The following is a 101,867-nucleotide window of genomic DNA, read 5'->3' as shown; positions in this document are numbered from 1 at the left end:
GCTACTCCCTAGATTGGGCTCCCGATTGTGGCGGCTTCTCTTACTGCGGAGCTTGGGCTCTATGGCATGATTAGGGTACATGGTTGCAGTGCATGGACTCAGTAGTTGTGGCACATGGGCCTAGTTGTCCTGAGGCATGTAGAATCTTCCTGAAACCCTTGTCCCCTACACTGGCAGGTGAATTCCTAACCACTGGACCACCAGGGAAGTCTTCCCTAAGAAGACTTGTTGTCTTGAGCTTCACTGAATGGATTGACTCTTTTCTTCACCAGATTTGGGAAGTGTTCAGCCATTATTTTTCCATAACATACTGATTAATGTTGACCCTCTACCCCCAATTTTTAAGCAGTTCTACCAATAGCATACACACACTTCCTACAACTAAAATATATATATATATTTTTAAAATTTTGAGTCAATTAATTAACAATGGCACAGGAATGCAACTCGTTCTTTATTCATTCACTCATTCATTTAATTGGAGAAGGCAACGGCACCCCACTCCAGTACTCTTGCCTGGAAAATCCCATGGGCGGAGGAGCCTGGTGGGCTGCAGTCCATGGGGTTGCTATGAGTCGGACAGGACTTAGCGACTTCACTTTCACTTTTCACTTTCATGGAAAGTGGGAGAAGGAAATGGCAACCCACTCCAGTGTTCTTGCCTGGAGAATCCCGGGGACAGAGGAGCCTGGTGGGCTTCTGTCTATGGGGTCGCACAGAGTCGGACACGACCGCAGCAACTTAGCAGCAGCATTCATTTAATACACAATTACTGGGCAGGAACTGTTTTAGGTGCTGAGGATAGGCTAATAAACACACAAAATTATATTAGTTAACACTTAGAAAATGTAACGAATATTAAAAATATATATTAAACGGGAATTCCCTGGAGGTGCAGTGGTTAGGACTCTATGCTTTCACTGCCAGAGGTCTGAGTCCAATCCTTGGTTGATCCCACAAGTTGTGCAGTGTGGCAAACAAACAAAATAAATTAACTTATTTAATTATCATAACAACTCAGTAACATTAGTATCCCTATTTTACAGATGAAGAAACAGAACTTAAAGAGGTTAAGTAATGTTGTCAAAGGTCATATATCAGAGCTGACCTTTGAACCTAACTAGTCTAGCTCTAGGATGTGCACTTTAAAATCCTCGCTGACTGAAAAATAAATAAAATCACCAACTCCCAAAGCTTGCTCAAACTCATGTCCTTTGGGTCGGTGAGGCCATCCAACCATCTCATCCTCTGTGGTCCCCTTCTCCTCCTGCCTTCACTCCTTCCCAGCATCAGGGCCTTTTCCAATGAGTCAGTTCTTCGCATCAGGTGGCCAAAGTATTGAAGCTTCAGCTTCAGCATCAATCCTTCCAATGAATATTCAAGACTGATTTCCTTTAGGGTGGACTGGTTGGATCTCCTTGCAGTCCAAGGGACTAGTGGTAAAGTCCAGGTGGCGCTGATGGTAAAGAATCTGCCTGCCAAAGCAGGAGATACAAGAGATGCTGGTTTGATCCCTGGCTTGGGAAGACCCCTAGGAGTAGGAAATGGCAGACCACTCCAGTATTCTTGCCTGGAAAATTCCATGGACAGAGGAGCCTGGTGGGCTATAGTCCATGGAGTCAGAGAGTCAGACATGACTGAGGGAACGCCCACGTGTGCACACACACACATTCACATGGTGGTTTTTAGATTCTTTTTTCATTTTGAGTGAGTGTCTTCTAAAAAAAAAAGATGATCTAATAGCTTACCATAGTGGTTCCCCAGATACTGAGACTTGGTTTTCCCTTTTCATTAATGACTGTGTCATGCTGTTTCCCAAGCAATCATTAAATGTAAGATGGTTGAGTGTTTTTTAAAAATAAGTTTCTAAGGGAACCTGAGTTCAATCCCTGGTCAGGGAACTAGATCCCACATGCCACAACTGAGAGCTCACATGCCACAACTAAAGATTCTATACGCTGCAACTGAAAAAGAAAAAGAAAAAAAAAAGATCCCAAGTGCCACAGCTAAGACCTGGTGCAGCCCAATAAATAAATAAATATATTTTTAAAAGGTCTCTAAAGTTCTTTTGCAGCAAGTACAGCTTGCTGGTAGATATACGGGAAGCAAACAGTACTGGAAAAAACAGAGGCGATGACATAGCAGCAATTTAAAAAAAAAACTATGTTAAAATAATTTTTTGAAAAAGATACAGGGCATTTAATCTTGGAAAATACAAGGATGTGAAAGGACTTCAGAATTAAGGGTGACTGTTTAAGCTGCTTTTGGTTTTTAAAGATCCTAGTTTTAAAAAACTTTAACATTTATAACTTTACAATATTTAATACATAGCATCGTCAAGATTCTGAAAATGAATCTGCTAGGGAAATTAATAAGCAAATCTAAACTGCCGGATGTTAAATACAGAGGGCAAGGCAAGGTCACTGTGGCATCTTCTTAGTAAAGAAACTTCACTCTATGACAAGATTCCAGCTAACAAGGACTCTCAAATAACAACAAAAAAGAATAACAAGCAACAGTTAAGATTTATTGGATGTTTACCAGGTTCCAGGCATTGGGTTAAGTTCTTTACATTGATTGTCTTTAATCTTGCCACAATCCTCCAGGGTAGATATTATTTATTATTATCTGCACTTTACAGATATGAAAACCGAGACTTAGGTTAAATCACTTGCTTAACATCCCATCACCAGATATGGTGGACCCAACAGGGATTTGAGTGAAGGCTTTCTGACTGCAGATCTGTCTCACTTTGAAAGCACTGGATAATACACACATCAGGTGAAAAAACAAAGAAAAGGAAAAAAGAAAAATTCCCTGTCAATTATTGTTCTAACTTGGTGCAAAAAACCACGCTCAGCACTTGAGATTCTTATTCTTACAGCAGCCTTACAGGGTAAGTACTACCATCTTCTTTTGATAGAGGAGGGATCTGAAGTTTAAAGAGGCCAATAAACTTGCCCGGAGCCACACATTCAGCAAGTGATGTATCCGAGGCTTGGACCCAGGTCCATTTGTCTCCGAAGCCCTGGTGTTCTTCACTGTTTCTTTGGGGGACTCAGTGAACACCCCAGGTAGCTCTTGCTCTCTGTTCCTATCTGTGAAGGCGCAAACTCTCCTTCTCACCTTTTCTAGGGCAATCATCCAAAACACCCACCCTCCATGGCCTCCTTCCACTGACCAACTCCCACAGTTCCCACCCAACCAGGTGAGACCCTCTCTACTCTGAGCAGATCTCCTGTCTGCTGTCCTCATCCACTGTCCTCATCCCAATCTGGGTCCCTCCTGACTGCTCAAAAGCACCCCAGGCTTACCTGGTTCTAGCACTCATGTCCCACTGGAGTCACCTGCATACTGTTCGTTTCCTCTCCCTACCTCTCTGGACTTCTGCCACGCATACCACGCAGCAATGATTGTTTTCGTGTCTTGCTAAGCATCTGGCACACAGAGGTGGTTGTTCGTGACTGTGCTTGGCTTGTGGGATCTTAGTTCCTCAACTGGGGATCAAACCTGGGACAGAGTCCTAACCCTTGGGTCACCTGGGAATTCCCTCAACTAATGTTTGATTGCTGGATAAATAAACAGTGACCTCTGAAGTCCTATTCAATTACTATATTGTACTGAAGGCCGTAAGTTGAAAGTCGCTGCTATTTGTGAAACTCACACACACACACGCACACACACACACACACACACACACAGTCACATTGTCACATATATTGGTGAACTGACAGTTCTGATATTTACAAGGGATGGATTAAAGTACTCATTATTGGAATGAATAATGACAATTGGCAGAGAAATTTCTCTGTGTCTTTTTTTATTTTTTTTTATTAGTTGGAGGCTAATTACTTCACATTTCAGTGGGTTTTGTCATACATTGATATGAATCAGCCATAGATTTACACGTATTCCCCATCCCGATCCCCCCTCCCACCTCCCTCTCCACCCGATTCCTCTGGGTCTTCCCAGTGCACCAGGCCCGAGCACTTGTCTCATGCATCCCACCTGGGCTGGTGATCTGTATCACCATAGATAATATACATGCTGTTCTTTCGAAACATCCCACCCTCACCTTCTCCCACAGAGTTCAAAAGTCTGTTCTGTATTTCTGTGTCTCTTTTTCTGTTTTGCATATAGGGTTATCATTACCATCTTTCTAAATTCCATACATATGTGTTAGTATGCTGTAATGTTCTTTATCTTTCTGGCTTACTTCACTCTGTATAATGGGCTTCTCTGTGTCTTGAACAGATTTTTCTTTCTTGTTTTTTGAAAGTGCTAACAAATTCTTTTCTAATTATAAGAGCACTAATGCTTGTAAAAATGGTCTGCATCTTCAGTTATATTATCTCAGTTCTGTAAAATACATGTCATAAGATACTGTACAGTAGGATAATGAGTTAAAGGGTGACTTTTGCCCCAAGATTACATAGCTAATAAATAAAATTGCTTGGGGACTTCCTTGGTGGTCCAGTGGCTAGACTGAGCTTCTCATGCAGGGTACCTGGGATTAATCCCTGGTCAGGGAACTAGACCCCCATGCTGCAACTGAAGATCCTGCATGCTGCAACTAAGACCCAGCACAACCAAATAAATAAATAAATAAATAAAGAAACAAAAAGAAATAATTGTAAAAATAAATTGCTGTGAACAGACTCCAGCTCTTCTTTTAATCCAGTGTTCGTTCCATGTTATCTATGTATGTTAAGTCAATTTAGTCATGTTCAACTCTGGGCAACCCTATGGACTGTAGTCCACCATGCTCTTCTGTCTATGGGATTCTCCAGGCAAGAGTACTGAAGTGCATTTTCACACCCTCCTGCAGGGGATCTTCCCAACCCAGGGATCGAACCTGCGTCTCTTGTGTCTCCTGCATTGGCAGGCAGGTTCTTTACCGCTAGCGGCATCTGGGAAGCCCAATGTTATCTATGAAGACATAGATACTGTAGATAGACACAGATATTGTGGAGTCACAATAAGTAGTTAGGGAAGATTATTTATCCTTTCCTTCATACCAAAGGAGAAAGCATATAACCTGGTAGGCACTGGATTTGAAATAATGAGAGCAGTAGCAGAAATATTTTTAGTTTCCTTAATTTTCCTGGCATATTCTTTATACTTCCTCTAAACTGCTAAAAAAAAAAAAAAAAAAAGATGAGTAACATTTCACTGTATAACTTCTGTACAGTTTTTTACTATGTACCTATTTCAACATGTTTACAAATAAAAGGATAGCAATGAGTTTATCTTCTCTACTGAATTACATTAGCATGACAAGGCATACCAACTGAGGGCAGGTGTTCTCCAAAATACCTATAGAAACACGGTCTTTACTAGATAATTGAATGCCCCTGGTGGTATCTTTTCATGTCGTTGAATATTAGAAGAATAGAATTGTGAAGTAGGGGCTCAGTAAGAGTAATGAGCAGACCCATGTAACACACGAACTGAGAAGTCAAGACTGCTGGGTATCACAGATCTGTAAGCAGCAGACAGAGGTCTCCTTGATCCAAAACCTCTGCAATTTTCATTAGACTGTGCTGCCTAGACCTACTGGTAAAAGTCTCTGGTCAGATTTGTTTTGGTTTCAATGCTGCTCTGCTGGACACAATGTCCTCACAGAAAAGATCTCCAATATTTATAAAGTGTAAAAAGCAAGGCGATCTGTTTTATTTTACTACTTTCGCGGAAATAAATCGAAACTTGAAAAAAGAATTTATGTCTGCATTTGCCTATTACCCACATACTCTCAGTTGCCCACAGGCTCTCCATCTGTAAAGTGTGGGTGCTGGGATTACATTAAATATTGCAAATATTAGAACAGTGCCTGACACTCTGATGTACCATTTTACTTGGGTTCTCAGTTCAAATTCCCTGGCATAATCATTTTCTAAACTACCCTTTCAAAAATAATTTTAAATTGGCAGAGGCAAGATAAAAATGTCGCAAGCCACAGCAAAAACGTAATTACTTAAAGCTGCTCTAAATTTGGCCCCAAACAGAGTGATTAGCCAATACCGAAAGACGCTTGGTGAATCACAATTACTGTAAAGATATCCCAAAGAAATTGTTCACTATTTTACTGAAGACATTTATTTGGTTATTACCAAGATCTTTTTTTTCCCCCACTAAAAGGGGTCGCAAAGATGTTGACGACAATGTATTTTAACAGCTTGCTACTTTGAAGGGTATAAGCAACTTGAAGGAAAATCTCAAGCAAAATAACGACCTTATATTGAGACCCCCAAAACAAATTTATAAGTCTCGACAACGTTACTGTTACTGCTTGAGTATCTAAGTTAGAGGCACACCGTGACTGCTGTAACGCGGTGGGAAAAGATGTGCTAGGATTACATGCAAAACAGGGGGTCCAGGGAAAAGGGCGGACGCGCGAGGCTAACGAAATCCATCCCCCGCCCAGGCCACGCGGGGTTTTCGGCCTCCTCCCGGGCGCTTCCTTCCGCTGTCCGCGTCCAGATAGTGACCTAAAGCAGGGGGCGGGGCCGGGGCGGGGCCGCCGCGGCGCCAAGGGAGCCGATTCCGCGGCCGCCGCCCGCCCGGCCTGCCCACAGGTGTCGGAGCGCACGCGAGGCGCGGGCTCGCCTTCCCGTGCACGCCGGCGCGCCCTGAGCCGCGCGGGGCTGCCCTGCGACGCGCTTCCCCTCCGCCCTCCGCGTCCGCCCGGAGCACGGACGTGGGCTCTGCCCGGAGCAGCGGCTTGGGGCCGCCGTCTAACCCTAACTCGCTCTATGGCTCGAGATCTCTCCAGTTCTCTAAAGTCTCGGCCATTAGCGCAGCAGGACTGAGAGCACCCCGTGGGTGGTGCTCTGTAGGTTACTTACGTGATCAATCAAGGACTGTTGTAAAATTTTGCAGTTCCCTAGGAACTATTTTGAAGAAGGATTCTCTGGAAGGTATTTATAAAGTGTATATACGGATCCGCAGGCTCAGGCCTTGGGGACAACTTTCAATTAATTGTGCCTATTTTACAGAGGTCACGTGCCTCACATTTCTTCTAAACTGAAATTATATTGGATGTTTTCCTCTTACCAATATCTGTTTTCATTTTGACTTTTCTTTCTTCGATTAGCTACTAACTACAATTCCGGATTTCATGTAAAACTTTGAAATATTCAACTTTTGGTGTCTTGAGTCTTTGCTTCCTTCCCTCCTGTCACCAAATAACCGGTTCTTTAAGTTTTCAAAATGTTGTCAGTCCTCTTAGTATGGCCTCCAATAATGTACACACCTAAACCATCTGAGGAGTATGGAAAGAAAGCCTGGCAAAGAAGCATGTAAAATAATAAATCTAATGTGGCAGCCTAATCTTAATATGAAATAACACTGTACTGTTAATATCACTGTGATACACAAATATAACTGTGGGAATCTAGTTCCAAGAGATTAGCCATTAATAATATTTCCAAGTTAATAAGAGCAGAGGTATTTGCATTGTTCTATTGCTAGTGATTTATTTTCACTTGTACTTCTTACATCTTTATCTTATTACAAACATGAACTATCAAGATAATTTCATTCCACACACATATGACTGGGTAAGGGCACTAGGAAAACGCACTATGAAGAAAGAATTTGTGGAAGAAGAAAAGCTAGAAATATAGACATTATAGAAAAGACTTGTGGCCAGAAACAGATGTTACACGTATTTCCAGAGAAACTTCATATGGCTTAGTTTCTTTCATCAAAACTATCTCAATGTTAAAACAAGCCTACAGACTCCTAATGAAGAAAGAAAAACTTGATTTTTAGAAATGTATGGCTACAGAGAATGGTAAAACAAGACGTAGGAAGGCTGTAACAAAAGACTTTCTTTTAAAAAGAAAAAAAGGCATTTGGATTCTGAGAAGTGACTGAAAGCTAGGACTGGAAGAACTATATTTTAGAATGAAATTGAAAGTAAACACCATGGAAATTTGCCTTTATCTGCTTCCCACTGTTTTATATATGTTTTCCTCTTCTAATTTGATTATGGGTTCCTCTCCTAAAGGAGGTGCTTCTTTTGCGCGTGCCACAGAGCTTCACTTTGCCCTGGACACATAGTAGGTTCTCAAATATGTGTTAACAGATTGGCTCAAAAAGTTGTCCTGATGTGTTACATGTGGAAGAAGAGACAAAATGTGTTAGTCACTCTGTCGTGTCTGACTCCGCGATCCCATGGACTGCAGCCCGCCAGGCTACTCTGTCCATGAAATTCTCCAGGCAAGAATACTGGAGTGGGTTGCCATTTCCTTCTCCAAGAAAATGATCTAGTAATTAAACTCATTAAAGATAAAGCTTTTTCTGCAGGAGTGTTTCTGAGAGTCTGCCCTTATTGCCAAACTAAAAAGGCCTCATCCAGTCTCACCTTAGATTTATGCCTAAAATGTAGTTACAAGCAACAGAGTGACGGAAAATGAGGCTATTTACTTACACGGGATAGGCCATTTTTGGGAAGCAGTGATTTCACAGCAGTGTCGGAGACTGTAAACTGCGTGGATAAGCTTGCTGATGCTGTAGATCTTAGTCTCTACATGAGATCATGTGGAAAGGCTGAATGTGAGAAATTCTTTTTAGGTTTTCCATGCTTGCAATCAAACGAGTGTACACTGGAAAATGTACCAGGAGACCAGACACAGACTCAGGATTTCGTTAACGTAATAACACTAGAGTTAGAAGTAACGTAAACTGCAGGATTTAAGTCTACTCTAAACTGAAAAACTGGACATCTGGAGTACCACATGGCGTGACTGTGTGGTATGAACTTTGAATAAAAGCTTGAATGGCGAAAGCCAAGAGGCTGCCCCTGGAGCATATTCGTCCAGCTGCTGGCCTCCGAACCGAACCACTCGTGGATTCTCCGGCCCTGTCGGCTCTCCGCCCGGATCCCCGGGCCTTAGACTTCTCTCCAGCCGGAAGGGGCACGGAGGGCAGGAGCCGGTGAGGCACCAGCCCCGGTACAGCAGGCGGCTCGAGGAGTTGGCCCGCAACCCGCGAGACGGCAAGGCTGGGGACGGGAGATGGACTGCGGGGTAAAGGGACACCCCAACCTCGGTCTCTGCAGTTAAACTGGGAATGGTATAGAGGGAAGCTTCTGGACGTCCCCACCCGGCCGCCTCCACGCCGCCCCACCCCCCAGCTGTGCAGCGAGTAATTCATACAAAAGGAGGACTCGCCTCTGCCCGGGGGAAGCCCAGGGACCGTCGATAAACTCCCACTACCCTGGAACCGAGGGAGCGCTCGTTCCCGCCCCCCACCCACCCGCTCTCGTCCTCCTCTGGATCGAGAGGAGCATGCGCGGGCCGCCCAGCGCTCGTCAGTGGGCTGAGCGTACATCGCCCACGGTCCCCGAGACGTGGGGGGAGGGGACGGAGATTGAACTGGTGCCTGGTGGAGGCGGCGCGGGGTAAACTGGGAAAGTGGTGTCGTGTGCTGGCTCCGCCCCTTTCCCCGAGGGTGGGGGCGAACCGTATATAAGTGCCGTAGTCTCCGTGAACGTTCTTTTTCGCAACGGGTTTGCCGCCAGGACACAGGTGAGTGCCGGGTGTGGCTTCGGTGGGCCCGGCCTCCGCCGCCGGCCGCGGCCTTCGCGTGCGTGTGTCTCCCGCCGCGCCCGTGGGCATCTTCACCATGTTCTTGTCCCGAATTTCGGGGTGTGAGCGGGGGAGGGGTGTGGGGAGTTAGAGGCCTTGAGCTTTTCTCACAGCCCCTTCGCCTCGTGCTTGGGTTGAGGCCTGGGATGTGGCACCGTGGTCGCTGCTGCGTGTGGATACCCCCTCGCTTTGCCGCCCGGTTCCCCCCCTGCCACACACTTAACTATTGAACAACTCCACATAGCCGCGGGTTTTTAGGCCCGGGCGCTTCACCCGAGGCCGGCCGGGGGCTGATAGGATGGGCTTCTCGGCGCTTCTCGGGTTCCGTGGTCGGGGGGAGCCGCGAGGCGCGGAGGGCGCGGGCCTGCTTCCCCGGCGCACATGCCAGCGCGGCCTCGCTGGGCCGAGGCGGGGCGGGAGCCGTGGCGGCCGGGCGAGCTGAGAGCGCCGCCCCGCCCGGCACCAGTTGCGTGCGCGGAAAGATGGCCGCTCCCCGGCCCCGTTGCACGGCTTCAAAATGGAGGACGCGGCGGCCCGGGCGGGGAGCGGTCGGTGAGTCACCCGCACAAAGGCCCCGGGCCCGTCCCTACCTGGCGCCGCTTCCATGGGACTCCCACCCCCCCAACCCCAAGCGGCGGACCAGGGTGCTGTCCTGGCTGCTCGACGCCTCGCGGTTCCAGAGCGACACATGGGGTGGGGGAGGGGGTTCTGGACGGTGGAGCTTATGGGTGGAGACTTGAGTTGGGCCAGCTTGGCGCTGGTTGTAATGCTCCTTGGAATTTGCCCTTGGAGTTTGGATCGTAGCTTTTTCTTCAGCTTCCGGACAGTGGTTTAAAGTGTTTCCCACCCCCTTTCCAATTTAGGTGTCGTGAAAACCACCGTTAAACCTAAGCCAAAATGGGAAAAGAGAAGACCCACATCAACATCGTTGTCATTGGGCACGTAGATTCAGGGAAGTCTACCACGACTGGCCATCTGATCTACAAATGTGGCGGGATCGACAAGAGAACAATTGAGAAGTTCGAGAAGGAGGCTGCCGAGGTAGGCAAACTTAACGATGAGAATATTGGCTGAGCAAGTGCATTGAGTGGTAATTTTCCGAAAACTAGCCACTATTCTAGACTTGACTAGTTAAAAGGTAAATTGCAAAGTTTACTGTTAAGTCAGTTAACTTTTGAGAATAAAGTAAATGCACTTAAGTGTAACAGTTGTGAGTGAAATTGAGTATTTTTTCCAAGTTTGGGAAAATTTCATGCTGGAGTTAGATAATGTTTTAGTTACCAAGTAATCGCCCTTAATCTTTGTAGATGGGAAAGGGCTCCTTCAAATATGCCTGGGTCTTGGACAAACTGAAAGCTGAACGTGAGCGTGGTATCACCATTGATATCTCCCTGTGGAAATTTGAGACCAGCAAGTACTATGTTACCATCATTGATGCCCCAGGACACAGAGACTTCATCAAAAACATGATTACAGGCACATCCCAGGTTTGTGAGACTTAAAAACTACTGAAAATAATTATTCGGGTCTGTTTTTACACTGGCAAAACCATGGATCCTTTTGAAGAACTTAGGTTTAACAGGATGTGAACTTGTTTTTTTTTCCAAAGGCTGACTGTGCTGTCCTGATTGTTGCTGCTGGTGTTGGTGAATTTGAAGCCGGTATCTCCAAGAACGGGCAGACCCGTGAGCATGCCCTTCTGGCTTACACTCTGGGTGTGAAACAACTAATTGTTGGAGTTAACAAAATGGATTCCACTGAGCCACCCTACAGCCAGAAGAGATACGAGGAAATTGTTAAGGAAGTCAGCACCTACATTAAGAAAATTGGCTACAACCCCGACACAGTAGCATTTGTGCCAATTTCTGGCTGGAATGGTGACAACATGCTGGAGCCAAGTGCTAACGTAAGTGATTTTCAAGTTTTTAATACTTAAGTTCTGTAAGGGGGTTTAGTTTCATGGTAACACAGCATTTCTTGTTTTAGATGCCATGGTTCAAGGGATGGAAAGTCACCCGTAAGGATGGCAACGCCAGTGGAACCACCCTGCTTGAAGCTCTGGATTGCATCCTGCCACCAACTCGCCCAACTGACAAACCCTTGCGTTTGCCTCTCCAGGATGTCTACAAAATTGGTGGTAAGTAGAATAAAACCATTAAATTTGTCTGGGTTGGTATAATATCTTCTGTCTGCTTTTGAGGCATTTATTAAGTGCTGTAAATGTTTACTTTAGGTATTGGTACTGTCCCTGTGGGTCGTGTGGAGACTGGTGTTCTCAAACCTGGCATGGTGGTCACCTTTGCTCCAGTCAATGTAACAACTGAAGTGAAGTCTGTAGAAATGCACCATGAAGCATTGAGTGAAGCCCTTCCTGGGGACAATGTGGGCTTCAATGTCAAGAACGTGTCTGTCAAAGATGTCCGTCGTGGCAATGTGGCTGGTGACAGCAAAAATGATCCACCCATGGAAGCTGCTGGCTTCACAGCTCAGGTAACATTTAGAGAGAGGTTTTTATTTACTGTTATAACTTTAAGGGTCTTTGAGACTCAACTAAATGCAAGTCTCTTTTGCAGGTGATTATTTTGAACCATCCAGGCCAAATCAGTGCTGGATATGCACCTGTGCTGGATTGTCACACAGCTCACATCGCTTGCAAGTTTGCTGAGCTGAAGGAGAAGATTGATCGTCGTTCTGGGAAAAAGCTGGAAGATGGCCCTAAATTCTTGAAATCTGGTGACGCTGCCATTGTTGATATGGTTCCTGGCAAGCCCATGTGTGTCGAGAGCTTCTCTGATTATCCTCCCCTGGGTAAGGATGTTTTTCTGCTGTAATTAAAAACTTAATTTTAGAAGTAAAGGTTTTAAAGGTTTGGAAAATGTCTTACGGTAATACAATGTTTGTTTTCCATAGGCCGTTTTGCTGTGCGTGACATGAGACAGACAGTTGCTGTGGGTGTCATCAAGGCAGTGGACAAGAAGGCAGCTGGAGCTGGCAAGGTCACCAAGTCTGCCCAGAAAGCTCAGAAGGCTAAATGAATATTATCCCCAACACCTGCCACCCCAGTCTTAATCAGTGGTGGAAGAACGGTCTCAGAACTGTTTGTCTCAATTGGCCATTTAAGTTTGATAGTAAAAGACTGGTTAATGATAACAATGCATCGTAAAACCTTCAGAAGGAAAGGAGAATGTTTTTGTGGACCATATGTTTTGTGTGTGGCAGTTTAAGTTATTAGTTTTTAAAATCAGTACTTTTTAATGAAAACACCTTGACCAAAAATCTGTCACAGAATTTGAGACCCATTAAAAAAAGTTTAATGAGAAACCTGTGTCTTCTTTTGGTCAACACTGTAACTCCCTATAGTACTACTTTGGTAAGAGTTGTTCATAAGCTATTTCTGGTAAAACAATTTTCAAATTATGCGTTTGTATTTCTAGGGTGGAGCTTCAGGTTTGTTAACCTTGTGTTGAGAGAACTCATCTGTTTTAATAACATCTTAAGCATTGGTGCAACACTTTCTAGATTAGGACAGATGAGCAAAGTAACTTCTATATGTAAGCTAGTTTGTAAGGTCAGATTCTATAGTATAAAAGCTCCTGTTGCATATAAAATTTTGTATGGTTACATAAATAAGTAAATACGTCAGTTTCCCAGTTATGAGGATGTGCATTCACATTTATAATAAGTAGTTAATCTAAAATGTGAGGCTTAAACAGTATTGAGTACTGCCCTACTAGAGTTAATTGTATACAGGTTCTAGGAAAAATAAAAGATGCTGGAGGCTAATTGTGTTTCCTGTTACTTAAATAGAAATGAACTTTATATAGGAATTCTCATCTAATGGGCACGGTTGGGTGAAGAGAACATTGCTACATGGGAGAGAGGAGATGTGGTAAATAGTGTGTGAGGAAGTAATGGCCCATTTGGGTCTGAGTGTAGGTTAGTTAATGTTTTCAAACTTAACTGCCATTTTAAAAACTAGAAAGGAAATTGGAAAGTTGTAATTTGTAGGTTGCTATAATTTGACAGTTGGATGAAAATAACCCTTAACTCTAGAGGAATTTGGTAACCTGTCAATTGCAGAGCTTCATCACAAATGGGAAAAACTAGGTGGTCAGTTGGTAATTGGTCTCTGGGTATAAGCAATGTAGTTCTAAGTTAACTTTGGTTTTGATAGTAAATCTTATGCATTTGCAGAAACAGTAATTCTGTATTTGATAACTTGGCTTTTATAATATGAAAGGAAAATTAATCCAGTTGAAACTAGTGAAATCACACCAGATAGCATTCTAGAAGCCTTTTTTTTTTGCAAATAGCATCCTGTGAGCTGTAGACCGGTAGATGGCTGATTGCAGTTTTTCCTGGGTAAAAATTATATGGCCATTGGTAGGGGCTCTAAAATGACAAAGATTTGGTCCCTAGCTTGTCCCTTAATGTTGTGACAGGTATGGTGTTAACTGATTAAAGGAGATATGAATAAAGATTGCTAGTTAGTATATAGCTGATGTAAAGCTGACAGTTACCAGGAGAGTTGTCTTCACAACGAAGATTTCATTGCAGAAAATGGCTTTCATTAAGGGGAAGTTTGAGAGCAAGACAATTGGCATATTTAGAACCATAGATTTGTCTGTACAGAATTGCTGTGAGCACCACCTACTGGTGGTCACTACAGACTTTGTTTAAAAGTCTAGGTTCAGGATGAATGTTGTGCTGTTTTTTATACAGTTGCTTTTGTGAACGTGAACTGACTGAAGAAAAGATTTCTAAAACAAACTGGTGCTTGACCTTAAACCCCATTTTTAAAGTTGCCGTGTTGTTGAAATGGAGTCTTGTTGAAACTTGGCCCCGGGAATTCTTGTGTGGTTTCAGAATATGAGAGGCAGTCTGATTTCTGAAAAAATGATTCTTCCTATTCCCAGAATAGGCAGTCTAGAATAGGATGAGTTTTGGCCAGATTAACAATGCTTTGGTGATGTCAAGAGCATGAGCAATTCATCTGATTGGGTTCTGGTCTGCCCAAAAGCAGATGGCATATACTGAAGAGCTTGATTATTAGTAACTTGCAGAATGGGGTATATAATACCAGGACAGGACTATGGATTTTATTTTTATTAAAAGTATTTCCCTTGGTTACCTTTTGCTAGGTTGAGCACTGAGCTCATGCCAAAACAGGCTGTTTCTGGCTCTATACAATTTCTGAAACGGGCAGCTCTAGAAAAGTGATGAAAAGTTCTGTGTCAAGATGTCCTTTTGTTTTCGTTTGATAGGTGTTTGATGTCATTGTGAAATGCTGCAGGACTATGTACAGTCAGTTGAGAATTATTAAAGGTGTGTTAGTTATTCCCTTGTATCTTAAAAGGAATGACCAGCAAGAGTTCTCAATCTTGTGATAAGGGGAGAAGAGCAAGCTCCTTGATATGAGAAAAGGTGGAATGAAATGTATTTTCCTTGATTTGCAACGTTCCTGGAATTTTTCTGATCTGGTTTTGCTTTTTCATGACTTCTGTCCTTTTTTCTTCCAAACCTAAAGTTTCTCTCACCCAGGTGGCATCAGAGTCCTCTGTTTGCAAGCCTCTGGCGAACTTCCTAGACTAGTTAAATCACAATTGAAGTTGCATTGCTTGCTCAGGTGATAGTGATTTAGAAAAAACTAAAACTTTGGAAAGTGCCACATGGCTTCTGAAAGGTCATTGACCTCTGATCCAATGGAGAACTTAGGTCATGTGGGTTTCTTTTGTAAATAGGTTATGCTATGTAGTCATGCTGTTAATAGAAATGAGTGAGATTAATGAAATTGTCAAATAGATCTTGGACAACCTTCAGCAGGCCCATGGATCTCCAAGCCTTGAGTGCTCAGTGACAGCAAAGATCACGTTAATATTTCAAGTAAGCAATAATATTAGAAAACTTAGTGGACTATTTTAAAGTTCTTACCACTTTTTAAATTGAGGTGCTTAACCTAAAATTTGCCCTGTAAAAGTGTTCTGCAAGTTTTGATAAAGTTTACCAAAAAAGTTTACCACAATCATGGTATAGAATATTTCCATCACCTTTCCCTCTCCCCCAAATTCCCCTGCCCCTGTGTGGCCAATCTCTTCTCTACCTCTTACTCTTGGTAACTACTGATCTATATTCTTTCCCTGTTTTGTTTGCAGCAGTGTCACATACCTGAATTGATACCATATGTAGCCTTTGAATCTGGTTTCTTTCACTTAGCATGATGCCTTTGAGATGATCTGTTTTGCATGTATCAGTAATCTGTTCCTTTTTAATAACTAAGCTTGTTTACAGCTGAGGGACATTGGTTGTTTTGGATAATTACAAATAAACCACTAAACATTCACATAGGTTTGTGTGTGATTATAGGTTTTCATTTTCCTTGTGTAAAAACCTAGGAGTGGGATTGCTTATTGTTCTTGGCAAGTGTATGCTTTTTAAGAAACGGCTAAAAGTTTTCAAAGTGAATACTGTTAGAAATTTAGGTGAAATCGTTTTATCTTGATAAGAATTTTTCAAATAATTCATTTGGCTCTTGTCACTGTTGTCTCAGTTGTGGCACATGGGATCTTAGTTGCATCACTGTCTCCCATTGCAGCACATGTAGGGGCTCTCTAATAGTGGCATATAGGGTTAGTTGCCTGACCAGGGATCAAACCCACATCCTCTGCATTGCAAAGTGGATTCTTAATCATTGGACCACCAAGAAGTCCCTGATGTGATTAATTTTTTAATGAAAATTAATTTGACTAAGGCTTCCGTTGTAGCTCAGTCGGTAAAGAATGCCTGCAGTGCAGGAGACCTAGGTTTGATCCCTGGGTTGGGACGATCCCCTGGAGAAGGAAATGGTAAACTGCTCCAGTATCCTTGCCTGGAAAGTCTCATGGACAGAGGAGCCCGGTGGGCTGCGGTCTGTGGGATTGCAGAGTTGGGCTCGACTGAGTGACTAACAATTTGACTAAGTGTTACACTGAGACTGTAGGACAGTGGTGCCAGACACTTGTATTTCACACACAGGATAGGATTGTGAACACAATGGATACAGTCCTTGCCCTTTGAGTTGATAGTCTACTGGGGGAACTAGGTACTGAGTTTAGATAAATTTTTTTTTAAATTAAACCCAGAAATCTATGAGTTTAGATAAAATTTTGAGTTTTGGTGCTCAAGGGAAAGAAGGATGCTGTGAGCAGGAAGAGGGAAAGGGATGTAATTTAGATTGGCTAGAGAAGGTTGTTTGTCAGAAATAGCTGAGATCTTGAAGGATAAGTAAAAGTTACTGAATTGAAAAATGAGAACATTGCACTTCTTTAAGTAAAAGTTACTGAATTGAAAAATGAAAACATTGCACTTCTTAACAACTACATAGAAACAGAAGTTTTGTGGGTGTGAGTCACTCAGTCGTGTCTGACTCTGGGAGCCCATGGACTATAACCTGCCAGGCTCCTCTGTCCATGGAATTCTCCAGGCAAGAATACTGGAGTGGGTAGTCTATTCCTAAGGGATTTTCCCAACCTAAGGATCGAACCTAGGTCTCCTGCATTGCAGGTGGATTCTTTACCAGCTGAGCTACCAGGAAAGCCCTAGAAAAGTCTTGAAAACCTAAAAACATTTTAACCACTCAAATTGATTTTGAATATACTCATTGCAATTTTTGGTTGATTACTTTGTCAGTGTGTGGTTCTCAGAGGCACAGTTGCTCACTTGTGTCTGACACTTTCTGACCTCATTGGCTGTAGTCCATGACTCTTTGACCCCATGGACTAGAGCCCACTAGGCTTTTCTGTTCATGGAATTTTCCAGGGAAGAATACTGGAGTGGGTAGTTACTCCTATTCCAGGGGATCTTCCTGACCCAGGGATTGAACCTGCATATCCAGCAACCCTTTCCTTGGCAGGCAGGTTCTTTTTATCAATAAGTCACCTGGGAAGCACCATAGGGCTATCACTCCTATTACAAATGAGAGACTGAGGTATGGAGGCTACTAAATCATCCTATTGCTGGATGAAATTTTTTCTTGAAATTTATTATTGCTGGTAACATAACTAGGGTATTCTCTTGGTCTAATTGAATGATTTCATTTTCTTTTGTAAGAGTTACTAATTTAACTGAAGATGCCAGTCAATACCTCTCAGTCACATCTGAGCTAAACACTTAGCAGTTCCTACAGCTGTTTCTTAAATAGAAGTATAGTTGATTTACCATGTCTTTTCAGGTGTACGGCAAAGTGACTCAGTTATGTGTGTATATTCTTTTTCAGGGGCTTCCCAGGTGGCTAAGTGGTAAAGAATCTGCCTGCCAAGCAGGAGACACGGGTTCCATCCCTGGATTGGGAACTGGTAACCCACTCCACTCTTCTTGCCTGGGAAATAACCTATATTCCATGAGGGCTATATGCCATGGGGTCGCAAAAGAGTTGGACATGACTTAGGGACTTAAACTTTTTTTTTCCAGACTCTTCCCATATAGGTTATTAAAAATATTAATATAGTTCCCTGTACTATAGAGTAGATTTTGTTATATATTTTTGTTCTGTGAGTTTTTTTGGCCTTACTGCACGGCAACATGTGCACATTAATTCCACATTCGACAAGGGATTGAACCCACACACCCCGCAGTGGAAGTGCAGAGTCTTAACCACTAGACTGCTGTTTATATGAAATGTTCAGACTAGACAGAGCAGGAGAGAAAGCAGTGATTAAAAATATTCTAAAATTTTGTGATGGTTACACAACAGTAGATATACTCCAAACCATTGACTTGTATACTTTAAAGAGGTGAATGTTGTATGTGAGTTACATCTCATAGCTTTTTAAAAAAATGTCAGGTATCAGGACAGCCCAGAGGTCAGTTGTTTAAGGCCAAATGTCCATCATGGGTTAATTCTGCAGTCTGTCTGTGATCCACACGCCACACAAGGCAGTTACTACACAAGTTACTAGTTCCTTGCCCCTAGTAGAAATCTGCACAATTGAGAGATCTTAATTTATCTAAATAGGCTGATATTAGGTGAGGTGTGTGAATGTGTGTATGGCTTGTGAATTAAAGTGACTTGAAGCACAACCACCTGTGTAGCAGGCCCAGGCTGGCTTTCAGGTATGTGAGTGGGGAGAGGAAGGAAGGTGTCCGGGTTTTCTGTTATTTAGTCACCAAGTCATATCTGATTCTTTGCAACCCCATGGACCATAGCACACCAGGCTTCCCTGTGCTTCTCTGTTTTCTGGAGTTTGCTCAAACGCTTATGTCCATTGAGTTGGCAATGCTATCCAACCATCTCGTCCTCTGTCACCCCCTTCTCCTGTCCTCAATCTTTCCCAGCATCAGAGTCTTTTCCGATGTGTTTGCTCTCCACATAAAATCACCTGTGACCATTTCATGTGGCCTGGGTTTCTTTGTGGCAGGCACTGGGTTCCATGAGTGAGTATCCTAAGGGAAACAGATGGAGGCCTTATTATCTTTAATAGGACTCAGCTTTGGAATTCATGTAACGTCATTTCTGTAGTCACTGGCTCACCCACAGACCCCAACGCCAGGTGAGAGGAGTGTCACTGTCATGTGGTAGGAAGAGCATGTGAGACGAAGTTGTGGTCATCTTTGGAAAACACCGTAGTTTTATATGATCGTGTGTATAGTTCAGTCCAGTCAGTCATGTCCAACTCTTTGCAGCCCCATGGACTACAGCACGCCAGGCCTCCCAGTCTATCACCAACTCCTGGAGTTTACTAAAACTCATGTCCATTGAGTTGGTGATGCCATCCAACCATCTCAACCTCTGACGTCCCCTTCTCCTCCTGCCCTCAATCTTTCCCAGCATCAGGGTCTTTTCCAGTGAATCAGTTTTTCATATCAGGTGGCCAAAGTATTGGAGTTTCAGCTTCAGCATCAGTCCTTCCAATGAATATTCAGGGCTGATTTCCTTTAGGATGGACTGGTTGGATCTCCTTGCAGTCCAAGGGACTCTCAAGAGTCTTCTCCAACACCAAGTTCAAAAGCATCAATTCTTCGGCACTCAGCTTTCTTTATAGTCCAACTCTCACATCCATACATGACTATTAGAAAAACCATAACTTCGACTAGGTAGACCTTTGTTGGCAAAGTAATGTCTCTTGTTTTTTAATATGCTGTCTAGGTTGGTCATAATCTTTTAATTTCATGACTGCAGTCACCATCTGCAGTGATTTTGGAGCCCCCCCAAATAGAGACTGTTACTGTTTCCCCATCTATTTGCCATGAAGTGATGGGACCAGATGCCATGATCTTAGTTGTCTGAATGTTGAGTTTTAAGCCAAATTTTTCCATCTCTTTCACTTTCATCAAGAGGCTCTTTAGTTCCTCTTTGCTTTCTGCCATAAGGGTGGTGTCATCTGCATATCTGAGGTTATTGATATTTCTCCCAGCAATTTTGATTCCAGTTTGTGCTTCATCCAGTCCAGCATTTCTCATGATGTACTAAGCTAAATAAGCAGGGTGACAACATACAGCCTTGACATGCTCCTTTCCCAATTTGGAACCAGTCTTGTTCCATGTCCAGTTCTAACTGTTGGTTCTTGACCTGCATACAGGTTTCTCAGGAGGCAGGTCAGGTGGTCTGGTATTCCCATCTCTTTCAGAATTTTCCACAGTTTGTTGTGATCCACACAGTCAAAGGCTTTGGCATAGTCAATAAAGCAGAAGTAGATATTTTTCTGCAACTCTCTTGCTTTTTCGATGATCCAGCGGATGCTGGCAATTTGATCTCTGGTTCCTCTGCCTTTTCTAAATCAGTTTGAACATCTGGAAGTTCATGGTTCATGTACTGTTGAAGCCTGGCCTGGAGAATTTTGAGCATTATTTTACTAGTGTGTGAGATGAGTGCAATTGTGCAGTAGTTTGAACATTCTTTGGCATTGCCTTTCTTTGGGATAGGAATGAAAACTGACCTTTTCCAGTCCTGTGGCCACTGCTGAGTTTTCCAAATTCAGTGTGTATATGTTACTCCCAAATTCCTAATTTATCCTCCCCCAGCCCTTCCCATATGGTAACCATAAGTTTGTTTTCTATCTATGGGCCTATTTCTGTTTTGAATGTAAATTCATTTGTATTACTTTTTAGATTCCACATATAAGCGATAATCATACATGTCTTTGGCTTAGTATTATAATCTTTAGGTTCATCTATGTTGCTGCAAATGGCGTTGTTCCTTTTGTATGACTAATATTCTGTTGTGTATATACACATGTTCATCCATTCATCTTTTGATAGTCATTTACATTGCTTCCATTTCTTGTCTATTGTAAATAGTGTTTCAACATAGGGGCGCATGTATTTTTTTAAGATAAAGTTTTCCCCAGATATACACCCAGAAGTGGGGTTGCTGGATCATATGGCACCTATAGTTTTTTTTTTTAAGGAGCTTCCATACTGTTCTACATAGTGGCTGCATCAGTCTACATTCCTACCAGGAATGTAGGAGTGTTCCCTGTTCTCCACACCCTCTCCAGCATTTATTATTATTTTAATAATTTTTGATGATGACCATTCTGACTGGTATGAGGTGATACCTTATGGTAGTTTTGATTTGCACTTCTCTAATAGTAATGTTGAATATCTTTTCATGTGCTTATTGACTGTATGTCTTTGGAGAAATGTCTCTTTAGGGCCCTCGTTCATTTGTTGACTGGGTTGTTGGATTTTCTTTTTTTAATATTGAGCTCTACAGCTGTTTCTTAACCTAGATTCTTTCCATGCCATTCTCCCTCCCAGTTTATAGCTTTAGTGTGTTTTCACCAAAATTAAACATTATGACCGTGGATGCATTAAAAGACTGGTTTCTTAACCTAGAGTGTACTTTTATTAATGTGACCCAAGAGATAATCACCCAAATTTCCTAGTTTCCTAAACTGATACATTTGACTAGATCATCAGAGTGCTGTAAATGGATAAAAGCTGTCCTTTTCATCATGTAGCCATGGGTATAATACTATCTCTTAAGACTGCTGTGAGGGTGAAAAATTGCCAATAAAAGGTAACTTTTATCATCATTACAGTCATTTGGAAGATCACAGTTGCTTTGAGCAATACTACTCTACTTCTCTGGACTTCCCTGGTAGCTCAGCTGGTAAAGAATCCACCTGCAATGCAGAAGACACGGTTTTGATTCCTGGGTTGGGAAGATCCCTTGGAGGAGGGCATGGCAACCAACTCCAGTATTCTTGCCTGGATAATTCCCATGGACACAGAAGCCTGGTGGGATAAAGTCCACGGAGTCACAAAGAGTCGGACAGAACTGAGTGACTAAGTGCAGCACATGTACTTCTGGATTATTCTAAACATTACCTGATTTTTTAATATGATTCCATTTACATGGAATATCCAGAATAGGCAAATCCATAGAGACAAAATTGATTTTTTTAAAAACTACCTTTGGCTGTGCTGGGTCTTGAGTTCCAGAAAAACATCTTCTGCTTTATTGACTATGCCAAAGCCTTTGACTGTATGGATCACAACATACTGTGGAAAATTCTTAAAGAGATGGAAATACGAGATCACCTGGCCTGTCTCCTGAGAAATCTGTATGCAGGTCAAGAAGCAACAGTTAGAACACAACATTGAACAATGGACTGGTTCCAAATTGGGAAAGGAGTATGTCAGGGCTGTGTATTGTCACCCTGCTTATTTAACTTTCACAGAATACATCATACGAGATGCCAGGCTGGATGAAGCACAAGCTGGAATCAAAATTGCTGGGAGAAATATCAATAACAGATATGCAGATGACACCACCCTTATGGCAGAAAGCAAAGAGGAACTAAAGAGCCTCTTGATGAAAGTGAAAGAGGAGAGTGAAAAAGCTGGCTTAAAACTCAACATTCAGAAAACTAAGATCATGGCATCTGGTCCCATCACTTCATGGCAAATAGGGTAAACAGTGGAAACAGTGATGACTATTTTTTTGGGCTCCAAAATCACTGCACATGGTGACTGCAGCCATGAAATTAAAAGGTGCTTGCTCCTTGCAAGAAAAGCTATGGCCAACTTAGCATATTAAGCAGAGACATTACTTGGTAACAAAGGTTCATTTAGTCAAAGTTACGGTTTTTCCAATAGTCAGTATGGATGTGAAAGTTGGACTATGAAGAAAGCTGAGCACCGAAGAATTGATGCTTTTGAACTGTGGTGTTGGAGAAGACTCTTGAGAGTCCCTTGGACTGCAAGGAGATCCAACCAGTCCATCTTAAAGGAAATCAGTCCTGTGTGTTCATTGGAAGGACTGTTGCTGAAGCTCCAATACTTTGGCCATCTGATGTGAAGAATGGACTCATTGGAAAATACCCTGATGCTGGGAAAGACTGAAGGCAGGAGAAGGGGATGACACAGGATGAGATGGTTGGATGGCATCACCAACTCGATGGATATGAGTTTGAGCAAGCTCTGGGAGTTGGTGATGGACGGGGAAGTTTGGTGTGCTGCAGTCCATGGGGTCGCAGAGTTGGACACGACTGAGTGACTGAACTGAACTGAGTCCTTGTTGCTTTTTTGTCATTTGGGTTTCCTCTGGTGTTGAGCAGGGGCCACTCTTAATTGAGGTGTGTGGACTTCTCAGTGCAGTGGCTTCTCTCATTGCAGAGCACAGGCTCTAGGCACGTGGGGTTCAGTGGTTACGGCTCACAGGCTCAAGAGCTGCCGCTCTTGGGCTCTAGAGCATGGGCTCCGTGGTTGTGGTGCAAGGGCTTAGTTGCTCCATGACACACGGAAGCTTCTCAGATCAGGGACTGAACGCATGTCTCCTGCGTTGCTAGGTGGATTCTTACCCACTGCACCACACAGGTAAGTCCCAAAGTTGACTGATGCTTGCCAGAGACTGGTAAAGGGGACCAGGGAGTGATCTTTAGTTCAGGCTTTCTTAGGTGGGGTGATGAAAATGTTCTGGAAGTGAACAGTGATGGTAGTTTTGTGACCTTGCAAATGAATATACTAGAAACCACTGAACTGTACATTTTAAAAGGGTAAACTGTGTTGTAAAAAAACATGTATATATATATATATATATATATGTACATATATGTGTATATATAAAATGGCAGAAAACAAGAGTGACAGCCAAGGGTCAGAGTCCTGCTGTTACTATGCACCATTCCTGGCCCTGCCTATGTTTGAGCACAGACAAGGGACCCCCTGCCCTCACTCTCACTGACCTGCCATGAGAACTGATGTTTTTAAACATAAATAATATTTTAGGAAGATCTCTTTTAAGTTGTACTGCATTGTTTTTTTTAACAGATAAACCTTTATTTTGGAATAACTTTAGATTTACAGAAAAGTTGCAAAGATAAGTAAAAGCTCTGATATACCCCTTTACCTATTTTGTTTCTTCTCATGTTATCATCCTGCATTACCATAAAACATTGATCAAAACTAAGAAGCCAACATTAGTCTCTAGACTTTATTCAGATTTTGCCAGTTTTTTTCAAATGGTCTTTTTATCTGTCTCAGGACACAACCCAAGACACAACCCAAGACACCACTGTGGTGTGATTAACTTTATTTATTTATTTTTGTGATTAACTTTAAGAACTCAAATGTTGGGAGTTGACATTTACATCTCTGCTATACTTTATCATTTTGTTGAGATAATTTTGGATTTGGAGTCATGCTAAATAACGTGGGCTCTGTCATTTATACATCTAGTATTTTATGTTTCTGTAGTTTTACTTTAATTATTGTTAAGTACTGAGCAAACCAGGTCCAGAAACAGGGAACTTGGTATTATATTAGAGAACTGTTGTTTGACTTTGGTCTCACCAGCTGCAAATTCACCTAATAATACAATAACCTGTGCCATACTTTACCATTTTAATCACAGGGTTACCATAGTGGAAATTTTATCAAATGTTTGGTTAAAGAAAGGTGAAGTAGGTGAAAGCTTTAAATTGATTTGGCCTTTTTGAGCAGACAAAAAAAAAGAAAAAAGAAAATCTGCAGAATTGACAGTTTCTATTTTAACCAGTCACACTTTGCCTAAAAAAGTTCAGGTAGTTTTGGGTTTTGGTCAAAGTTAACAACATATGCAGTCTGGATATTGCCTTTAACACTGTCTCTTTTGGTACATTGTGTAAAATGTAGGTTATTGCTTGCGTAAAGCCAAATCAATTTTAAAACAGAATCAAAAGTAGGTAGTTTATTTTAGTGAGAGTAACTGGTAGCAAAAACCAAGCCAAGAGAGCGTGGTATGATCATGCACGTGTGGTTAAACAACGGATGGCTAATATAAAAAATAACAACTAAAAACCCAAAAATATTCCACTTGGTTGAGTTTTCAGTAAAATCATGTGGTTGAGAGAATACACTAGTTGGTGTTGCACTAACCGTAGGGTTGCCACAAGAGGAGTTTGAGTTCCAGTGCTGTCTGGAGGAACTCAAGCTGGGGATGTGGTCTTCTCAGCCTGCTGGTGAAACCATCTGCAAAATTTTCTGAGACCTGGGTTGTAACCTTTCAGATGTAAGGATTGCAGCTGTGGCATTGCAACAAAGGAAGGACCTGATCTAGACTTGACCTGTAGCCCCTCTCTCTTAACTATTGTCATACTTGCCTGATTGACCCTTTGGACTTCTCTGTTTAGCCGCCTACAGGATTCTGTGTAGAAACTGGCAACTCGGTAAATGTCTGAGAATTGAGGTGGTTTTTATTCAGTCATGGTTGGATATAAAAAACATTTTCCCATACTAACTCTTTGAGTCTAGGGGATGTGTCTCTTGGAACTCAATTTCTCATATTTTATATAACTGCTTATAGGTTTTTTTTCTTCAAAGCTCTGATACCTGTCTCTGCAGTTTGTTAAATTGCCCCCCTTGAGGTTTTTCTGTGTAAAATTGGAAATAAAATCAGTTAAGTTTCATTGTTTGAAACACCACATGCTTGCACACACATACATAGCCTGATCTTGTATTAAATACAGTACAGTCTAGAAATGTTTTAAATTTATGCAGTGTTTTTATGTGTATATTTATGCATTTAAAAATTTCAATTTCCCATGTATTAAGAAGGTATAGACTGGACTTCCTTGGTGATCAAGTGGTTAGGAATCTGCCGTGCAGTGCAGGGGACATGGGTTCTATCCTTGGTCCAGGAAGATTACACGTGCTGCCTGTGAGCTACAATTACTCTGTACCCTAGGGTCCGTGCTCTGCAACAAGAGAAGCCAGTACAGTGAGAGGCCTGCCCACTGAAACTAGAAAAAGCCCGCATGCAGCAATGAAGACCCAGTGTAGCCAAAAATAAATGTTTGAAAATTTATAAAAGGATACAGACTAACTCTAAAAGAGAATTCAAAGAAAAACCAGTGTAAGACTAAAAATGAATTAATCAGGAGACACTGGATTTAAAAAAAAACATAACTCCATAAATGCATAGTATGAAACGGTTTGCAAAGAGTGAGAGTGAGAACTGAAGGGTAAGCCAAAACAGACTTTACCCTGTATTGTTTAAGAGGGAGGAAGAAACACTTGATCCGGTGGAGGACCTTTCCTGGGAGGAAAAAAACCTACTTAAAGTGACAGGCATTGTGAAGTCAGAATACCTGAGATCCACGCTCAATAGCAACTTGGAATTACATTTAAATCACATCACTTAATCAGGTACAGCATAGGGAGAGACCAGTGTCTTGTTTTTAAAAGCTTTTTAGAAAAATCTGAGGAATGTATGTGTGTGTGTGCTCAGTCATGTCCAACTTTTGTGACCCCGTGCACGGTAGCCCACCATGCTCCTCTGTTCATGGAATTTTCCAGGCAAGAATACTGGAAGCAGGTTGCCATTTCCTATTTGGAAAAGATATGCCTCTTAAAATTTATGAAATACAACTTGTATATAAATTACTGAAACAAAAGTATTACGGAGCACTTGCTGCATATGACAGAAAACTAATTTCATGACCTGATAATGAATTGCAGACAGCAGTTATAAAAATGTCAGTTTAGCTCAGTGACAGTCAAAAGTGAGGTTTCTAGATTAAAATAGTTGCATATTTTTCTTTATGGCATAAAAACATAGGACCTCAGGGCTTCCCAGGTGTCTCAGTGGTAAAGAATTCGCCTGCCAATGCAGGACACAGGTTCCATCCCTGGTCTGGGAAGATTCCGCGTGCAGCGGAGCATATGCGCCCATGCGCCACGACCACTGAGCCTGTGCTCTGGAGCCCAGGAACACGAACCACACCTGCCGAAGCCTGTGCTCCACAGCGAGAGAAACCACCGCAGTAAGAAGCCCGAGTACCGCAAGGAGACAGTAGCTCCCACTCCCCGCAACTAGAGAAAAGCCAGCGTAGTAACGAAGACCCAGCACAGGATCTCAACTTATATATGTGTCCGCAGGCATCAAGTATATCCAAAAAAGTGTACATTTGAAAAAAATTTGGCCTTGCCCACAAATTACCATAGCCCACCTCTCACTGAAAGCTGGAACAGCTTTTAGACTTGAATTTCTGTAACGATGTGAGTTCACTTTTCTGCACAAATGAACTGCTCTAGTACTTCAACAGTACAAATTATTTGTCATCTAGGTTCCTGATCCATCACACGTTATAAAGTTATAGCTTTGTTTCTGCCACAAGCTACTGAGTGGATATTTATTTATGAAGGAAAGTCACAGTTGGCTGAGCATCAGAAACACAGACGTGTCAGGAAGGAAGTTAGACATGAGCCACAAGGGGAGGCCTGGCTGAAAGGGAGGCAGGCTGATCTCTATAAACTCCAGAACAGATGCACACAGGAGAGCTGACATATGCTGTAAAATAACCACAGAGACTTCTCAACTGCACATGCGCCCCAGGCACACAGTGGATACAAAATAACCACAGGGGCTTATCCAAGGAACTTAAGGCAGTTCCGAGCCCAGTAAGAATTTAGGAATTTTCTACATCTAATTTTAACACACTGAATTATTGGAAGACATACGGGAAGACATAAACAACACAGCCTGCTGTTATATAATTTACAATTATCAATTGGCCTTGAGTGTATGCTCATTTGCATTCCCTTTCATTGACTGGTGGTGGGCATAAGCCCTACTTTTGCACACACAATAACCAAGAGGAGGAGACAGGATGTAGGAAAAGGGGAAGCCAAGTGGGATCAGGTTGAAGGATGAGGAAGACTCCTTTAGGATCAGCCTGCTCCCATGTCTTGGGAGTGTCTGTTTAATAAAAGATCTATCTGCTTGAGCTGAACTGAGCTGTAACTTGTCTATTGTTTTATACTCTTTAACCACTGCTCTAAATTTTTGTTGTGACAAGACAGGAACTCAGGAAGAGAGATAAACTGACCTGCCAGATGCCAAGACATTTCCAGAGCAACTAAATTAGAACTGCCTGTGATAAAGTTGGCTATTAACAAGCTCTATTGAAAATTCCGATGTCTAACTAGATCAACTGGTAAAGAACCTGCAATGCAGGAGACCCTGGTTCAATTCCCGTGTCAGGAAGATCTGCTGGAGAAGGAATAGGCTACCCACTCTAGTATTCTTGGGCTTCCCTGGTGGCTCAGCTGGTAAAGAATCTGCCTACGATGCAGGAGACTGGGATTCAATCCTTGGGTTGCGAAGATCCCCTGGAGAATGAAATGGCTACCCACTCCAGTATTTTGGCCTGGAGAATTCCATAAATTGTATAGTCCATGGGGTCACAAAGAGGCACATGTGACTTTCACACTTTTCAACTGGGTTTTGGGGCTTCCTAGGTGGCACTAGTGGTAAAGAAACTGCTTGCCAATGCAGAAGTAAGAAACAGGTTTGATCCCTGGGTCAGGAAGACCGCTGGAGGAGGGCATGGCAACCCACTCCAGTATTCTTGCCTGGAGAATCCCATGGACAGAGGAGCCTGGCAGGCTACAGTCCATAGGAGAGTTGGATACAACTGAAGCAACTTAGCACATATACACATCTAGGTCTAAGAATCACTGTTCAGCGACATCCATGGTGGTCCAGTGGCTAAGACTCCATGCTCGCAATGCAGGGGGCCTAGGTTAGATGCCTGGTTGGGGAACTAGCTTGTGTATGCTACAACTAAAGCCTGGCATAGCCAAATGAAAAATACATATATATTTAAATATTTTTTAAAAACATTTTTTAAAAGATTAAAAAAAATCACTGCTCAAGGGCTTGCCAATCATACATACATCATTTTTTATAACAGCTTTATTGATATATGTCACATACTATAAAATCCACCCTTTTAAAGCATACAATTCAGTGGTCTTTAGTATGTTCACAAAACTGTACAACAATCTAATTTCAGAACATATTCACCACCTTAAAAACAGGTACCCTTTTAAAAAGCAAGGATGCTACCCAAAAGACTGCCTTTCCAATTCATTGGGTCGCACAGAGTCGGACACGACTGAAGTGACTTAGCAGCAGCAGCTTGCACACCAGCCTTAGGCCTCGACCAAATGCTGGGAGGCTGCAATGTCCAAGATTAAACTAATGAAGAGTTAAAGCTTCTGGGGCTGTGGAAGGAAAGAGAGTGAACAAAAACATGGTTCTTTAGGCAAGGAGGAGAGCAGTGCACAGACATGGCTATCAGGAAGACAACCAGAAGTGTTTCTTAATGTTTCCAGGTGTTGTTTCTCATCTCTAGAACAGGAACTGGTTTATCATGGGTTAAAGCACAAGAATCCATGTAAAGTCCTTAACTTCCTATCTGACACACAGTAAACATGATTAGGTAGTAGCTATTCTTTTAAAAGAAGGCTGAGTGCCCAAGAATTGATGCTTTCGAATTGTGGCGCTGCAGAAGACTCTTCAGAGTCCTCTGGACAGCAAGATCAAACCAGTCAATATCAAACCAGTCAATCCCAAAGGAAATCAACCCTGAATATTCATTGCAAGAACTGATGCTGAAGCTCCAATACTTTGGCCACCAGATGCAAAGAGCCAACTCACTGGAAAAGACCCTGGTCCTAGGAAGGACTGAAGACAAAGGAGAGGGGAGCGGCAGAGGATGAGATGGTTGGATGGCATAAAGACTCAATGGACCTGAGTTTGAGCAAGCTCAGGGAGATGGTGAAGGACAGAGAGGCCTGGCATGCTGCAGCACATGGGGTTATAGAGAGTCGGACACAACTTAGCAACTGAACAATGGAAAGCATAATTCTCCCTATGGGGTTATGTGATTTCTCTTAGATTTTAGTTAATAGGAAAAAGTTTTCTCCTGGTCCCTTTGATGGGACAGAAAGAACTGGGGTTTAACATTTAAATGCAATGTGCCTTTTCCTCAGATTCTTTTTTTTTTTTTTACATTCTCAAGGAATTTTATTACTATGACATAACAGTCATTCTCTCTCCTTCATGAAAGGCTTTTTTTTTTTCCCCTTTATTTTTTTTCAGTGGGTTTTGTCGTACATTGATATGAATCAGCCATAGATTTACACGTATTCCCCATCCCGATCCCCCCTCCCACCTCCCTCTCCAGATAATCTTTAAGTTTGAACCCTTCTCTTTAAAATGTCTCTGATAACTTATCCCCTTATTTCTAAAAACAATCAGCAGATTTTGGGGTCTGAGATACAAGTTAATTCATGGCTTTTAAAATTGTTATACAAATTTTAACATCTTTCAGTTTTTTATTTGGCTGTGCCAGGTCTTAATGGCAGCACAAGGTATCATCGGTACGTGGGATCTTTTTTTTTTCAGTTGTGGCTTGCAAACTCCTAGCTGTGGCATGTAGGATCTAGTTCCCTGACCAGGGATCAAACTCAGGCCCCCAGCATTGGGAGTGTGGAGTCTTAGCCACTGGATCAGCAGGTGAAATCCCAACATCTTAAACTCTTTTTAACTGTAAAGTGGTGTTAAGTACATTCACATTGTTGTGCAACCATTAACACCGTCCTCCTGCAGAACTCTTTATCTTGTAAAACTGAAACTCTATCAAACAGTAAATTCCCATTCCTCCCTCACCCCAACTCCTGGCAATCACCATTCTGCTTTGTCTCGGTAAATTTAACTACTCTAAATACCCCATGTAAGTGGAATAATACAGAGTTTGTCTTTTTGTGACTGGCTTATTTCAGTTAGCATAATGTCCTCAGAGTTTGTCCAAGTTGTAGCTTGTGTCAGAATTTGCTTCCTTTCAAAGGCTGAAAAATATCTCATTGCATTTATATACATTGTTTATCCATACATCTGTTGACGTACTTAGGTTGCTTCCACCTTTGGCTATTGTGAATAACGCTATGAACATGACCCTTGAACAGATCTCAGACCCTGCTTTCAATCCTTTTGAATATATACATGTATGTGAGATTTTAGGGTCACATGGTAACTCTAGTTTTGAGGGGAACTGTCACCCTGTTTTCCAAAGTGGCTACACCATTTTACACTTCCACCAGCAGCTCTAAGTGTTCCAACTTCTCCACAGTGTTCTCAACATTTGCTATTTTCTTTTAAAAAATACATTATGTACTTATTTTGCTGCATGGGTCTTAGTTGTGGCATGCTGGATCTTGGATCTTTGTTGCGGCACCAGGGATCTTTAGTTGCAACATGTGGGATCCAGTTCCCCCACCAGGATCGAACCCACGCTCCCTCTATTAGGAGTGCAGTTTCAGCCACTGGACCACCACCGAAGTCCCAACATTTATTATTTCCTGATTGTTAACAGCCATCGTAACAGGTGTGAAATGGTCTCTCTCTTTTTTCGGCCACACTCTGCAGCATTTAGAATCTTAGTTTCCTGACCAGGGATAGAAACCATGCCCCTACAGTGTAAGCTTGAAGTCTGGACACTTGACAGTCTAGGGAATCCCTCACTGTGGTTTTGATTTGCACTTTCCTAATGACTACGGTGCTGGGAGGGATTGGGGCAGAAGGGAAAAACAGAGGATGAGATGGCTGGATGGCATCACTGACTCGATAGACATGAGTTTGAGTAAACTCCGGGAGTTGGTGATGGACAGGGAGGCCTGGTGTGCTGCGATTCACGGGGTCGCAAAGAGTCGGACACGACTGAGCGACTGAACTGAACTGAATGACTAGGGATGTTGAGCATCTTTTCATGGGGTTATTGGATATTTGCATATCTTCTTTGGAGCTATGTCTATTCAAGCATTTTGCCCATTTTAATTTTCTTTTAAATGCTTTTTACCTTTTTGCTATACCACCCGTATGGCTTATGGGATCTTAGTTCCCCGACTAGGGATCAAACCTAGGCCCTGACAATGAAAGCACTGTGTCCTAACCACTGGACTGCCAAGGAATTTCCTCAATTGTATCTTTAATCTGACTTTTAAATTAGGAAATATTTTCTGATTGAATAAAATGGCTTGAATATAAAAAATAGGCTTTAGTATCATATCAGGAGCAGTGACAAGCAGGGATAACAGTACAGAAACAGGAAATGAAGCTGAAGAGAATGTGAAGACCAGAGAGAGAGAGAAAGGCAAAGGCTTAAGTGTGCAGTTCTTAATATGTGTCATAAGTCTTTTTATCCTATTTAATTATTCAGTTAGGTTTTAGTTTTGCCATCTCTTGCCTTTAGTACTATTTTTTCATTTATTCAAAAATCATGTTCTGACTGTCTACAACCATGGCACTGCCTGCATTGAAGAGGTTTACATGTTAATAAGAGTAAGTTAAAGTAAGACAGGTATTAAAAATTAAGGTGGATGAGGTAAGTGCAACAAGAGAAGACTGTGAAGAGGGAGCCTGGGGAACGTTTATCGATACTGCATACCTTCTAGCGTAAGCAGCTTTGCCAACTCTGAGGGAACCCCTTGTCTGTTGGGGGTTTTCCTGGTATTTCTGACCACTTCTCCTGAGCAGGGCATTCTTCTAGGAGTTGAAATTTCTGAAAGGGAAAAGTCATGGCTATTCCAATGGAGGCTGAAACTCAAAAATGACAAAATAGTTTAAAACAATCAGTAATAAAACTCGAACACTTGTCTATAAGGTAACTTTGTAATTCAAGGCTGTGATGGTTTAATTTAGCATAGGTCCTTATCTTCATATTCCCTCCCTCCTCAAGCAATTTGACAAATGCTTGGTGTTTCTTAGTCTTTTCCTTTTTTGGCTGCTCAGTGTGGCTCGTAATGTCTTAGTTCCCTGACCAGGGATTGAACCCATGCCCCCTGCGTTGGAAGCGCAGATTCTTAACCATTGGACCACCAGGGAAGTCCCTCATTTCCTCATTTTAATTCTGGTGTTCCTGTTGAAATGAACTTCAGTATGTGCCCAGCTTTTCAAACTACCAGGCTATGTGGTCTGTGGTGGGTGGAGGAAATCATAAGGCCAACTTCTGTTGGATGCTGACTGTTGTCCCTGTTGGGGGATTTCCATAGAGTAACTGGACTAAGGTTACATTTTCAGCTGATTTTCCCAGCGCATCATGGTCTGTAGCACTTCTGGCTCCTAGCACCAGGAGGTAGGCTGTTCTGAAATATTCTGTTAAGTGAGATAATTTTGTATAATATATATAACAATATATTTTAAATTGTGGATTTAAAGAGCATTCATATCCTAAATGTGGAACCTAAAACATATGTTTTCTATTAAACATTTTTCAGTAAGATAGTTACTATTGTAATAGAATCACATTATAAAACCCAAGCTTCTTTATACGTGGTGTCACTAGGCCCAAATTACAGCTGTTGAGAAACTTCCAAAGCATTTAGGAATTTTTTATTTCCTCAAAATAAATTTTTGCTATATTCCATTCAATAAGCACCCCACTCACTGCTTTCACTCCTGCAATTAACCAGAAAAAGATAAGTTTACAATCAATGGTTCCCCCTAGTGATAAACAGGTAGTACAAAATACCCTCTTTTAACAAATACCATACAGAATTGTACTCAATATGCCTCCGTGTTAAGAATTCTGACTAGGAATGGCCATAATAACTAAAAGTTACCACTTACTGAAATTACTAAATCAAATATCAAAAAGAATTCATCACTGCTACAACATCCAGCATTACACATATTGGGTTGGCCACAAAGTTCACTCAGGGTGTTCCGTAACATCTTCTGAACAAACTTTTTGGCCAGTCCAATGCTTTTTCCTCGCTACTGATCATGGGCTGTGTCGTGGAAAGGCAAAATTAGATGAAAGCCATGGAATCCGAGCTACATCCAAGAGGCTGTATATGATTATAGCAAGAAGATATTTGTCCCACACCCATAATCAGGCTTAACACATAGATCTGTAACCAAAGTGATTTCAGGGTGCTTAGAATTGTCTGAGATACCTGCTTTGGCTTGAGGCTGACAAGGGAGCTTCTCCCTGGACTGACAGGAAAGGTCTAAGTTGGCATTTCCAAGGATAAGTAGGGTCCTCTTGTCCACTTGGCTACATTCATCCTCTAGTCAGTGAAGAAAGGTCAAGGTGACTGAGGAGCTAGCCAAAGACCCGGCTGGTCACCCCCCTAACCCCTGTAACCATGTATCACAGAAGTACTGGAGAGTACCAGCGCCATTCAGATTTTTCTGTCAATTCTGACTTTCAGTAGGGGAACTTTAGTCACCATGCTGCAGCCCAGCACTGGAAATTAGCTGAATGATTCTGGATAATTTTGTAGTTTCAAATTTTTAGCCTTAAGAATTTGAGGGCTTTGAAATAACGTTAACTAAGCAGAAGCCTGCTAACTTTCAAAACTAGTTGAAAGATAAGACTTTTAATTTGGTACCTTTAATGGACAAAGTTCTTATTATTTATTTTTGGCCATGCCATGCAGATCTTAGTTCCCTGACCAGGGTCCCAATCCAGGTCCCCTGCAGTAGAAGTGCAGAGTTTGAACCACTGGACTACCAGGGAATTCCCAGTAAATTTGTCCTTATGAGTAGGCAAATCCACAAGCTGAGATTTTTTTTTTTTTCAGGATCAGTTTTAGTTCCACTGTATCTCTCTTTGATGAACACTGCCCAAACTTATATTAATAGGTATACTGTATTAGAACACCTGAAACAAAGAGTATAAAGTGACTTTATAACTATTTTTTCAGATAAACAAAAAAGCAGAATTATAATCTATTTATAAATTAATGACAAAGCCACAAAACCTAATGAAGTTATTTTAACAGGTGCTAAATATAAATTCTTCTTATCTCCTGTCTACACTCCTGTTCCGATTAACTCTTCTATGAATAGAAAGCTATAAGTGACTCTCTTCAAGTCTGTCTGTATCACATAACCGTTGATCAGTTCTGGGCAACCTATTCATAGCTGCCTGTCTTTGCTGAGTGGTCTTCACAAATCTCAGCAGGTTAACGATGGCAGCAGGTGTCACTCCAGGTATACGACTGGCAGCCCCAATCTAGGAATTAAAACCACAAGAGAAACATAAATGAGCTATGTCAGTTATAACCAAATTTATTCTCCTCTTGATAATGATCTGTATGTTACAGTTTATATTTTCAAAACTTTATCTTAACGTATTGTCAAAGTAACTTTAGAAAGTAGGTAGAAATGTGGTTATAATTAATATCTTCACTTTAAAAACAGGGGAAAGTGAGACTCAGAGACATTAAAATGACTTGTCTAAGATCATGTAACAGATGTTAGAGTACCTAACCTTTTCTTTTTGTTAAACTAAACTAACATCACTGGCAGTGTGCTGGTCAGCACCCTAGGACTAATCTCAGTAATGTTTCTATGGTATATTTTTGCACTGAAATGTATGACTTATTCACTCCAAGTGGTATAAAGACCTCACATCAGTTCAGGTCTGTTTTGCCACCAAATGACTCTGTAGCAAACGTTTGTTAGAGCTTTTGATATTTTAGAATTTTGGTTAAGAGGTGAACTCTGATGACCAGTACAATGCAACTGAACTTTTCTGTGATAATGGAAAACTTCTGTAACACTGGCAGTGTAAAAATATGGTAACTGTCCAGTATGACAGCCAATAGCCTTTTGTAGTTACTGAGCATCTGAAATGTGGCCAGTATGACTGAGGAGTTGAATTTTTAACTTCATTTCATTTTAATTACTGTAAATGGTTGCACTTGGTTAGCGGCTATCATATTGGGCCGTGCAGCCTATGACTATCTACAAAAATGTAACCCCAAATGAGTAAGACACAGCTATAAAACTTAAGGCCTCTCTGCTGCTTTCCATGATGACTATGACTAAGAATACCATATTAGCTGATGAAATCACTCCTCTTTTAAACAAATCTTTTCAAAAATTTTTGCAGGCCATGGTTTTGTTAAATGTTCCTTTATTTTATGAACCACTGAAAAAAATAAAAAAAAACCCAACCCAATGCCCATTAAACTATGATACACCATCAATTTTCAAGCTACAACTCAGAGATGTTAAAAATGTATCTCAGAATCAATAAATACAGCCTACAAGTCTTTAAATATTTGTTATTACAAATTCAATACTGTATGCTGCCAAGTTTTTAACAGACGTGTACAGCGTGGTGTCCATGTACCCATGCAAATGCAAAGCACACAGACACACGCAGGATCACGGGTGGGGCCTCTTTGCTCCTCTACTTGCTCCTACCGGCTCCCAAGGCCACACTATGGAACTCCTTGGAGGGATCCAAGCAGTGATCTGAAAACCACTGACATGTATTCTAGTTTAACCTAAAGTAGTTTAAGTCATGCATATAAACAAGCATGCACATGGTTAGATAATTATAATCAACCCAATTCTTGACTTCAAGATACTTATTTAGACTAAGCTTTTTTATCTCATAAAAAATATGACACCCGTCATATAAAGTGAATATGCCATATAAAGAAAATAAGAGGTTAAGCTTTTTATGATGAAATAAAACATTAGTTACATGGCCACTACAAATCCAGCTTTTAAAAATTAAAGCATTGGCTCTTTATGATCTGTTCCTATCCACTGCCTGTTTTCTTACCGTCTGTGGGCGACTGAAATGGAGCTTCTCTCGAACTTCATAGGACAAAGATATATCCTTGAGAGTCAAATAATCTAGGTCCTTTGGCAGTTGGAGAGCTTCATCTTGCTGAACTTCCTTTATTTCTTGTTGCTGATGGAACAATACTGATTCATAAGTGGCTGGTGAACAAAATTAATTATGTTGTAATATTCAGATAACATTAACAACCTACATATTTCTAGCTTTTTACAATTTACAGAGAGTTTTTGGATACATGATCTCAGTACCATGACAGGTGGGGTAGGTGTTCCCTTTCGCAGAAGAGGAGACTGAGGTTAAAATAAAGAGAGGGACTATCTTGCGTATTAACTACAACATTCAGTCTGGCAGCTTATTCCATGTCCTTATCATTTAAAAAGTCTAGAAAATTTTAAGAAAAAAAAAAACTGGTTTCTTTCTCAATGCAAATTTTGGTTGGAACACTTTCTTCAACAGGCTGTAGGTTTGAAGTTGTAAAGATAAGGTGTTTCTCCAAGGAGATGGTCTTCAAATAAAGCTATAATTGTTAAAAGTATATATTCTTGGATGATAACATATAATTTAAATAAATTAACTGAAGTTTTATTCAGAGTGAACTTAGACAATTCAGCAATTATTTTGTAATTAAAGCATTCCATTCTTAGAAAAATAAATCCAAGAGCTGTTTTAAAACCTATATTGAGGTGGTCATTCTGTCCTGTTTAAGAAAAGCAAGTCTTCCCTAGAGGTTTTGGCAGCTTCTGCTTCCATCACTTGACTGGTAGCCAGAAAAATCTCAGCTCTGAGCCTGGCTCTACCAATAAATTACCCTCTGACAATGAACACATCATGATACTTCTGGGCCTTAGCTGCCTTATCTCGAAATGTTATGGGCTGACCCAGAGGAGTTATGATGGTCTTTTTGACAACAAAAGAGAGCTGTGAGGTGCACAGGCCTTGTAGACAGATATACTAGGTTCAAAGCCCAGTTCTGTCACTCCCCAACCATGTGGCCCTGGGCAAGTTATGACTATCTGTAAATTAAGACATAATGCTAGTAGCTATCCTTCATATGACACTTTTTAAGTATCAAATGAAATAATACACAAAAATATAACATATTTCTCCAGTGGTCATGTATGGATGTGACAGTTGGACTATAAAGAAAGCTGAGCACCAAAGAATTGATGCTTTTGAACTGTGGTGTTGGAGAAGACTCTTGAGAGTCCCTCGGACTGTAAAGAGACCCAACCAGTCCATCCTAAAGGAGATCAGTCCTGGGTGTTCATTGGAAGGACTGATGTTGAAGCTGAAACTCCAATACTTTGGCCACCTGATGCAAAGAGCTGACTCATTGGAAAAGATTGAGCATACAGACATCCTAACTAGAAAATTTTCTACCTTCTATTTTCAGTCTTTCGGCCAGCTCTCTACACTGGGTGTACTTCTTCAAGGGCTCTGGAACAGCCCTGGCCAACAACTCCATGTCAACTTCCTCATACTTCAGAACATCAAGAGCTCTACAAACACAGAAAAGTTTCATTAACACAAGGGTCCGTATCATATCAGGCAGATTAAGAACAAAATTCCTTGAAAATACCAAATCTCAGAATAAATAATATCAATATATTTCTAATTTTCCCCAAGTACACTGAGCAAACACAGCAGCATCTGTGACACAGCCGGACCTCCAGAAGATCAGCATGTGGTTCTCGGGCTGAATTCTGTCGAAAGCTCTTCTGCATCTATTGAGATTATCATATGGTATTTATCTTTCAATTTGTTGATATGGTGTATCACAGTGATTGATTTGTGTATATTGAAGAATCCTTGCATCCCTGGGATAAACCCAACTTGATCATGGTATATAATCTTTTTAATGTGTTGGTGAGTTCTGTTAGAATTTTTTGAGGATTTTTGCATCTATGTTTATCAGTAATATTGGCCTGTAATTTTCTTTTTTGGTGATGTCTTTGTCTGGTTTTGTTATCTGGGTGATGGTAGCTTCATAGAATGAGTTTGGAAGTGTTCCTTCTTCTGCAATTTTTTGAGAGCATGTGATTCTCAACTCATTTCCTTCGTCAAGAGGGGTAAGTGGCTGGTAAACTGGTACTGCAACAATCCATTTTTCCTCCAGAGCTTTCCTATTAGGACAGAATATCCTCTGAAAACAAGGGTGTGATTGAACTCCCTAAGAATTTACATCTAAGTCACGTTAAGCCCACGTCCTGTGAATGCATCATCCTTCTACACGCAGGCTCAGGACCAACTAAAGGAGATCTGCTTGTTCCAAGACTGGAAAATACCCTGCAGTTTCCTTCTCATTTTGCTTGGTTCTCACAAGGTTTCACTGATCTGTATACTTTCCCTACACTACACTTACTGCCTTAATTTTATTTTTATTTACTTTGCCCTTTCCCTCTTTTAATAGATCACTTTTTTGATCAACTTTGTCCACCCAAAATCAATTAAACCAATTAATTTATCAAGTCAAAAGAAAGTCAAATCTGCCCATCCCAGGGCCCCAAGTCCTTTCAGGCCTCCCAGATGTGTTTTTTTAAACAGCTCATTCTATCACCACAGACATGTGTCACACTCTCTGCAGAGGCCTGTCTCATCTCAGACAGTCTAGGAAAGGCCAGACACCTCTTCCCACAGGCAGCTGTCAACTTTGTTGTGCTCCACAAGATGAATTATGTCAATTAATTTCAGAAGTCTCATCAGATAAGCTATTGAAATGAAACAATGAAACCAAATAACCCTAAACTCCAAAAGAAAAGGGGTTGTCCTTTCAGAAATTATAGATCAAGACTTCCCTGGTGGCTCAATGGTTAGGAATCGCCTGCCAATGCAGGGAACACAGGTTCAATCCCTGGTCTGGGGAGACCCCACATGCTATGGGGCAACTAAGCCTGTGTGCCAGAACTACAGAGCTCACTCGCCTTGGAACTGGTGCTCTGCGACATGAAAAGCCATCACAACGAGAAGCCCATGCTCTGCAACTTGAGAGCAGCCCGCACCAGTCACAACTAGAGAAAGCTTGCATGTAGCAACGAAGACCCAGGGCGGCCAAAAATAAAATAAAAATTATAGAACATACAGGAACACACCTCCTAATGACTAACCAAAAAAAGAGCTACCTTAGGAATCTTACAGGATGGTGACCTCAAAGAAAAGCCTATGACCATTTAACTTTTAAAAAGGTTTTAGGGTTCCCTGGTGGTCCAGTGGTTAAGAATCTGCCTGCCAATGCAGGGGACATGGGTTTGATCCCTGGTCTGGGAAGATCCCAGATGCCGTGGGGCAACTGAGCCCGTGCGCCACGACGACTGACCCAGCACTCTGGAGCCTACCAGCTGCAACTACTGAAGCCTGCGCTCCTCAACAGGAGAAGCCGCTGCAGCGAGGAGTCCCGGCCCCGCAGTGAAGAGCAGCTCCCACTTGCTGCAACTAGAGAAAGCCCATGGGCAACAATGCAGACCCAGAGCAGCCAAAAATAAATACATCTTTTAAAAGGCTTTTAAACAATTTGTTTAGAAGGCTTGGGGCAGTTTGCAGATCGAAACTTCAAGACCAGCTTTGAATGAAGCCTAAGCCTCAGAGTACAGAGGGCTGCCACAGAAGGACAAGTTAGCACACTTCTGCAGAACACAAGAAACAGTTTCTGCGCTACCTGACACATCAGCAGGTTTCCCTATGGTCCTGACAGGAAATGTGTGCGCACACGCTCTGTGGATCTCTTTTGTCAAAATGGGAGCTCAAAGTCCAGTTCCGCTTCTCAGTGCCTGGCGCACAGCTTGCTATGTGTGCGGCAGATACGACACACGTCCTAGGACCAATTTTTCTATCTTTTGAGCTTCATATATCTAGGAATTGACCAAGTGAGTTCTTTCAGGGAGGCTCAACACTAGGCTATAAATATTCTGCCAAAATCAAACAGGAGGATGAGGCCCCTGTTTCCTTCTGAAAGGAAAGACACCTGAATTAACAAGAAAAGCATTTGGTCAAATTTCTGTTTAAGAAAAAAACTTACCTTAACAAAATGGCTACTCTTGGGATTAGGTAAAAATATAAACTGACAGCCCCCTCCTTTTTCATATTTTTATTCATCAATTAGCATCCTAAACTGTGTTGAAAACAATGACTTCCCTTGCTCTCACTATGACCTCAATCCACATTAGTCACATTGAATACAAATTCTAATTGTATAGAATCTAACATAGTGCAATATTGGCCTAAAAGAAGCATAATGCTACAAATTCTTCTGCAAAGTTTGAAATAATAATAAACCCTCTTAAATTTAAACAAATAGCTGGACAACAGAGTGAAATATAAAACTATGCTTATACTACTACCATCTCCCAGTACCACTTACTGGTAAAGAAACAAATCTGCTACCCTTACCTGTGAACCAAGCTGTCTTTCCTGTGAATGAGACCCCCTGGTTTGGGTGACAACCATGCAGATTCTTTATTATTTATTGTTGCTAAGTCACTTCAGTCATGTCTGACTCTTCACTACCCTATGGATTGTAGTCCACCAGGCTCCTCTGTCCATGGGATTCTTCAGGCAAAAATACTGGAGTGGGTTGCCATGTCCTTCTCCAGGGGATCTTTCTGACCTAGGGAACGAACCCACATCTCTTATGTCTCCTGCATTGGCAGCTGGGTTCTTTACCACTAGCGCCACCTGGGAAGCCCATTATTTACCGTTACCATAATTAAAAAACTGCTTACTATCCTCTAACAGGGGTGCCAGTGCTTTGGGAAATTCCCATGAAAATCTGGGAACACAAATTGTAAACAAGAAACACTGTGATGAGATGAAAGTCAAAGACATGTCAGTCTGGCTGTTAGTTAAGGAGAGAGCACTTAGAGAGATCGGGGATGACAAAAAGTGGCATTAAAATGAATATACCATTAAGTCTACAAATTTCCTCACAAGCAAAACAGGGACTGAGAAAAAGGAGAAAGTTATAAACAAAAAACATACTGGAGACACAGCAGCAAGACCAAGTCAGTATGTGCTTCTAAGATACAATGATTGTAGATTTATACCTTCTAAACCTCCCCGCCGCCCCCTTCCCCACCCGTTAGCTTACATTTTTTAAATGGGAAAAATCAGTGGTGACTGATGCAAATTTTGAATTACATGAGGTTTTCAGAAATGTATCTCTGAATCAAAAAAGCTCTCTATAATGTCCTTTAGACTTAGAGTCCATACAACCAGAATGGTAAAAACAAGGACAAAAAAACTCCTAAAATGTAGCAAGGGACTCTTCAAGAATTGGTAACACTGCTTAATCAGTTTCCCTGCTATGGCTCACAGGCAAGATGAGACCATTCCAAATGTTCAATGCTTAAAAGAAAGCAGATTATGCTATTTCTTGGTTTATGCCCTCTAAATCTTAGGAAAGGCAGAACTCAATGGGAGCCCCAGAGAAATACAATAAAAAACAATTTAGAATCATATATATTGTCATTCGTGAGTAAGGAAATAAGTTATGTCTAAAGAATTTTGAAAAGAAGCAAACATAACCACTGAATCCGTTTAAAATGTGTACGTAGGAATCTATAGGTAATATCTCTCTGAGATGACTCCATTCTTCTATAAAAAGAAAGTTGACACAAAAAACGCATACCTGAGAGGCAGACTTTTACCACTACTTATAGAAGACTCTGGAATTAAGGTTTTCCACTTAGTACTTAAAAACTCAATGGATTTTAGCATAGAAATGCCTTCTTCTAAAGAAGACTTCATCCAAGAAGCTCTCTCATATCGTTGTTGGGACACACAACCAGCTTCCTTATACCCTAGAAGGGGGAGGGGGAGATTATAATGAAAGAGGTCTTAAAAGCAGAGAATGTCTGGTTGCAGGACTCAGTGTAAGAGTTACCTCGGAACGTGAGCCTGCTGTCGGCGTTATCAGGACGCAGTGACAACCGGAACTCGGCTCGGCTGGTAAACATGCGGTATGGTTCGTTGGTGCCCAGCGTGGTGAGGTCATCAATCAAGACTCCTATGTAACCTTCTGTTCGGCTAACGACAAAAGGAGGCTTGTGTCTGACCCGAAGACTTGCATTGATTCCAGCTATCACGCCCTACAAGAGGACTGAAATGTTTAAAAGGCCATTATGAACTGAACAAAGAGCTATCCTATTCAGATACTACCTGGAAAAAATGGTTCAGGCAGTAAGGAAGCAGGCTGGCCCAAAAGGGACCCAACAGACAGAAAATGCAGTTCATATTCACAAACAGAATATGGGTAATGTACCACTTTAGAATGCTATAATTCACTGTTTTCAAAAATATCTAATATTCTTGATAAACCAGGTGGCTAATCTTTAAAAAAAAAAAAATCCACTTGTAAGACTTTTTTAGCCTTTTCCCACTTACAAGTAAAAATAACATAACTTTCTGTTTAAAAAGGAGTAATAACAGGGTAATTTTCAATAAAGTTAGGTTAGGTTAAAAGAACTAAATTTTCTTTTTTTAAATTTCAGAAGCAATACAAAAATCTAATCAAAATATGCAACCGGATCTAGGAGCTCAGAAAAGAATAACAAAGACACAGTGTTTTAAAAATCCTGTTGTATACAGAAGCCACCCCCATATGTCCTGAAATAGAAGTCAGTTTTCTATTACAGCTATGAGTTGTATCTAAGCTCTATATAGCAATCATGACAGATGTCAAGAGGAGGAACACCAGTTAAACACTCCTTTTCTGTTTATAGTAACATTTGAAACACTTCTTACTTGAGCTGCAGCTTCCTCGTAACCAGTAGTGCCATTTATCTGTCCAGCAAAGAAGAGCCGCTGTACCAAATGAGTCTCGAGAGAAGGAGAGATCTGCCGGGGGTCCATGTAATCATACTGAACACCGTAGCCTGGCCAAAGAACAGATGGCACAAAATAAGCAAAATCTTTGCCTCAAGGCAGAGATGCAAAGATTATCATTAAATGCTCTTCAAATGTGGAGACTATTTTATTAATAAACATGCAGATGCTGGGTTTTGTCTCCTTGGACTCTAAGCACCATGATGTAACTTCAATCTCTCCACTGTCTGCTAAGCAACGCTGAGCTCAGACCAAAGGGCAGCTGGCGTTCTCTTTACCTGGCTGAACCATTTTCGCGTTCTCCAAGCCTCTGATGCAGGTGATCATCTTCTCCTGTAATTCAGCTGGCAGTGTCACAGATAACCCTTGGGGGTAGATGAGGTCGGAATCCATTCCTTCAGGTTCCAACCACACCTGATGCACACGGTTTGGAAAACGCAAGACCTTTGATTCAATGGAGGGACAGTATCTAGAATAGGACATTGGAATTTAAAAATTTAATGAAACAAATAAAAAAGGATTACAGTAATCCTTACTGTAATTAAGCACAGGTATTTTGTCCTTACCGGGGTCCTCTTGTAGTTTCCTTAACGTGACAGTTAAGGTGAAGGTTCTCAAGGACAATCTCATCCACTCGAGGGTTAGTGTGAGTCAAGTAACACGGCAGCTGATCTTCTGGCTAAAACACGGAAACTCGTCACAACACTGTTTTGCTTCTCTATTAGTTTGCCTCTAATTCAAATAAATTCCACACATGATAGAAACTTACTTGTATAGATATCAAATCTATGCATAATGCCAAATACTAATGGTGACGTATGCTTGTTAAAACAACCCAAAAGATGAACCTAAATTTACATAAGCCTCCAGATCAACGGTTTACAGAAAATACTAATGATGCAGAACATGTTCAAGGCACCAGAGCAGTGAAATCAGACAAATCTACAAATCTAGAATGTAGGAAATACCAGAACAGAAATGACTCAGTTTTTTCCACATATAGATGTAAAAGAGGCTTCCCTGGAAGCTCAGCTGGTAAAGAATCCACCTGCAATGCAGAAGACCCTGGTTCGATTCCTGGGTAGGGAAAATCTCCTGGAGGGCATGGCAAACCCACTCCAGTATTCTTGCCAGAAGAAGTCCCATGGACAGAGGAGTCTGGCGGGCTACAGTCCACGGGGTTGCAAAGAGTCAGACACAACTGAGTGACTAAGCACAGCACAGCACAGCACAGCACACAGATGTAAAAAAGAGGGGAACTATTATAAGATATATAATGTATGAACCTCATTTGGTTCTTGGTTCAAATAAAACAACTCTAAAATACTAGGAATGCACTTGCAACATTGTAGTTCAACTATACTTCAATTATATATATATATATTTAATACTGCTGAAACTCCAATACTATGCCCACCTCATGCGAAGAGTTGACTCATTGGAAAAGACCCTGATGCTGGGAGGGATTGGGGGCAGGAGGAGAAGGGGACGACAGAGGATGAGATGGCTGGAAGGCATCACCGACTCGATGGACATGAGTTTGAGTGAATTCCGGGAATTGGTGATGGACAGGGAGGCCTGGCGTGCTGCAATTCATGGGGTCACAGAGAGTCGGACACGACTGAGCGACTGAACTGAACTGAACTGACTGATATTTAATACTAGGGAAAACTGAGCATTGAGTATCAGATGATATTAAGAAATTATGTTTTGCTATGTGCGATAATAGTAGTATGGTTGATTTTTACAAAATCCTTATTTGTTGAAGACATGTACCAAGGTATTTCTGGATGAAATGATGTCTGAGACTTACTTTAAAACTCATTAAGACAAAGTGTTGAGGAAAGATAAGAATGTCAAAAGAGGGAATTCCCTGATGATTTAGTGGTTAGGACTCCACACTTCCACTGTAGGAGGCATGGATTCAATCCCTGATCGGGGAACTAAGTTCCCACAGCTGTGCAGCATGGTCAAATAAATAAATAAATAGCCACTCATCAGGGTAACACTCACTAGAAATTAGGAGTATCAACTACTAGCCCGTAATTCTAAACACACAATATATAGCTTGCTTTTTTTTTAAACTCCAAGGATAGGTAAAAGTAGCCTATATCTTCAAAATTATCAGTACTATTAAGACTGAGGAACTATTCCAGATTAAAAAGAAATGACAATTAAATGCAATATATGATCCTAGGTTGGAAAAAGAACATTGGGACAAAAAAATGTATTGGGGTGGTCAGAAAAATCTGACTATGAATTTTATTTTCTATAACAGCACTGTGTCCATGTTAAATTCCCCAAATTTCATCACTGCGTTGAGTATATGAGGATGTCTTTGGGCTTAGCTGAGATGCAGACTGCCGTATTTAGAGGTAAAGGGTCATGATCTCTGCAACTTACTCTTAAATGTTTTGGAAAAAGAATAAAAATAAGTGTGTATGTTACTGTTCTATACGTTAAATATATGTATCTATGTCTCTATATGTGGAGAGGGCAAGTAACAGTCCTACAACTTTTCTGAAATTATTTCAAAAAGTTTAAATAAGTAAAGTTATCAAAGCAATGAAATTTAAGAATTTATGGGGAATGGGGAGGGAAGTGGAGGGAGAGTCAGGATGGGGAACACATGTATACCCCTAGCTGATTCATGTGAATGTATGGCAGAAACCACCACAATACTGTAAAGTAATTAGCCTCCAATTAAAAAAAAAAGAAAGAAAGAAAGAAAGAAAAAGAATTTATGAGGAAGTACCCAAGTAGCCAAATCAGCTAATCCTTTTAAAGAACATATTTTTGTGCCCCAATTAATAGTGGTGAAAAATGAATACAAAAAAAAAAAAAAAAGTCTATATTCCCTATTTAAAACCAGATTTTCGTAAATTATCTCACCTTAATCCACACTGTCTGATTGATAAAGCTGAACGGTATGGATGGATTATCTGGTGTCTGCTTGTTTAGAATGCTGAAATTAACCGATTCTTTGGCGATTCGGGGTGGAGTCCCAGTCTTCAATCTTCCCACCACAAACCCCAACTTCTCCAGAGTCTGAGCCAAACCTATGGAAGGCTGATCCCCTAAACGTCCAGCTGGATGCATCTCCAATCCGATTACAATCATGCCTCTCAGAAACGTCCCAGTAGTCAGAACCACACTCTCTGCATATACTGTACTTCCATCCGCTAAAGGACAGGAAAGAGAACAAAACTCATGTTCTAATTGTTACCATGGATCAAATCAGAATGTTACCCATTTGTAGGAGAATTATAGAAAAATTTGTCTTTAGAAACTTGAAAAAGATTTTTTAAATCAGTAAGAAGGTTGTATGTTATCAATCTGAAGAATCCAAGAAAGCTGAGATGGAGAGCATAATGTATTATCACAGATACACATGTTCCTAAAGTCTAGTCAGCACTGAATAGCTGGTCTCAGTTAATTTTTTAAATTAATCAAATTTAGACTTCTAGTTAAATTTAACAGATCTCACCTCACATGATTTCTTCTCCTTCTTAAAATTCCAAAAGAAAATAAAGGAGCAAAAAAGATATGAAACCACGAGAACCACAAGAATGGGAAAGAACTTGCCAAAAGATGAAAAATTTCAAATATTTTTGAAAGATAGAAAGTGGTTGGTGGGATGGATAAATTAGGAATTTGGGATTAACATAAACACATCACAATAAATAAAATAGATAGTCAACAAGGACCTACTGTATAACACAAGGAACTCTACATAATATTCTATAATAACCTACAGTGGAAAAGACCCTGAAAAAAGAATGGATACATACCTTACATATGTTTAACTGAATCGCTTTGCTATACACCTGAAACTAACACAATATTGTAAATCAACCATACTCTAACATAAAATAAATTTTTTTTAAAAGTGGTTGGAAGAGTGATAACTGATTGAGCAGAAGGGAGAAAGCTATAACTCAAGAACCTGAAGAGAACATACAGATGACAATGAAGTAATCTGCCCTGCAGAGGCTCAGAGACTGGAGGACTGAATGTGAGAAATGTAGACGTGTAGCTGGGGGCTGAAGATGAGAGAAAGAGTTGAAACCCACATATAAAGGTTTGTCTACAGATGGATCTACCATACAAAAAAATGCAGGTCTTTGGGTAATAGGGAGTTACTGTTAATGGGTACAGTATTTCAACTAAATTTCAAAAGTTCTAGAAATGGAGAGCGCCGACAGCTGCACAACACCGTGGGGGTGCTTAATGGTGTGGAACTGCATACTTAAAAATGGCTACAACGGCAGACTTTATGCTATATACATTTTACTACAATAAAAAACCAATTATTAATAAGCTATAATGGAAAAGACTGAAAAAGAATATATATATTACTTCACTGTACATCTGAAACATTGTAAATCAATTACACTTCAGTAAAAAAAGTTAATTAAAAATTGTATTGTTGGGCCCATAAAATATAGACACGGTCCAAGAAATAGCATTTGAAGATACTAATTGAAGTAACAAGTAAAAATAATTCAAAAAGGATAAAGGGCTACCCTAATAAAATCAATATAATCATCAAGTCTGGAGAGGAAAGGAGGCAGAGAGAAAGGGAAATGAAAATAAAAGTAGTTAACTGTTCAACATAGGGAAGTCAGGAAACATTGACAGAAGAAAGGGAAGATTAAGTGTATTATACAAAATCATAGTAACTAAGGTAATCACAGAATAAAAGCCATGAACTTATAAGAAAGAAACATAGCTCCCAAAAAGCAAAGCAAATACAGATTAAGTGGTTAAAAAAAAAGTATAGCAGAGCGTGTACAATATGTTACTACTATGTGTGGGGGTGGAACACATATACCTATGCGTGAAGTCAAGTGTAAAATCACAGACAGACAGACCACACCAGAGCCTAGGAATGCTCCTGAGGAAGGAAACTGGCTGCCTGGAGCACAAACTGAGAGAGAGAGACCACCTTTTCACTCTGCCTTCTTTCATCCCCTTTGAACTGTTGATGATGCAAAAGGAACATTTAAGTTTTTAAATACCTGGGTTGAGTTCTTGACTGTGGTATTTTCTAGCTGTGGGACTTGGGGAAACTACTTGAACTTTACGAAAGTTGGCTTTCTAATCTATAAAAAAGATATGCCTACATCATAAATTACTTATACAGAATTTAAAAAATTCAGGTGGAATGTAGAGCAATTGAAAATTTCTTCAGACCCCTGGCTTTAATTGCCTGTGGTAAATGGCAACTTATTTTTTCTTAAAAAAATTTTTTTTTAGGCATTAGCTGGCTGCAGCTATCATGTTTTTTTTTTATTATTAATGTTGCAATTATCTATTAATTCATTATAATTATTTATTAAATATTTTATTATAATCTATTAAATCCTTACTATATGCCAACCTCAACCTCAAGTCACATTTTCTCATTTCGTGAAATACACACTACTCTCCCAATTTTGTAGATGAACAAACTGAAACCCAAAGCTGAGTCTGAACACAAGTCTAATTCCAAAGCACCTTCTCCAGTCAATGTATTTTCTTTTTAACTCTGATTCCACCAAATTCCTCACAGTAAAGTTTGAACAATATCATTCTGCTTTCCTTCACTTTTTTTTCCTTTTAATTAGAGGATAACTGCTTTACAACGCTGTGTTGGTTTCTGCCATAGAACAACTACATGAATCAGCCAGACGTACACATATGTCCCCTCCCTCTTGAACCTTCCCTCCGACTCCCCACCGACCCCACCCCTCTAGGCTGTCACAGAGCACTGGGCTGAGCTTCCTGTATGATACAGCAACTCCCCACTTGCCGTCTATTTTACACATGGTTATGTATATGTTTTAATGCTACTCTCTCCATCTGTCCCACCCTCTTCTTCCCCCACTGTGTCCACAAGTCTGTTCTCTATGTCTGTGCCTCTACTGCTGCCCTGCAAATAGGTCCATCAGTATCATTTTTCTATATTCCATATGTATGCGTTAATATATTAATATTTTGTTTTTTCTCTTTCTGACTTACTTTACTCTGTATAACAGGCTCTAGGTTCATCCATCTCACTAGAACTCACTCAAATTCGTTCCTTTTATGGCCGAGTAATATTCCATTCTGTTTATGTACCACAACTTCTTTCTCCATTCATCTATCGATGGACATCTAGGGTGCTTCCGTGTCCTGGCTATTGTAAATAGTGCTGCAATGAACATTGGGGTACATGTGTCTTTTTGAATTATGAAGTTTTCTCAGGGTACATGCCTAGTAGCAGGATTGCTGCATAGTATGGCTACCACACCAGATATATTCAATGCCTATGTGGGTTGTAAATTATAGGTGATATATTTATGTCACGATAGAACTCTCAATATAAGTAATTCCTTACCCAACTGACACTCTTTCTTGACTAATAACTCTAATTTTCCTTGGGTGAAATATACTAATTAAGAATATTTATCTTCTCACACCAACTTGAGGCCATAGAAGGTCATTAGGATGCAGTTTTTGCCAATGGACTTCAAGAAGATGCTGGGCTAGACTTCTATTAATAGGAAAGTGGAAATCCTATTTAAAAGGAAATGCAGCATGTTTGCTCTGTCTTTATTTGGTCTTTACCCTTTCCCTCTTTTTCGTTTTCTTTCTGATATGATAATGATACCTGGATGTGTGACTTTGGTCTTATGAACACTGGAATGAAAGCTACAGCCAAAGGTGATAGAGCAGGACAATGGAAAGGGCAAGGGTGTCTGGTGACATGGCTAGGACTTTCATAACAATGTGGATTGTCTACCCATGTCCTTCTTATTGTGTAAGACAAATACACTCATTTTTTCCTAAGTAAAAAAAAAAAAAAAAAACACAAAAAACAACACTTTACCATGTATATCCCATTCTAAAAAATAAACCTATAATAAAATTTAAACAGAAAATTAGTTAATATCTGTATTTTAAATGATGAAGTTTTCAGGGCTGATTTGAGTTGTTGTGCGATAGAAACCAACACAACATTGTAAAGCAATTATCCTCCAATTAAAAAAAAAGGATAAATTTCTCCAGTGCAGCCCCTCTACCACTTTGTGCCTAGAAAGCTAACAGTCCAGTCCTCTGGCAGAAGACTGATTCTTCTCCTGAGGATTAACAGACATCGATGTTTGGGAATTCCCCAACAAAAAGGCCATTTCAATCCCTCATCATTAGACTGTACAGAGTCAGTCAAACCATTAAATAACTGTGCACACACAAATCTTCCAATTAGTGTTTGCAGTGAAGGCTAAAAAGGCTGAAGTGGTTAAGTCTTTAAGGGGAGAAAACAGAGATAAACTGCTTTTCCATTCAAACTTAAATTCTATTTAATTTCTGTAAAAAACATGTGCATGTGCAATTTTATTTTAAAAATTAATATATAACTCAAATAAATACATAATAACATTGTAAAAGAGAAATTTAAAATGTCTCAAGTCAGAAATAAGAAAAATAAAAATGGCCACAGAAATACCAAGAGGAAAATACACAATTATGCAGGCTATAGAGTCCCAAAATAAGATGGTACAGAATGTGAGCTTCATGGTGAAAATGAAATGAGGAATAGGATTTTTTTCTATATAGTTTCCCTCATACTTGAACAGAAAACACAACAATTTCCTAGAATAAGCAAAACATCTCCAGAAGCTACTCAGAATAAACTTTTCACATGGAGTCTGATACTGTCATTATCATCTGTAAGCAGTACATACCCAAAACAACGCCACTGACACGGTATTCCCCAGTGTGCTCGGGCTCCGGTTCTGTAAGGATGAGATCTTCCACAGCTCCCTCCTGAACAGTAAGCAGCGGTGTATTGAGGATCTCTTTCTATCAAAAGAGAATGCAAGTTGAAAAGAACAGTTAAATAATCACTACAGTCCTTCCTGTTTTTGTGCCCTGTTCTTACCTGCATGTTCTGCTTATAAAGCTTCCTATCAATTTGAGCTCTCAGACCCCAAACAGCTGGTCCCTTGCGCCGGTTTAATACTTTGTAATGTATACCAGACTGGTCACAGATTCGAGAACACAGGCCATCCAAGGCATCGACTTCCCTCATTAAATGCCCCTTTCCAATGCCACCAAAGGAAGGATTACAGGACATCTGACCTAAAGAGGACAGACATAAACAAAATAAACATACGAGCATCTTCCACATAGTGCATGTTGATAGGGAAATGTTTGTACTAACGACTAGAATCATGTGATTAAAAATAAAACACTTGAAGCAAACACTAAAACTGCTGAAGTCCCAATGGGACGCAAGAGTTATTCAGGGCATCTTGGAAGACAAACCGTTGCTGGAAGTTTCTTTTGAATCTTTCTCTTGTACATATTTGTAGCACGTCATTACGCTGCCTTCTCCTTCACAATGTGATTTTGAAAACCTTACCTCATGAAACCTTCCTAAATCACACATAATTTACGAAATTTCTTCGTACTGGTTCACAGTTACAATCAATTAATGTCTTCCATACAGGCCAACTGCTGATCCTCTGTGGCCAGCATCAAAGCCTCCAAAAGTTTTCATGGTCTCCAGAGGGAGGCTGAATAGTGCAGTCATTATGAGCACGGTTAGAAGCAAGGCAGAGTTCTGGTTCAGTTCCTATACTTACCACTTATAAGCACTACGTGATCTTGGCAAGTTGTCCACGTCTGTATCTCAGTGTCCCTACTGTAAAAACAGGGATGACAGCTGCGTAGATTATTTTCCTCCTTCCTTTGATATAGAATCGCTATTTATTTAGGTAAACACTCTTCCCCATGAGGCTTTGTGTTTGGGGAGTGTGATCTAAACTTAGTTTAGGGGTAAATCTTTACTGATCTAAAGTAATCCTGTTTCTACTTGCCAGTGAGTGGTTTAGCGTTAAAAGACTTTTCTCTTTTGTCATGAATGGCAAACAATAGTTTGTCAAAAAGCACTATTTCTGAGGTTATTAATAAAATAAAAAATTTTCTACCTCTGACTTTATTATGGCAGATGACACGACTAAATTGATACAGGACAATTCCTGCATTCTGTATTCCTATGGAATTTTAATCTTCTAAGTCAAAGCTATCTTTCTCAGAACAAGCAGAAATACTTCATACTCCACTACATCAAAGTACCTTAAAAAAATGAGACTTTGATTTTAAGATAGAACTGTCATTCATTAAGCTCATTTATAAGAGTTATTAAATATCTCTGAAATCCATTTATTTAAAAAGAAAACTTAGGACACACTGTATAGGTATAAAAATATAAACACAGGTTTTGCTGGGAATTCCTTTATCCCTGACAAAACTACACCACTTATACTATTATCTGATCATCTTAGTTCAATAATATACTTTTCTGTTCATTCAACTTCTAAAATTATTATTATTGAAATGCAGTACCTGGTTTTTACTTGGGTAATCACATAGTCTCTCTCCAAAAGAACCGCTGTTAACAGAAGTATATATTTCTCCACAGTTATAAACGGAATGGTTATTTCTAAACAGTATTTCAGTACAGAAAGTGAAGTTAACATTTCAATTACTGATGACTCGTAAGCAAAATGCACGAGGAAAGACACAGGCATGCATAGTTTACAAGATAGTGTCCTAGTTGGCATCTATGATGATGCCAGAGAGGAGTCTTGCTTTAAATTATGGCCGTCCAAACACTGCTTGTGAAGTGCCAAAAAGCACAGTCGGGTCGTAGTCATAAAATTGGGGAATAAACATTCAGTATGAATATAAAATACAATAGCCTCGTTCTTCAAAAGGGTTTCACAAAATCTTCAGAAAAACACAATGGGTGTTTAATAAACAAGTACTAATAACGTTGATTCACTTTTTAACCGAGGCAACAAGATGGTAAAGACCAAATGGCAACATTGAAATAAAGTATCAGCAGTATTCTTAAGAGTTTGCTCTTTTCTCAAGGCATCTCTCCCCCATCCCTCCTCCAACTAATTTCTGTCAACAGCAGCACAATTCGTGGTCCAGAGAAGAGCCAAGTCCAGAGTTCTGGCCCGGTACCGCCACACACATCAGGCTAAAACAACGTTCCGCAGGATTCTCACCAGACTTACGGAGGAAAAGGCACTGGGAGGGGAAGGACCCTGGCGGCGTGCGTCTCTCGGCAAGCCTCACACCGCGCCACTCACCGATGGTATCCACTCGGTGCGTCAGCAGCAGAGTCCGGGAGCCGCACCGAGCTGCTGCGGCGGCGGCTTCGGTCCCTGCGTGTCCTCCGCCGATGACCACCACGTCGAAGTGCGGGGTCCAGGGCGCCGCGCTGTCACCGCCGAACCGGACCGACGCAAGGTGCTGTTTGGTGAGGGAAGCCGCGACCCGGCGGCCACAGCCTCGGATACAGAACATTGCTGGAGAAAGGCAGCGTCTGTAACTCGGATCCTGACACTAGCGAGGGGAAAGCACTTAGGAGAGAAATCCTTCAAGGAGCAGCCATCTTGTTATGATGTCACAGCGTCACGTCTACGTCCAGCGTCGCCGCTGATTGGCAGTTTGGCGCGACTTTCCTGGCGAAGCGTGTTGGAGTGTGTGCATGTGGATTGGTGCGTGTGTACCTCGTTTCTTGCCTGGCGGAGGCTGTTGGATTACCTATGGTTGGAGAAGGGGACGACAGAGGATGAGATGGCTGGATGGCACCTCCGACTCAATGGACATGGGTTTGGGTGGACTCCGGGAGTTGGTGATGGACAGGGAGGCCTGGCGTGCTGCGGTTTTGGGGTCGCAGAGTCGGACACGACTGAGCGACTGAACTGAACTGAATCTCGTTTTTTGCCTGGCGGAGGCTGTTGGATTACTTTTGGTTCTGGATTTGGGGCAGGGACTTCTACGCAGTCATCTTTTGTCCTTTTCAGCGAATTGCTGCCCTGATCACCAAGTGACTGCCTATAAACAATAATTTAGGTCCCTTTGCTTTATATGAGTCTTTGAAATTTCTAGTGCAGCCATCACCTTGCCTTCTGTTGATGAAGATTAGAGTCTGAATAGGGAGATTCCAGAGACATTCAAATGTATTTGTGGATGAAATGTTCATGATGGTTAGTTAGAAGAACTGAAGAGTTGAAGGTTAAATGTCCAGCCTTTTGGAACTGATACTTTTAAAACCTCTGTGTTCAGGTACATCCCCTGCTCATGCCTTAGTCAGCCAGTGTCTACCTCACCTACACCCTACTCACATGACTGACCTTCCTACATACTGTTGCCCCAGGCCCTAGATTGTGACCGCTGAACAAAGGGCTGCTGAGGGGGTCATGTCCCAGTTACTTCACCGTGTAACTGCTAACCTCCCCCTTCCACTGGTAGGGAATTTTGCGGCTGTGGTCTGTCCTCCTTCCAAGGTCCGCAGTGGGGTGTCGCTCTAGGACCTTGCTGCAGAGAAGTAAGCATTCCTTGTCCCTTAAACCATTGATGTCTCTGTGCTGACTCCAGGCTGTTTCTTCAGTTTTGAAGCTGTGCAAACACACCCTGGTGGTGGTGGGGAAGGGTAGTGTGCAACCCAACACTTTCCTTAGGAAACTTTTCACTGGTTGGATTGTAAAATAATCCATGTGGCCGTTTTATTATTCTGATTATTAATATCTATCGAATATGTAATTTTTATTATTACATTATTGGTATTTTTTATACTCAGTTTAAAGCTTACAGAAATACAAAACTTTGAGAGTTAAGGAACTTGTAACTTCCATTGGGCCTTCCGACTTTCATCTCTGTAATAATTGTCAGCATTTTGTTGCTAATGCCTCCTAATTTTTATTTATTAATTTGACCGCACCAGGTCTTATTTGTGGCATGCGAACATAGCTGTAGCATGTGGAATCTAGTTCCTCTGACAGGGATCAAACCCAGGCCCCCTGCATTGGGAGTGTGGAGTTTTAGCCACTGGACCACCAGGGAAGTCTCAGTGTCTCATTTTTTATAGTTATACTAATGCTACTATTATTTTGCACATGTAATATATTACATGTGATTATATTTTTAGTTTGCTACTTTTTCAAACAATGTATTTTTTTTCCTATCTATGCCAATATATATGAATCTATCTCACTTTTTAGTGATATAGTCAGTTGTTTGTATGAACCACAGTTTATTTTTGAGCGGATGGCTACAGCAGTTGGCTGCTAGATGGTGGGCATTCCTGGTTTCCATCCTGTGTTCTCTCAGGGCTCACCATCCAGACATGTGGTGGCTTGGTGGCTCCAACATCCTTTGTTTACTGATGTGGCAGGCAGCACTCTTGGTTCACATTTCTAATTTTTTGATATTATGGTCATCTTTGTACATGTATCTTTTAAAAGTTCTGGGACTCTTGGGCTTCGTTGGTGGCTCTGTGGTAAAGAACCCACCTGCCAACGCAGGGGACACGAGTTGGATCCCTGCCTGATCCGGGAGGATCCCACCTGCTGCAGAGCGACTAAGCCACAACTCCTGGAAGCCCGTGCACTGCAACTTGAGAGTAGTCCCCGCTTGCCGCAACTAGAGAAAAAGCCCTCACAGCAATGAAAACTCAGCGGAGCCCAAAATAACTAAATACAAACGAATAAATAAAAATCCTTTTTAAAAAAAGTTACGGGACTCATCATAAGTGAAAATTCTGGGTAAAAGGACTCCTTAATGTTTAAATTTTTCACCACTACTAAATTAACTTTCTAAAATCTTTGTGTCAGGTTGCACGGACAGTGTAAGATTATTTCATCTCATGGTAGCCAGCACTGGACTTTAGTTAAGTTTTAATTATAAATGTATTTCCATTATCTTTTAATGAAAATGTGGTCCTACTGTGATCTGTGTACGGTGTTTTGTAACCCACTTTTTCACATAATAGTTTATCTTGGACATTTTTCTATGCCAGGGAATACAGGTTTATGCCATTTTCAAGGCTACACAATGTACTGTTTTATTAATAAGTATTTTTAAATTAGTAGCTTGAGACTTTGATTAGAGAATCTCAGGCCTACATTTTCAATTTGACTATTCCCTTCACATGGTGTATATTTATTTTTAACAATTTATTTATCTATTGGCTGTGCTGGTCTTATGCTGCTGCTTGGGCCTTCCTCTCGTTGTGGCCAGCAGGGGCTGCTCTCTAGTTGCTCTGCACAGGCTTCTCATTGTGGTGACTTAGCTTGTTGCAGAGCACAAGCTCTAAGGCGCACAGGCTTCAGTATTTGCAGCTCCTGGACTATGGAATAAAGGCAAAGTGAGCTGCAATTACAGAGGGCATGATCCTGCCCACGGCAGATGATAGGAAATGCTTGCTTCTTAAAAGAATTGATTTATGAAATGGACTTGAAGTCAGTCATCCTAAAAGGAAAGCACAGTGGTTGGATTCTTTATTATCTGGCCTCCAGATACCTTCCTTAGTTTTTTTTTCTTTTGCATTTGCTGTTCCTTCAGCCTGGAACACATTTTTCCTTTTACTCTTGCCCTGCACCCACGTCTCCCCACAAACGTTATGGTATTTCATGCTTAAAAAAAGAGTAGCATTCATCACACAAGGAAGTTAATTGTAGGCAAGAAGGTGGACATTTTATATGTTAATACTTTTTCCCTTCACAGCTGTTTCTTTCTTGTTTTTGTAACACTGGATTATAATATTATGTGTTTCCCCTGTACCATATTATGGGCTTGCCAGTTGGCACTAGTGATCGAGAATCCGCCTACCAATGCAGGAGACACAAGAGACCCAGGTTCGGTGTGTGGGTTGGACCCCTGGAGGAGGAAATGGCAACTCACTCCAGTATTCTTGCCTGGAGAATTCCATGGACAGAGAAACCTCACAGGCTACAATCCATGGGGCTGCAGAGAGTCGGACATAACTGAGGAACTGAGCACGTGTACCACACTTTATTTCTTCTCTGTATGCACTACACAAGGGTACTTACCACCAAAAATTTTGTTTCCATCAGTCACCGTACAGTTGACCCCTTTTACCCATTCACCCTCCCTCCACTCCCTTTTCCCTCTGGTAACCAATGCTCTGCTCTGTATATCTATGTTTTTGTTTTCATTTGGTTTGGTTAGTTCATTTTTTTTTTTTTTAAATTCCACCTATTTGGAAAATCACATGCTATTAGTCTTTCTCCATTTGACTTATCTCACTTAGCATAATAGCCTCAATATTGTTTCAAATGGAAAGATTTCATCTTTTAATGGCTGAGTAGTATTCCATTGTACATATAGACCCGTCTTCTTTATTCATTCATCTGTCAATGGACACTTAGGATGTTTCCATATCTTGCCTATTGTTAATTTTAATAATACTGTGGTGAACATAGGGCTACATATCTTTTCAAATTAGTGTTTTCTTATTTGTCAGATAAGTACCCAGAAGTGGAGTAATGGAATCATATGGTACTTCTTTGGGCTTCCCTTGTGGCTCAGCTGGTAAAGAATACACCCGTAATGTGGGAGACCTGGGTTTGATCCCTGGGCTGGAAAAGGGAAAGGCTACTCACTCCAGTATTCTGGGCCAGAGAATTCTAGGCCAGAAGAGTTGGACAAGACTGAGCAACTTTCACTAAGATAGTGAGAGAATGACATTTGAGCAAAATTTAAAGGAAGGGATACCCAGGGGAAGAGTGTGGGTTATCCCCTGAATGCCTCTCAGCTTCAAACATGCCCTTCAATAAAAGCTTACTGATAAACAGAATTCCTTTAAGCATTTCCCTTTATTTATTTTAAATTAATTATGTATTTAAGAAAAATTTTGCCTTTGCTGGGTCTTTGTTGCTGCGTGTACTTTTTCTCTAGCTGTGGCAAGCCATGGCTACTCTCCGGTTGCAATGCTCAAGCTTCTAATTGCTGTGGCTTCTCTTGTTGCAGAGCATGGACTCTAGGCAAGCGGATTCTTTACCAATTGAGCTATCAGGAAAACAGTAGAATGGGAAGGACTAGAGATCTCTTCAAGAAAATTAGAGATACCAAGGGAACAGTTCATGCAAAGATAGGCACAATAAAGGACAGAAATGGGATAGATCTAATAGAAGCAGAAGATATTAAGAAGAGGTGGCAAGAATACAAGCAAGAACTATACAAAAGAGATCTTAATGATCCAGATAATCACGATGGTGTGATCACATATAGAGCTGGACATCCTGGAGTCTGAAGTCAGGTGGGCCTTAGGAAGCATCAAACATAGCTAGTGGAGGTGATGGAATTCCAGTTGAGCTATTTCAAGGCCTAAAAGATGATGCTGTTAAAGTGCTGCACTCAATATGCCAGCAAATTTGGAAAACTCAGCAGTGGCCACATGACTGGAAAAGTCAGTTTTCATTCCAATCCCAAAGAAAGGCAATGCCAAAGAATGTTCAAACTACAGCACAATTGCACTGATCTCACACGCTAGTAAAGGAATGCTCAAAATTCTCCAAGCCAAGCTTCAACAGTATGTGAACTGAGAACTTCCAGATGTTCAATCTGGATTTAGAAAAGGCAGAGGAACCAGAGATCAAATTTCCAACATCTGTTGGATCATAGGAAAAGCAAGAGAGTTCCAGAAAAACACCTACTTCTGCTTTATTGACTATGCCAAAGCCTTTGACTATGCGGATCACAACAAACGGACTGGTTCCAAATTGGGAAAGGAGTATGTCAAGGCTGTATACTGTCACCCTGCTTATTTAACTTATATGCAGAGTACATCTCGTGAAATGCCAGGCTGGATGAAGGACAAGCTGGAATCGAGATTGCAGGGAGAAATATCAATAACCTCAGACAAGCAGATGACACCACCCTTATGACAGAAAGTGAAGAGAAACTGAAGAGCCTTTTGATGAAAGTGAAAAAGTAGAGTGAAAAAGCTGGCTTAAAACTCAACATTCAGAAAACTAAGATCATGGCATCTGGTCCCATCACTTCATGGCAAATAGACGGGGAAACAGTGGAAACAGTGACAGACTTTTCTTGGGCTCCAAAATCGCTGCATATGGTGACTGCAGCCATGAAATTAAAAGATGCTTGCTCCTTGGAAGAAAAGCTATGACAAACCTAGACAGCATATTAAAAAGCAGAGACATTACTTTGCCAACAGAGGTCCGTCTATTCAAAGCTATGGTTTTCCCAGTAGTCGTGTATGGATGTGAGTTGGACCATAAAGAAAGCTGAGCACTGAAGAATTGATGCCTTTGAACTGTGGTGCTGGAGAAGACTCTTGAAAGTCCCTTGGACTGCAAGGAGATCCAACCAGTCCTTCCTAAAGGAAAGAGTCACTGGAAGGACTGATGCTAAAACTGAAGCTCCTATACTTTGGCCACCTGATGGGAAGAGCTGACTCACTGGAAAAGACCCTGATGCTGGGAAAGATTGAAGGCAGAGGAGAAGGGGACACCAGAGGATAAGATGGTTGGACATGAGTTTGAGCAAGCTCCAGGAGTTGGTGATGGACAGGGAGGCCTGGCATGCTGCAGTCCATGGAGTTCAAAGAGTTGGACATGACTGAGCGACTGAACTGAACACTATTTTAGTATTGTACGATTCCTCATTCCTGATTTTTCTTGCATTATTTTTTTTCCCTGCACTATTTTCCCCAGTAGCTCAGGCAGTAAAGAATCTGCCTGCAAGGTGGGATCCCTGGGACAGGAAGATCCCCTGGAGAAGGGAATGGCCACCCACTCCAGTATCCTTGGACAGAGGAGCCTGGCAGACTATAGTTCATGGGGTCGAAAAGAGTCAGACATGACTGAGTGACTAACACTTCACTTCAACCCTAAATGGTCCCAGGTTCCATATGTTATTTGGGCTTCCTTGGTGGCTCAGATGGTAAAGAATCTGCCTGCAGTGCAAGAGACCGTGTTTGATCCCTGGGTCAGAAAGATCCCCTGCAGAAAGGAATGGCAACCCACTCTAGTATTCTTGCCTAGAGAATTCCATGGACAGAGGAGCCTGGTGGGCTACAGTCCATGGGATCCCAAAGAGTTGGACATGACTGAGAGACTTTCACTTCTTTTAATACAGCTTGTCATTTTCTATGATACAGGGTAATTTATGTATGTATTATTTTATTGTGTGTTTCTCCCTGCCAGAGTGCTAGCTCTAGGAGGGCAAGATTTTTGTTTATCAGTATATCCTGAATGCCTAGGGTTGAGCTTGGCACATAGTATTTGTGGCAAATATTTGTTGAATAAGTGAATTACTGAGACAAATATGGGACATAAAAGAAAAGATACAAAATCATCTAGGTAAAATATATACCCACAAGCAAATCTCTTGTTTTTTCCTACCTGATAAAGTCCAAACTCCATATAGTCATTCCTTCTGTGATTTGGACACTGATTGCTGCTGCAAGATTGAGCAAGGAATAAGTTTCCCTCTTTTGACAGGTCAGCAGAAGAGGTATTTGTGGTCTGTTGGCCTGTTGCTTGTATGCTTTTGGTTAAGCTAACACTAGTGCACTTTGGAAACAGCTAGAAGATAGCATTAAGCCAGCTGCCTTGGCATTTACAGGATTTCAGGACAGGCATAGAGCCCTTGGAGGACAAAAACAGAACCACAGAGCAGAGGTCTTCAATGTGGAAGAGGCAAACTCCTGCACATCCTGGAAGACAGTCCAAGGGACCTGCAGTTTTAAGGAAATGGCCTCCATCTTTCAACTTCCGTTTTACTCTTGCCTGAAATTGGTCTGCTTGAGAAGAAGTCTGACTACACACTAGTCCTCCTTCCATTTTACAAGAAAAAACATCTCTTACAATTCAAAGAGAAGGATATGTCAAAATACTAGTTTCAAAGAAAGCTTTTAGAAAATTAATCAAGCCATTTTGTCCCTTGACAGATGAATGGAAAACAATGTGTGGTACATACATGTCATCAGTTCAGTCACTCAGGCTCAGTTGTGTCTGACTGTTTGTGACCCCATTGACTGCACCACACCAGGCCTCCCTGTCTGTCACCCACTCTGGAGTTTACTCAAACTCATGTCCATGGAGCCCGTGATGTCATCCAACCCTCTAATCCTCTGTTGTCCACTTCTCTGCAGACATATAATACAATGAAATTATTCAGCCTTAAAAAGGAAGGCTGAGGTGTGCTACAACATAGAGAAAACTTGAGGACTTTATTATTGAATAAGTTCATCATGAAAGGAAAAATACTGTATGATTCCACTTACATAAGGAACCTAGATGGTCAGATTCAGAGACAGAAAGTAGAAGTGTGCTTTCCAGAAGTCAGAGCAAGCAGGAGGGAATGGGGTGTTTAATGGGTAGAGTTTCAGTTTTTCAAGATGAAGAGTTCTGAGACTGATGGTGGTGATGGTTTCACACTGAACTGTACACTTAAAATGGTTAGGATGGTTAAAAAAAAGTACCAAGGCATGCCAAACCTAGGACTTTCTATCAAACATGTATTTCTGTAAAGGACTTGGCTTTAGAAATCGATACTTGAAAGCCTGTATTGAGATACTCTGGCATCACAACGACCGAAGCAATATTAAATATTTAAAATATAAGTGCCGTTTTCTGATGGGCTTTTGAGAACCAGTGGATAAAACTCACCAATAAGAACTACTTTACACTTTAAGATTGTGCGTGCTTTTAAAACGATGTTTTTTTTTTTTTTAAAAAGGTTAATATTACATATTCAATCCACATTATTCAATCCAATTATTATTCAATATTCAATCCATATTATTCCACTTTGTTAAAAAAATCCTTTGCTATTTACTATTAATAAGAAAATCCTTTATTTAAACTTGCATTTAGAAAGTTGCTCCGTTAAGTTCAATGCGTGAGATAGTTTTTCCCAAATGTTCTTAGGCGATACGCCATTAAACGCCTCTCGCTTTCAAAGCTCGGGAAGCTCTTCTGCGCTTTCTTGGGTTCGGTTCTGCCAGGTTCCCAAGCCACAAAGCAGAGCTGGATGCAGGGAAATCCAGCGGACACCCTAGCGCGCGCGCGTGTGTGCGCGCGCGAGCCCGCGCGTCCTGCGGGGGCGGGGACGTGCCTCCGCGTGACCGCCCAGCCCGGGCTGGCTTGCCCGGCTGGCGTTCGCTCAGTTCCCGCCACATTTTTAAGTTTCATTTCCCACCGCGAGTGCCGGCTCCTCCTCCCGCGCGGCCTGTTCCCGGAGCCGGTCTCCCTCAGGGGAACAAGAGAACGCCAGCCATGGCCCCACCGCGGGGAAAGGCGACGCGGAGAGCTTCGGAAACCGCCTCCGGGGTTTCGGCGCCGGGTGTGAAGGGCGGCGCGTCCGCGGAGCCCAGCGAGCCCGCGGCTGTCCCAGGGGCCGCCCGGCCTGGCGCGCGCAGGTGCGGTCCCGCTGGGGCGTCGGGGTCCGGGAGGAAGAAGCCGCAGGTGCGCGCGCGGGCTGCCCGCGCCGAGGACCAGGCGGAGGGGCCGGCGGCTCCGACCGCAGACGCAGAGCCTCCCGCGGCCCCCGGGCACCCCCTGCCCAGGGCTACCGCTCGCAGCCGGGCGACCGCACGCTCCGTTCGGGCCGGGAGACCCCAGTCCGGGCCCCCGGAAGGCCCCGGCCCCGGCCCCGGCCCCGGCCCGCGGGCCCCCGCCCCGCATCTCGGGAGAAGGGAGGAGGCGCCCGGCGCCTGGAAGCCCCGGGCCGTGCTGGAGAAGTTGAGGCTGAAACGTCAGGAGATCTCCGTGGCGGCGGAGGTGGTGAACAGGCTGGTGGACCACCTGCTGCGGCGGCTGAACAGCCGCGAGTCGGAGTTCAAAGGCGTCGACCTGCTCCGCTCTGGGAGCTACTACGAGCGCGTGAAGGTGAGCCGCCGGGCGCCGCAACCGCAGTTCCCGGGCGAACACCCACCTCTTCAGCTCCCCTCACTTTTCGGAAGTAATGCTTGAGTGGCCTGTGACACTGATTTGATTTAGCTTTCCATGTAGATTGTAAGCTGCACCGTCAGAGAATGTTTTACACATTTTGAACCGTGTATGGCTGCTCATTTTATTGGTGTGGACTCAGTGCTATTTGAAGTTCAGTGTTGAAGCTGAAACTCCAATACTTTGGCCACCTGATGCGAAGAGCTTACTCATTTGAAAAGACCCAGATGCTGGGAAAGATTGAAGGCTGGAGGAGAAGGGGAAGACAGAGGATGAGATGGTTGGATGGCATCACCAATTCAATGGGCATGGGTTTGGGTAAACTCCGGGAGTTGGTGATGGACAGGGAGGCCTGGCGTGCTGCAGTCCATGGGGTCGCAAAGAGTCGGACACGACTGAGTGACTGAACTGAATTGAACAGTGCTATTTGGGTTAGCACAGTGGTTAAGAATCCGTCTGCCAATGTGGGAGACCTGAGTTCGATCTCTGGATGGCGAAGATCCCCTGGAGTAGTTGTTCGGTCGCGAAGTCGTGTTTGTCTGACTCTTGGCCACACCATGGACTGCAGCACGCCAGGCTTCCCTGTCCTTCACCATCTCTGGGAGTTTGTTCAAACTCCTGTCCATTGATTGTGTGATGCCATGGAACCATCTCATCCTCTGTCTCTCCCTTCTCCCCCTGCCCTCAATCTTTCCCATCGTCAGAGTCTTTTCTAATGAGTCAGCTCTTCCAGGTGGCCAAAGTATTGGAGCTTCAGCTTTAGCATCAGTTCTTCTAATGAATATTCAGGGTTGATTTACTTTAGGATTGACTGGTTTGATTTCTCTGCTGTCCAAAGGACTCTCAAGAGTTCTCCAGCACCACAGTTTGAGAGCATCAGTTCTTCACACTCAGCCTTCTTGAAGGTCCAACTCGCACATCCATACATGACTACTGGAAAAAGCATAGCTTTGACTAGATGGATGTTTTTTGGCAAAGTGATGGTTCTGCTTTTTAATACACTGTCTAGGTTGGTCATAGCTTTTCTTCTAAGGAGCAAGTGTCTTTTAATTTCATGGCTGCAGTCACTGTCCACAGTGATTTTGGAGCCAGGAAAATAAAATCTGTCACTGTTTCTATATTTTCCCCTTCTATTTGCCATGAAATGATGGGACTGGATGACATCATCTTAGTTTTCTTAATGGTTTGAGTTTTAAGCCAGCTTTTCACTCTTTGCTTTCAGCTTCATGAAGAGGTTCTTTAGTTCCTCTTCATTTTCTGCCATTAGGTGGTATTATCTGTATATCTGAGCTTATTGATATTTCTCCCTGCAATCTTGATTCCAGCTTGAGTTTCATCCAGCCTGTCATTATTTGCACTCTTCTGATGTACTCTTCATAGAAGTTCATTAAGCAGAGAGACAATATACAGCCTTGACATACCGGCTTCCCAATTTGGAACCAGTCTGTTGTTCCATGTTTGGTTCTTGACCTGCATACAGATTTCTCAGGAGGCAGGTAAGGTGGTCTGGTATTCCCATCTCTTTAAGAATTTTCCACAATTTGTTGTGATCCACACAGTCAAAAGTTTTAGCATAATCAGTGAAGCAGAAGTAGATGTTTTTCTGGAATTCTCTTGCTTTATCTGTGATCCAGCAGATGTTGGCAATTTGATCTCTGGTTCCTCTGCTTTTTCTAAATCCAGCTTGTACATCTGGAAGTTCTTGGTTCACTTACTGTTGAAGCCTAGCTTGAAGGATCTTGAGCATTATTTTGCTAGCATGTGAAATGGGTGCAGTTGTGTGGTAGTTTGAACATTCTTTGGCATTGCCCTTCTTTGGAATTGAAATGAAAACTGACCTTTTCCAGTCCTGTGTCCACTGCTGAGTTTTCCAAATTTGCTGCCAGTTTGAGTGCAACACTTAAAACAGCATCATCTTGAAGGATTTTAAATAGCTCAGCTGGAATTCCATCATCTCCACTAGCTTTGTTTGTAGTAATGCCTCGTAAGGCCCACTTGACTTCAGTCTCCAAGATGTCTGGCTCTAGGTTAGTGACCACACCATCGTGGTTATCCGAGTCATTAAGACTTATTTTTTTTGTACAGTTCTTCTGGAGTAGGAAATGGCAACCCACTCTAGTATTCTTGTCTGGAAAATACCAAGGACTGAGGAGCCTGGCAGACTACAGACCACGGGGTCCCAAAGTGTTGGACAGGACTGAGCAGACACGCATGCAGTGATATTTATCATAGGAAGATGTAGTGTATGTACCTGATTTTGGATCTTAAATGCTTTTAGCACTGAAGACCACTCGTAATTTCATTTAAAGCTACTTGAAAGCCAAGTGAGCAAAACTTACATCAGACTATGTGTCTTGAGCATGATTCTTATTACATAAATATCAAACTGTTTCAGTTCTATGGATGGTTCAAAGGAAAAGAGAAAGTTATTAGTTAGAACTCAAGGACAATTAAGACATTTAGAGAGCAGTGTCCAATCAGAATCACTCTCCTTTTTATTTTTTTAAAAACTTTATTTTATATTGGAGTATAGTTGATTAACAGTGTTGTGATAGTTTCAAGAGTACAGCAAAGTGATTCATTTATATACGTATATCTGTTCTTTTCCAAATTCTTTTCCCATTTAGTTTGAGCAGAGTTCCTTGTTATCCATTTACAAGTCTCCTTTTTAAAATCAAGCTGATGAAAAGAAATCCAGTGAAATTTGTTTAATCTAAAACATCTATTGATTTTTAAAAATTGATTAATAAAAGGTCTTCATGTTCATTTTAGAGTTGACCCACTGCCTGCCCTCCAGTAGACCATGGCACAGCAGTACTACCCCTCCGTACCTCTGTCCCCAGCCTCTCCTGTATTTGCTGCTGTTCTGTGTTGATGTCCCTGGAAAATTCAGAAAATTCAGAAAAGCACATAAAGGAACAGTGATATGGATGAATCTCACAAACAATGATGAATGAAAGTAGTAAAGAGTTCCTACTATATGATTTAGTTTATGTGATGTTCCCAAACAGGCAAACCTAACATTTGCTGTTAGAAGTCAGGGTCGTGGCTACTCTTGGTGGAGGTTTCTGATCAGAAGTGGGAATGCTGCTGGGCATGGCAGTAGAATGTAGAATTTAGAATGTCCACAAGGCTCACTGTCCTTACCGAGATTCAACTGTTTTTCTTGAATAAATCCTCCTTGGATTGTTGCAGGTCATTTGGTTAATTTACAGAGATCTGAAAAAGCTGAATTTGACCATTTCTGGAGGAGTGGATTTTCAGAGGCTTGTACTTCATTCCCACGGATGGCACTTCAAGTGTTTGTTTTACCCTTGTAGTATGTCCCAGTCAGCTTGGGCTGCCATAACAAAACGTCATAGACCGAGAGGCTTAGACAACAGACATTCATTTTCGCACAGTTCTGGAGGCTGGAAGCCCCTGATCGGGGGGCCAGAAGGGCTAGGTTCTGGTGAGGGCTCTCATCCGCTTTGCAGACCTTGTCCCTGTGTCCTCACCGTGTTCCTCAGCACGTGTACAGAGCGCCACGGCTCATCTCACTTCTAAATCCATGAGTCCTGTCAACTAAGACCCTACCCTTAAGATCTCATTTAACCTTCATTGATTCCTAAAAGCCCTGTCTCCCAAGTACAGTCACATTGAGGGCTAGGCCTTCAGTATATGAATTTGGAGAGGATATATTTCACATACCTCCTGGTACATCTCATTGAGGACTAGCAACATTGACGTGGGGGGGTGGGGTGGGCAAAAGACATAGGGCCACCAGATAATTGTGTTCAATAAGACAGTCCAGTAGCTGTATTTGAAGCTCACTGCTAACAAGTGAAAGACTTGTGAATTTATAAAATTATTTTTTATTGATTTTGGCTCCGCGGGGTCTCTGTTGCAGCACGTGGGATCTTCTGCAGCGGCCGTGGGCCACTCTCGAGTGTGGCGCACAGACTAGCGTGCACAGGCTCAGTAGGTGCAGGTGGTCGGCCCAGCTGCCCCACGGCATGTGCCGTCTTAATTCCCTGACAAGGATTGAACCCATGTGCCCAGCATTGCAAGGCAGAGTCTTAACCACTGGGGAAGTCCCTGCATTTTTAATATGATAAAGTAATCATTTATTATAATTGCTATCATTATTTTTTTGGTGATGAAGAAGATTCTTTGATGCTCTTTATATATATGATATTTATTTTTTGGCCATGCTGTGCAGCTTTCAGAATTTTGGTTCCCTCATCAGGGACTGAACATGTGCCCTTGGCAGCAAATGCTTGGAGTCCTAACCACAGGATTTCCACGAATACCGTGAAGCTTTCTAAATGCTGTGGTTCAAAGACACTAATTAGTTAGTGTGTGACTTGGAGCTAATACTCATTTGGATTATAGTTAGCTATGAGATGGTCCTTGCTCAACTAGCCAGGAAGTAACTACACACACATTTTTGAGACCAGTGACTGGAGGGTGGCTCAGTGTGTAGCTTGTGATATAAAAGGTAGCATCTTAAAGGTCTTTAATTTTATCAAGCTTTAAACTCAGGGGAAAAACTGGTACAGATTTTTAAACCTTGAATTTTATTTTAAATTGTTTTTAAAAATTAGTATAAATGAGTATAGAACCTTCAAACTAAAACCAATAATATTCTCCCAGCTCTACTAGTCTCAGTGGGTATAAATATTAGGACTCTTGCTTTTCACAGTATGATTTTAAGTGGAGATTTCAAGAAAAAACTTGTAGTTGGTTGGAAAATATTTAGAAGCAAACACAATCAGTGCTATTTTTCCTGTTTCTTAGATTTCTGCTCCTAATGAATTTGATGTTATGTTCAAACTGGAGGTTCCCCGAATTCAACTGGAAGAATATTGCAACAGTAGTGCTCATTGCTTTGTGAAATTCAAAAGAAATCCCAAAGGAAGTCCTCTGGATCAGTTCTTAGAAGGGGGAATCTTATCGGCTTCTAAGATGCTGTCCAGGTTTAGGAAAATCATTAATGAAGAAATTAAAAATATTGAAGGTAAGATCTTTGACTTTTGATTCTTTAAGGTCTAATCATACCTATTAATTTCCTCTCCTGATCTTTTTTGATTTCCCTGCAGCAGACTGTTGACTGCATGCATACTAAGTCATTTCAGTCGTGTCTGACTCTTTGAGACCCTACGGAAACTGTAGCCCACCAGGCTCCTCTGTCCATGGGATTCTTCAGGCAAGAATACTGGAGTACGTTGCCATGACCTCCTCCAGGGGATCTTCCTGACCCAGGGATTGACCCCGTGTCTCTTATGTCTCCTGTATTGGCAGGCAGGTCCTTTACCACTAGCACCACCTGGGAAGCCCAGACTACCTTCTAGAAACAAGCCTTTGCTCTTAATTTTAGTCTACTACATTTTCTTGGTATTCATACTAAATGTTGCTTGACTCTATTTTGTTTTTGTTTTTTTCAGCCGCACCATGTGGCTCTGTAGGATCTTAGTTCCCTGATCAGGGATTGAACCTGGGCTCCTGGTGGTGAAAGCACAGAATCCTAGCCACTGAACTACCAGAGACTTTCCAGTTGGCTCTATTTTGATCTTCACTGAATATCTGCAGAGATGCTGCCTGTACCCTTGGGTGTAGGTGGTTGAATAAAATCAATGGGACTCCCCTCCTGAATTTGTAAAAACAAATACAGTGTGTGCTTTGAAGGGAATGAACTGGGAGATGTGGTAGCAGCTGGGATAGAGTGGGTGGTGCAGTAAAGCCCTGTGGCAGAAAAGAGCTTGATAAGCTCAAGGAACAAAAAGAGGGCCGTGTGGACAAGGGAAAGTAACATGAAGTAAAAGTGGCTAGGGGCCAGATTCTAGGAGGACTTATAGATCCTGGAAAGGAGTTCAGATTTCATGCCATATTCTATTGAGAATCCAGGTCTTAATTAGAGGGTAATGATTGATTCCCTTGTGGCTCAGCTGGTAAAGAATCTGCTTGCAATGCGGGAGACCTGGGTTGGGAAGATCCCCTGGAGAAGGGAAATGCTACCCACTTCAGTATTCTGGCCTAGAGAATTCCATGGACTGCATAGTACATGGGGTCACAAAGAGTCGGACACGACTGAGCGACTTTCATTCATTAATGATTGATTGACTTCATACTTTAAAAAATTTGCTCTGACTTCTGCGGAGAAGATAGTTTAAGAAGGCAGTTGAGAGTTTGGCTTTGGATATAAGTTAGAGAATCCTATGGTGAAAAAGTATAGTAAAGTGAGAGGGTTCAGGAATGCTGGGGGATGGCCTGGGGGGAAATTGCAGTATTAAGCAGAGTGGTAAGAAGAGGATCTCATTAGGGGCTGGAGAAAAGAGAGGGAGCAAGAGGAGACTCTGAGTGTTCTGCAGGAGTGGTTGGTGTTTACAGCGCACTAACATCCAGATCACGTTTGGACTTGGTCTTCGGTTTGTTTTGTGGGGGTTGTTGGTAAGTTTGACTTAGAAGTTTCAGTGGAGTCTTCAGCACATGAGAGAGAAGGGCCGGGATGCTGTAGAGACAGCATTATGGTAAATCTTTAGAAAGTGTTGGCTGCAAAGGAAGTAGATAGATGGGTAAGTGGGGAGGCAGCATAGATGCAGGGTCAACGGAGAGTGTCCTTTAGGATGAGAGACACTGGATCCCTTTGTGTGAAGACAGGAATGATCGGGTAGGAGGGGAGGCCACCGATGCAGGAGAGGGAGCGATGGAAGGAATGAGGTAAGAAGGAAGGGATCCAGAGATCACGTGCGGGGGGCCTCTGAAAGATGGTTGGATGCTCCTAGGACTAAAGGAGAAGTAAAGGGTAAGAAGGGGGTGGGTTTCTGGATTTAGTGACAAAGAAAATGAGGGCATGCTTTGGGATTTACTCCTTGGAGATGTGTCCTCTCTCCCATTGTGGTCCTTTCCGAAAGTCTTATCTGGGAGAGGTCTTTCACTACTGCTTGTACACGCCGCCCCCAAAGCCAGTATCTCTCCTCTAGAAGCCTTTCCCAAATTTCTGGCCAGTGGCCATCTCCAGTTGCATGTCCCACATGCACCTAGAACTCCGTGTAGATGAAATGAAGTTTATCTCAGTCCAGACTGTCTTCCTTCTGCCAACCCTGTGTTGAACAGTAGACTCAGCATCAACCATTTCCCAGGCCAGGGTCATGGGATGGCCTCCCTCACTCCTGCCTTCTCCCTCACCTCACAGATTCAGTCTTATCTACCAGTTCTACTAATTTAAACCTCTTTCATTGCTTTCACTTCCGCTACTTGGGTCTTTTTTTAAAAATAAAAATTGTCCATAATCGAGGTGTACAGCGTGATGTTTTGATACACATAGTGAACTGGTTAGCAGTCAAGCTAATTAGCATCTTCTCACAGAGTTGCCTTTTTTGTGTGTGAAGTGAGAGTATCTGAAATCTAGTCTCTTGGCACATTGCCCATAACAGTACAGTTGTATTAATAGTCATCATGCTGTATGTTAGATCTCCAGTTGTACTCGCCCTACGTAACTGCAACTCTGTACTCTTTGATGAACATCTTCCCATTTCCCCCACCTGCCCGTCACCGGTAACCACTGTTCCACAGTCTGCTGCTATGTATTTGACGTCTTTAGATTCCTTGTATAAGTGAGGTCATGCGTTTTGCTTAGCACAGTGACTCCTGTTGCTGACGGGACCCCCGCAGGAGGGACTCAGCCACAGCTCTGCCTCAGTCTCGGGGGGCCTCTGGGTCCTGGTGCGCACAAGGTTGGTTTGAGCCCTCTGACCGTCTCTGGCAGGCATGGGGTTTCATTCTAAATGTGATTTTGTCCCTCCTGCTGTCTTGTTGGGGCTTCTCCCCTGTCGTCGGACGTGGGGTATCTCCTCAAAGACACTCCAGCGCCACTCAGCCACCGCATTGGGAGCCAGGCATCTTAGCCACTGGACCTCCAGGGCTGTCCCCGAGGGCCTTCTGAGTGGCACGCGTGTTCCCTGAGATGGAGGGGTCATGCCCAAACCTGGATACAGACAGGGCTGAGTGGCAGCTGAGTTACCTGCTCCCACAAGCAGGGTTCTGACGCAGGCATGCCACACACTGACACATGAGAAGTGCTCAGATGGCCTGCCCAGGACGCTGAGACTGGATAGGAAGGGGGGCTTCCTGTCTCTCACCCCACTCTGCCCCTTCCTTGGGAGGGGACCCCAGCAAGGCTGGTGGAGCTCTGTCCCTGAGCTCTAGCTCCCTCTCCCTCTGTGTCACTGGCTGGGCAAGGGTCCATCTTCCCCAAAGGTCTCCTTGTATCTGGTTTACTCTGCTCCCTCTTCCTTTCTTTCCTTTCACACTTTCTTCATCTTAATCCCTTTAAGCCCCTGAGGCCTCAAGCGTAGACCTTCTCAGCCTCTCTTAATTGTTCAGGATGGATTTAGTAAAGAAAGAGGAACCAGAGATCAAATTGCCAACATCTGCTGGAGCATCGAAAAAGCAAGAGTTCCGGAAAAACATCTATTTTATTGACTATGCCAAAGCCTTTGACTGTGTGGATCACAATAAACTGTGGAGAATTCTTCAAGAGATGGGAATACCCAACCACCTGACCTGCTTCCTGAGAAATCTGTATGCAGGTCAAGAAGCAACAGTTAGAACTGGACATAGAACAACAGACTGGTTCTGAATCGGGAAAGGAGTAAGTCAAGGCTGTATGTTATCACCCCGCTTATTTAACTTATATGCAGAGTATATCATGAGAAATGCTGGGCTGGAAGAAGCACAAGCTGGAATGAAGATTGCTGGAAGAATTATCAACAACCTCAGATATGCAGATGACACCACACTTATGGCAGAAAGTGAAGAAGAACTAAAGAGCCTCTTGATGAAAGTGAAAGGGGAGAGTGAAAAAGTTGGCTTAAAACTCAGCATTCAGAAAACTTAAGATCATGGCACCCGGTCCCATCACTTCATGGCAAATAGATGGGAAAACAGTGGAAACAGTGACAGACTTTATTTTGGGGGTCTCCAAAATCACTGCAGATGGTGACTGCAGCCATGAAATTAAAAGACGCTTGCTCCTTGGAAGAAAAGCTATGACAAACCTAGACAGCATATTAAAAAGCAGAGACATTACTTTGCCAATAACGGTCCATCTAGTCAAAGCTATGGTTTTTCCAGTAGTCATGTATGGATATGAGAGTTGGACTATAAAGAAAGCAGAGCATCGAGGAATTGATGCTTTTGAACTGTGGTGTTGGAGAAGACTTTTGAGATCCCCTTGGACAGCAAGGAGATCCAACCAGTCTGTCCTAAAGGAAATCAGTCTTGATTGGAAGGACTGATACTGAAGCTGAAACTCTAATACTTTGGCCACCTAATGCAAAGAACTGAGTCATTTGACAAGACCCTGATGCTGGGAAAGATTGAAGGTGGGAGAAGGGGACGACAGAGGATGAGATGGTTGGATGGCATCATCGACTCCATGGACATGAGTTTGAGTAAGCTCCAGGAGTTGGTGATGGACAGGGAGGCCTGGCGTGCTGCAGTCCATGAGGTCACAATGAGTTGGACAAGACTGAGCAACTGAACTGAATTGAATGACTTCCACATTCGTCCACATTGTTACAAATGGCAGGATTTTCTTCCTTGTTAAGGCTGAATAATATTCCATTGTCTGTATATGCCGCAGTCTCTTTACTTATTCATCTGTCAGTGGACTGTCTCCATATCTTGGCTGTTGTGAATAACGCTACAGTGAATGACAGTTGCTCCCTGTGTCTTAGTGCTCACTGCCTCTCTGCACGACAGGCATCTGCCCTCTGAGTTGGTTTGCTGCTGTGGTTTTTTTTTTTTTTTTTAATTTGGCTGCACTACATGGCTTGTAGGATCTTAGTTCCCAGAAGAAGGTTTGAGCTCCCAACCTTGGCAGCAGTAGTTCAGAGTCCTAACCACTGGACTGCTAGGGACTTCCTGCTGAGGTCTTCTTAATCACGTCTCTTCTCCGTGCTGCTCATCCGGCCTCATATGCAGGCCTCCCTCCAACTGCCAAACACAAATTGAAATGAAAATTTAATCACAGCACTCCCAGATCCCACATACCCCACCGCATGAGGGGTACCAATAAATACTGGTTAAACGAGTAAAACACTGCCTTGTGGGGTCATTTTCTTCTTTAGAACTAATTTTTGTCTTATAGTTAGTATTTACAGATCTCCAATTATAGTTATTTTTCCTGTGTTGTCAGAGAAAAATGGATTGATAAGCCCTGTCTTCCTTATTATATCTTTAAACAGATACTGATGTCATTATGCAGAGGAAGAAAAGAGGGAGCCCTGCAGTAACACTCCTGATTAGAAAACCTAGAGAAATATCTGTGGATTTAATCCTGGCTTTGGAGTCAAGAAGCAGCTGGCCCGCTAGCACCCAGAAAGGCCTGCCCATCAATAACTGGCTTGGAGGAAAAGTTAAGAACGATCTAAAACGCCAGCCATTTTACCTGGTACCCAAGCTTGCAAAGGAAGGAAGTCGTTTCCAAGGTATCTTGATTATGAAGCTTTATGTAAAGACATCCATAGATAAGAGAGTCATTAATGTTACATTCTAGGGCAGTGAAAGATCGACTGGTGCTGTCGGCATTTCAAGAACCATTGGGCTAAGATGGGAGTTTGGTGAGAGATGGAATTACAAAGGGCATAATATTAATAGTAATATCGAATACTCAGCTTTAAAATGTTTACTAGCCCGCATTTGAATGTTGTTTTTGTTTGTTTCTTGCTAGTAAAGAAAAGCAGTACTGGCCCTGCAATCCAACTGTCTTAGATTTGAATCCTGAGGCTTCTTCCCTCATTAGGTGTGTATCTGGAGCTAGTTATCAAGCCCCTCTAAACCTGTTTTAGTCATCTGCATATGTGGGGTAATCAAAATGACCTGAAAGATTCTGGGAAGATGAAAATGATGCAGTGCTACTTGCAGAATCCCGAGCTGAGTTAATGGCAGCTGTGTATTACAGATGTTGTCACCAGAGCCTCGGCTGTCACTCCGGCCTTGTTTCTGTCTTTCCTCACCTCCTTCCACTGCGCCCCATGCCGCTGGCAGAACTTTCTTGCAGCCTCAGCTGCTGTTTTGCCCACTGATTGGGTCTCCTCACGCGTGTACCCTGGCCTCCTGGGTCAGGACAGGTTTTCAGGTGTTGCTCTTGGGTAACATTCAAGTTGTGAAGACTGGGCTGAGATAGTCTATAGGTGGAACTGAATAATGGTGATATCTTCTGAGGTAGAAAAAAAATTCACCTATTATTTTCTTTTTCTCTCATAAATAATGTAAGGACTTTTGGCACCTACTACTGCTGGACTCCAAGGAAATTGGAGGAGATCAGATAACAAATGAACCCCAGTTATAAATGAGTATTGCCGAACATATCCGAGAAATCGTCCATCATGCTTAGTTTGATGGCTTGTTTTGTGGACACACATCCTAACTTTATATTGCATATATATAGGAGTCATTTTCTGTAAGAAAAGTTGTTTATAAGAAGGAATTATATGCATCATTATGATTTTATAAAAGGAATATAACTTTCTGGAGAAAGGTGTACAGTTTGTAGAAGGGCTGTCCCAAGAAACCCTCATTGCATGTGATACAGAAATCTCACCAGGACCCATACTGCTCTCTTTGTGGCCCTTGGCCAACTACCTTGGGGATGACTGGGAGAACCATCAGCCTAGAGATGAGGAAGCATCCTTCAGTGGCCATGGGGCTATACAAAGGCCAGTATGGTTGGATAGTTCCTCATATCCATGCCTAAGATAAAAGTGGAGGCTGTCAGGCACTCAGCTGACCTCTGCTCTGGTACCCTTGGCTGGTCTCCATCTCTCCTCATTTCAGATTATTCATATTTAGGCAAAACCCTTTGGCTATGTCTGTGTGTATGTGTATATCTGAGTAGCTGAGAAGGGCAATGAAAATGACTTGTATTATCAATAGATAGGCATGTATTACACCTATTTTAGCTTTTTTCTTTTCAAATGTCTTATTAAAAATTTCCTGAAAAAAAAAAATTTTCCTGGTCACAAGGTATATTTTAAAAAATATACTTTGTTTGATTTTTGATAAAAAATTTCAGTGTTTTTTTAATCAAAATCAAATATGATTTTGATATTATCAAAAAATGAAAAAAAATGTGATGTTATCAAAACAATAATACAGGTGTTGTTACCAAGAGTATAATTATTTTTTAAAAGTATAAACTTTATTTGCAGTTCTTTTTGTTCTTAAGATAAAAAGACAGTCAAAATATTAAGATTTTTTTTGGCCTTAAGACTTGAAACATATAGTTTTTATTATACTAAAATGTACAAACATTAAAATACAAATTCCTTCAAACTGGTAATCATCCGTAGTTGACTTTATCTAACAAAAGAGATTGAATGTCAACTAAGTACAAGTATAGTTACGTATGAAATAAAACTAGAAGATATTTCTTTGCATTAAAGACCATTTTCAGAATGATACTTAGTAAGCAGGGCAAGGACTATACATTCCATCACATGTATCAATACCTCATGTCAAGGCATGCATGAGATGAATGCTAAAATAGAAAAAAATCATTAAAACTGCAGTGTTCTCAAATATCTAAATTGTCTGCCCTGCAAAAATTTATTCATCAATTTCAGTTCTGATGTTCCAATCAGTGAACATGAAAAGCTTTATTTAAAAAGAATAATCCATATACTGTTGATAGAAGTGTTAAATGGTGCAATCACTTTGAGAAACAGTCTGGCAGTTTCTTATAAAGTAAAACATATGTCTTCCCTAATCCAACATGAAGTCTATAACACATTTATACAAGAATATACGTAATAGCCAAAATCTGCAAATAGCCCAGAAGTCCATCAAAAGATAATTATACAAACTGTGGTATATATATATATTTTTTTTTATTAGTTGGAGGCTAATTACTTCACAACATTTCAGTGGGTTTTGTCATACATTGATATGAATCAGCCACAGATTTACACGTATTCCCCATCCCGATCCCCCCTCCCACCTCCCTCTCCACCCGATTCCTCTGGGTCTTCCCAGTGCACCAGGCCGGAGCACTTGTCTCATGCATCCCTCCTGGGCTGGTGATCTGTTTCATCAGATAATATACATGCTGTTCTTGTGGTATATTTTTAAACTAGAATACTACTCAGCAACAAAAATCAATGAACTACTGATAAAAGAGGATCTTAAAAACATTAAGACAGGTGAAAGAAAACAGAAACAAAGGGTCCATACTGTATAATCTCAAGTTATAGTAAGTTTAAGAACAGGCGAAATTTATCTACGGTTTTTAATTAGAACATTGGTTGCCTGAGGTGACTGAGGATTGATTAGGCAGGGGCACAAGAGAACTTTCTGGAGTGATGATAACTTTTTAACTCCAGATACAGCTTAAATTACGCAGGTGTAGTCATTTGTCAAAACTCATCAAATGCAACATTTAAGATTTGTGTGTTTCACTGTTTGCAAATCTTACCTTAAGTATCAAACACACACAAATAAATACTGAACTCTGTAATACTCATGCTGAAATATTTATGGGTAAAGTATTCTAACTAATTCCACAACTTGTTTTGAAACAACATTTTTCTCAGGCGTCCCTGGTAGTGCAGTGGCTAAGAATCCACCTGCCTGTGCAGGGGTCATGGGTTTGATCCCTGGTCCGGGAAGATCCCACATGCCGCAGGGCTGCTAAGCCCGGGCACCACAACTCCTGAGTCTAAGCTCTAAGACCCGGAGCAGCAACTACTGAGCTCATGTTCTGCAGCCACTGATGCTTGGTGGGTTAAGCTAACCAACTCAGCATGCTTAAAATTCATTTTCATTATTGTTTCTAACTTTAGTTATTGGATTTTAAATGTTGATTTAGTTTTATTTTTTAAAGTTATGAAGCATTCATATGGTCCCAAAGTCAAAGCTACAGAGAAAAGTATTCTTAGGGAAACACAGCTTCCCTGTATGTTTTCTCTACCCTCTTCTCTCCTTTCCCGATTGAAAATCCATTAATTGTTTTAGGTTTACCTTTCGTTTTTAAAAAGTACAAGTATTTTGTGTGTATATATATGCATATATTTATTTTTTTTATATGCAACCCCCTTTTTAAGATAATGAGTACAATTTTTCTATTTTTACTTAATAAGGTATCTTGGCTATCACTCCATAGCTCTATATAGAGATAGCACTCATTCCTTCTTTTGTTTTTTTAAATACTTCTGTGTATTTATTTTCTTTTGGCTGTGCTGGGTCTTCATTGCTCCTTAGCCTTTTCTCTAGCTGTGGTGCGCAGACTTCTCTTTGCGGCAGCTTCTCTTGTGGGGCATGGGCTTCTGTAGTCGCGGCCACAGTTGTGGCTCCCAGGCTCTAGGGCACAGGCTTTATAGCTATGGTGCACAGGCTTAGTTTCTCCATGGCCTGTGAGATCTTCCCAGATCAGGGACTGAACCTGTGTCTCCTGCCGATCCTCCGTTGCCAGGCGGATTCTTTATCACTGGGCCCCCCGGGAAGCCCAGCACGAATTCCTTTTTTTAACAAAAATTTTAACAACATTTTTATACTCTTTTTAAAGGTTACTTTCTATTTAGAATTACTGCAAAATATTATCTATATATTTCGTCTGTTGTATGATGATACATCCTTGTAGTCTTATCTTATGCCCAGGAGTTTGTCCCTCCCACTTCCCCACCCCTGTAGTGTCCCCTTCACTGGTAACCACTCGTTTGTTCTCTTATGTCTGTGAATCTCTTTATTCTTCACTAGTTTATTTTTTTAGATTCCATGTATAAATCATGTCGTATAGTGTTTTTGTCTTTCTCTGTCTTATTTCATTTAGCATGATGCCCTTCAAGTCTATCCATGTTGCTGCAGATGGCAAAATTTCATTCTTGTTTTTAATGACTGAGTAGTATTCCACTGTATATATACCACAGCTGCTTTATCCATTCATCTGTTGATGGACACTTGGGTTACTTTCATATCTTGGCAATTGTGAATGATGTGGCTGTGAACATTGAAGTGTGTGTACCTTTTCAAATTAGTGGGTTTTTTTTGAGCACCCATTCCTTTTTACAGTCTATTTTTGCAGTTTGTCAAGGAATAGTAAATCCATATCTAATTTTGCTAGTATTGCCAAAGTCACCTTTATACAGAATTTCCCAATTTGCATTCCCAACAGCTGTGTGTATGAGAGTGCCCATTTCACCCTCAACTTCATCAACAGAACTCATTAAATTTTGGAATGTTTGCCAATAACTCAAAAAGGGGAAAATGATACCTCAATGTAGTTATTTAAAATAAACTTTTAATTTTAGAATAGTTTAAGATTTGCCAAAACAAGTACAAAGATAGTGTAGAGAGTTCCTATATACCACGTAACCAATTTCCATTTTAGCATCTTACATTAATATGACGCATCTGTCACAGTTAGCGAACCAATATGAATGTGGTCCAGTTACTCAGATTTCCTTAGTTTTTGCCTGACGTCCTCCTCCTGTTCCAGAAGCCCATGTGGGACACTACGTTCCACGCAGTCGTCACGTCTCCTCACTCTCCTCTCGACTGTGACCGCTCCTCAGTCCTTCCTTGTTCTTGGTGGCCCTCACGGTTTTGAAGAGTGCCAGTCAGATGCTTTGTGGGACTGCCCTCATTTGGCGTGTGGCTCATGTTTTCCTTGTGATGAGATTGCAGTTCTGGGTTTGGGGGAGGAGGACTGCAGAAATGAAGTGCCGTTCTCACAACACCGCGTCAGCGGTTCATCGTGGGCCTGACTTGGCTCTGTTGGTGTGGGCCTTAGTCTCCTGTCTCAGGGAGTGTTTGCCAGGTCTCCTCCCTGTTAAGGTCTTCTCTTTCCCCCTTTTTGTACTGTGCGTTTTGGTGACACATAGGAAGTCATGTGCACAGCTCACACTTAAGCTCACCTCTTTTTTTTTTTTTTTTGCCTTTATAAGAGGAAGTTTTATTGTTAATTATTTACCTTAATAGTTTCAGAAAGAGGAACAGATTAGCTCAGTCCAACATGACTGGCAGTTGGCAAAAATCTAGTAAAGCAAGTGTTCTGATTGCTATGGATTTAATTTGGATGCTTTTAACACTTCACCATCTAACACTTCAAACATAATCCAGAATAAATGCATCATCTCCCCCTTCATTTAATTCCCACCTCCCTCACTTCAATATGGAAATATCTTCATTAAATAAGATTCCCAGAGGAACAAGTTCTCTGGAGGGTATAGTCATGAGGACAGTGCACAAAAAGAAAAAACGCAAAATAAAACTCGGTGTGATAATTTACTAGTCTAAGGAAACAAAACCTTCCAATATATTAGGAAATAAATCCAGTTACAAATGCACTGATAGGTCTATGTCAAGAGGTTCTGGTAGAGTAACTGAAAATGGCCGGCTATTTACAAGATCCACAGCAGGAATGCCGCACCAGCCCAGCGCCGGCCTCAGAAGCCGAAAGTGTTCTCGCCACTGTAGGCCACGTACAAGAATCCATCTTCATCTTTTTCCTTCTCATAAAGCTGTCCCATAGTTAGGCTGGACTGTGGGACTGTCGTATCCACAAACAGGAAGATCGCCTTTTCAGAAGGAAGCTGGATCCTTTTCCTGATGATCCACATGAACTGAGCCACAGTGATGTCAGATGGAAACAGATACTTCCGTTTGTCAATGTCAACAATCTGAGAACCTGAGACCTTTTCCACAATCACCGGAACCCGGTCGGGGTATTTCGCTCGGATCTTCGCAGAATCCACGCATCTGTGTTCCAGCGAGTGGTCCTCCTTGAACATCCACTTCATGGCGGCGGCGAAGAAGGGACGCAGCCGGCTCTCGGAGCCGCGGAGCTCAGCGCACCAACCACAACAACCTTAAGCTCACCTCTTAAGAGCAGAGTATTTACACAAATTATTTGGAATCCTTCTGCATGAGAGGTTTATCTCTTCTCTCTAGTCTATTTACTTAAATCATATCGGTATGGACTCACAGATATTTGTCTCATATTTTGGGCTATAATTCAATACTGCTTTCATTTTGTTGCCTAAATTGTTCTAGCTTTGGTCTTCAGGAGCTCTTGCAGTTGGCTCCTGTATCCTTTTGACATAAGTCCCGTAATTGTGGGTTTTTTTATTTTCCGCACTAACTCACTTTCTGGCACTACAGGATGCTCCAGGCTCATCTTGTGTAGTTCCTGTTTCAGTCCTAGAATCAGCCATTTCTCCAAGGAACTCTCTGGATCCTTTTATTGGAGAGTGTGTCCTAGAACCATGATCTGTTTGCTGTGTGTGTTCTGCTGCTAGGGTATCATCCCTTTCAGCTGGAGGAACAAGGAAATACGTGTATGTACACCATCCCCAGGATATGCACAGCGCATATCTGTATCAGTATCAGGTGGTGCATGAGTTCATACTGATGTCTCCAACTGTAATCCACTGCCACATGGATCATCCTACCTTCACTCCTTGCTATCTGTAACCTTTCATTCCAACAGTGAGAAGCTTGGCTCCCGCCACCTGCCATCTGCCTGGTCCATCGTTCCTTGCTCAGTTCTAGCCCACACGTATGGACGCTTCAGAATTGCAAACCCACTCCCCTGCGTGCACAGTGCACATGTACAGTTCCTTTAGCCTTCAGGCTTACAGACCCCGTTTCCAGAGTAACTCTGGTCAGCACCTTTTGCCCCCACCCCCTTCAGGGAGGTTGTGTCATATGTTTGTGATACAGTTAGAGCCCCTTTTCACAGTCTGCAATCCTTCCCGAGATCCCTTGACCATCTAAATGACTTTTTAACAGTTTGTGTACGTTAAGGTTCCCTCTTCATGCCATGAAGTCCTATTGGTTTTGACAAATGCATTGCATCGTTATCTGTAATTAAATAATAGTTTCACTTCCCTAAAAACTCCCTCTACTTACTCAACCTTCCCCATCCCAAATCTCTTGAGCCACTGATCTATTTACCATCTCTGCAGAGTTTGCCTTTTCCAGAATGGCATGAATGGATTGTTGTAAATGGATTTATATAGCAGCAGTGAGCACAACTCTCTCTGTGCCACCTTTTCCATATATTTATTATCTGTGTATTGTGTACCTATTATATGCTTTATTCTGTCCCCCCAAAATCTCTGTCTGTCTATGGGCTATATACCATTATGTCATACATAATGTCACTTTATAAGTCTCGATATTTGCTTTCCCACTCTGTCCTTCTTCAAGAGTGTTTTAGATATTCTTGACCCTTTGTTATTTTTATAAAGATGTTGGTATTGTCAAGTTCCACAAACACTTCTTTTTGGAGTTTTGACTGTGAGAGCATTGAGTCTGCAGATGAATGTGGGGAGATGTGACCTGTTTATGATAGTGCGTCTTTAATTCATGTGCAGGCGCACATCTCTCTCTATCTGGATTGCCTCTAATACTTTTCAGTGAAGTTTTAGAATTTTCTCCACAGAAATTTTGTGTATCTTTTATCAGATTTACTCATATGCAGTTGTAACATGAAAAACTAAAACAACAGAAAGGTAGTCTGAAGAATATATGGAACTCACACATACCTGTCATTCTGTTTCTTTTGTATTTTCTATATACATGATTATATCACCTATCACTAATGATGGCTTTGTTTTTCTCTTTACAGTGCTATCACCCTATCTTTCCTTCTCTTACTGTGCTTGCTACAATAGCCACTGCATGTCAAACAATGAGGATAGCAGCCTGCCTTCCTGTTTTCAAAGAAAAAACTTCAACTTTTTAATGTTAGATTATCATATTGCTATCATCAGATCAAGGTTCCATCTGCATTTAAATTACTGAAAGGTGTTTTCTTTTAACGATGAATGAATGTTAAATTTTATTGACTGCATTTTCTGCTTCTGTTGAGTTGGTCATATGTTTCTCCCCTGTTCTGTTAATGTGACAGGTTGTGTTGATTTATTTTTAAAACGAAAAACCAATTCCTGGTATTAAAACTCAACAGTGATAGGATGGGTCAGAGCTATCCATGGTAAAACTTGGGGAGATGGGGGAAAATCATTCTATTCTTACATAAACTTCCAAAAACAGAAAAAAAGGAAATGTTCCCTGATTCATTTTGCATAAATACTAAAACTTTGCAAGGATAGTATAAAAGAATAAACAAAAAATTTCAATCAATGCAAATTATTATAGAGACAAAACATCAGCAAACAGAATTTAGCAACACATAAAAAGCAATAGGTCTTATAGCTCACTGTATTAAGCTCTGACTTCTTCCTCTAATTGTTCTCTATCTTGGCCCATTGTTTGCTTGGTCAAGTCACTTGTTTTAATATGTAATCACATTATTTATCTGTTCACTTCTATCTCCCCCTAGAAAATTTTTCAGAATTATATTTTAATGAAGAAAATCACTTAAATATTTGTTGTTTGTAAATGGATGTTTTTGGTAAAGTGCTTTTCTGTTTTTCTTTTGGATATTAAGAAGAAACATGGCGGCTGTCCTTCTCTCACATTGAAAAGGCCATTTTGAAAAATCACGGACAATCTAAAACATGCTGTGAAATTGATGGAGCAAAATGTTGCAGGTAACCTCCTTATTTTGTAAATGACAGACATACCAATAGAATGCTTAGTTCTTTGCTGACTCCACAGTTGAAACCTGTGAAGTTTTCATTCATTGCTGGGTTACCATTGCTGGGTTGAGTTCTGGGGGCAGTGCACGGCTGGATTGACCAGGGGTATTGGAGTGTAAGCATGAAACCAAGGATGTCAGGTCCAAGGGACTAAGGAAAGAGTGTTGTTAGAAGGCAATGCTGGGACCTCCCTGGTGGTCCAGTGGGTAAGGCTTCAGCTTCCAATGCTGAGGGTGTGGGTTCGATCCCTGGTCAGGAAGCTAAGATCCCACGTGCCTTGAGGCACAAAAACTAAAACATAAAACAGAAGCAGCATTGTAACAAATTTGATAAAGACTTTTAAAATGGTCCACATTAACCTAATGAAACTTAAAAGCTTTTGCACAACAAAGGAAACTATAAGTAAGGTGAAAAGACAGCCCTCAGATTGGGAGAAAATAATAGCAAATGAAGCAACAGACAAAGGATTAATCTCAAAAATATACAAGCAACTCCTGCAGCTCAATTCCAGAAAAATAAATGACCCAATCAAAAAATGGGCCAAAGAACTAAACAGACATTTCTCCAAAGAAGACATACAGATGGCTAACAAACACATGAAAAGATGCTCAACATCACTCATTATCAGAGAAATGCAAATCAAAACCACAATGAGGTACTTTACACGCCAGTCAGGATGGCTGCTATCCAAAAGTCTACAAGCAATAAATGCTGGAGAGGGTGTGGAGAAAAGGGAACCCTCTTACACTGTTGGTGGGAATGCAAACTAGTACAGCTTCTATGGAGAACAGTGTGGCAATTTCTTAAACTGGAAATAGAACTGCCATATGACCCAGCAATCCCACTTCTGGGCATACACACCGAGGAAACCAGATCTGAAAGAGACACATGCACCCCAGTGTTCATCACAGCACTGTTTATAATAGCCAGGACATGGAAGCAACCTAGATGCCCATCAGCAGACAAATGGATAAGGAAGCTGTGGTACATATACACCATGGAATATTACTCAGCTGTTAAAAAGAATTTATTTGAATCAGTTCTAATGAGATGGATGAAGCTGGAGCCCATTATACAGAGTGAAGTAAGCCAGAAAGAAAACATTACAGCATACTAACACATATATATGGAATTTAGAAAGATGGTAATGATAACCCTATATGCAAAACAGAAAAAGAAACACAGATATACAGAACAGACTTTTGGACTCTGTGGGAGAAGGCGAGGGTGGGATGTTTTGAGAGAACAGCATCAAAACATGTATATTATCTATGGTGAAACAGATCACCAGCCCAGGATGGTGCATGAGACAAGTGCTCGGGCCTGGTGCACTGGGAAGACCCAGAGGGATCGGGTAGAGAGGGAGGTGGGAGGGGGGATCGAGATGGGGAATACATGTAAATCCATGGCTGATTCATGTCAATGTATGACAAAAACCACTACAATATGGTAAAGTAATTAGCCTTCAACTAATAAAAATAAATGGAAAAAAAATAAAATTGTCCACATTAAAAAAAATTAAAAAAAAAAAAAAGGGACTGCTGGGGAGCATGGACCTGAGCCTGGATGCTGTGGACGTCTGAGAGGAGGAAAGAGTGGAGGGTGCGAATACTAGTCATGACTAGCCATGACAGTTGGGTTTGCCTTAGTGTTCTGGTTGGTTCAAGGCAATGAATAACAATGTTGCATAATGGGAAGAGACCAAAGGACCACTCTTATTGGATGCTGGTGCTTGCTTTGAGATGGTTTAGCTATGAGGAAGGCCAGGGAATGACAAACCAAGTTTGAAACAACACTAAGATGTGGGTAATATTTTTCTTGATTAGCATACATACCATAAAGAACTGAGTTTTGAAAAGAATCAGTTTCTAAAGTTGGGCTTTCCTTATAGCTCAATTGGTAAAGAATCTGCTTGCAATGCAGGAGACCCCAGTTTCATTCCTGGGTTGGGAAGATCCGCTGGAGAAGGGACAGGCTACCCACTCTGGTATTCTTGGGCTTCCCTTGTGGCTCATCTGGTAAAGAATCCGCATGCAATGCAGGAGACCTGGGTTCGATCCCTGGGTTGGGAAGATCAGCCAGGGCAGGGAAAGGCTACCCACTCCAGTATTCTGGCCTAGAGAATTCCATGGACTGAATATAGTCCATGGAGTTGCAAAGAGTTGGACACGACTGAGTGACTCTCATTTTCACTTTCAAAGCTGAATAGAATAAGGATCACAAGAGTTAAAAGGTTAAAGCAAGGATGCCCAAAGTGTGAGCACAGGGGCTTCTTTAAGGCTTCACATGCAGGCTTTGAAGCAACCATTAAGAAAAGTATATTGTTGATAAGGCTTAATAATTTTATAAACATTAAATTTTGTCAGCTACCAAAATAACTGAATGATTAATGTAAATCAAAATAAGACAATGATTTTATAAAAATTGAAACAAGATTTTTCTAAATACTAAACTGAATGAATAATGTAAATATCTGCTAGTTTTCATGTAGTTGAATTAATCCTGATAGAATAAAATACTTAAGCTAGGAATGGGGAAGAGGGAAGGAGAAAATATGTTTTTGAAACTTTTAAAGTATGTATTTGAAAAAATAATTAGGTTTTAGAATGACTCTAATTATATTAATTATACGTATCTTTGGACATTATCTTTGGACTTCCCTAGTAGCTCAGCAGTAAAGAATCCACTTGCAATGCAGGAGATGTGGGTTCAATCCCTGGGCTGGGAAGATCCCCTGGAGGAGGGCATGGCAACCCACTCCAGTATTCTTGCCTGGAGAATCCCATGGACAGAGGAGCCTGGTGGGGTACAGTAAATAGGGTCAGAAAGAGTCGTACAGGACTGAAGTGACTGCTCATGCACACACACATACATACCTTTATTGTTTTTTTGTGTCTTTATAAAAAATGTATTCTATATCTGTGTTTTTTATTACATCTTTGTATGTTTTTCCTGTAAGATGCCTAAAGTTCTTTGTGGAATGAAAAAGGTAAAGAAATAAAAATAAATGCTTCTCTTTTCTGTTCAACAGGAAAGAGTGTTTAAAGCTGATGAAATACCTTTTAGAACAACTGAAAAAAAAGTTTGGAGACCGAAGGAGCCTGGATAAGTTCTGTTCTTACCACGTGAAGACTGCCTTCTTTCACGTCTGCTCCCGGAACCCACATGACAGTCAGTGGCGCTACGCGGACCTGGAGCTCTGCTTTGACAACTGTGTGACGTACTTTCTCCAGTGCCTCAAGACAGAGCGCCTTGAGAATTACTTCATTCCTGACGTCAATCTCTTCTCTCGAGACGAAATTGACAAGCTAAGTAAAGAATTTCTCTCAAAGCAAATTGAATATCAGCAAAACAATGGATTTCCAGTTTTTGATGAATTTTGAAATTTTATTTTTAGAAAGAATCCAAGAGTTAGAGTGACTTTATAATAATTACAATGTATCATGAATATAATTATTCAGCCATCAGTTTGTCTTCATAAAGTCTAATCAATATAAAGGGATGGATTATTCTAGAAAAGAGATTATTTAATGGAAGCAAAGGAGTATTTAAGGGTTTCCCTGGTGGTCCAATGGTTAAGAATCCACCTGCCAATGCAGAGGACACGAGTTTGATCTTCGCTCTGAGAAAATCCCACATGCCCTGGGGCAACTTACCACGTGTCGCAACTACTGAGCCTGAGCTCTGGAGCCTGCAAGTCGCAACTGCTGAGCCCATGTGCCACAGTACCCCCTAGAGCCGGTGCTCCATAACAAGAGAAGTCACTACAGTGAAAAGTCCTCCAACTACTCGAGAATAGCTCCCCCTCTCTGCAACTAGAGAAAGCCCTCGTGCAGCAATGAAGATCCAGCCATAAATAAATAAGTAAATCTTTTAAAAACAAAGAAGTATTTAAAATATAAAAGCTTTCTCAGAGTGGGGTGAAAAGATGGACGAAATACAGATCACCTCAATTAAATTCATCAAGCACTTACTGAACAGCACTCCTCACCTAGCACAAATGTGTGGAAGGTGGCAAGAGACAATGTTAGAAATGACCATTACTTCCATGAACAGGTAGATTTTGTTGAACATACAAATATATTTGGAAGCAGTGTCCTGTCCTATGCGTTAGGATAGGTTAAGAAGGAAATGAAAAAATCGGTTCTGCATGTCTTGGGAAATTGATTATCTTTTATAGAAAAATATAGGATACTTTACTACATGGCTAAATATAAAACATAACTTGTTTTCTTTTACTTTCAGTAATACTTTTATATGTATTTCTGAAAAAGCAATAATATACATATGGTACAAATATACATATGGTACAAATAATATACATATGGTACAAAACAAGAGTATGAAAATGTTACCCTCTCTCCTCTGCGCTGAGGAAGTGTTCAACTGGAGGGAGCTGCTGCTTGTTAACTTTTTTCTATTCATGAATTTTGCACATTTTCTTATTGGCTGTTTTATTGTTTTCTCGTCATTTTATTTTGTTGTTATTCTCATGTAACGAATAACTTCTGTGTGGATTGTCGATATCATTTTTGTGTCTTTTAGTGAGTGAGGTTTTAAAATTTACTTCTTGAACTTATCAGTCTTTATGCTTATGTGCAATTTTATGTATCTTGTTTAACAACCTAATGTGTTTGAACATACTAATCATTGGACATTTGGAGAAGAGTTTCAGTGATAAATAAATAGAAAATAGTATGATAAATAAATAGAAAATTGGGCAAACAAAAAATCCAAACTTCTTTTAACTCCAGGAAAAATTGTGTGCAAGAAAAGAAAATTAATCATAGTCTAGTTTGAGAATATTTCTCAGCTGTATTTATGAAGTCAAAGTAATATTATAACTATTGGCTATTAATTTTATCAGAATTATGATTAGTTATATAGAGAAGATAGGATAACAGTCTGAGTGCTTATGTGTAACAATGATGGTAGAGAGAGTTGGGCTATATTGGTTTTCTACTGCTGCATTAAACTTACCATAAAATTAGTGGCTTAAACTATGCACATTTATTATCTCACCATTTCTCTGGGATAGGATTCTGGGATAGTTCTGCACAATATCTCACAACACTTCAATCAAGGTGTAAGTTGGGGTTGCAGTCTTATCTGAGGCTTGACCGAAGAATTCAGTTTCTTACGGTTGTAAGACTGAAGACTTCAGTTTCTTGCTGACTGCTGGCCAGAGATTGTCCTCAGCTGCTAGAAACTGCCTTCAGTTCCCTGCCATATGAACGGCCAGCATTGGCAGCCCTCCACATGTCAGCAGTTCACTGCTAGCAAGGGAGGGAAAAACTCCAGCAAGAGCGTACAACAGTCTTATTTCACCTAACAGCGAACACATAATCATATGTATCTCATGCCCTTTACCACATAATTGGTTGGAAGCAAGTCACTATTTCCACCCATATTCAAGGGGAGGGGAATCACTGAAGAGTGTTATGTCAGTTTAAACAACCGTATAGTTAGGGGGAAGACAGTCCCCCTGAGACCACTCACTTCTGACACCAATTGCAGCTTGAGGAGGTTCTCCAAATCATTCTTAGGTTTGATAAGTCACTGGAAAGATAGAACTCAACTGAAACCAGTATATTCATGGTTACAGTTTATTACAGGGTAAAGATACAGGTTTAAATTAGCCAAGGGAAAATGTCCAGGAGGGTACCAAACACTGAGGTTCTGTTCTTTTTTCCCTGGGAAGTCATGGGTATGTTTTATCTCTTGTCATTAGTGAATAACAATAAACACAAATACTGCCAATCAGGGAAGCTTACCTGAGTTGAGAGTTTTTATTGGACCTCAGTGATTGGCTTGATTTAATGCTATGTTTTCAGTCTTGTTATCAGTTATCCTAGCTTTTGGGCTTCCCAGGTGGCTCAGTTGTAAAGACCTGCCAATGCAGGAGACACAGGTTCAATCCCTGGGCTGGGAAGATCCCCTGGAGGAGGAAATGGCAACCCTCTTCAGTATTGCCTGAAAAGTCCCATGGGTAGAGGAGCTTGGTGGGCTCTAGTCTGTGGGGTCTCAGAGAGTTGGACACAGCTGAGTAACACTTTCATATATGTATATGCATATGCCAGACACGACTGAGCAACTTTCACTTTCACCTACATGTATAATTGTACTTATATGTACATACATTATGTGTTGCCAAAATATTTCAGAGTAATTTACACATATCACTATACTTCATCCCTAAGTAGATCAACACCCTTCTCCCAAAACCAGTAATTCCCTACCTTGTACTATTCTCATACTAACAATAATTATCTAACATTACCTGATACTCATTTCTCCAACTCTCAAGATCTGAGAACTTAAAGGCAGAAGTTCTATCCATAAGTGATACAGAAGATATTTCCTTAAAGTTTAATAAATGTAATTGATAAATTATGGTTGAAAATAGTTGGATATAATGAAAAGTGTTCCTGTCTGTCACAGCACAGCACAGCACATCCTAGCTTAACATGAGCTGAAGAGTTTTCATCTTTTATTTTTGGTATGTCAGATTTACCCTCTTGAAAGCCCTTGATTACTTTTCCTGTTTCTTCTGTTTTATCTATTCAACTTTACCAGCTTAAATTTGCTCATTTAGGAAGATATAGTCACACTTGTGAATTCATATTTGACATACAGTGTTCCAGTGGTTAGGAGTTCGGCTTGCAATACAGGGCACATGGGTTAGACCCCTGAATTGGGAAGATTCCACATGCTTGGGGGTGACTAAGCCCCTGCTCCACAGCCACCGAAAGCACCGGCCACGCCTACCGAAGCCCGCGCAGCCTGGAGTCCGTCTCTGCAACAAGAGAAGCCACTACACTAAGTCCGCCCGCCGCAACTAGAGAAAACAGGTATACCAAGGAAGACTCTGTGCACACAGAAATAAAAGGAGGCCGGGAATGTGACCGGAGCTTGAGGCGCACAGGGCTGGAGACGCCGCAGACCCGGGACCCGGAGCAGCTCAGAGGCAGTGAATAATAGCTCTTCAAGTCTGCAATAAAAAATGGCCTCCAATAAAACTACATTGCAAAAAATGGGAAAGAAACAAAATGGAAAGAGTAAAAAAGTTGAAGAGGCAGAACCTGAAGAATTTGTAGTAGAAAAAGTACTGGACCGCCGTGTAGTGAATGGGAAGGTGGAGTATTTCCTGAAGTGGAAGGGATTTACAGATGCAGACAATACTTGGGAACCTGAAGAAAATTTAGATTGTCCAGAGTTAATTGAAGCATTTCTTAATTCTCAAAAAGCTGGTAAAGAAAAAGATGGAACAAAAAGAAAATCTTTGTCTGACAGTGAATCTGATGATAGCAAATCAAAGAAGAAAAGAGATGCTGCTGATAAACCGAGAGGTTTTGCCAGAGGTCTTGATCCAGAACGAATAATTGGTGCCACAGACAGCAGTGGAGAATTAATGTTCCTCATGAAATGGAAAGATTCCGATGAAGCAGACTTGGTACTGGCAAAAGAGGCAAATGTGAAGTGTCCTCAAATTGTAATTGCTTTTTATGAAGAGAGACTAACTTGGCATTCTTGTCCAGAAGATGAAGCTCAATAATTGTTTGCATTGCCTTTTGTATATATTTATATACATATATAAAATGTGGGTCTTGGTTTTTTGATTTATTAGTGTGAAGAAATAACTACATTCTCTAATGAAAATCAGGTTTGATATGTTTGTTTTGAAGTAATATTGGGGAAGTTACATTGGATTTTTTTTTTTTTCCATCTGTAGCACTGGTTACTTTGAATAAATAAAAGCTTTCTGTAGTTGCTTCCTTCAGTAGGAAAGAATTTGATACCATGGTATATTATTTCCTCAGCATTAGAGAACAGTTTTTCTAAATGTTCGAGGCAATCTCCATAGTCATTACTCAATCAGAATTTAGCATTTAACTCATATATGCCTGAGGACCATTCTAAGTTTTTTGTATGTGTATACATAAAAGACATATGTAAATGTTTGGGAGTTAATTTTTTGTTGTGGTTTTTGTTTTGGTAAATATATTTAAACAATAGCCTTTCATAACGATGGATAAGCCCATGTTCTGGAATTACATCATTTTGAGCAATATTAGAAATAACTTCAACTTAGATTGAAAATTTAAGTCTGAACCTTTCAAATTAAATAATTTTGTAATTAATTAGACAAATTAAGCAGTTTAAATTGGGTAATTTTTTAAAGCATCCTTATCAGAATCTGCATCCATATCTGCATATAAGTGTAGTTTTATATGCAGAAACCCTGGAAGGAAAATTTTTATCACCATCAACAACCTTCTCAACCAAATAAAAAAGTAGAAAAATTCTGGTATGTTTTAATATAGCAAAGCAAAACTTAGTTAAACAGACACTTGATGGTTCTTTTTGGTGAACCATTGTTTTACAAGAAATTGAAGTCTTTGTGCTATATTTAGGAAAGGCTGTGATACATGGGATATCTCAGATTTGTTCATGGAAACCTAATCAGATAAATATTGGCAATTTACAATCTACAGGAATAAATGAGTGAACAAACTTTTCTAAAAAAAAAAAAAAAAAGGCCGTGTTTTCTAATTTGTTAATTTCTACTTTTACCTTTCCTTTTCTCTCCAATCTGTCAATCAGTAATACCAGGAAACTTAGTGCATAAATAAATAATGCAAGATTAGGTAATGAGGGCCTAACTAATTATACACAAATATAAATACTAAATGTTAATGTTAGTAATTATCATATAGGGAATAGAAAACTACACAAAACTATGGGGGAAAGTAAGGGAACAAGATCAGTCATATGTTTTCATGGAAATGAATTTATCCAGGGTTTAATTCTAGCATGTGGTGCTAGTCTAAAATGTAAAAAACAGCTGGTGCATATTTTGGTCCCATGAAATCCTTTCACTGTTTCATCTCAAAGTAGGTTAAGTATTAAAGTACTAAATACTATTTGGTGGGGGGAGGAGCCAAGATGGCGGAGGAGTAGGACGGGGAGACCACTTTCTCTCCTACAAATTCATCAAAACAATAACTGAACGCAGAGCAAACTTCGCAAAACAACTTCTGATCGCTAGCTGAGGTCATCAGGCGCCCAGAAAAGCAGCCCATTGTCTTCGAAAGGAGGTAGGACAAAATATAAAAGATAAAAAGTGAGACAAAAGAGCTAAGGACGGAGATCCGTCCCGGGAGCTCTTAGGCGGCATTGCTTGGGGTAGGGTCCGGGCCTGAGTGCCCTGAGGACAATCGGAGGGAGCTTCTAGGAGTTGCCAACTTGAACTGTGGGAGACCAAAAGAGAGAGAGAAAATTAACCGGCCCGAACACACTGCCGGCCGTTCGCAGAACAAAGAGACCGAGAAAGTCCAGAGAAGAGCTCGCAGGCTGCGGACCGGCCCAGCCCCGCCGGAGGCAGGAGGCAGGGGGGAGGGGAAGGTCGCGGCGAGACACAGGGCGCAGGCACCCGACCGGCGCGGGCGGGGACTGGGGCTGGGGACGCGGAGGGCAGAAGGCGCGCGCACCCGACTGGCGCCAGCGGAAGCTGAGACTGGGTCCGTGGAAGGGAGTGGGCGCGCCACACCTGGGGAGAGTGCGCCCACCGAGCCCCTCGCTGCCTGGACCGCTCTGACGGGGAAGGCACAGAGAGCAGGCGCAGCTTTTCGTTCCGCGCTTTTGTGGAACACCCGAGGGTTGGAACCGCGAGCAGCGCGGGGCGCGCTCCATATAGAACAGCCGGGAGCCTGAGCGGCGCAGACAGAGAAAGCAGCGTCGGCCCCTCCCAGCAGCGCCAGCCTGTCCCCACAGCGCCAGCCCCTCCCAGCAGCGCAAGCCCCGCCCCGCAGCGCAAGCCCCTCCCCGCGGAGCGACGGAACTAGCTACCTGAATAAAAGTCCACCTCCGCCCGCCTGTGTCAGGGTGGAAATGAGGCTCTGAAGAGACCGGCAAACAGAAGCCAAATAAACAAAGGGAACCGCTTCAGAAGGGACCGGTGCAACAGATTAAAATCCCTGTAGAAAACACCGACTACACCGGAAGGGGCCTGTAGATATCGAGAAGTGTAAGCTGGAACGAGGAGCTATCTGAAACTGAGCCGAACCCACACTGACCGCAACAGCTCCAGAGAAACTCCTAGATATAATTTTACTTTTTTCTCTTTTTTTATTTTTTCTTTTTTATCTTTTCTCTTTTATTTTCCTTTAAAATTCCCTATTACTTCCGCATTACTCCTTAACTTTCATTTCCATAGATTTTTACGATTTTTTTAATTAGGAAAAAAATTTTTTTCTTTTTTTTTTCTTTTTCTTTTTTCTTATTTTTTTTCTTTTTCTCTTCTATTTTCTATTTTTCTTTTTCTCTTATTTCTTTTAAAGTCCTCTAGTACTCCTCTACTACTCCTTAATTTTCATTTTCAATACACTATAACCTTACAAAAAAAAAAAACAAGAGAACCACTATTTTTAAACCGAAGATTATTCTCTCCCAATCTTTACTCTCTGTTTTCTACCTCAGAACACCTCTATTTCCTCCTTTCCCCTTCTCTTCCCAATCCAATTCTGTGAATCTTTGTAGGTGACTGGGCTACGGAGAACACTCTGGGAATAGACAGCTGTGTAGATCTGTCTCTCTCCTCTTGAGTCCCCCTTTTTCTCCTCCTGCTCATCTCTATCTCCCTCCTCCCTCTCCTCTTCTTCATGTAACTCTGTGAACCTCTCTGGGTGTCCCTAACGGGGGAGAATCTTTTAGCCATTAACCTAGAAGTTTTCTTATCAGGGCTGTATAGTTGGAGAAGTCCTGAGACTACAGGAAGAATAAAACTGAAATCCAGAGGCAGGAGACTTAAGCCCAAAACCTGAGAACACCAGAAAACTCCTGACTACATGAAACTTTAAGTAATAAGTGACCGTCCAAAAGCCTCCATACCTACACTGAAACCAACCACCACCCAAGAACCAATAAGTTTTAGAGCAAGACATACCACGCAAATTCTCCAGCAACACAGGAACATAGCCCTGAACATCAACATACAGGCTGCCCAAGGTCACACCTAACACATAGACCCATCTCAAAGCTCATTACTGGGCACTCCATTGCTCTCCAAAGAGAAGAAATCAAGTTCCACGCACCAGAACACTGACGCAAGCTTCCCTAACCAGGAAACCTTGACAAGCCAATCGTCTAACCCCACCCACTGGGTTAATCCTCCACAATAAAAAGGAACCACAGACCTCCAGAATACAGAAAGCCCAGTCCAGACACAGCAATCTAAACAAGATGAAAAGGCAAAGAAATACCCAACAGGTAAAGGAACATGAAAAATGCCCACCAAGTCAAACAAAAGAGGAGGAGATAGGGAATCTACCTGAAAAAGAATTTAGAATAATAATAAAAATGATCCAAAATCTTGAAAACAAAATGGAGTTACAGATAAATAGCCTGGAAACAAAGATTGAAAAGATACAAAAAATGTTTAATAAAGACGTAGAAGAAATAAAAAAGAGTCAATTAAAAATGAATAATGCAATGAATGAGATCAAAAACACTTTGGAGGGAACCAAGAGTAGAATAACGGAGGCAGAAGATAGGATAAGTGAGGTAGAAGATAAAATGGTGGAAATAAATGAAGCAGAGAGGAAAAAAGAAAAAAGGATCAAAAGAAATGAGGACAACCTCAGGGACCTCTGGGACAATGTGAAACGCCCCAACATTCGAATCATAGGAGTCCCAGAAGAAGAAGACAAAAAGAAAGGCCATGAGAAAATACTCGAGGAGATAATAGCTGAAAACTTCCCTAAAATGGGGAAGGAAATAGCCACCCAAGTCCAAGAAACCCAGAGAGTCCCAAACAGGATAAACCCAAGGCGAAACACCCCAAGACACATATTAATCAAATTAACAAAGACCAAACACAAAGAACAAATATTAAAAGCAGCAAGGGAAAAACAACAAATAACACACAAAGGGATTCCCATAAGGATAACAGCTGATCTATCAATTGAAACCCTCCAGGCCAGAAGGGAATGGCAGGACGTACTGAAAGTAATGAAAGAGAATAACCTACAACCTAGATTACTGTATCCAGCAAGGATCTCATTCAGATATGAAGGAGAATTCAAAAGCTTTACAGATAAGCAAAAGCTGAGAGAATTCAGCACCACCAAACCAGCTCTTCAACAAATGCTAAAGGATCTTCTCTAGACAGGAAATGCAGAAAGGCTGTATAAACGTGAACCCAAAACAGCAAAGTAAATGGCAACGGGACCACACCTATCAATAATTACCCTAAAGGTAAATGGGTTGAATGCCCCAACCAAAAGACAAAGATTGGCTGAATGGATACAAAAACAAGACCCCTATATATGCTGTCTACAAGAGACCCACCTCAAAACAAGAGACACATACAGACTAAAAGTGAAGGGCTGGAAAAAAATATTTCATGCAAACGGAGACCAAAAGAAAGCAGGAGTCGCAATACTCATATCAGATAAAATAGACTTTCAAATAAAGGATGTGAAAAGAGACAAAGAAGGATACTACATAATGATCAAAGGATCAATCCAAGAAGAAGATATAACAATTATATATGCACCCAACATAGGAGCACCTCAATATGTACGGCAAACACTAACGAGTATGAAAGAGGAAATTAATAGTAACACAATAATAGTGGGAGACTTTAATACCCCACTCACAACTATGGATAGATCAACTAAACAGAAAATTAACAAGGAAACACAAACCTTAAATGACACAATGGACCAGCTAGACCTAATTGATATCTATAGGACATTTCACCCCAAAACAATCAACTTCACCTTTTTCTCAAGTGCACACGGAACCTTCTCCAGAATAGATCACATCCTGGGCCATAAATCTGGTCCTGGAAAATTCAAAAAAATTGAAATCATTCCAGTCATCTTTTCTGAACATAGTGCAGTAAGATTAGATCTCAATTACAAGAAAAAAATTGTTAAAAACTCAAACATATGGAGGCTAAATAACACGCTTCTGAATAACCAACAAATCATAGAAGAAATCAAAAAAGAAATCAAAATATGTATAGAAATGAATGAAAATGAAAACACAACAACCCAAAACCTATGGGACACTGTAAAAGCAGTGCTAAGGGGAAGGTGCATAGCATTACAGGCTTACATCAAGAAACAAGAAAAAAAACAAATAACCTAACTCTACACCTAAAGCAATTAGAGAAGGAAGAAATGAAGAGCCCCAGGGTTAGCAGAAGGAAAGAAATCTTAAAAATCAGGGCAGAAATAAATGCAAAAGAAACTAAAGAGACCATAGCAAAAATCAACAAAGCTAAAAGTTGGTTTTTTGAAAAAATAAACAAAATTGACAAACCATTAGCAAGACTCATTAAGAAACAAAGAGAGAAGAACCAAATTAACAAAATTAGAAATGAAAATGGAGAGATCACAACAGACAACACTGAAATACAAAGGACCATAAGAGACTACTACCAGCAGCTCTATGCCAATAAAATGGACAACTTGGATGAAATGGACAAATTCTTAGAAAAGTATAACTTTTCAAAACTGAACCAGGAAGAAATAGAAGATCTTAACAGACCCATCACAAGCAAGGAAATCGAAACTGTAATCAAAAATCTTCCAGCAAACAAAAGCCCAGGACCAGACGGCTTCACAGTTGAATTCTACCAAAAATTTAGAGAAGAGCTAACACCTATCTTACTCAAACTCTTCCAGAAAATTGCAGAAGAAGGTAAACTTCCAAACTCATTCTATGAGGCCACCATCACCCTAATTCCAAAACCAGACAAAGATGCCACAAAAAAAGAAAACTACAGGCCAATATCCCTGATGAACATAGATGCAAAAATCCTTAACAAAATTCTAGCAAACAGAATCCAACAACATATTAAAAAAATCATACACCACGACCAAGTGGGCTTTATCCCAGGAATGCAAGGATTCTTCAATATCCGCAAATCAATCAGTGTAATACACCACATTAACAAATTGAAAGATAAAAACCATATGATTATCTCAATAGATGCAGAGAAAGTCTTTGACAAAATTCAACACTCATTTATGAATAAAACTCTCCAAAAAGCAGGAATAGAAGGAACATACCTCAACATAATAAAAGCTATATATGACAAACCCACAGCAAGCATCACCCTCAATGGTGAAAAATTGAAAGCATTTCCCCTGAAATCAGGAACAAGACAAGGGTGCCCACTCTCACCACTACTATTCAACATAGTGTTGGAAGTTTTGGCCACAGCAATCAGAGCAGAAAAAGAAGTAAAAGGAATCCAGATAGCAAAAGAGGAAGTGAAACTCTCACTGTTTGCAGATGACATGATCCTCTACATAGCAAACCCTAAAGACTCTACCAGAAAATTACTAGAGCTAATCCATGAATATAGTAAAGTTGCAGGATATAAAATTAACACACAGAAATCCCTTGCATTCCTATATACTAACAATGAAAAAACAGAAAGAGAAATTAAGGAAACAATACCATTCACCATTGCAACAAAAAGAATAAAATACTTAGGAGTATATCTACCTAAAGAAACAAAAGACCTATACATAGAAAACTATAAAACACTGATGAAAGAAATCAAAGAGGACACAAACCGATGGGGAAACATTCCGTGTTCATGGATTGGAAGAATCAATATTGTCAAAATGGCTATTCTACCCAAAGCAATCTATAGATTCAATGCAATCCCTATCAAGCTACCAATGATATTTTTCACAGAACTAGACCAAAGAATTTCACAATTTGTATGGAAATACAAAAAACCTCGAATAGCCAAAGTAATCTTGAGAAAGAAGAATGGAACTGGAGGAATCAACCTGCCTGACTTCAGACTCTACTACAAAGCCACAGTCATCAAGACAGTATGGTACTGGCACAAAGACAGAAATATAGATCAATGGAACAGAATAGAAAGCCCAGAGATAAATCCACGAACCTATGGACACCTTATCTTTGACAAAGGAGGCAAGGATATACAATGGAAAAAAGACAACCTCTTTAACAAGTGGTGCTGGGAAAACTGGTCAACCACTTGTAAAAGAATGAAACTAGAACACTTTCTAACACCATACACAAAAGTAAACTCAAAATGGATTAAAGATCTAAATGTAAGATCAGAAACTATAAAACTCCTAGAGGAGAACATAGGCAAAACACTCTCTGACATAAATCATAGCAAGATCCTCTATGACCCACCTCCCAGAATATTGGAAATAAAAGCAAAACTAAACAAATGGGACCTAATGAAACTTAAAAGCTTTTGCACTACAAAGGAAACTATAAGTAAGGTGAAAAGACAGCCCTCAGATTGGGAGAAAATAATAGCAAATGAAGAAACAGACAAAGGATTAATCTCAAAAATTTACAAGCAACTCCTGCAGCTCAATTCCAGAAAAATAAATGACCCAATCAAAAAATGGGCCAAAGAACTAAACAGACATTTCTCCAAAGAAGACATACAGATGGCTAACAAACACATGAAAAGATGCTCAACATCACTCATTATCAGAGAAATGCAAATCAAAACCACAATGAGGTACCATTACACGCCAGTCAGGATGGCTGCTATCCAAAAGTCTACAAGCAATAAATGCTGGAGAGGGTGTGGAGAAAAGGGAACCCTCTTACACTGTTGGTGGGAATGCAAACTAGTACAGCCGCTATGGAAAACAGTGTGGAGATTTCTTCAAAAACTGGAAATAGAACTGCCATATGACCCAGCAATCCTATTCCTGGGCACACACACTGAGGAAACCAGATCTGAAAGAGACATGTGCACCCCAATGTTCATCGCAGCACTGTTTATAATAGCCAGGACATGGAAGCAACCTAGATGCCCATCAGCAGATGAATGGATAAGGAAGCTGTGGTACATATACACCATGGAATATTACTCAGCCGTTAAAAAGAATTCATTTGAACCAGTCCTAATGAGATGGATGAAGCTGGAGCCCCTTATACAGAGTGAAGTAAGCCAGAAAGATAAAGAACATTACAGCATACTAACACATATATATGGAATTTAGAAAGATGGTAACGATAACCCTATATGCAAAACAGAAAAAGAGACACTGAAATACAGAACAGACTTTTGAACTCTGTGGGAGAAGGTGAGGGTGGGATGTTTCAAAAGAACAGCATGTATACTATCTATGGTGAAACAGATCACCAGCCCAGGTGGGATGCATGAGACAAGTGCTCCGGCCTGGTGCACTGGGAAGACCCAGAGGAATCGGGTGGAGAGGGAGGTGGGAGGGGGGATCGGGATGGGGTATACGTGTAAATCCATGGCTGATTCATATCAATGTATGACAAAACCCACTGAAATGTTGTGAAGTAATTAGCCTCCAACTAATAAAAAAAAAAAAAAAGATAATAAAAAAAAAAGAAAAAGAAAATAAAGTACTAAATACTATTTGGTAAATATAAAAGGCTATTGAGAAAGATCAGCTTGTTTCTTTTGTAAAAAAATTTATTGTGTTAACAGCTTTTTCACTGCTTTGACAACACTGAAAAAGCTTTTAACTCTTTAAAGACTGCTATTGAGAAGCTTGTTTCTTTTATCATAGAAAAAAAATTTATTGTGTTAGCTTCTTTTTCACTGCTTTGACAACATTGAAGAAGCTTTAAACTCTTTAAAAACTGACCTTAACATAGCAATATTATAGGAGATAAAATTTACTTTTCTTTAAATATAGTAAAATCCTATGTAAAAAATGTATATACTCCTTAAGTAAAAAATGCTATAGTCCTTAAGATCCACACAGGAAATTTCAACTCAAATTTAAGTACTTGGGGTTTTATAAAAACATAAAATACTGAATTCTACATTTTTAAACACTGTTGTTTTAACAATCAGTCAAGTCTCTTCATACTGCCATCATGAATCTTGTACTTCCATATATTATTTAAATTTCTCCAAGAAAATCTGAGAAATGTTAAAAAAACCAACTCATAAATTGATGTTCCCAAGTCCTTTAAAAAAATTTAATTGTGATAACAAAGTTTACCATTCTAACCATTTCAAAGTCTATAGTCCAATATTGTGAAGTAGCAGCTATCCTAACTGAGGTGTGGTGATCTTTAATTTGCATTTCCCTAGTGATAATGAACATCTTTTCACTTGTTAAGCCATGTGTATGTGTTCAGGAAATGTCATTCAAGTCCTTTGCAAGTTTATTATTTTTTATTGTTTTAATTGAAGTTTAGTTGATTTACTATGCTGTGCCAACCTCTGCTGTACAGTATCTGCACATTTTCAAATCAGGTTATTTTTGTTCAGTTTTTGTTCTCCATGTTGTTGGTATTAATCCCTTGTGCTATATGATTTGCAAAAGTATTTTCCCCACAGTTTGTTCATATGGCCCCCTACTGGGCATTTATGTTATAGTCTTCCTGCTGCAAATACTGCTGTAATGTGTAAATCTCTACTTGCATATGCAGAGGTATTTATAGATTACATTTCTAGAAAGGGAATTGCTGGATCAAAAGGTGTATGCACTTAAAATTGCTGCATTACCACCTAATTGCTCAGAGGAGTTTCTACCAAATTATACCTCCACCAGCTCCATTATGCTCTTAGTGATCTTTCTGTACAACTTAACATTTTTTTCTCACCTCTCAATTGATACTTCTAAGATATATTAACTAGAATTTAGGTAACAGATAAAGAATAACATCTGTTAGTGACTCTTAGAGATAATGCTGATTGCAATAAACACACCTAACAAAGCCTAGTTAAGGAAAATAGGTATTTGAAGATCCATGTGTTATTCAAATTTTACCTCTTTTAAGTAGGCTGGTACCACTTTTCAACAGACAATAAAACTTGTGGGGTTTTAGACCTTGAGGTCTTCCTAATTTGTTTTCCATTTCTTTTTTCAGTTTATTTGCTTTATATCTCTCACATAAGATCCTCTGAAGCCATTAAATATATTATTAGGATTGAGATGATTCTTTCAATGTGGCAGCTTTTCTACAATATGCTGAAATGCCTCCAGATCTTGAGAGAATCTCCACAGTGATTATAGGACATCTTCCAAGCAAAGTGAAACATGTCCCTCTGCGCATGAAGCACTGAATCCTCAAGCTCTAAAATCCAGATTGGTCTTACAAAACACCCATCAGTCAGTGCACTGCTCTCTTGCTCACATGGCCCATCAGCTGCTTTCCAGTGCCCCTACCTGGGGCCACTTGTCTGCCTTCTAGGCCTGAGAATGGCCCCTGCTTCCTCTAGAAAATTAATTCACTGGCGATCTTCTAATTATTCCTAGTGATAAGGGTAATAGATACCCTCGTACTCTTTCAAAGGGGAAAAGAACTTCACTGTAATTTGATTTACACTCATTATGGTTCAGCTAGCAAAACAGAATAAAAACAGCAGCAGCAAAACCTTAACTCTGCCATTCACACAGCAATTTGGAATCTAAATGATCTGCAGTTATTTAACAGCATGTTTCAGGGGTTTTATGATAGCACTCACAGGGAAAAGAAGGTGCTCTTACACATGCCAACTTTGACACTGGGTATAGCTAAGTTGAGGCACTACAGAAATAAAGCCAAGACTGGAATTGGAAACAGCTACATGCCGCTAATCACAGAGGGGTCTAATGGTTCTGGAACAGGCCAAAAAGACAGGGATAACATAGTAAAGCAGGTTCTGGGTCAGCTAGAGAGTTGGCTTTACTGCTGAACAGTAAAGAATGCGCCTGCAATGAAGGAGATGCGGAGACACAAGTGATCCCTGGGCCAGGAAGATCCCCTGGAGGAGGAAATGGCAACCCACACCAGTATTCTTGCCTGGGAAATCCTATGGACAGAGGAGCCTGGCAGGCCATGGCCCATGGGTTTGCAAAGCATTGGACACCACTGAACAACTTAAAAATGAAAAAAACAAGAATATTCAGGAAAATGAAGAGCCAGGGTTAGCTTTTTCTGTGGGTAGACTATGCTTACTTAACCTGCTCTTCCATTATGCCCTATTCTCTGCACATATTCATCGATGTTGCACAGAAAATCGTAGTTACAGATGTGTGACATCATGGATATCGAGACCACGAGGTGCTAAATCTGTAGCAATCAGTATTTGCATTTTACCCAAAGAGTAAAGCCAAAAAAATGTAGACACATTCTGGTAGAAACCAACCCGAGACATACCTGTTGGTTAATATCTAATCTGGTGAACTACTACTAATATTAAAACACTTAATGAAAATGGAAGTGATGGTTATAGTCTTCAATATTGTGCTGGCAAATTACAAC

The 101,867-nt window shown here is 41.1% G+C and overlaps 5 protein-coding genes across 9 annotated transcripts; 3 read left to right on the top strand and 2 right to left on the bottom strand.

Moving 5' to 3' along the window:
• The first annotated feature begins 9,395 nt into the window (after positions 1–9,395).
• LOC133048161 (elongation factor 1-alpha 1) lies at positions 9,396–15,933 on the top strand. The gene is made up of 8 exons (XM_061131784.1): positions 9,396–9,533; positions 10,457–10,634; positions 10,901–11,080; positions 11,203–11,499; positions 11,580–11,730; positions 11,827–12,083; positions 12,167–12,401; positions 12,504–15,933. Exons 2-8 carry the CDS (start codon positions 10,491–10,493, stop codon positions 12,626–12,628), a joined length of 1,389 nt encoding a protein of 462 aa, XP_060987767.1. The 5' UTR covers positions 9,396–9,533; positions 10,457–10,490; the 3' UTR covers positions 12,629–15,933.
• Positions 15,934–33,212: 17,279 nt separating this feature from the next.
• On the bottom strand, positions 33,213–53,715 carry MTO1 (mitochondrial tRNA translation optimization 1). Of its 4 annotated transcripts, none has more exons than XM_061131876.1 (13): positions 52,637–53,534; positions 51,874–51,932; positions 51,168–51,367; positions 50,971–51,088; positions 46,154–46,443; positions 43,828–43,940; positions 43,540–43,730; positions 43,181–43,311; positions 42,321–42,525; positions 42,066–42,237; positions 37,826–37,944; positions 36,425–36,585; positions 33,213–34,858 (listed from the first exon to the last, which is right to left on the bottom strand). In XM_061131876.1, exons 1-13 carry the CDS (start codon positions 52,852–52,854, stop codon positions 34,697–34,699), a joined length of 2,139 nt encoding a protein of 712 aa, XP_060987859.1. In that variant the 5' UTR covers positions 52,855–53,534; the 3' UTR covers positions 33,213–34,696. The 4 variants fall into 4 exon arrangements, 3 of the variants coding, with proteins under 3 accessions (XP_060987859.1, XP_060987861.1, XP_060987860.1); XM_061131878.1 differs by having other exon boundaries at positions 53,392–53,479; XR_009690976.1 differs by having other exon boundaries at positions 34,721–34,858; positions 36,425–36,556.
• Positions 53,716–62,290: 8,575 nt separating this feature from the next.
• Positions 62,291–88,375, top strand: CGAS (cyclic GMP-AMP synthase). The gene is made up of 5 exons (XM_061132024.1): positions 62,291–62,964; positions 67,804–68,023; positions 73,254–73,496; positions 82,457–82,559; positions 85,639–88,375. The coding sequence occupies exons 1-5, from the start codon at positions 62,353–62,355 to the stop codon at positions 85,988–85,990; spliced, it is 1,530 nt and encodes a 509-aa protein (XP_060988007.1). The 5' UTR covers positions 62,291–62,352; the 3' UTR covers positions 85,991–88,375.
• On the bottom strand, positions 78,900–79,889 carry LOC133048313 (gamma-aminobutyric acid receptor-associated protein-like 2). The gene has a single exon (XM_061132027.1). It carries the CDS (start codon positions 79,800–79,802, stop codon positions 79,449–79,451), a length of 354 nt encoding a protein of 117 aa, XP_060988010.1. The 5' UTR covers positions 79,803–79,889; the 3' UTR covers positions 78,900–79,448.
• Positions 88,376–88,528: 153 nt separating the features above from the next.
• Positions 88,529–91,086, top strand: LOC133048312 (chromobox protein homolog 3-like). 2 transcript variants are annotated; one of them, XM_061132026.1, is made up of 2 exons: positions 88,529–89,776; positions 89,850–89,989. In XM_061132026.1, the coding sequence occupies exons 1-2, from the start codon at positions 89,611–89,613 to the stop codon at positions 89,987–89,989; spliced, it is 306 nt and encodes a 101-aa protein (XP_060988009.1). In that variant the 5' UTR covers positions 88,529–89,610. The 2 variants fall into 2 exon arrangements, with proteins under 2 accessions (XP_060988009.1, XP_060988008.1); XM_061132025.1 differs by having other exon boundaries at positions 88,529–91,086.
• The last annotated feature ends 10,781 nt before the right edge of the window (positions 91,087–101,867 follow it).

The sequence above is a fragment of the Dama dama genome, chromosome 28 (genome assembly GCF_033118175.1).
Source record: "Dama dama isolate Ldn47 chromosome 28, ASM3311817v1, whole genome shotgun sequence".
In the NCBI taxonomy this organism is placed as follows: Eukaryota; Metazoa; Chordata; class Mammalia; order Artiodactyla; family Cervidae; genus Dama; species Dama dama.
The sequence above is the reverse complement of the archived record's forward strand: the minus strand, read 5'-3'. Positions and strand labels throughout refer to the sequence as shown.

Excerpts from the sequence above, each read along its gene's own strand:
- LOC133048313 (XM_061132027.1), bottom strand. The coding sequence starts at position 79,802 with ATGAAGTGGATGTTCAAGGAGGACCACTCGCTGGAACACAGATGCGTG.
- CGAS (XM_061132024.1), top strand. The coding sequence starts at position 62,353 with ATGGCCCCACCGCGGGGAAAGGCGACGCGGAGAGCTTCGGAAACCGCC. Across the intron at positions 62,965-67,803 it reads GCTACTACGAGCGCGTGAAG|ATTTCTGCTCCTAATGAATT; the intron begins GTGAGCCGCCGG and ends CCTGTTTCTTAG. Across the intron at positions 68,024-73,253 it reads AGAAATTAAAAATATTGAAG|ATACTGATGTCATTATGCAG; the intron begins GTAAGATCTTTG and ends ATCTTTAAACAG.
- MTO1 (XM_061131876.1), bottom strand. The coding sequence starts at position 52,854 with ATGCCAACTAGGACACTATCTTGTAAACTATGCATGCCTGTGTCTTTC. Across the intron at positions 51,368-51,873 it reads TCACGTAGTGCTTATAAGTG|GTCAGATGTCCTGTAATCCT; the intron begins GTAAGTATAGGA and ends TGTCCTCTTTAG. Across the intron at positions 51,089-51,167 it reads TTTATAAGCAGAACATGCAG|AAAGAGATCCTCAATACACC; the intron begins GTAAGAACAGGG and ends CTCTTTTGATAG.
- LOC133048312 (XM_061132025.1), top strand. The coding sequence starts at position 89,611 with ATGGCCTCCAATAAAACTACATTGCAAAAAATGGGAAAGAAACAAAAT.
- LOC133048161 (XM_061131784.1), top strand. The coding sequence starts at position 10,491 with ATGGGAAAAGAGAAGACCCACATCAACATCGTTGTCATTGGGCACGTA. Across the intron at positions 12,084-12,166 it reads CTGCTGGCTTCACAGCTCAG|GTGATTATTTTGAACCATCC; the intron begins GTAACATTTAGA and ends TCTCTTTTGCAG. Across the intron at positions 12,402-12,503 it reads CTCTGATTATCCTCCCCTGG|GCCGTTTTGCTGTGCGTGAC; the intron begins GTAAGGATGTTT and ends TGTTTTCCATAG.